This window comes from Protopterus annectens, chromosome 1.part0 (genome assembly GCF_019279795.1).
Source record: "Protopterus annectens isolate FY-2018-M chromosome 1.part0, PAN1.0, whole genome shotgun sequence".
NCBI classification, from domain to species: Eukaryota; Metazoa; Chordata; order Ceratodontiformes; family Protopteridae; genus Protopterus; species Protopterus annectens.
The window spans coordinates 1,048,826,276-1,048,970,454 of record NC_056725.1 but is presented as its reverse complement, the minus strand read 5'-3'; positions in this window follow the sequence as shown (position 1 = coordinate 1,048,970,454).

Here is a 144,179-nt window from a genome sequence, read left to right as displayed (position 1 = left end):
GTCAATGATACCTGAGTGAGGAATGTGTGAAAAGCCTTGGCTAAGTCAAGATAGGCAGTATATGCTGTGTTGCCTTCATCCAGGGCTTTGGTGAGATTCTCGAAGAAGTCCACCAGGTTCAATAAGCATGATCTACCATTAACAAAGCCAAACTTGGTCAGGTCAAGAGTTTGAAGGTCACCTATATCCTCACTGATAAGCTCCATGATGATTCTTTCCATGGCCTTGCAGATAAGGCTGGTTAGGCTTATGGGTCTATAGTTCCCAGGGAAGGTTGATGGACCCCCTTTGTGCAAGGGGATTACTGTTGCCATTCTCCACTCTGCTGGAACAATACCAGTGTTCTGGCTGAGGTTAAAGAGTGAGTGCCAAGTGGTTCTGCTTGGTCTTGTTTTAGATTGTTAGTAAGCAACCTGGGATGTTATCTGATCCCATAGAGGCCATGTTTTTGGCCTTGGAGAGAATGGACATGACTATCTCTTTGGAGATACTAGACAGAAGACTGGTGTCAGGTATGCTTTGGAGTATGACTGGTGGGAACAGGGTGGTGACGTTTGTGCCATATCTGTCTGTATTCCCAAATCATGCACCACTGGGTTTGAGCTTAGGAGGGTGCTGTCAATATTGTAATTTGCAGTTTTCCTCTTTATCAAAGGGATAGATATACAACTTGCAGCTGGGGTTCATGGACTATGCACAGACTTCAGTGCTTGTTATAGGTTGGCAATTTCCTCAGGTTCAATATGAGAGGTATCATCCACTATAGGTTCAGCACATAGTTGGTTGTTCCCTTTTAGATATCAGATGTAGCTAAAGAATGCCTTATGATTATCCTTAGCTAGGTATGCTAATTTAGCTTTGTAACTATCTTTGTGGAGGGTATTCTTTTTCTGCTGATTAAGTTCCCTCTTGTTGTTATACATCAGTTTCTTCCTTTTGTCATATGACCTACTTATACTTGAGGTCCAACAGGGTGGCCTGTTTTTTCTGGAAGATCTGGCCTTGATCGAGTCGGGTGCAGGCAAGTCTATACAGTTGATTAGATGGTTATACAGGGCATTTGTGTACCCCTCTACATACCAGTCATTGTTAGCTGTGTTAGCAGGGGGTTTGAAATTTTTTATACCATTGCCTAGTAGGCTGTAGTTTGCTTTGGAAAACATTTTCAGTTTTTCTTTGCTCCTGTGGGGTGTCAGGTCTGATTGTTACTTTGAACGAGCCAGACTTATGGTCTGACCATACCAGGCAGGGCAACACACAGAGGGTAGTGCAATGACCTCCCATGTTGGTGAGTACTAAGTTTATGAAATTTGAGACCCTTGTGGGGGTGCAGACTAGTTGCTCCAAGGCATTTGTATTGACATGGTCCAGGAACCTCAGGGCTAGCATGTTTGTGTTCATGTATGTCACCCAATCAATATAATGATAATTGAAATCTCCCATGACCAAAGTGTTTGGCTGTATAGTGAGTGATTGTAGTAAGTCCAGGTAGGCAGTGTGCTTCTCTTGGCTCATGGTAGGGAGACCTGTAACTAGCAATGATGTGGTAGGGATTTTTACCTATAGTTAGTTGGATGTGGAATAACTTTGAACCAGTCTCAAGGTGTATTTGGCTTTAATGGAGATGGATATACCTCCACCTTTGGTTCTTTCACATAATTTTGGGATCTGAACATATGGAAGGCATTGTAGCCTTGCAAGGCCGGGGTGCTCTATGGGGCCTTGAGCTATGTCTCAGTGACTGCACAGACAGCAGCATCTTCCAAGGTATGGAGTGCTTCCAGAGAGTGTAGCTTCATGTTTAGGCTCCTAGCATTAAGCAGCATAACTTTGAGTTTATCTTGAGTGGACTTTTTTTTACGTCAGAAATGTTGTTTTGACATTGCCTACAAAAGGCTCTATGGGAGAGGCAAGCACCTTTTACAGTATCCATAAGCCTAGAAGAGACAGGAGAAGGCCATCTCTGGCAAAGCAGAGTGGTCTGTCAACCATGTATTTCCAAGGCTGACAGATAATGGATCCCCCTAGATTGACACCAGAAGCTAAGCCGATTCTTGAAGTCAACCATTTTTTGTGTATATTGTGGCATACATCATCCTAGGTGAAGGTAGAATGCTGCTTAGGGATAGGGACATACCTGTCTGGGACACATAATCTGAGAGTTCAGTCATGTCTCCCTTCATATAGTCCAGAGACGTATGTCTCAAGTCATTCACTTGAGTGCATACGTAATTTAACAGATTCTGGCACCTGACAGACAACTGTCCATGACATTCTCCTTGTCCAGTCTGGTGAGAGGGGTCATCTGTGTGTCTCACTATGGAGTAACCTATGGCAAGGGAATTTGATTTTGAGGTGTTTTGCCTTACAGGCTTATTTGCTGAGACACTGGTGTGTGTGTGTGTTGCTATGTATAGTGGATTCTGTCTGCTTTGCAGCATGTGTAAGTGGCTTGTGCTTGGGAGGTCTCTGATCTTTTGGTAGGCTTCTATTGATTACCTCCGCATATGCGGGTTTATGTTTTGTGACTTTGTTTTGTGTGAGAGGTGATGTGTGTGCTGACAACCTGTTTGATATCCTGTTTGTTGTTACATAAGAGAATTGATTCCAAAATCATAGTGTAATTACATCTCTCACATATTGTATTTCTTTATTTTAGGAGTAAGTGGTTGTCAGTATACATGAGACAATTACTACATTGCCTCAGGATGCCCATGTCAATTAGGCTGGCTGGAAAAATGGTTGGAAACTGGCCGTCCATTATGGCAGGTTTTTACCAGAACTACTATTGGGGAGTGGGCTTGTTTGTCCAGATTTTCTCTGGGATTAACAAAAGGGCTTATTCTGTTGAGGGCTAGTGTGAAAACTATGGCAACTCTTCTCCGTGCACAACTGAGCTTCTCACAATGCAGCAGGGAAGCTTGTCTTTCAAGGCATTTGCTTCTACACAAGGTACCACTGAACCCTGTTGCACTATGAACAACTATTTGCAAATGGGAGGCTTAACTACAGGGGAAATTAAACACTTTTAAGCTAAACTACTAATGAGAAAGCACACAGTGAGTTTACCTTCAGTAATCTCCAATTCAGATGAGGCTCAGACTACACATTTCTGCCACAAGGGTGCAGGTAGTACCCTCCTAATCTAAGATGGCTGGAATAGTTCTCAACTGTAACAGTACAGTCTAGATTCAGCAGACCTGAATCTAGTCTATGCTCTGTGCTAGCTACTTAAAGCAACAGAACAGCTTTTTAAAGTGCAGAAAAATACAGTAAAAATCAGCAAAATGCAGAAGCAAAATGATAAAATACAGTCAGCAAAGTGCAAAGGAAACCTGCAAGGTACTTATTTTTTTATTTTAGCAGTGGATACTTTCAGTTTCAGCAGAATCTCTCCAGACCTCTGGCAAAAGTCACCAAATGTTGAGTGGCTCCTGTTAAAACAGCCCGACCCCACACAAACCTGAGGCTTAAATACAGGTGAAATTAGAAACGTTTAAGCTAAACTACCAATGGGAAAGCACACAGTGAGCTTTCCTCCAGTCATCTCCAACTCACATGAGGCTCACACTACACATTCCTGCCACAAGGGTGCAGGCATGGCCCTCTTAATGTAAAATGGCTGGAATGGAATAATGCTCAAGTGTAACAATGAGGTCTAGATTCAGTGGATCTAAATCTAGTCTATACTTTGTTTCAACAGAAACTCTCCAGTTGTGCTTTAGGTTGTGTTTCCCTTCTCTTTTCTTTGTCTTTTTTTGCTCTTCCAATAAAGGGCTAGTAGGGAGGGGGGTGCCTATGAGGGGTCATTTGCTTTAGACTGCTGTGAGCAGTCTATTAGAGCATTTCCTTTCATTTTTTTATCCTCTTCCAATGAAGAGCTGGTAGGGAAGGGGAATGCTTCAGACTGCCGGGAGCAGTCTATCTATCAGAGCCCATTTCCTCACTTTGAACAAGTGGGTGGAGCACTAGTAAGTAGAAAAAAATGCAATACCTGAAAGTAAGTGTAAATAGAGATTAGTTCATAGATGCTGAAAGAATTGATATACAACTTGCAGCTGGGGTTCATGGACTATGCACAGACTTCAGTGTTATTGGAAAGAGACATGTTAAACAATGTGTGAAATATATAGATTTGCATATAGGATTTTAACGGTTTACTATCAAAATTTCTAAAATGTTTTTGTAATTACTTACTCAAAAAACATTATCAAAATTAACGATGGCGACCAATCAAAATAACAAAATAAAAAAAGTCAACAATTCGAAATCGAATTGTTGACATTTCATTTTTTGAACTTACTTTAACTTCTGGTGCTGTTCAACACACATTTTGCAGGGGGGCAAGCCCCCTGCACCCCCACTCCATGCTACTTATATATTAAAACTCTGAGATCACACTACAGTAAGGAAAAGGACAAAGTTCCTGATACCCACCATAGTGCGATATCCAATCAATATGTCAATCTCACAACAGCAAACGCACACTAGCATTCGCTGTTGAGGGGTCGACATTTTCGAATTGCTGTTATGAGACTTCGATAAACTGCCTTTCAGCAATCAAAGTTTGCATAATGGCATTCAAAATTTTGATAGCCAATTTTAATACTGTAGTTTCTTGTTTACTATGGCCTTTTATTTTTTGTTGTATACGATTATACTAGAGGGAATTTATATAATAATATTCTGATTTTATTATAATGTTGGAGAATTAAAGGTTATACCAGGATCATGTTGGGGCATGACCTTTCCCAGGTCAGATGTGAAAGGGCCTCTGGCTTCTTACCCTTGCCTTTTACGTGAGTCATCAAAGGGTGAGGAGAAGTTTCATGGAGTACAGAAAAAGAGGTAAACTACAAAATAAGCTTTATATTTTCAGGTGATTTAAAGTACTATTTCTGTTTTCATAGATTTTCCTTGTTAAATTCTTGTAAAACAGCAAATACAATATTTTTATGCATGTGATTTACATGTATGCAACATTAAGAATGTATTTAATAACAAAACAGTTTGACATGTTTTATAGAAGACTTATGAGGATCTGAAACAAAATATTTAGTAAATGATCCACAATACATGAGGAGTATATCAGTGTTTATGATTTGCTTCATTACAGGAGGACCAACTTCAGTTGTGTTGGTTATCAGTGGGTGGGAATGTTAAAGCTTTGATAGCTGATACATAGATCACACTTGCAGTAGATGGGTATTAACTTCTGCGCTGAGCAGCCTCCCAGGGCTGTGGGTAACTTCTCTTGAGCATCAGCTGCCAGGAACTCATGCAGGACTCCATATAGAAAGCAATTGGAGTGCAAAAATTTTCAGAACTTTTTTGCCTACAAAGCATGCTCTTCTTCACGGGCCACCTTGTAAATGTCTGTTGGCTAACAATCCTTGAAGATCTGAGCAGATAAGTACCCACTGCAGAAAATCTTCCTATTCATAGTATTTTATATGGATATCTACTGTGTCTTTTTCCTGTTAAAAATATCAATTGTTGCTAGGAAATGGATTGTCTTTGCAATTCTATGGGAACTGTCAAGAAAAACATTTTCTAAAGCAGGCAATACAGGAGGAATAGGTCCGACATGTGGCACCTGCAACAATAATAAATCATAACACATTTTCTGTGTCATAAGAATCTCACTCTGGTCACACTTGTTTGTGCAGTGTTTTTGTGATGAAAAGTTTCAAGTTTTACTAAGAGGTTATTTAGATGTTAAACTTTTTTGTTTGGGACAGGATATTGTCCTTGTGGGGCACTATCAGTGGTTTACTTACCTCAGAACCACTTGTGCTTTACCAGTCACTTTAACAACTCATCCAAGCACTGCTACTTGCTTTTCTTCTCTCTTTCTTGGCTGACTTCTTGAGCAACCTTTAGCCTACATGGTATTATCTTCCTCTGCATGAAAAAAGAAAAAAAACATTTTATGTAGTCCCTGAGTGTCAGACTATGTCTGATGCTACCTTACCCACTGGTGGGTGATTCTGCTGTGCCTGCTTGTTGTTCCTCAGATCACCCATCTTTTCTTCCCAATCCTTTTGGTGTATACCTCCAAGCCACCAAAGACTGAGGGCTATCCATGCCCTCCGCAGCTGCAGGAGTGCCCATGACTTGAGGTTGAGAGACACTTCTGTCAATGGCAGTGGCAGGGGTGATGAATGGCTTTTACTTGACTTAGAAAGGAATATGGAAAAGGGGTCTAGCATAACTCACGGTCAACCCTTGTTTAGGGATGCAGTGCATATTAAGAAAAACTTCCAGTGTCCTGTTTTAGCTTCTATGAATTGGTCAGATCTATTAATATTTGCCCTGGAGCTTAGCTCTACTTTTTCCTTGATTTTACAATCTTCAGGTAAAAAAAGGAAAATAGTTCCTTCTCATTTGAACACACTATATTAATCAGACCTTGCGAGGGAGTGGGAGTATTTTTGGAGTTTCTTCTCAACTTGAGCTTTCTGATTCTGAGGAACTTATAGCATCACATTTCCCTTCTGAAGAGATTTCTTTCAATTACACTTTATCTAAGATGGAAGAGTTTTTTTTTCTCAGTGGGACCAGAGTGAGATTTGTATGACACAGAAAATGTGTTATGATTTATTACAGTTACAGGTGCCACAGGCTGGGGCTACTCCTCCTGTATTGTCTGTTTTAGAGAATGCTTTTCTTACTGCCTCCTCAGTCTCCTGATCACAAGAGGTCTAATTGGTTATACAAGATGCCCCAGACATACAAGTACCTGCTTTCTAATCTTTAAACAGACCAAGAAGTTATTTCTCTTTTCAAATCTGCTTTTGCAAAACAAAGAACTGCTGCTAATCCAATTAATTCTGACAAAGATGAGAAAGCAATGCATAAGTTGATGGGGGAAGATGTATTCTTCTAGTAGTCTGAGTTTCAAGATTCTAAATGGTCAAGCTCATATATTAAAGTATTTGCTTCTTTCTTTTGAGAATACGTTGAAGTTAATGGTTAACCTTCCTTCTCCTGAAGTAAACACTTCCATGACAGCTGATTTCCATGTGGTAAATGATATTTTAAAGTGTACTTATTATTTTGCTGATTCCTTTTCCAGAGCTGCTGCTTCTAGATTAGTTTTGAGGAGATTTGCGTGGCTTCCTTCACAAAATCTTTCTGATGGTGTTAAATCTGAAATTTAACTTCTCCATTAGATGAAGAGACTCTCTTTGGTCCTTCTACAGCTGAAGTTCTTAAGATGTTTGATGAAAGAGGAGTGATTCAGATTCTTCAGCTCTTCTTTTTCAGATCAAATATTAGGTTTCCCTCTTCCTTGGCTCCTTCTTTCAAGAAGCAGTTTAATTAGCAAGGAGCTAGTATTCAGAGTTTTAAAGATGAATTGAAAAAAAGCACAAGAAAGAGAAGCAAGGCCTCTAAACTTCAAGGACAGTCCTTCCAGTCAGCATGATTATCCACCTGTTCAGCCAGCACACCTCCCACTCTAACAACCTTTCTATAGCTCTGAGATTTATTTATTTAAAATTTGTTAACTGGGAAAGTCCGACTTGGAATTAAACCAATTTTCAGCAGAGGCCTGGGGAGAAACACTCCAGATGCATGTCTTTACAATGCGGGAGGAAACTGGAGCACCTAGAGGAAAACCACACAAATGAAAGGAGGACATGCAGATTCCGCAGTGAAGGCACCCCAGGCAAGAATTGAACCAGAGAACCTCTTGCTGTAAGGCAACAATGCTACCGCTGCACTACTGTGCTGTTCCTTCATCTTCCCTTTTGACATTAGTTTATTTCAGTCTTATGAATGTAATCCACACAGGAGTATGCTTGCGAATGGGAATCCTTCCCTCCTTTACAGTGGATTCCATCTTGTCCAGGGAACCAGATGTCTATCTTTCCTCCCATTTTCTTCAACATGCTATCTCAGGAAGTCATAGAAGTGATGCCGCTCATTCTTCTAAACGAAGGTTATTATTCAACACTTTTTCTAGTTCCCAAACCGGCAGGACTCTGGTGGCCAATGTAGGTCTTTTGGGTCTAAACCTTTTTTGTCAAGATTCCAGAGTTCATGATGTTATCACTTCTGTCTCTTATAACTCTGATCCCTCTTCTGGCCTTCATGGTAAAGCTGGATCTAAGGGAAGCCTATCATCACATTCCTATTGCTGGACATTACAGGATTAAGATTTGCTGTGTCTGGCTCATTTTTTCAGAGCTTCCCTGTGCCCTTCTTGGACACCTGTGATTAAAAGACTTGGATTGTTTCTGAAACCATCTGGACCTACAAAGCTGATATAAGTGTTTTTTGCACTTGTTCTAACTGTCTCAGTACTATTTAACACTTTGGTGCTGCATTTATTGACTTGTTTGAATCTATCACTGTTTTTCAGCCTGAACTTGTTAAACAAACATACTCTGTTTGTTTCTGTACTGCTCTTAGGTTGGGTTGCTTTAACAGTATTTTAATATTTCCTAAATTCCTCTGTTTTTTCTGAGTTTGCCAAAGTTCTCCTGAGTATGCAAAAATATTTCTAAGTTTTGCAAAGTTTTTCTGTGTTGTTCTTGAAAGTTGTGCACTTTTTTCTGTATTGTTGAACATTTTTCAGGGTTAATGAACTTATTTCCAAGGATTCCTGATGTTGCAGGAATTCTGATTTTGTTGTAAAGCATTAGTTACCACACTTGAGCTCAAAACCAATTTATTTTTTATTTAGAGGGTTCTTTTGCACGTTGGTGGGAGCAGAGATGAATTCAACTCATCCAAGTTAGAAACTGATGGTGGAAAGTTTATTGTGTTTTTATCTGAGTGACCTGAAGAATTAACTGTTGAAGTCTTTCATCCTGCTGGTATAAAAGCCTCACATTTGCGCAACACTCAAACGAGGTTCCCTATGTGTTGTACATAAGCAAATCTCTTCAATTTAAAATCCTGTATAGGGAATGCTCTCTATTGTCTCCAACATTTCACATCTGCTTGTGCAGAGGGCAGTACTACTGCAGGTATTCTAACCAGATCTGCTCAACGTTTGGTGACTTTTGCCAGATAAATAGATAGATCTTTACATGCCTTTAATAACATAGTATATAATGATCAATTGTGTATGTTAGGTTGACAGCTGTGTAATTGCATATGGTCACCCAAGCAGCTGATTGACAGATGAGTGAGATTGCACAATTCCTGGGGCTGAGAAATTTGCCCTCACTCCATATTTATGCAGTCTCAGCGTTAGTATATATAATTAGCCATGGTTGTGGGGACACTGGGAGCAAGGGAGGGGGTGCAGGGGGCTGTTTCTCAGCACATGCATACTGGCATGTCAATGTCAGCATTGTCAGCATTTTGATGTTGACATTTTGATAGTTGACAATAGGAAGTTTTGTTGATTTAAAGAGCACATATGGGTCCCTATTAGTTCATCAAAAATTCAGTTCAGAGAACGGCATTTTCGGTTGACTTACATCGAACATGCCATTCGTTGAACTGTTCATACTGAGAGCGAGGTACAGTGAAGATCGGGAAATTTGCCCTTTCCTCCCTGTAGTGCGATCTCAGAGTTAGTGTATATAATTTGTGGGGGATGTGTGGGATGCAGACCCCACATGAGCAGGATTCGATGAACGGCATTTCTGATGAAATTATATATATATATATATATATATATATATATATATATATATATATATATATATGCTTCCCTATCAGAAGCCTGAAACACTATAAGCCTGAAAATCAAAATCCTGAAAACTATAGACTGAAAGTTCAAAATCCTGAAAGACCAAAATCCTGAAACTCAAAATCCTGAAAACACAAAATGGACATACTGACGTCATTGTGGCTTTGCTATTGTTAGCCCTGTGGTGTTGGGTCATGCGTTGGGTTCAGGTAAGTGTCGGTTGGTTTTATGTTAGGGTTAGGCGGTTTAAGTGAGTTAGGGTTGGGGCAGGTTAGGCATGTATGCAATAGTGACAAATATTGGGGTTATTAAGTGAGTTAGGGTTAGTCAGGTGAGTGTGTGATAGTGACGGACCTTAGGGTTAGGGTTAGGGTCAGGGTCAGTTGGTAGATATTAGTGTCTTTATAGTGACATATTAGCATTATTTGTGTTTTCAGGATTTTGAGTTTCAGGATTTTAGTCTTTCAGGATTTTGAACTTTCAGTCTATAGTTTTCAGGATTTTGATTTTCAGGCTTATAGTGTTTCAGGCTTCTGATAGGGAACTATATATATATATATATATATATATATATATAGGGCTTGCCACATTGCAAAAACATAAAAAAGCTAGATTTTGGGGTGATGTTCAAGTTTTCAGAAACTTGATCATATGAACCTGACCTTATGAATTTCGAGTTTCTGAAAACTCAATCATCTGATGTAGACCTATATATATATATATATATATATATATATATATATATATATATATATATATATATATAGTGTGTGTGTGTGTGTGTAAAATGAGAGAATGATAGATATAAATATATAAGTTTAAGGTTTAAGAGTATCTCAAACTCAGGGCAAACTACGATTTTTTAAGAAATTTTAAGATAATGACATAATAACTAATTTGTTCTCAGAAAGATTTTCTGAACTCATGAAGTAGCTTCCTAATCAAGTCATGTTCCCAGACACTGTTGAAACTGCTAGCATTAGTTCAGTACAATTTTATGGAGATTTGAAATGAAGGTCCTAATGGCAGGCCTAAATGGACTTTTGTACTTTGCTTGTAATAATTATGATAATGATAATAATTCTGATAATTAAAATGATAATATTGATGATGATGATGATGATAATAATGATGATAATGACGATAATGATGATGATGATAATGATGATAATGATAATAATGATGATAACGATGATGATAATAATGATGATAATGATGATAATGGTGATGATAATGATGATAACGATAATGATAATAATGCCGATGATGATGATGATAATGATGATAATGATAATAATGATGATAATGATGATAATGATGATGATAATGATAATTATGATAATGATGATGGTGATGATAATGATAATGATGATGATAATGATGATAATGATGATGATGATGATGATGATGGTGATGATAATAATGATGATAACAATGATGATAATGATAATTATGGTAATGATAGTGATAATAATGATGATAATGATGATGATGATGATAATAATGATAATAATAATGATAACAATAATGTTTTCTTGTTTCTGAATTCAAAAAGCTCTGGAAGAGACTCAGTGGGGGGAAGAAAATTTCCATTTCACTAAAATTGCTCACGAGAGAGAGAGAGAGAGAGAGAGAGAGAGACAGACAGACAAAGCCATCAGGTACAAGGCAGTCTGCTGTTGTGCATGTCTTACTCCAGGCTGACAAACAATTCATCTTTTATTGATGACTTGATTTTCTTAGCTGTTAGCTGAGCACCAAACTTTTATCTTTATATACAGATGCCGGATGATATGATGGGAAGATTTTGCTAAGCAGGTGTGATTTTCTTGGGCTTGTCAGGATGTTTGATAGAACCAGTGTATCTTGTTCCTCCTCAGACTGTCCATGTGCTAAAAAATCCTTTTAACATAGTTAAGATGTCCCTAATTTCAGCCTCAGGCAGGTAAGGCTTCTTTGCAAAGTCTTGTAAGGTATATATTTATTTATTTATTGACCATGAAAGTCTGACTAGGGCAGAGCCTATTTTCAGCAGAGGGCTGGGGAGAAATGCTCCAGACACATCTTTGGAATGGGGGAGGAAACCAGAGTACCCGGAGGAAACCCACACAAACACAGGGAGAACATGCAAACTCCACTAAGAAGGCACCCTAGACAAGAATCGAACCAGAGAACCTTTTGCTGTGAGGGGACAACATTAACTGCTGCACCACTGCATCACCCCTTTATCTTTTTATGCATGTTGGAGACACAATATGGATAGGATGTTTTGTGGGTTCATAACAGGGCCTTACAATTTAGCTTGATTCAGTTTTTAATTTCAGGCATTTTATTATTACAGACGTTCCCCCAGTTCCATTTTATACTTTGATATGTAATTTGTTAATGACACTGGGAAGTCTGTGTAATGCATAATGTGAGTGTGAGATTCTGGTTTTGTTGAGATTTTGGCTTCTTGAGGTACATGTGAGGCTTTTGCAGGTAAAGTCTCCAGGACCTCAATGCATGTTGGGTAATTGTATATATGCTCACAAGGTAGGACTGCTAGTGAGAGTTTAACCATGATACTTCATTTATATACTCTTTTTGTTATCATTTAAGGTGGCGTCAGTATATTTTCTACGAGAGTGAAGCACTATTTATACCACCTGAGATGACCATCATTCATCATGTCTCTGGAAGTTAGGTCATATATATCTAATCAAAGGTGAAATCCCTTGGATGTTTTCCAAAACATTAAGTTCTGTCACTTGACAGCAAACTGGGAAAGTACTTCATCAACTACTGCTCTACTGAAATTGAACATGATAACAATATAAAAAGTGTTGTTTTGCACGTGGCAACCCTTCCTCCAACTCTCGTGACCATTTATTTATTATATATACTTAAAGCCTAACAACAGAAAGGAGAAGAGAAAGCCCTAAAAAAGGTAAAATGGCTTGCACAACTGTAGTCCTGAAATGCAGCTGTGGGATCTGCATGTTGAAAAAGCTGGGATCAGGGAAATAACATTCCATTCACTACACTTTATTGAAAAGCAGGATTTTCAGATGGATACTGATCATAGTCAAATGGGGCCGTAGGCAGGGTAAAGAACCAGGCCCACCAGTTATTCCAGTGTCTGATCACTTGGCTGTTTTTCCCTACTTGAAATAAGCACTGTTCAGACTTGTTAGTGTGCATAATTTGTAGCTGAAACAATGATGGCCATTTGCTAAACACAACAATTGCACACTGAAGACACACTTATCATGAGCAATAATAATTTCTTATTTACTTAAAAGTCACATTGATTTAAAATGCATTTGGTTAGTGGTAGATCATGTCTACAGTTATATTGACAGGTATCCCCCAAACCCAGCAATTATAGCTATATTGTTGACTGTATCTTTCTCAGATGTCTTTTCCAAAAAAAAATAAATAAAAGTTGACCAAAGCCACATTTCAAATTTGTTACACACACACACACACACACACACACACACACACACACACACACACACACACACACACGCACCCAGAGTAGCCAAAGTATTCCAACTTAATTCACGCATACGCACACATATACTAATCCTGGAAAGCCAGATTAAAGACCGTTTAAAAGTGACCTTATGATAAGAGTATAAGGTACCTTCATCCACAGACAGCCCCCTCACCACCAGCAGTTATAGCATCTGCGACTATGTACACCCCGTACTGTTATGCAGAAATGAAATTACATGCACTTTATTGGTAGCTTTGAATGAACTGAATGAAACAGATTAAAAATATCACTAACACCATGCCATAAGATCCAGACATGTACAGTACAGTTTAAACAAACAGTATCTATGAGAATATAACAAAGATTAACCACTGAATTACAAATGCCAAGTTAATGTGCCCAATCTCTGCAGGTGTAAAAGTAAACTGAATAATTTCACATCAAAGAGAACTATTACTAATGCAGAGGTTGCTGTTGGCAAACAACTTTGTTTTTCAAAACTTCATCTACAAATACAGTATCTGTTGCTATTGAAGAATAAATTGCATGTGTTACATTTAAAAATCTGTGTGTTGATGATATTGCCATAGCATTTCCTGAACTAGATCAGCTTTGTAATGGCAAACAATTAAAAAAAACAATTGTAGACTTTGCACCTAAGATTCAACTTCACAACAGAATCTAGCAGCAAAAAAATGATGATGATCTGGGCCACCAGGCTGATACAATCAATAGCTTAATAAAAATGCAATATGTAAGTGCTTTCAGGTTAAAAAACCCTTCTTCAGACGTCATACAAACATTTTCAAACACCTTTTAAAATACATGACAGCCAATCAAAAAGCTCAGTGTTGTACCCTCCTCTGTTTTAAAATAGGCTTAATAGGAATAACTCAATTTAAACTAGGTGCTCTATCAGCACCCAGGTTAATTATCCATCTAGTTTCACTACATTCTGTAATGTTTTTCAAATCACCCCCTCTCCTGGTTGGATGGATAATTTGTAAAACCATCATATATCCCCTCTCGGAATCAGCCCCCTGTGACATCTAGCCGGTATGGTAATGGACGTTCCACCTTAAACATAGGGGAAAGAGGAAATGGAGGTGATATAGAGACTGTAATAGAAGTAATGACATCATCCGGCATCTATGCGAGATTCCACTGTTGAGGAGACCAACAAACAGCTGAAAACGCCACAAGGAACCTCGACTATTACACAAATGACATTAAATAGTTCAAATGCACTAGGAGCCCAACCTAAACCTTCAAGCTCCTCTTTTCATGTTTTACCTGTACCGGTAAAGAAGAAAGAGAATTTGAACAGGGGTCGGTCGCTGAATCGCAATGCAAAGAGACGGAAGACATCTATGTGACTGCTATTAGCAACAGAGACAGTAATGTATATAATATTTCTGATTATGTTTTATCTGATGCTGAAAACTACATTTTGTATAAGGGATTAACATTCATCCTAAGTACTGGATCTAATTTTAGTGAATGTGTGTTGGATTTGAGATTGTTTGGCAGAAATACTGAGTTGAAACGCAATTATGGTGTTGAGTCTGGTACTAGAGACTGTATTTTAAGGCAAACCAGTACATTTATCCCCCCAGTCAGTTCTGTGGTTAAAACGTTCATAAAAACTTGCGAGGATGATATTTTTAAGTTTTTAAACACTAAAAATAAGCATGTTTTTCATAACCCGAATATGGAACAAAGACAAGCATTAAGAAGACTTATAAATAATAAGGGTATCACAATAAAGCCCACTGACAAGGGAGGGGTGGTTGTAGTTATGAACAGTGAGTGCTATCATAACAGTGTTCTTATGATGTTGGGGGACTTAGATACCTATCAACGACTAACACCAATAGGCACCAATAGAATTGTTGGCAAAGTTAAGCATGCGTTTCTTAACCTTAGGTTAAGCAGCTGGAATAATGAAGACAGCTTTAAGTTTATATTGACTGAACATCCTGTTATTCCATTGTTCAAAGCTTTGCCCAGAATACATAAGGACTCTAGGAACCCACCATTACATCTGATTGTACCTGGCAAGGGGAGGGCTACTGAAAATGCATCTATCTGGGTAGAGGCGCAATTAAGAAAGTGTTTAATCTCTGCACCCAGGACACTGAGGGATAAAGCTCACTTCCTGCAATCTTTGCACAGTTATTTAGGCCCTAATGCTGATTGTATGGATTACTTGTTAGTAACCCTGGATATAAACAACTTGTTTGCAGTCATTATAAAATAATATGGTTTGATGGCCACTGAAGCTTTTTTGAAACAAGCACAAATTTTGAATCAAACTGACATTTATAGTGTATGTTTATTGTTAAGAGTGTGTACTGAGCAACAATATTTTTATGTATAATAATTGCTTTCACCATCAGAGCAGGGGTGTGGCAATGGGCACCCCCTGCGCAAACTCATACGCCAACATAATGTTGCCATATTGGGAGGATCAGGTAATATTTAAGGCAACACATTTATGGAAGGGGTTCTTGAGTTATTATGTCCGTTTTATGGACAACGTGTTCCTGATTTGGACAGGGACACAGGAACATCTATATCGATTTATCACCTATCTGGAAACCACCACTGATTTCTTCAGGTTCAGTGTTTCATTTTCTGATACAACTATAGACTTTCTCGATGTTCGAGTAATGAAAAATGTAGATAAATGGATTGGGACCGTGTTGTATAGGAAGGACTGTTGGAGAAATAGTCTCCTAACCTATGATAGTATGCACCCTAGATGCATGTCTGACAATAATTCTCAGGGGCAGTTTTTACGAACATCTAGGTTATGTACTAATGATGAGGTGTATAGAGAGAAATCCACAGAACTTATGGTAAAGTTAAAAGCAAGGGGATACAATCATAATACGGTACAGTGGGCATTTAAAAAGAGCAGAGAGGAGAGATCAAACAGGGCAAGACCCTGGTTCTTAGGAAATGTACAAGTGAGTGATAGGGTGGTAGATATGAGAAAGCAGCCCCTACGAGTTACTTTGATTTATAGTAACGATGTGGGAGGTGTATGAACATCATTCGCCAAAACTTGAAAATCTTATTAACAGATGATAAGGTAAAGGAATTAATAACTCAGGAACCCACATTTTGCTTTAAGTACAATAAGAACTTAAAAGATTTGCTGTGTATTGACCAACAGGGGGTAGTAAACCTGTTATGGGGCGATGGGACATTCCTCTCTAGACATTGTAAAGCCTGTCAACATATTGGACATAACAATGTATTTATTCATCCACTGTCTGGGTGGAGGTATTTACTGAAACAATATGCTGACTGTTTAACTAGCAACATTATGTATTTGGCTGACTGTATGCAATGTTATTCCTTTTATGTTGGCAAAACCAACTGTAGATTGAAAGACAGGGTGCTACAACATATGTCAGCTATATGTACAGCTAACATACATAATGCTTTGTATCAGTATGTAAAGCAGTACCCTGGGCATGCATTTTCTTTTATTGTTTTACAAATTATTCATCCAACTAGGAGAGGGGGTGATTTGAAAAACATAACAGAATGTAGTGAAACTAGATGGATAATTAACATGGGTGCTGATAGAGCACCTAGTTTAAACTGAGTTATTAAGCCTATTTTAAAAAAGAGGAGGGTACAACACTGAGCTTTCTGATTGGATGTCATGTATTTTAAAAGGTGTTTTAAAATTTTTGTATGATGTCTGAAGAAGGGTTTCTTAACCTGAAAGTGCTTACTTATTGCAATGGCAAACAATAACAAGGTTCATAGTTACTAAGACTGCAGTCCTGGAGACCATTAAGTAGCCTAGCCCAAATGCCCAATTGCTACAAAGCACTATCTTTTTAAGCAACTTGCTCAAAGTCACACAGTAGGTAAATGAATGTGTAAAGATTCAAACCCTGCACCCTTGCCACAGCAATCAGCTCATTAAAAAAACTGAGCTTTATTCCCCTGCGCTAACTATCACACTGACAGTTTATAACCATGTGCTGAAATCCTCACAATCCTATCCTGTAGAGAAGATTGTATCATAGTATATGCAACAATGACTACATAATGGATATGGAAGATCAGATGGTTCTGATCATCATTCAGACTATATGACCCGGCAAATTCCAACCCATTTGCAGTTGTTGGAGGCTGTGAAGAAGGTATTACAAAAATATATTTCTAAAATTCAACATTTAGACAACAGAAATCCAGCATGTTTAGACTATATTTCACAGTCCAGGCATATCATTTAATTCATTTTCAAGTTGACTACATAAAGCAAAACAATTAAAGATAATATAAATGCTGCAGCTGCCAAAAATTCATTTAGAAATTGGAAATATTACTGCATACAACATACTATTTTTGGGGGAGGCTTAAATGCTTGTAGGACACATAGCTCTAATTTTGACCTCCCTATGTCTTCCTTGTCATCAAGAATAGCTATCCCATCTAATATCACTCAATACAGGTCTGACCTATTGGAACACTGGTTAATTATGCTGTATTGTTGCAGCATATGCCTTTAGCATCAACAGAGCCAAACTGTGGACAAATGAGGCTCTATGCTTGGTAATGAATCAGCCCCCCCAAACCATACCAATATCCCATTACTTGGCTGTCTCTCCACAGTCACCACAAGCACTATTCAAACCTGTCAGTGTACATACTATTTTCTTGTTTACTTTTACAATTATCGCAGAGATGTGGATTTAATTTTTATTTCAAATTTTGCAGAAAAAGCATTGACGGCCATTTCCTAAACAAAACAAAACAAAACACTCTCTCACAGAAACTAATCTTAGCATAAGAAACAATAAACTTCTCTTTCCATGAAACTCACATTTAGTGAAAATTTATCTGGCAATCCATTAAACTGCAGGAAACTCAAACAGCATATAGAGAAGTGCTAATTAGTGTTTCTGTGAAGCGTGCAAGAATTGAAAAGACAAATGTACAGCACATCTGCCAACAGCCTGAGACAGTTCACTGAAAACAAGTATCCCTTTTCATGAGCACCTCAGGAGTACTGTCTAATGAAACAATTTGGCAGTCACATTAAAGACAAGTGAAGGCTGAGGGAATCAAACCCTGTACTACAGGAAGCAGCTCTTCTAACAGTTCATAGCCTTACCCATCTGCACTAAGTGATAGACAAATGGTTGTTTAAAAAAAACTTTATTAAACATGTATTCATAGTTAAAGCATTAACATTAAAGTAATAGTCTTCATGCTGTCAAATTTATTCACAGCTGAATAATAAATGCACTGTCATCATTCAACAGAACAAGGAAACCAGGGATCATATCCAAAGAACATGGCTCATATGATAATAAATCTGTTTGCTGCAATCAATTTTCCGCCTTTACACTATAACTAGAGTGGTTCATACGTACGAGTTACTAGGCTTTCAGTCCAGGGGACCACTGTGGAATCTAGCCCAAATTTCAGTTGTTCTAAGGCACTGTCTAGTTAAGTGACTTGTTCAAGGACAGAGCAGGACGTAAATACAAGGCAAAAGTCAGCGATGATCTACAAAATTGAAGTCAGATAAAAGCAAACTACTTTGACTGACTTAAAAAGTTGAGAAAAATAATTGGGTAAAAATATGGGTTACATCACTTTGTTTGATTGGTCTTTTTTAATTAGTTTTAGTCGATTGGTTGTGCTATGTTTTAAATATCTCTGTGTTTTAACATACTTTTGTATTTGGTCTGATGAAGCAGTAACCCCGCAAAAGCGCTAACCTTCAATAAATTTTTTTTTTTTTATAAATTCTTGGTGTTCAACAGAAGTTTATCCTGCCTGGACTGTGTTGGTTGACTCGCAATTATTTTTCTCAGTTTGGTTGTTTTGCTTGTGAGCCTTCTTTAGCAGTGTGGTTAGCTTATTTTTGCCTTTTTGACTTAAAAAGTTAACAGAACAACAGGTTTTACATCAAAATCTATGTTATGTTAAATAAACTAAAAACCCACAAGAAAGAAAGAAATGGAAGCAGGTCTTGGAGTGAATTGCAATTCTTAACCTTATGGATAAGGTACAGGGTTTGAGTCTGAGCAATTCACTTAACTAGAATGTACACCTAATTGGGGCATTTCACACATACACGCTCACTGTGAATTGATTTTTGTCTGTTCTAAATGAAATCTCCCACTCATTGGTATGTTCATTCATTGACTGTGATGCACAGAGCTTTCTGTGTGTGTAGGCATACATGCTGTTGATGCCCAAATTTCTATTGTGCATTCATGGATATTTGTCTGTATCACACAAGCATGGTTGTTATCTCTTGGTTGTTTTAATGGAGTTTTTTTCAAAATATTTAACGCCAGCACTGGGTGCGGGCCCTTCAGCCAGAACCAGGCTCTAGGCAACTGCGTGCATCACCTAGTGCTGTATCTGTCTCTGTCTTCAGACCCCCCCCCCAAAAAAAAATAGAAAACTGTGTATTGTTACTCAAAACCTAGTTTTACCTTTATAAGAAGGAGCTAAACTCTGTAACAGGTGTTCCAGCAAAAAGTTTACCAGAAGAAAGGATACATGTCGAACCACTGACAGCATTTTAATCAAGTGCTGTCCAATTGAAGGGAAAATAGCAAAATGAGTTTTACCAAACCTTGGAGATAAGTATTTTTTTCAGGGTGGCAATCCCCCTTGTACCCCCATGTGGACAGATATCCCCACACCCCCTAATCTTAATAAATACCTACTCTGAGATCACACAATAGTGGAGAAAACAGAAAACTCTGGTGTCTGAAAAACATGTTTTGCTCTTCTCTCATCAATTGGAGAGCACTTGACTAAAGTACTATAGATGAGTCAACAGGAACCTGTAAAATATCGGAATAAAATGCTGAAGTATAAGTTTTTTTAAGAACTCCTATTTGAGTCTGCACATTTCTGATAAAAAAGCAGGGAACCTTGGCATAATAATTTACAAAAAAAATATTGGATGGATAATTTGTGTGTTTTACTTACTTTCACTTACTTTGGCAAAGATGTAGCTTTATATAGCTTCATACATTCATTAATTCATTGTTTTGATTACTTAACCCAATTCAGGATCACAGAGGAGCTGGGGCCTATCAGTGTATTTACTAGATGCAAGGCAGTGGAACAATTTCTGAATGGGTACCAACTCACTGTAAGACACACACATACAAACACTCACTTTCACATAATACAGAATCCTATAAGTAATTTGGATAAATAACAATTGACTACATCACACCTTTGAGATGTGGAAAAAACAGAGCACCTGCTTAATATTCATGTAGACACGGGAAGGACATGTTGACCTCATGCAGCCAGCACGTCAGCTATGAAATAAATTGCAAAACAAAGTGTTGCGAGACAACAATGCTAATCTCTGTACCACTGCTGCACCCTGCAAACTAATGGACTAGTTTCATTTAACATTATGGTATTCTTTTTTGAACAATTGGCTTTGACTCTTAATTGCAGCACAGAAACTTTTTGAAAAGAAAATAATTTATATGTGTTCAGATTTTTCTGTGTACTGTTACTCTGTAGAGCAAGACTAAGTAGTAGTTTTAAGTGGACATTTTAAAAGTAAGCTGAAAAAAAGAGAAAACTCTGGATACTGGGAGTACAAATGAAGTTAAACAATTTAAGGAGTGTGTTTTCATGAGATTATGTTGCAATAATTAGTAGTAGGTGTCCATAAGAGGAATAAGAGAGTTACTTAAGTAAAATTTAAGTTAAATTAACTTAATATATCAGAAAACAACATAAGACACGGAGAACTCAAGAGCTATTTGGCTTTAAGTATACAAAACGAATGAGACAGGTGTACTGGAGAAAACCCTATACACTCACAGAGTAGCCTATTCTAGCAGATATATGTAGTTAAAATTGCAGGGATATACTTTTCCAAAAATAAATTTGATTTGTTGGGAATTGATTTTGGAAGTATGGAAGTGATGAGAAAGCAGTGGGATTTTTTGTTATTAGAATTAGTAACATGCAGCTGTGATTTGACTTTTTTAAGTTTACTTGATTTATTTAGCTTATTTGGGGAAATGGGATATTTAGGAGGAATTAGTTTTCCTAATGATATGGGAAAAGGCTTTGAGATTTACTTTTTTAGATTTATTTGGGGTTCTGGACTTAATCTGATTAAAAGGGGGTATTATTGTTGTGAATATAAAAATGGATATTGGGGATTAAGAATCTTATTTTTTGGTATTCTTGCATGCGCGTTGGATTTTTGACAAAATTCATAAAAAGCAGAAGGATTGTTTGGGGAAGTTTATGTGGTAAAAAAATATAAAGGAATATGGAAATTCAACCAGAAAATTAATATTTCTGAAAATGTTAGTGAAAAGGAATATTAAACATTTATGAAACATGGGATTTAAAATGGAATGAGAATAGTAATAGAAAAGAGTGGTATGAAGGGATTATGAAAAATTATTATATGGGAGAGTAAGGATGAAAAGATTAAGAAATTAATTAAAAGAAGGCACAAGAGATTTAAGAATTTATTAGAAATTAAGAATTTTCTGTGGAGATTGATGGTAAAAACATTCGGTTAAGGGTGAAATGAAATATAACAGAAAGAAGATAGGTTATGTAGAATGTATAACATGGAACAAACAATGGAATATGTATTTACTGAATATGGGAAAATTAAAAAAATAGGATTTGTGTTATAATTAATTTTATAAGGTTATATTTAAAGAAATTGATACATCTATTGTGTATGGTTATTTTAAAAATTTGAGATGGGAAAGCTAATACATGTTGGATAAATTGTTAGTATAGTATGGAAATTTTGGAATATGAGTTGTAAGGAACTCTTATGTGATCAGATACAGGATCCTAATATAATGATGAATAAGATTAAGACAAGGATGTGGAATAATGGGTGGGCTGGGTAATATGAATGTCATAATTTTTTATTGAAAATTTTCAGTTGTATATATTCTATAACTGATTTAGTTAAATGTTATATTTTATTTGTTTATATTATATTTTGGATTTGTTTGATACTCTATATTTATTTGAAAAAGAAGAAGGGTGACAAATCTGCTAATGGATGTGTAAATAGATGGAAATGTACTAAAGCCCCTACTCATTTTGATAGGTATTGTGGGATGTTTTATATCCACCTGAGCTACCACCAAATCAATAAGATAGGACCTTAGTTTAACATGTTGCTGCACTGCAATGTTAGCAATCTTGTCACCTGGAGGGGGAAATAGAACCCATGGCCTTCTGGTCTTCCAGCACCAAAAACAAGTCACTACCTGTTGTGCCACTGACACTGGTGAAGTAGGGAAATTAAAATAAAATCTGATGATTTATTCACACAGTGGTCTGTTCTGGTGTGTTTCTGAAGCTATTTTCAGTAGATTAGTTAATTCTGGGTGGAGTAGAATTAGCATGCAGATTATCTGGATTTTTAGCATTTACTTTTTTTATGATGGATATGTTATATGCTCATTTTCAAATGTTGGGATTTACATAGGTGTAAGTGATGGATCTATAGAATGTGTTAAGGCCTGTCTATGAAAAAGTAAGTGAGTTTTAGGAAATCTGGATAAAGGTTGCCAGCTCTATGTGAGCCAGACTCTGGAAGTTGGTTTAGAACGGCATGGACTATTGTGACACTAGTGCACATGAAATAGAATGAAAGGGGTTAGGACTGGGAGTTGCTATTGCAGTTCATAATAGCAGGGGCTTTAGTAGTAGGCATATGTTGGCTAGAATGAGAAAAATCATTTAAATACCGTTTAAATATCTCATTTGTTACTTGGGGTCTTGAAACAGGTTTTGACAGCAAGTGTTATGAAATTTTCCAAAACAGAGCTTTGATTTCTGAATTTTAAGGATTTCCAATGTGTATTTGCTAGTCCAGACAACTGACTGAGAGATACCTCATGAAAGACCATGCAAAAATGAAAGAAAATTATCTGGCAATGCTTTTTCTGCAGGAAGCTTTGTCACCTGCAATACCACTCTTGTAACCAACTCCAAGTATTTCACAACTAAGGACAAGGGCAATGTTTTAATTTTCACATTATTTTCATTGAATGTGCAATTTGTCCAAGTATGTGTTGGCTCAGGTATTTCTGGAGATGAGTGGGAGAGGGAGGATTGAGCAGCCAATGCCAGTTGTCCTTCCTATGGAAGGTGGTGGAAATCGGTGAGTATTTCCATGGCTTCAAATAAGCTGTTAAACATACAGTATCAGGGGCAGACTCAGTGCTATATGTAGTGATTAGCATTATTTTGTAACATGCTCCAGAACAGATAGGTTCTTCTACCCTAGCAATGCTAAAAATTCTCTTCTTTGTTTTGTATTTGTTGTTTCTACTCAACTCTCATCCTTGAAAGGGGTGGTGACCTCAGCAGAAGATGCTGAAAGACACTTCTCTGAACATGGAGGGTCCATCAGCTGAGAGGGATATGGTAGGATCACTCTGCTCAGAATGAGAAGGTCTGAATGGGTTGGCAAATGACAAAAAAAAAACTTAGCCAATGATTGAAAGTCCTACACCAGTTTTTGCTGTTTCATGGTAGGCTGTATATTCAATTTTCTTTTCAGTCCAACAAGTGTGTTTTAGAGTGGTAGTAAGTTAGGTCCAATGGAGGTGTTGGCACTGATACCCAGAATTGTCTCAAAGGTTTAGTTTACTTTTGAGGTCCCTATTTAGTCAGTGCATGATTTTACTTTTAATCTTCTAGATTTAAGAGGGACAATTTGTTTCAAATATTCTTCAGGATTGAACTGAATAAAGTCTTAGCAGGTCGATTATTTTCTTGTCTGTTTATATCTTCAGCCATATTTGAATGACTACTACCTCATTTGTACTGTCACTGGAAATGAAATGTGATTGTACAGTGCCATTCACAAGCAGAGTCCTCTACTTTAAAATCCAGATCTTATTCTATTTATTTTGGATTCATTGTCATGACCTGTATATCCATATACTGAGTTTCTGACTATGCTGAAATTAGAACATGGCCTATTGCTGAATGTGCTTCCTTAATTCTGTACAGTATTAATTATTAACTGAAAATATCTCTTCACACTATTCTTGGTGCAGAATGGTAGATAAAAACCCTTCTCCTAGATGTTGTGCACAGGCAGTCTAAATTAATAGAAGCAAAAAGGAAATTAAAGTATTTTTTTCCTTTTACCCAGTTGTCTGACCCTTGTCTTACACAACATCCTAAGAAGTTTCAGGATTCTCAGAATGAAAACATGTTTACCCAATATTTGTATCACTAATATTATAACAATATTTATTTTCAAATATTAAATTTGTAACTCTGATCTGCATTAAATCTGCAGCAGATCCCTACCTCCCCCAAAATCTGACACAATAAAGACAATTTTTTCTATCTGTGTTGCCCTCTGGCAAACATTTTTCTTTTTAGCCTTGAAAATAGCTGGACATACATCTAGATTTTCATCTACATATATTGATGGGACAAAGGTTTGCATCCATTAGTCTACACAATGCCCTCAATTGCCTACTTGATCCAAAATGAGTTAATACCATAAAAACTCACAATCTATTTAGGTATGGCAGAGTAAATAGTACACTTTACGTCTCCTGTTTAGTACTCTATTAGTGAACCTTTGGGTCCTTATCTCCTGCAATACCCCATTCTAGAATGACTGTTATGACCTCAGCATATATGATGTAAATGTTCATAGTATTTGTAACAAACTAATAAATCTGTGCCACTTATAATCAATATACACCACAGATTAGCTAGTATTTCTGGGTGCTGACTAGAATCATACACCAAAGACATAAAAGTGCTGCCATCTGGTTATGACAGTCTCCATAGTGAGTGGGAGGAATATCACTCATCTATGCAAACAAACTAAAATGTACCATCTACCCCTTAAAATACTCCATATAAATAAAGTCAAAATCATAGTCATCATCATAAAACAAAAATTTAAATAGGTCTTCATCGGCACTATCTATATATCAATTGGTGCAGATATGTACACAGCAGAAGATATAAGTATGGATCACAATACATATACCACGGAAAACAATAAATCTTCTCTTGCCCCTAGGCAACTATGAATCTTAACTCCACTCATTAACATGTTTGGGTTAACCCAGTTTACACAAACAACTACAAGATATTACAAAGTCACAGAAAAAGAAAGCATATGTGATTGGATACCTACATCTGACCTCAACAAAATCAATAATGTTGAAATTATCCCCTGGATTTAATAAACTCCATGTAGGTTTCACACAAAGCCTACACGGACTTTACATGTGTGCATGTTGGTGTGAGGCAAGCAGCAGTGCACAATGCATATTGATACTGGGCACCACATTTAAGCAAGGTTTCGTGGCTGGCAACAGTGTTGCTGGCCAGGAAACCATGTAAGTGAACATGGATAGCACACCTGTTGAAACAAGAGCACTGACAGTCCGCGGTTTTGAGTGGAATGCCACAATAATCACATGGCTTCACAGATAGCTCTCAGTCCTTAGTGCAACACATCTGGATAAAGGCCAACATAATGCAGAGACAATGACTCAGAAATAGGGAGATATGTGACGTAGCTGCCCTATAGAAATGTGCTGGAATTACCAGGGATTTGTGTTAAGATACATGTTCTGAAGGATTTGAAGTATGAAACTCAAACATACCTCTCAACCTCTTACAGCAAGAAATCTGGACAAAGCCTATAAATAGGGGCATTTTTGAAATATTGCTCTTACAAGCTTAGAAATTTGATAGAATAATAGGTTTTACATTTGCATGAATTTACTGAACAGCATGAAGTTTGAAACTCAAATGTCTGTCTTTATGTTTTGACTTCAATCCACAATGACATGCCAATGATTTGCCAGAAAACCAAACTTTTATGAGGAAAAGATCAAAAATACGAGTCAGAATTTGGTCATTCTGCAAAAATCTGGACAGTCGAGAGGTATGAACTCAAATGTATGTAATATTGAATAACATCAGTCCTGTGATCATCCCAGTGATGTGGCAGAAAGCCACAAATTGATAAGAAACACATCTGGACATCCTGTGAATATCTGGACAGTTGAAAGATTGGATGCAAAGTATATGGTCCAAACACAGTACAGGACAGTGTATCTACAGTGCAGAGTATTGTGAGTGCCCATTCCTGGCATTCTGTACTGAAACTGTGTAAATAATCTGTAACAGGACATGGACTGCCATGTAAAATAAACACTCAGGGGAAGTGTGTGTACTGAACAGGGACACACAGATGAATTCAAAAACAATGAAAAGGCACCAAGTAGCAAGCAGCAAGTAGCAAACAACGACCACAGTATCCAAAAAGTTCTTTAATAAAATCTCTGACGTCTCGGCCAAAGCCTTCAAGGAGAATAAAATTGTATACAAGCATCCACATTTTATAACAAACTAGTAACTCAATTAAACAATTAAGCAATTAATTAAGCAACACTCTCCAATTGAACTCAACATTGAGCCCACAAGGAGACATAGTTTTATACTTTAAAATAAGCAGAGCTTCTTTTTGCAGTAACACAGTTTTAACATACTGCTGACAATACATTATTGGCTTAACTTGTTCTAAAATAGTGGCTTTTAAACCTTCACTATTTTTGTTATGACATTCTAAAAAATGCAAAGCTACAGGGCTTTCAATATTACCATTCTTAATGTCCCTTATATGCTCTAACAATCTCAGTTTGAAGGCCCTTTTTGTTTCTCCTATGTAATACATATTACATGGACAACATAGAGCATAAATAACCCCTACTGACTTACAACAAAACTGCTTAACAGGAGTAAACTTAACATCATTAATAAATGGAAAACATGGTGTGATATATTTGCAACCTTTGCAATTTCCACAAGGGAAAGTGCCAACTTGGCATGGTTCTTTATATAATGAAGGTGGAGGCAAAATAAATTTACTTTAACAAAAAAAAGAGTTTCCAGTATTACCAGCGGCCCAACAAAGGGAGAACTTTCGCTCTACATTTCGTGGAGAGGCCGCCACCTCTTCTCATCATCAACAGGGACAGAAACGGACATGGGACCAATCTTCCTTTCCAGGTGGACAACGTTATGGACATGGGGGATATAAGAGGGGTAGAAAATGAACATGTATCGAATAATTTAAGGTATTGTAATACTGCAGATTATGTTATTAATTTATCTGGTTATGATTTTAACTGTGTTGAAATGTCTTTACTTAATAGGGGTTTGAAATTTATCCCCACAGTTATTAATCCCCTTCATGAACTTAAAAAAGATATGTATGTGTTTGGCAGGAAGTTACATTTGAAACATTTCTTTAGTAACTGTTCGACGTCTTTAAATTCTGCTGATACATCTGATGATAGTAGTTCTGGTGATAGTTATTTTTCTTGTTTTTCAGATGAAGCTATTAATGCATATTGCCAGCTAGACACTACTAAGGTACCTACCACTAGTAATTTTACTCCTGGCTATTTAAATAATGACATATGTCAGTTTGTTAGTTTAGTTAATTTTTTTACTGAACTCAATTATGAAAAATTTATGAGTAATGCAACTAATGTTGATTATAACTTGCAATGGAATGAGTGGCAAGCTTTAGTTAGGCTCAGTAAAAGAACTGACATAATTTTCAAACCTTCTGATAAAGGTAATAAGCTTGTTGTTTTGAATTCTGCTGATTACTTTTCTATGTGTATGGAACATTTAGATGACAGTTACACTTATAAAGTTATATCTGTAGATGTTTATTTCAAATCAGTTCAGGAATATTTAGATTTGTTAAATAAAGGGGTTAGGCTAGGTTATTTTAGTTCCACTGATGTTAAAAAGAAATTTCAGATAGAAGGTTCAAAAATGGCTCTTTTTTATTGCCTACCCAAAATACATAAAAATCTGTCTAGGCCCCCTGGGAGGCCTATTGTTTCTGGTTCTTTGTATTTTTTGCATAATTTGGGTATTTTTCTACATCAATTTCTAGCTCCCTTTGTATACAAATTGCCATCATATATTTGTGATGTTTTTGATTTTCTGAATAAGATGAAAGGGGTGAAAATAAATGCTAGGATGACGTGGTTTACTAATGATGTTAAAAGCCTCTATACCAACATTAAACACCCTTTTGGCATTGAGGCTGTTAGATACTTTTTGGGTGACAATCCGGTCACAGCATTTATTATAGAGTTACTTCATTTTGTTTGACTCATAATTTTTTTGAGTTTAATGAGATTTTGTAACATCAGTTACAGGGTACAGCCATGGGGGCTTCTTTTGACCCCATGTATGCTAATTTATTTATGGGTTTATTTGAACTAGAAACAATATACAAGCATAGATTTTTTCAGACCCATGTAATATCTTATTATAGGTTCGTGGATGATCTAATATTCTTGGTGGATGCTGATGAAAGTGACATTAAAGCATTTGTTAAAGATATTAATCATAATAGATTTTCTATGAGTTTTGATGGTCTAAAAATGGGACTTGTTGTCCCATTTTTGGATGCTATTCTCGATATTTCTAATGGTACTAAAATTATTACTTCGATCAATAGAAAATTTGACGGTACTAATTTTTATTTACATGGAACCAGTGGCCATCCTCCTCATACGTTGGATGCCTTACCATATGGGGAAATGTTACGTACATATAGATTATGTGGAAGACCTGATATTTTTCAGCAAGAAATGAATACTTTGGTGGAATCTTTCTTGAGTAGGGGATATAACAAAGATATTTTAAACAGATGTTTTGATAAATTAGTTAAAAGAGTTAAGCTTTTTGATGGTGTAAATAGTTACTTTCCCTGCAAAAATGTGGCTCAATATAATGGTAATAATAACTGTAAGGAAAATATGTATTTTGTAACCACTTATGGTTGTTTTACTTCTCAATTTCTTGATATAGTAAAACAATGTTGGTCTTTTTTACTTTCTTGCAAAAATGTTGAACAGTGGCTGAATGTTAATTTACAATTTTCCTATCGGAGAGGTAGAAATATAAAAATTTTTGGTTAAAAGTAAATTTATTTTGCCTCCACCTTCATTATATAAAGAACCATGCCAAGTTGGCACTTTCCCTTGTGGAAATTGCAAAGGTTGCAAATATATCACACCATGTTTTCCATTTATTAATGATGTTAAGTTTACTCCTGTTAAGCAGTTTTGTTGGAAGTCAGTAGGGGTTATTTATGCTCTATGTTGTCCATGTAATATGTATTACATAGGAGAAACAAAAGGGCCTTCAAACTGAGATTGTTAGAGCATATAAGGGACATTAAGAATGGTAATATTGAAAGCCCTGTAGCTTTGCATTTTTTAGAATGTCATAACAAAAATAGTGAAGGTTTAAAAGCCACTATTTTAGAACAAGTTAAGCCAATAATGTATTGTCAGCAGTATGTTAAAACTGTGTTACTGCAAAAAGAAGCTCTGCTTATTTTAAAGTATAAAACTATGTCTCCTTGTGGGCTCAATGTTGAGTTCAATTGGAGAGTGTTGCTTAATTAATTGCTTAATTGTTTAATTGAGTTACTAGTTTGTTATAAAATGTGGATGCTTGTATACAATTTTATTCTCCTTGAAGGCTTTGGCCGAGACGTCAGAGATTTTATTAAAGAACTTTTTGGATACTGTGGTCGTTGTTTGCTACACACAGATGAATTGTAGGCATGAACACAGGGAAAGAGGACAGGTGAAACAACCTAATGCACAGCAGATGAGGGTATGTCAATGGAAGATGGTTGTAGCAGCAACATCAATCACATAACTATATGGTACAGTACAGACTGCACAGTGAAAATATGTATTATGTGACTGTCACACAGGGTGACATAATGATGGGGAGGATGTCTGTGTATGATAAGCATCCTTACATGAATAAGGCAGAGGACCTCTATCAGGGATCTGACATACAATTGGGGTAGGGTTCATATTGTGATACTGTACAAACTGATTTGCCAGAATATGGGTGTAGTCTTAGCAGAGGTCTCCAGCAAGTGGGACACAGATAAAGGGTCATGGAAAAAATTAAAAGAACCAACCATAATCATGCACAATATCAGAATAATACCACCAGTAATCCCATGCCTCTGACATAAAATATGTGATTTAGAATGCTAAGAGATGATTCTGCACAAACACACTTGAACAACTATTACAATACATCCACACTCTATGAGGGTAACCACACACACTCTCCTGGCACTGTACCATCTGTTGGCAGTATTAGGAGGGACACTGCCATACCTGTATGCGACATTATGAGCAATACAGGCTAGTTGACTGGTGTGCATGGCATATATATATATATATACATATATATATATATATACATATATGGCACAATCCATACTACATCACTAGAACAGGTAGCACACATGTATCTGATGTAACAAATTGATTGGTGTTCTATACCATCAGACATTTATGTTTACGCCACAAAAAGAATACCTAGGTATGGCTAGTAAGCTGTGTGACAGCTCACTGTGACAAAGGTGGTACACTTCAGTTACATATAAATGGACGATATGTAGGGAGGTACATGAAGAAGGGCGCATTGTACTCAGTTATTGATGTGATGAAGGCTGGGGACTATGGAGGTATTATGGCCTCTGATGTGGATGTCCTTTGCATACTAAGTACTTATGTTACATACAAGGGAGTAGTCAGCACTATTACACATGCTGGTGGACGTTCCACTTACCATTTACCCCAGGACACAGGTCACATACCTATTGGTCTGATTATAGGGTATGATGTCCATAATACACTTGGGTTGTGTGTTTATTTTCCTGACTTAACAAATACCCCGATGTTTTCTTGTCATTGCAGGTGTTGTCATGGCTATGGCAGCAATTTTTTGTGTGTGTTGATACTGTCTGTATTATATTAATATCACAGTTAGAGTCAATGATTGCCCGCTGCCTGTAGTCCTTCAAGCAGCTGTTTGGACACAGGATGTGCATGTCATCTGTGATGCCCATCACTTACGTAATAGACAGGAAAGGGCCTAGCAGACAACCCTGATGTATGGACCTGATCACTGGACTTGAGATATAGGTCACTTAAATTTTAACATAATGAGATGTCACATATGTGATGCACTGGTCTACCCATTTGGTGATATAGCTGTTTATGGGCACATATTACAGTTTTGATTGAATACGTCAGTGTGGATTTGTGTCAAATGCCTAGACCTGGTTATGTTCCACAAGATGATAATGATGTCATCATGTAAGCCCTTGATGACCTCTTTGAGGACATCTATCAGATGTAACAGACATGATGTAGCATTAACAACTCACACAGGGCTGTTGCACACAGCCGTGATATTACTTGTGTCTATTTAGAAAAGGTCCATGATGACATGTTGGTCTATCTAACAGATGAGGAGAGTCACGATGTGTCTGTACATGCATGCATCAGGTGCTGTCGCCACAATTCAGATCGATGCATGTTGATGTACACCCTTCTTTTGGAACATAGCCCATGTGGAGGGTGTGTTGAAGTGTGTCTTCAGCTGTATCAGGAAGGTGTATGTGCTGAGTCATGCCATAGGTGATCTGTGATGTTATCACAGCCCATTGATTCCATGTGATATGCTTGGATGAAGGTAAAACAGTGCATACTGCCTATTGTGATCTGGCCTAAGGTTTTGACACAATTCCCCACACATGTATCATTGAGAAACTCTCCCAGATGAGATTTAACCTTTATGTCACTAGAAGGATAACCACTTTGTTCACTGACAGAACACATACTGTGAAAGTTAGTGAATCAACTTGTAACAGTAGAGCTGTCACCACTGGCAAACCCCAGGGATCTGTGCTTCTCCCTTTATTGTTTGGACTCTATTTCTTGACAGTTGAGGCTTAAGTATATGACCTCTGGCTTACCAAGTTAGCTGATTCTTGCATATTAGGTGCAATCATCGAGTCCACCAATGATGATAACATATGGCAGGAGGAGCTAATGCAGACAAATGATTGGTGACAAAGGTACACTAGAACTGCATCTTTATGTTGTCCTTCTGAAAAGTGGAATTCCATGTTAATTACAACATTGACAACAGTCCTGCTACACTGAAACCAGTGATCCAAGCACTGGGAACACATATAGATAGCAATCTGAACTTTCACCACCAAGTTTCCACACTGGTATTGAAGGCCTATGGTGTACACATCATAAGTCACACCATCATATTCAGATCTTAGGATTGTGTGACAATGCTGTACTCAAAACTCATCAGAACACTAATAGAATATAATGCTCTCTATTGCATGTACTTCTCTGACCCTACCATGGTGGGAGTAGTGCATATCCACAAATCTGATATAGCTGATGACACCAGTGTCTATTGAGGAGAATAGGGTAATAACAGTGTCCCACATGCTGGTGTAAAAGCCTCTCTGCAAAGAGCAAGAGCACAAAAAAACACACCCCAAGCTGACAACACCTATTTATCTAAGTGCTTGCAAGTGCCGCAACACAAGTATGACTTTTACAAGACTGCAGGGCAACTTATAATAGATGACATCAGCAGGCCATGTAGGAAAGAAGATGTTGGGGGGCCTGCAAGAAATGGATGCATAGTCATGTGCAAGTATCAAAATACTGTCAGTCCATAGCAATGGAGTAGTAACTGTAGGATACACACTTCTGCTTTTCTGTCTAGATAAACATAAACACACACACACACACACACACACACACACACACACACACACACACACACACACACACACACACACACACACACACACACAGACACGCATGCGCGCGCACACATACAGACTTGACTGCAGTAAGAACAGAACCCCTACCTTCATTTGATAGCATTTTTAGCATTTCAAAGATGGTTTGTTAGCAAAATGTGTCATTTGCCTGTTCTTTTAGGGGAGGTAGCAAAGCTGCATTTCTGTTATGGCAGAAATAAAGATATATTGCTATTGTTACACTCCTTTTTTGCATCCAGCCTGTTATTCATATTTTTAATCTCTAGACTGTTTTATGTTTCGCCAGTGGGTAATACTGAGATGCTACCTTTTCTTTTTTATATGAGAACAGTTATTTTGTAGTTATGTGATGCATATGTGTATTATCTTTATGTTGTCTTTTAGGACACCTAGGACTATGCCACCCAGGCATCTCAATCTTCAAAGACCACCCTTCAATGATGCTGAAAATCAAGTGATCATCAATGCTTTTAGGCAACATGGTGTCTTACTGTTTGAAAGGGGATGGGGAGATATGGCACACAGTAAATGCAGATTTGGGCGCAGATTGTGGATGATGTTAATGTCGTGCATGGCCACTGCAGGATATATGAATAGACATGCCATAGGACCACTGACATGATCACATCTGCATGGAGGAGAGCAGCTGCAGTGGGCTGTGATCGGGTGGGTACCAAAGGAGGGCCTGCAATAGTGCCACCACTAACACCAAATGAAGAGCTTCTGTCCACTGTCAGGGATCCAGACATGTCCCAGGAAAGTGCAGAACAGCACATCCTTGATATCATTGCAACAGTTTCAGGGACAGCAACCATGTCCCAGGAAGAGCTTCCAGTTAGGCTTTGGTATCTCAGTTGGTGAATAATGTTGCATAGCAAAACAATTGAAATCAATACATTACTTCTGTGTCACAAACATTTTTTGTGGGGGGATTGAAGATTGCTACAGTTAACTACTCATTCTGATTGATTAGCTTAGGTTGGAGTTGTCATCCAAGTTCATGTTGAAAGTATAGTTAATGGACACATAAAGGGGTAAAGGTATTACCCCCTGTGTTACTGGTAATTGTGATGATGTTGCTCTTACCTTTTGCTTAACTTCTTCCAGGACCATCTGACTTATAGAGAATAACCTCATCTGCAGATGGTAAGCCAAACATTTTATGTCATTACTGATGAGTGAATTAAAGAAATATTTTAGTGTGTAATGTTGATGTCAGGATTGTTGTGTGTATTGCTGTACTGTCTAACAGTGGTAGCACTGTTGTTTTGTTAGCATATATTGGAGCATTGTAGGTTAGGTAATAATTGTTCCTGTGTTTGTTGCTTTTTATCACAGGTGATCCTGACAGTCGAAGTGTAGGACTTCTACCACCTGATGTCAGTGTATCAGCAGACTCTGATGATGATGGTGGCCAAACAGAGGCACAGCCAGGGGGTGCAGAAGTTGAATCTGACACTGAGGTTGATATACAGCAATACACTGCAATTCTGTAAGACACAGCCAGTAGGCCTATGCCTACCTCTTCCAGTGAGCCCTCAGATAGTGGACAGGTGGAGAGTGAGGCCATTGATCAGGAAAGTGTGATTGCTGTGGCTTTAGTGCCTGTTGACTCTGGTCATAGCCAAAGTGTGGGAAAGGTGCCATGCAGGAGGCCTGCTGTCTCTACTCCACCTGAACCAGGTGTCTCTTCCCATGCCACTCAATGTATGTTTAGTGCCATTATAGAGGCAGAGGCATGTTCTCCAGAGTAATTCTTAGGGTTGTATATGTGGCACAGGCTAACATGCATGACTGCCTTCACCATGTTGCCGATTCAATGGATCAGATGAATGACATGTTGGAATGAGGGGTGTCTGTGATGGAACAAGTGGCATCTGGGATGGAGCAGCTGCTGGGAGGGGAACATCATCTTTGTGGGTGTAGGTCAGCCACATCATCTGCTGTTAGCCAACGTGGCCATGCCTGATTATGCTCCCATAATGGCAGTACTTCCACTGCTCCATCAGTGGGTGAGCTGCCACACACAGATGTGGCAGGCTATGGGATCATGGTCCTTGGCATCCTTATAAAGGGAGCTCATCCAGCAGACATCAGTCACATTCAGGTAGCAGCAGTGCATCTGACCATGGCCATGGATATGCCATTGCAACTCCTAGCAAAGTTAGTTTTCATGGCTGGGGATGACAACGATGAGCTGCCACCTCTGCTGTGCACAGCTCACACCTGTCCAGCATACAAAGGTGTAGAGCTAGCTGTGTTTCTGCAGACACTCACACACCAATTCTCCTGGAGGACCTCTACAGATACACACACAACAGTTACATGGTTTAGCTGTGCAGCTTAAAACTCATTTTGTGTCACTGGCCATTTGTTGGTTTATCCAAATGTCTGCCTGCTTCTCTTTCTTACTCACACACATTCACTGACTTTTTTTGTCAGCCTAGGCCTCCTGTCCCCCCCCACACACACAACACCCTGTGCAAGTGATGATAACTGTGCCATATCCCTGTTTTGTATCTTTTGTATTCAGGGATGCACAAGCTTTATGTCTGATATTCACAGAGCATATCTGACTTAGTGCTTAGTATATCTGCATTGTGATGTTGAACTGGTAATCGTACCTTTGACTTATATTTGACTTAGATTGACTTTGACTTATATTGGCCTTAAAAAGTCAGACAGTTGATAGTATCAAAACTTTCCAACTTTATTGTGAATGACCTTGTGAGGGTTGTGAAGTCTGAAATTGCAATGTATATCATTACTTTCCCATTTCTCTCTTTAATGATTTTCCAGTACAAACATATGGTGTTAAATTGAGGACATTCAGTAATCATCAGTACTTTTGAGAGGTATGACTGTGTAATCTTTGATGCCTGAGGCCTACGTCTTAATAATGAACACATATAAATGAAATAAGTCTCTGCTGTCACATGTTAAGGTTAGTTCTGCACAAATCTCCCACCTTTGACTTGCTTACAGTACCAAGTAATGATGTACAAGGATATGCCACTCATTCATATTATTACACAATACACTCCAGGTTCAACACTTACCTTGTAAATCCAGTTGCAACAGTTTTAGTTCAGCGCTGACTCTGTCTGATGGAAGCAATACACAGCCAATACATGGGGAGGTAAAGATTGTGATAGTTGCCTGGCATCAGTGTTGCTATATGAATGTAAATAGGAGGAAGGGTTTAGGCCCTTATGTTTTGAGTGAGTGTGCTATGCATTGTCACTTAGCCAATATGAGGGCATATTGAGCATTGGTGATGGGATGTGTGCTCCTTTCACTTGCTGATCCTGCTGAAGCTGTTTACTCAGGATGATGTAGTGTAGCATGGCACATACTGTGAATATTTCAATACATGTTTTATACTGCAGGGCTCCACCAGATGTATCTAGCTACTAGAACCACAAGATTGTGCCTCATCATGGCATTCTTCAGTGGGTGTGTGTGCATTTCTCATGGGTGTCATCAGTCACGGTTCCAGTGCATAATCTGCATCCCCAGTATGTAACCCTGTGGGATATCTCCCCCAGCAAACATCTGATACAGTTGGGTGGTGTGCTAGATATGTGAGTCATGGTAACTGCCAGGGTTGCTAGCATACACATTCAAGATGATTCTGTTGCCATAATACATGACTTGGCAGTTAATAGAGTGGAAGCCCTTTCTATTTATGTAGAGCCTGCTCTGTTCCCTGGGTGGTGCCTTAATTTCTGTATGTGTGTAATCTATGGCCCCCAGTACTTCATGGTAGTGTGCTATTGGGTAGAACTCCTGCATATTTCTGGCCCTCTCCTCAGGAGTACAAGGAAAATATATGTGGTCACTGGCATGTTGGCGCATAGCATTCAGGAACTGGTGGAGGATCGCGGATGCTGATGCCTATGACACCCCCAGCATGCCCCCTGTTGGTCTGTGAAAGGTACCTGTAGCTAAGATTCTAAGTGCTACACATACCTTTGCCTCCACTGGGATGGGTTCCCCTTGGTTTGTCCCAGTTCTAAGTTAAGGATGACAGAGGTTGCAGAGTTCTTGTAGTGTGTCTCTATCCAACCTGTAGTGCTCTACAATTTCCAAATCGTGTAGGTTATGAAAAGTTAAACAGGGTCTGAAAACTCTTCTCCTTCTTGGACTTGGTCTATTTGCAGCAGTAATATAAATACTGAGCTGAATACACTGAGACCAACATGGGGCTATAGTTTCCCAATTAGCACTACTGTTGTCAATTTATATCTGATGGCATGGCATTAGATCCGTACTGCTGGCACAAAATAGCATATCAAGAATGACAGACCATAAGATCATATAGCAAATATGTAATAGGCAATGTCTATCACACCCAAATAAGCATTACAAAGTGCAGCTTCAGATCACAGTTATAATCACTGGCTCCCCAACATTTTACCCTGTTCAGACTAAGCCTAGTGCCTTCCAATACAAGGCTTCCAGCAGTACTTGACACTTGACTTCGATTTATTTTGCACACAAGCACACACACAACATTTTTGAGGAGGGAGTAACTTCATTTATCTATCTAGTACCAGCATCTCCTCCATGGAATTGCAGCAATGTAGTCACCAGCTAGACCGTAGCATACTAAAATTGCAATTACTATTTACCATTTATAATAAATCAGTTGTTAAACATTTGCATGGTACAATATCCTAAGCAGTAACTCTTCAAAAGGCAGGGGTCAAGAGTTAATCTTATTAGTTGAAATACACACGCCCTTAATGAAATAAATAAACCACCACCATCAAGCATTTAAAACTGAATAATACATCTCTATACTTGGAATAAATAAAAGTAAGCAATACCATTCATAAAGTCATAAATACATGCACACAGGCCAAGGACAGCCACAAAATCTTCTTTAACTATTTCAGAATTCCTGTGCACAGACCTAGAGGTAAATAATATCACATACTCAAATTCAAAGGACATAGCTAATTTATCAATGGACAAACTTATCTCAAACTTCACCCCCCTCCTCCTATATTCCCCAAATCACACATTGTATCTATAACTCCCCATCAAATCTCCAAAGAACACCTCAAAGCACTATCCAAAAGCAAAGTACTACTTCCATGGGGCTGGATAACATACTAGGCTGCCTATTGGTCAGCTTGAAACACGACTTGTCAGACCGCATACAGAGTCTGTTCAATATCAGCCCCAAAACAGGCTTCATGCTAGATTAATGGAGGACAACAGCATGCATCTCCTTGCACAAAGGTGAGGCATCAGCTGACCAGGTTAATTTCCGTATGGTAGGTCTGACCAGCCTCCTGTGTAAGTTTATGGAAATTATCTTTATGGAATTAATAAGGGGACAGGCAACCTACAAATTCTTGACCCAAGTCAGTTTGGATTCATTAAGGGTAGCTCTTACCTATTCAACCTGGTTGACATTTTGAAAAAAGTTACTGAGCAATGGATAAGGGCAAATCAGTACACACCACATAAATAGACCTTATAAAGGTGTTTGACACCCTCCCACATTCAGCATTATATATAAACTCTCCCAGTTAAATCTAAACCCTTATGTAATGCACTGGCTAGCAAACTGGCTCACATTTAGAACCCAAGAAATTAGGGTGGGCTGCTCTAACCCCTAAGGCCTGTCACTAGCAGTGTACTCCCCAGGGTCCAGTCCTTGCACCATTCTTCTTGGGAATTTACTTCTCAGAGGTGAAATCTACTGTTAAGGCTTTATAGTTGACCAGGTAGTGCCATCATAAATTCCCCAGAGGACACCGAGATCCTCCAAGAGGGCTTTTCCCAAATGAATATCTGGTGTGAGAACCGTTGACTAAAATTGAATGCAAGGAAATATAATAATATCCTTTAGCCAGCATGACTGCCTTGTAACTATCACATTGACAAGTACCAACACATCCCATGAACGTTGATCTTGTAGTCAGTGATTTGGCAGCCTCTGTCAGCAAAAAATTGATTTTTGATTACTACATATCCACTATTGTAAGGGAGCACTTTTGCATCACCCAATTTATATCTAATCACACAATTTATATCTAAAAGTCTAGGGACATAATCATTCCAATGTACTCAGTTCTCATTAGGATGATCATTTAATATAATGTCCCTTTCAGTATATACCTGCCCAAACTCTTGCCACAACTGAAAAAAAAACAATGCTTTCTTAGTAAACAAGTTAAGGGACTAGGTTATTAAAACAATGTAGATCACTCCAAAGGTTTGTCACTTTTCTTGTTAGCATACTGGCTAGTAAAAGCAGACTTTTGTGTTGAGTATAGAACCCCAACAGGCCTTATCCTGTCCAACCTATTAGACATTTACAAGTGCAATAATAGTATAGACAACTGTTCAAGGAATTTCAACCTCTTTTGCAACATAAAGAGGATGTGTTGGAGGAACACATATGTATTACAGAGAATATCAATGGAGCCATCTTCAAAGTACTTGGATGGCTCGATAGGGAACTTAAATTCATCCATAACTTAGCATCCTGTCCCTTATGGAAAGCAACAACAAGTAAATGTCCAACATATCCTTATTCTGCTAATCTCAGGGTTATTTATATGAAAATATAAAGGCTAAAAACCTTGGGAATATAAGGTTAGACTAAAAACTATCATGGGAATGGAAGGCTAGACTTCTTAAGATCCTCACAGCTGAACAGTTAATACATTCATATGAACCTATGCAGCTTTGAACTATCATAAAGAAAATAAAAATTTAATGTGTTTAAACAGAAAGATAGGATACAGCAGACCTCTGCTTAGTTGCCTAGCAGCTTATGTGAACCTCTCACTACCACTAGCTAAAGTTATAGCCTGAATTTCAATCTACTCTTGACTTAGAAGTCTAAGCAAAAGTTGCATAATTTCACAGATAGATGAAGCCCAGTTTTGTTATGAGCTCTGCTTCAAGATTGTATTACACTGTACACAATCTAACTCCATGGCCATAACTCAACTGGAAGTTGCTTTCTCTACACTTAAAAGAGTCCAAGGAAGTCTTTCCTATCTGGATTTAAAATCAGATTATACTTTTCATGCTCTTAGTGTCTTTTACCCACAGTGGGTGGAGTACAAATGATGAATTCCACCTGGGCACTGCAAATTAATGTATGTTTCAAAAGCAGATTTAGTTTTAGTTTAAACAGTTTTGCTACCCTTCTACTGAAAACAATTTCAAAGTCACTAAAGCTAAATGTTTTCATTCTACATACATTTTGCATTCCCCTTACAATCTCCTGCTTATGTTAGGTGTCTTGCATCGTCTTTTACTATGTTTATTTTAACCTGGAAGCTTTTTGTCACATCACCCGTCTTCTTGAACAGATCCCCTGTCCTTCCCTTATTATTGTCTTCTTCCATTTCTTTGTGCTGTTGATTTATATACGCTTCCTTATTTCTCCCTGCTATTCTCTAAAACGTTCATTTCAGTTTGACATATTTTTCTCTATCTCCATTGTCCATTTGCTCTCCTTCTTCTTTCCTCGGCCACTTCTAAATCCTCCACAGGTAACAATTTTGCCTTCTTATTCTTTTTATTTGGAATATTTTTGATGCTGCCTCCTGGATAATATCAATTCTGTCCATAATTCCTCAGGTAATGTATCCACCATGTCTTATCCCTTAAATATATTCTTTTCCACTACCATATATTCACTTGGAATATTGCTGAGTTTGTATCCCACTGGCCTCAGTGCTTTTCTTGCATTCTTTAAGTTAATTTTAAACTTTTCAATAAGAAGCTGATGGTCTGAACAAGTGTCAGCTCCAGGTGTTGTTTCTTCTGGCTGTATAGAACTCTTACAATACCTGGCTGAAAATATATAGTTAATCTGATTTCAGTATTGACCATCTAGTGATAGCCATGTGTAAGGCTATCTCTTAGTGTGCTGAAAAACAATATTTTCTATAACTAGTGAATTATCTTGGCAGAATTTTACTAGTCCTTATCCTGCTTCATTTCCTACAACAAAACAAAACCTACCCATTGTTCCAGTTGTTCTCTGACTACCATATTTTGTATTACAATCACCTATGATGAATGTAATATTTTTATGTTATTTTCAAAAGATGTTGCAGATCCTCACAGAACTAGTCAATGTCCTCCTCCTGAGCATCTATGGTTGGAGCACAAACTTATTGAATAACTTACTGTGTAGTCTGATTAGGCCACTTTGTCAATTTTTGGGTAGTAACCAAGCACATATTTTGATACCATTTTATTTACTATAAGAGTTACTTCATTTTTTACAGGATTCTTGACTAGAGTAAATTCTATGATTTTAGTTCATTATTTCCTCAAGATATCAACATTTATTCTTGTTATGTCATTGAAAGAATATTAGTACTCTGTTCTATTTAGTATAGACTGTTTTTCAAACTGTTGCTACCATGATTATTAGCTTGAATAAAAAGCTGCAAGAATGATATGAAATATAAAGGGTTAATTTAGAAATAGTATAAAATGCTGAAAAATAAAAAGTAGTAAGTGTGCACTGCTGGCATAGCTTAATTAGATACTGGCATCCATGTAAAGGAGTATGTTATTGAGAAACAAAGTCTGTAAAAATAACTGCGCAGATGGCAGCTGGAAGGACATCAACAAAGTAAAGAGATGTAACATCAAGCAAGATGACAGATAGTGCTGGAACACCACGTTTCAGATAACTGTGTTTCCTTGAGCCACTGAACTTGAATCAAGGACAAATGATAAATTAGAAGAACAAAGGAAAACTGTTATACAAAGAAAGAACTGGTATACATCAGACTTTGAGAAAAATATCAAACTTTTTGGTATAAATATGAGTGTGTATAAACAAGCTTTGGGAATTTGTCATAGAGAGCTGGCAGAATATGTGTTGCATGCTTGTAGACCCGAAAGAAGAATGTAACAGTAAAGTGTATTAACTGAAATGGTTGTCTCCGTGTATTTATTGTACTCAGTACAATACAGTAATAAGACTAACTGATTACAATGAATAGTTAAATGAACTGTGGTATACATGCATGTAAATGCAAGTAACAGCAAGAAACCAACAGAAGGCAGTATATAATTTTTCAGTCATCCCTAACCATTTTGGGTTTACCTTGATTCATTGTTCTTCTATTCCAAGTTCCAGTGGTGTACAGTTCCTTGCAGTATTAGACTTTCCTTTCATTTTTGAGCAGCTTATCTGGTAACACTAATCATAAGTACAATGCTGGACACCTTTAAACTTGAGGGTCACGTGTTGTGCTGTCATTTCAACATCTCCATGATTTCCTTTGTCCATAGGATTTTCTCGGTAAAAACTATTGGAGTGCCTTGCCATTATTATCATCCTGGGTGATCCCACATGGTATAGCTCATTGTTTCTCTTAAATACACAAACTCCATCTTTGTGGCAAAGCAATGGACCAGAGAGGTCTTGCCAGCACTGTTTTTTTTTTTTTGTTTATATGTCTGTACATTTAGTGGTCTTGAGCTGGTCAAAACATCACTCCATCAAAAACAAGTTTGCATTCCATAGTTTACTTATTGTAGACATGACTAAAACCTAGGTGTCCTTGGATTGCACATAGGGTCAATAGTTAAGATGGATTAGATAACCACCATCATGTGATGGCCAGGTGTATTTGTACAGCTCATTGCCCACAGAGAATCCCTTGTGCCACAGAGCTACTCAGTGCAATGTACTGACAACTACTTTATGTAGTTCAGTTTTTCCATCATATTTTGTCCTCTCCATATGTTTCTTCATTTTGTGTTATTAATTTTAGCATTACAGGGAAATATCAGCAGTACCACTACAAGTCCGTATTTGTGTCGACATTGAGATGCACTGTTCTGAACTTTTTTCAGATTTGATTTAATTAAGCTCCTTAAAATTTAATTTGAAAATAACCTGGTTCAGAAATATGTTTGTGACTTTTTTTGTAACTTTTCCAGATGCTATGACGCTACGAGTATAAACTGTCAGTCAAGCCAGTGAATGGCGAAACACTAAAGACTGCCATGCTCTTTTCATTTGGGTGAGCAAGTTAGAGCATGTTTCCAGTCATGCAATACAAATAAGTATATTACAGAGACTTACCTTTCTCTTCAGAGACTGGATAGACCTATGTCTCATCATTTTGTGCTTCCACTTGGGAGTGTAACTGTAGCACAGGAAAACGTTTTCAGACAAGTCACATGAATACCAAGAAAGACTTTCTATGAATCATGTTTGCCTTAGAATCAGCTTTGTAGTGAACATGTAGTCAAAACTTGGGGAAAGATGCTTCAGTGAAGCAAATTAAGTCAGCTTGAACATACCTCCCTGATGGCTTCATAGTATACATGAAGAAATGCTATGAGAAATGTCAATAAAGTGTTTACTCTGATACAGGAATATACATCGTCAATTATATTAATCATAGAGGAGTGTCTAACAATGTTATTTTAATGTAGAGGCCTTTATAACACAAAAGGGTCACATCTTATGAAACAGAAGTGCTTTGAGTCAGTGTGTGTAAAGCTGATTTCATATACTAATGCATTTTTCAGACATGTGATGGGTTTTGCTTCACTGTAAGAAACAAGTGATTACTCTCTCATGAACAGTGCAGGAGGCAGTGTTGCAGCCCACACACTCAACGGGAATAAAAAGAGCAATTTCATTTAAGCACCATAAAATGAAAGGGACGTGCAGTCCCTCAGCTTCGCAGTCTGCATTATGTTGTAGCCATGATTTACACACAGCTGTAAATCTAACTGCCTGTAAGTCACTTCTGTATGTGTTGCAGATCTTAAATGACATCACGTTTGATGCATTTACATATTATGCTAAGAATACAAAGATGGGCGATGTACTCTTAGAGCAGCAGTCTGAAATGGCCCTGCATGCCTTTGGGAAATATTCATAAGGTACTGTGGGTGACACGAATAGCGCATGCTGATAGCTTCACCAGATACACGTGTCCAGAATGCATAGACTTAACTATACTGATCTGATGTCTCAGATTTTGAAAAAATGTTACATGATAGCAACCTGCATTAAAGTTTCTGCTGCTTAAGTTCTTACTTGCATCTTGATTATCCAGCTTGTATAAATGGGAATTGGGATTGTCAACTATTACAATGTCCATTTTTCTTTAACAACATAATGAGGTAGATATTAATTTTGTGGCAATGTTTTGATATAAATATCTGCTTTATAGGAAAAGGAGGGTGGTAAATGCATGTTTGTGTTTGTTATGAATGAGAGTAGGACCATTAAAAGGAGAAGCGATGGTGTATGTTTCACTAGCGCTAAAAGTGTATTGGAGTTATGATTCCTGTATTCATGGCACTGAGATATGTGAGCCAGACTCTCCTTAAGAAGTATGGGATCTAGGTGATACTATGGAACAGGTTTAGATACCTTTTATTACATTTATTAGTATTCCTTTGATTTTTATCCTTACTGTTGACAAAATCTCTTACAAGAAGGGTGTGTTGCCAGTACCTTTCACTGTCATTGGCTCAGCAGGTAACACAAAGAAGAAAGATAATAAGGATGTGGGCTCTATACTCAATATGGAGCTTACATTAATATTCCATACTGACATTATAAGGAAGAGTCCCTTATAATATAAGGTCCCTATACGGCATCTACCTTGCACTCACTCTCATATGCAGTCATTTCAGCAGGAGTTTCCTGACTGTACATATCAGAAGAATACTCAGATTGTAATTTAATTACATAATTAAGCAGTTTCTGCCTTATCTTTAGATTGTACTAATTTTAGTACATGTTAACAAATGTATACTTATATTTCTGTCTTATCTGTTTCACAATTTTATTCTCATATGTACTTGGACTGTTGTATTTTTTGTGTGGAGCTTTTCTCCCCGGGCCTCCGCTGAAAATGGGCTATCAACCCAGTCAGACTATCCCGGTAAACAAATGTAAAATAAATAAATAAATAATAAAGAGTGAGTGGTGGAAGCAAGAGGAGGCTTTTTGTTACTCAATCTTCACCATACAAATGGAGACTTGTGTGACATTAAAATGACCAAGAGATGTGGCCTTGGCGATCCCAAACTGTTGATGCTAGCTCTAGTCAGGATAGGACAGAGGTGGGAGCAAACACACACACACACACACACACACACACACACACACACACACACACACACACACACACACACACACGCGCACACACACACACACACACACACACACACACACACACACACACACACACACACACACACACACACACACACACACACACACACTCACACTCACTCAACACACTCACATTCACACATATGCACACATGCGCACCCACACATACACATGCTCACACTCACATATGTGATGTCTGTAAGCAGATCCTCCATCAGTTATAGCTCTGCATGTGACTTTGATTAGCACTCAGACATGTGTCATTTTTATACTATTTGTGATAAGCATTCAGCAGCTGAGGCTTCCCACCTGAGAATTATCTTTAAATGGAAGTAGAAAATGTTCCAAGTTCCAATGTGAATATCTTTCAGCCAATGAAATACATTTCTGAAAATGGCAGCAGAATTTACATAGGTCCTCTGTAGATACTTGCCAGCAACTTCAACAAGCATAGACAATGTAATATATTTATTTATTTATTGTCATTTGATTCTGGAAGAGTCCAAATGGGTTTCAAGTCCCATTTTCATTGGAGGCCCAGGCAGGAATACTCCTTTGACACAAAACATTGCAGTAGCACAAATTGAACTGAGTACAGCAAAACAAAATGAAAACTTATAACACAACATTTGCATTGATAACAGCTAAAACAAGACCAGCCGACTGTGCATTGATACATTAAAAGGAAAACTTTACTTGTTTTATTTAAAATTTGTTTACCTTGAAAGTCTGACTTGGAACAGAGACAATTTTCAGCAGAGGCCCAGGGAGAAACACTCCAGATGCATGTCTTTGTTACATGGGAGGAAACTGAGCACCCAGAGGGAACCCAGGCGAACACATGGAGGACATGCTGACTCTGCGCAGAAGGCACCCCAGCCAAGAAGCAGACTGGAGAACCTCTTGTGAGGCAGCAACACAACTGCTGCACCACTGCGCTGTCCAACATGACATTTGAAAACATTTACCTTTTAGAGTAATAACACTTTGAGAAAAAGTCAAATTTAGCACACTATTTATAGACAAGGGGCCAAAATCACAGCACAGAGCCAGAGGAGATGTCTCTTGATGAAACAATAGGGCATCTGTAACAACGATTTTCATTTGGTACTCAACAAAGGTGGTAACAGTGACAGTGAGAGTACCACTGTCATACCTGTAATACACATGGGCAGAACAGATCATACAGATCTGCCTGTGGTACACTCTGGACAGTGGCACCATCAGTGGTGGTATGGAGACACAAATAGTGAGATGTCTGCATTACCAGAGTTAACATCGACATCCACAGTGGCTGCTTCAATGTCTAAGCAGGTACCCACGATTTTCAGCTGCTTATGTAGAAAGCATGCAGGGATATGGACACAGCAGCCAGAAGGCAGGCTGCACCATATGCCATGATATCCACTACTATATACCGTGGATGCCACATGCATACAGGGTCAAGATATATGCTGGTATGAACTTGAACTTGGTTTTATGGCTCAAAAGGGGCGGTCAGCTTTCTCTGTGATGCAAAGGGATTGCATTGACACAAATATGGGCAAATGTTTGGGACAACCATACCACTTAGAACTGCATGCAAAGTACCTCTGTTTAATGTACATGGGCTGTGAATGCACTGTATATCTTAGTAAATGTCATACATGAGATCACTGCTTAGCACATGCAAGCAATTAAGGAATCCATGACCAGCTACCTCTGTGCCACTTGCTGGTGCCAGGGTTTCTGTGAGGTGCCTGAATTATGTGTTTTGGCTTCACATACTCCCTATGGTTGGTTGCACTTCATTTATATCACATGCTGTAGCCTCCACAGCAGATTCCTATGGCCATAGCAGTGGCAGACAGACCTACCCATCATATGCTGTTGTAGTTAGTGAATATAGAGCCTGATGTACTGCTCAAATCTATCTGTTCTATGTATTGTTATTTTTACTTTTGTAGATAATTAATGTGGAGCTTTTCTCCCCAGGCCTCCACTGAAAATGGGTTCTTTATAGGTCCAGTGGACCTTCCCGGTTAACAAATGCAATAAATAAATAATAAATAAATAAACATATCATGTAGTGCTGTTGTAGTCTTGTATAGTTGTGTGCACTGTGCTTTGTACATAGGGTGACATGTCGGGTATCTGACAGCTGCATTAACAGATACTCTGCCTGATGTACATTTTATATAGCATATACACATCTTCTTCTGGCTTTTCCCAGTTAGGGGCCACCACAGCAGGTCACCTGTCCGCTCATGATTGGCAGTGGAGTTTTACAGTGTCGAGTTGCCAGCCCGGCACCCAACCTTCCACAGAAGGCACACACACACACACACACACACACACACACACACACACACACACACACACACACACACACACACACACACACACACACACCTAGGGCCAATTTAGAGTGTCCAATCCACCTACAGCATGTCTTCGGGATGTGGGAGGAAACCGAGTACCCAGAGGAAACCCACGCGACCACAGGGAGGACATGCCGACTCCGCACAGAAGGCACCCCAACCGAGGATCAAACCGGAGAGCCGCTTGCTGTGAGGCGGCAATGCTAACCACTGCACCAACGTTACTACAGAGTGCAGAGCATTGGGATAGAAAGTCATTCATTAAGTGCTGTTTTGATATAGTCATTCAGTAGAAACCGAACTTTATAAACTTCCCAACAGCTATTTCCCAAAGCAAAGTGACTCCTCCATATATCCACAAAGCAATTATTCTAACTCTGAATTACCACATCTTGGAGGAAAGAACAATTTTTCTTCATGTATGTCACACTTCCAACAAAAGTTTTGTGAAGGGCTAGTAGGTTTAGCTGGCACATATGACTTCTGATTATGACACTTTTATCAAAAAAGCAATAACCTTTATGGTATACTTTTACACTGTGCTTATCCTACAAACCTTTGAGAAACCATCCAAGATGTAGTAACAAATGCTTGGAGCTAAAAATATATTCCAGCCTTGGGACAAGAAATGGAATATGCTCTTCCTAAGAAGACTGGGGTGTGTGTGTGTGTGTGTGTGTGTGTGTGTGTGTGTGTGTGTGTGTGTGTGTGCAAACTATGAGAAGGCAATGACATTAAAATACAATAATAAATCTACAACATATAAAAAACATTTTGAACAAAAACTGAAACTTATTTCCTGCTTTCCAGAAGTGGATGGACATTTGGGTGATCGACCACTTTTAATATACAAAGGTGAAAACACTTTAAATTGAAGTTTGAAAAAGGGGTGAAAACCATCAATATGAGTAAAAGAAAGCAGAGAGCATACAAGTGGGGCTTTTGTCGCCAGTGCAACTATATTTTGGAAGGCAGTAAAATTACTGTAACTGCCTGCAACCAAACCTACACATGTAATAAACATATTAATTGTGAAAGTTACATATGTGACTGACAGTTTGTCATGCATCTCTTTTTACACAGGAAAAACCTGAAAGAGTACTAAGGAGGTGAATTTATGAGCACATTCACACCATTGTTATTAAAAAAGACACAAATGTACTTTAATTGCATTCCCATATTTTTAATTTTTTTGTATAAGGCAATGCTCCCATTCATATCAGAGGTGGTCCCTGGGAAACCATGATCCAGTATGGGGAACTAGCCTTACAGCTAAACATAGATTCTGTTACCCCCCCCCCCCCAGAATTTAAAGATAATATATCAATATCCAGTGTACTGAAGCTGACAGCTGCAAAATTCTAATTTTTAATATTGTGCATAATAAAACACAAACTATTCAAATATTTATATATAGTTCTTTTAGTATTCAGTTGTTATAGATGGGTCTACTTCTAATAAATGAAAGACCACTTACCTGAACCTGAATTTGCCAAGATGACAACAACAAACTGGTAATTTACTGAACAATCACACTACCAAATTTTTTAACAGGGAATGCATGCACTCGGCCAACATAGGGAAATTTGCCCATTTCCCCACTGTAGTGCGATCCCGGGGTTTGGTATATTTAGTTGGGGGGGTGTGGGGTGCAGCCCCCCACATTGCTGGGTGTGGGATCATAGCCTCCACCTGGATGGATTTGACATACTGCAGTGTGTTGCTTTGTTCAGCCCAAATAGACATATGTGTTTTGTAAGTATGACTTTGTCACATGACTGTTTTAATGTTATTTAATGTTTTCTTGTCAGTTCTGAGGACATCATGACTACTTAAGTTACTAGTTACTACTTAAGGATGAAAACCCTTAACTCTGATTTCATTAAATGATTTTACTTTATTTCTTTTTTTGTTTTCAAAATGTTTTTATTCATTTTATAGCATAATAACGTAACAATATAATAACAAGAAAAAACAAATAAACTATATACAATGTCCATAACAACTAAAAAAGCAATATACATAGGAGAACACTTAATATTTCTCTAACATAATAGACAATTTTGTCCACGAAATTAAGTGATGAGTTGTGTTGTTAGCCCTTGCTTTTATAGCAGCAATCTCATTCTTACAAATGGATTTCGCAAGATGAATAAACTCAACTTTAAAGACAGGAGTAGATTGGGATTTCCAAAGTTTAGTAACAATTTTCCTTGATATAGAGAGGATAGACACTAGTAAAAATGTTTGCTTTTTAGGAACGACTTCAGAAATGGGAACATAGAAAAGGATAAGGGAGTCAGAAATTATACAGTTGTCATTCCACAGAGCTTTACAAAGATATTTAAAGTCTAACCAAAATGGGGAAATTATTTTGCAATTAACAACCATATGTATCCAGTCAGCATCAGGGTGTCCACATGTCCAGCATAACATTTGATCTTTCTTGTACATTATTGCTAGGCTATGTGGGGTGAAAAAACATATATTTAAAAATTTCCATGTGTATACATGCTAGAACAGGAAAGATATGGATTCCTTTGCTGACTGTAAACAAAGATTTTTTTATCTTTTTCTGAGAATACTTGCCTATTAACTTCATTTGAATAATTCCAAAAAGAAACACCTGTTTTGCTAAAATCATTTTCTGAGAATTTTATAAATAACAGATCTGTATGAAGTGTGCTTGGGTGACCTAATAATATTTGTTGAGATAAAATCCAAGATTTTTAAGTTACTCTTATTGTATACCTCTAATGAAGGTGCGGCTTAGTACGCATAAAATTCTTACAAGTCTGGATGTCTAGCCAATTGCAATTTTGCAAACTATATAGGCTGATCAAATAGTCTGCAGAACTTATTTTATTAGCTGAGAGAAATTGATTCCAATATAATAGGTCACCCTTCTTAAATTCTAACATTTTCTGAGTATTAGAAGATATCAGACATTCATTTGTGTAAGCAATATGAAACATAATTATTAATAAATTCTTAATTAATTGATTAGAAAACATAAGCTTTTTAAATTTACAGCAATATTTGGTTTATAAGAGGTGTGAAAACAAGTTTTGATCTTTCACTTTGAATGTATATTTTTAAAATCCATATAAAGATGTTTGTATGTATTTGAGTATATGGTTCAAGCAATGTTCTATTACTATTAAGAAGTAAGGTTTCATGTATTGATTTCCAATACGATGTATAACAAGTATTATTCCAAAGCAATACTATGTTAATAAATGTGGAGTTTAAAGGATTTACTTTAGCACAGTCTTTCTTTGGTTATTGGCATGCATAGCTGTGTTTTCCACTTTGATTTTTCATCCTTACATTATGGTTTGTCTTTCCTGTGAGTATTTAAGAATGTGAAGCACTCCCCCATATTCATGGTATGCTGGTAAGGACTGTATCAAGTATCCTTGAGGTAAATGACCATGCAAGTGGGGGCCAACCTTTCTGTGTCAGTGTGCCATGTGGGCTCATGATAATATATATTTTTTGTTCACCCCCCCAGATAATTCTTCAACAGTCTATCCAGTGCCCCACATCCATTGCTGGGTCTACCTAATACCGTATTTACTCACTCAGACTTTCTCAGTAGGGCTAATGAAGGAGCAGAGCTTAAGGGCATCCTAGGGATCTGGACAACTACTTCTGCAGGGGGAAGTTTTTTTCTGTATGACCTACCCATTCCCTGCCCCGTCCTCTACATTCACTTATGTCATCTGAAGGCTACTTTGTTCCTTGGACCACAGCTCCTTTCAGGGAGTGTCATCAGCAAACACTGTGCCACCTGGTTTGGGCCCATCTATCCCCTCCTGCCAGTGCTTCAGATACTCTAGATGCTAACTGATCCTGGGTCACCTCAACCATAGTTAGGGTTTTATCCCTCTACACCATGGCACTGGCTTGGGCTCCTCATACAATCTTGGGGACTGGAAACTCTGACAGGCCCAGCACCAGCACTCATCCCATAAAAAGATATGAGACTTCAAAGCAATGCAGATATGATTTTCAGATAAAAATGGACAAAGCAAAATTAAACCAACTGAAACTAAAGTACTGTGACTTTAAGAATGGTAGAATAAGTGGAAATTATCTGATTAACACGTAAAGTACTTTACTCTATGCAACCTATTCTGTCTGAGCTTCACATTTTCTAATTTCAGGTATTTCAGACTGATGTGTGTGTGTGTGTGTGTGTGTGTGTGTGTGTGTGTGTGTGTGTGTGTGTGTGTGTGTGTGTGTGTGTGTGTGTGTGTGTGCGCGCATGCTCGCATGTGTGTGTGTGCGCGCGTGCACCTGCATGTGTGTGTGTGTGTGTGTGTGTGTGTGTGTGTGTGTGTGTGTGTGTGTGTGTGTGTGTGTGTGTGTGTGTGTTTGTGTGTGTGTGTGTGATAACTCCTTTTCCATTGTGTTCTGCATCCCTGCTTTGGTTAACAGTCCCTTTGCAGTCTTCTGTCTTTTTCTGTTATTTCTACTACTCCACTCCCACCTCTACACTCCAGCCGCAGGCATCTTAAGGCATTTCTCTGCATATCTGTCACCTTGAGTTGTTACAGTAGAGCAGCACTTTACTATTACTATATGCGTGCAGTTTTATGACAAGTAGCATAGATGCTCATGCACAGTGAATGTTTATTGTGGCCATGGGCTGTTCTCACACAATCTTCACGTGGATCACTACTGTGGTCATGATGAAGAATTATTCATCATACACACTTGAATGGCTATATACATTAATAATAAGCCTTTGGGCTCGTCACACACACATTGCAAACAGCTTTGGTTTGGCTGTGATCACAGATGCAGCATTTCTGAATCCCCAGGTATGTTTGCAGAACAGTACAAGAAACTCTCATAAAAGCATAAAGTAAACTGTATGAGTGGGAGGATATAATGCAAGAAAGCAACCCTTTCACCTAACTCTGTTTTTAATTATGGGATTAAATTAATCAGAATATGGCTTGTTTTTGAGTCACTGTTTCACATACCAGTAACCTGCAACAGACTCCAGCCATCTGCAGTTTACATAAACATTAAACAGTACCATAAAATGATTGCATTCATTACAGCTAGATGTTATATATACATAATTTGACTATTACAATTCAAAACCCGCGGTGGTGGTGCTGCGGTAGCGTTGTTGCCTCACAGTAAGACGCTGTCCGGTTCGATTCTCAGCTAGAGCGTCTTCTGCGTGGAGACATGCATGAATGGGCGTACCTTCATTGAAGGTTGTGCATCAGGGCTGGTAACTTGGCACGTAAAAATCAACTACCAATCATTAGCGGACTGGAGTTCCGCTGTGACAACCCCTAACCAGGAAAAGCCGAAAGACACAAGAAAAGCATGAACAATTTTATACAAGTAAGATATCTTTATTCCTAAATACTAAAACAACAAATATTTCTGAACATTTTAATTCAGAATTCTCTATAAGAATTTTCTAATTTGCGATGTTTACATTTATAACACAGTACACTACAATGGACAATGTCTAGCCCTGCATAGATCTATAGCCATCTGGAGAATGCTGTGACCTCCTATAGCCCATTACTGCAGTAACTTCCTTCACCAAACACCTGAGAAGGATACAATGAAGTTAATGCGTACATAATGCATACGACACTGCTTTTACTGTTCCAAACCAATCAATCTAAATGAGGTGTTATACTCTTTCAGTTAGGGTCATAAACCTTGCTAGTCTTCTCATATGCACAAAGGAAAATGTAAAACAACTTAAATAATGGCGCTTGCCTTTTGGAAATATTTTCTACCCTTTAAAATATAAATGACACCCTTGGTCAAAAAGAACAGGTTACTCTTTCACATGGTTGCTGTTAGTGTTATGAGCTTCCACAATATAATAACACTTGAAAGGTTAACTGCACCATTAATGATAATAGAATGCAATTTGCTCTTTTTACTGTTAGCACATTAAAGCCTGATTTACCTGGGGTTACTTATAGGTCCAGCATTTTGTTTTTTAAGATGCCTTCCACTGCTAGACATGAGTAAATGGCTATTTCATTTTCCCTCTGGCTGTTCCCTGTTCTGATCCCATTCAGTGGAGTTTCCAGTCTGCCTTCCACTTATTTACCATCTGTAATCTGCAGTGATATTTAGATATTCAGTCAGTAAATCATCAGTAGTAAGCGGATCTTAGTTTAAGAAGATGTATTTTAATGCTGGAGATTGGTACAAATCTGAGAGAGAGAGCAGTAGGAGAAGTATTAGTTTGGGTGAGTTCAGCTTCTGTGGATCTGGTGTTTGTACTGAGCAGAGTGGTTCTTATTTTAGTAAAATATGAGTTGAATAGGCAGTAGTTTCTGGGGGTGTCAGTGCAAGGGTTGGGTTATTTGGACTTGCATGGGGCTTCAAAATCATTTGGAGTTATTACCGTGGTGGTGGTATCTAAAGTTTTGAAAGTTGTCTTGGTTTTTGTGTTTTAGCCATCTTTTCCAAGCCTTATCTTGAATGTCATAAATGTCCTAGATTCAGGTGTTAGCCAGGGGTCAGTGTTGTGTTTTACTTCTTTTCAGTGTGTGTGTGTGTGTGTGTGTGTGTGTGTGTGTGTGTGTGTGTGTGTGTGGGGGGGGGGCTTGAGTATTCAGTATGTTAAGGAAAACCGTTGAAATGGGAGACTTCTTCATTTAATGGCATTGATCTAATGATACTCCAGTTTACTGATTTAAGGGTTTGGGTTTCTATGAATATGTTTGACTTAGTAATGGTTATATTTCTTTTTTCGGTGAAGTTATGCTGTCTAGGTTGGATACAGGTGTACCTAATTGCAAAGGTGGGAAAGTGATCAATAAAACCATTAGATAAGGTGGCTGAGGATAATATTTTGCTAATATTAAAGAGAGTACCCAGTTGTGTGTATGTGGCTTATAGATTAATTTATTGTGTTTAGTTGGGGTATTTATGAGTTGCATGAAGCCATAATGATTAATAGATACTGGGGGGTGGGCTGAGGTGGGAGCATTAGTGATGACAGACCACTGTCAATGTTTATCTCACATTGCATGATAGATTTATTTGGAATGTTCGAAGTTATCCAGGACAGAATATGCTCCAATGTGGAAATGTAATCTTTAGGAGGAATATGGAAAGAAATGATGTAAATGCTTTCATGTTTATTTAGTGTAAGGAGGGGGAGAAAACTTCAGCATTGTTGAAAATAGGAATGCATTGAGGTTCCAGTGACAGTCTGAGGGAGTTTAAGTACAATATCGCTGTTCCACTCTCCTTTTTTACTTTTCTGCTTGAACTAAAGATACCATAGTCCAGGAGAATAATTTCAGCATCTTTAATATATCCCTTCAGCCAGGTTTCAGAGACACTCAGGATAATTTTATATGTTTGGATGTGTGGATGATGTAAAGCCAGTCATACAGTTATATGAGTTTATTGGTGATTCTGCAGACATTTATGTGAATTTGTAAAGATGATCTGGCTACGGACTGACTGTATTGATTCAATAAAGTTGGCAGATTGGAAAAAAAAAGTATTTTTACTTGGTTGTGAGTATGGGTGAGGATTGGGATATATGTCACCACATAGCTGGATTAAGATGGGTGAGAGTTTGTATGTAGAAAGATATCTGAGGTTTAACTTTATTTTGGGGTGTTGAATGAGTTGTGTAAGTTTGGGTTTTAATGAAGTGAATACAGGAAGTTATTATATAGAATGTGTAAGATGATGGGGAAGTGACCAGAAGAATCTAGGAGTAGGATGAGAGAAATCAGATGTAGTTAAAGGGATGTGGTAAGAGGAGGTTTGGGTGAGAATTGTGAGAGGCAAGAAAGACTATGTGCAATATCAGAGGTCCTGTTTACTTTAGTTATGCATGGTGAGACTTAAGCCATTTTTACCTTACCAGTACCGTCTGTCAGGCTACTGCTCCTTTCTCCAGGAAAGCCATGCTAATCAATCTCAGAATAAATATGTGGATACCCATCAAGCCATCTAGTTTATGTTTAAAGGAATATTGTGAGTCAAACTGCTTAAAATGCAAGGCAAGTTTATAATTGATTTTTCGGAGCATTTAAGGTATGTGAGAGACTAATATACTAGGTGCAGGGACCTCAGTAAAGAAATGCAAACTACTTCCACTGGTCTCTAAAAATTACAGCTCCCAAAAATGTGATCTGTTGATTACAGAAAATGAAACATCAGAAACAGAAAACTGGAGCCAAGGGCAGTATGATGCGGGGCTACTGATTTAGGGAAAAGGATGGGAAAATGACATACCCTAGATATAGTGTTAGATATTATATCACCTGTTTACAAGTATCAAATATGTATCATCACTAAATAAACATAATCAAAAGTGTTGTCATTTTACCAACCTTACTATGTTCTAATAACACATTTAAATGGTTGTATTTACTACATCAGTACTAAACATTCACATTTACTGCAACAGTACTCACAATATTAAAATTAAAAAAAAAAAATCAAAAATCTAAAGCAGATGCACTTATATTGTAAATGGAGGATAGATGGACTAAGCTAATGTAAATATGATTATTTTTCAAGAAAAATGTAAAGCTATACAACGTTTATATACATTTTTCCCTGATAATTCATGTGGCATGTAAATGTTTAGACTAGAGTATAGTCAAACATGAAAAAAAGTTGCTCGTGGCATCAAACCCGGAAGCTTGCTACCAAAGTGGTATATTGGAAAAAACATTAGATGATTTAAAAAAAAGATTCACAGGACATTTGAGAAATGTAGCATATAGATCTGCAGTAAACTTCATTGCTATCCATTTCAGTGAAGTTCACCAGGGAAACCTAGGTGAATCTTCTTGTTCAAAGTGTATGTTGGCCCACTGATAGGGGAAAGCAACACTACATTTAGTTATTTATTTACTGACAATTGATTACCAGGAAAGTCAGACTGAGTAGGTGCCCATTTTCAGTGGAGGTCCAGGGAGAAAATCTCCAAACTATTACAAAAGCATTTTAAGAACAATAATTTTACAAACTCCAAAAATAATACAAAACACATTCAGTTTAAAAAAATTATACCAAATTAGACATAATGTGAAAACATTGGTTAATAGTAGATGCAACTTATATGACAATGATTTAATATTTAGATACATTTTTGCCAATTTATAGAGAAATTAAAAGTAAATATAATGCAAACAGGAAATGCAATATGAAGTGAGAGAAAACAGGTTTATAATGTATTTAGAAAGAGAGTCAGGAGAGATAAATTGATTGAAGTAAGAAAGTTAAGCGAAGAAAGGAGAATAAAGAGGCATAAGATATGAAGACATACTTGTTTATATTTATAGAAATAGTTTATTCTGAGCAAGTACAGGGACAGATTTTGGCTAGGAAGTCTTTCAGACTGGTTTTGAAGGATGGGAGGAAGGATATTGACCTGATCGATATATGTATGGAGTTCCAGATCTTAGAAACAGGGTACGAGTACAGACAATACCCAGCAGATCTGATAGGAGAGTTTTTGGTCATTGGATCATAATGACCGACTGGGAACATAATTTTATATAATGGAATTTAGTGCTAAACAAGCAAATGGATGTTGGATAATTTTATAGGTGGTAAGAAACTGTGTATATATTATTTTTTTTGTGTAGTTCTAACCAATTTAGGCTATATAGTGGTGGGTTCTGAAAGAGATAATTGCTGCAAATTTAGCAACTTTATTATACCATTGTTCAAGTTTTGATTTTTGAGACATCTAGAGGTTAGCAAAGATGGGAGCATCATAAAGTAGTGAAGGAAGGAGGTAAGTAGCGACAAATGCAGTTGTAGTTGCATTGGTGAGAACGTTTTTGGCTCTGAAAAGCATCCCTAATTTTTGGTGAAGTTTTTATGCAGTTTTGTATATGCAGGTCAAATTTAAGATTATCATCCACTATCATCCATATTAATTTGTTATGAGAAGTGACTTCAATGATTATATATTAAAATAGGAGATTTTAAATTTTGATTTTTTATGATTGGGGGATTTTGGGAAAAAAGAAATAATTTTTGGAGGGGTTTGAAGATGAGTTATGAGTTACAAAACTATGTTTCAATGGCTACTAAAGCTTAATGAGCAATTTTTTGAGATGTGCCAGGTTGTCAGATGTGCATATGAGTGTGGAGTCTTTGGCATTTTGCATTGGGGCCATTTTGTATCGATATCTGGAGGGTGTTACTGAGAATGTTAAAGAGAAGAAGACCATGGATTTAGCCTTGTGGTACACTAGTGGTGACTGTGAGATATGGAGAGGGGGTGGAGTGCCAATTTACTGACTGAAGAAGTTTGCTGTGACAAACTTTGTTGGAGGGTTTAGACAAGTCTAGAAATAAGGAGGAGACTAAATTACCATTATGTCTAGCTTGATGGTATCTATAGAGGTTAGAACTGCACTGTTAGTACTATGGGAGGGACAGAAGCTGTATTGTGTATTGGATAGGAGTTGTTCCTGTAGAAGATAATTTAGCGCTTGTTTATGAATACAGTATTCAACTATTTTGGGGGAGGACATATAAAATTGTTAGCAATGTCTGTTGAATTTCCTTCTTTGTGCAGTGGGATAAGGTGTGATTTTTTTTCCAGAAAGTGGTTTTCCTGGATTGACCTATTTATAAGGACAGACAGGATAGGAAATGCTATTGGCTGCTATACTCACTTGGAAGGTCATCAACTGAAGATGTGGGCACAGGTTTGAAGGTGAAAGAGTATTTAGTGATATGTGGCTGTCGGGTTGGGTTGGGGATTAGATGCTGGAGAATCCTTGGTTAGGGATGCTTACTATCTATGAAATAGTTAAATTCTAATGCAGTTTCAAGTGGTAAGTTATTGGAAGACGGGTTCGGGTTGAATTTTTGGCTGGGATATAAGATTTCTTTAATGGCCGAACAGAATTTTTTAGGGTTGTGTTTACTATTGTTCTGAACATTGTTATAGTATAAACCCACAACAAAATGATGCTGGGAGAACTGGTCCTACAAAAACATCAACAATTAGTAGACAAAATCCAAAACACAGTAGGACCACTGCATGATCCAGGCTTGTTTTGAAAGATGTAACGAATTAATCCACCTAACATAAAAACATATAAAAGTTTAATAAATGTTTATATGTTTTTATGTTAAGTGGATGAATTCGTTACATCATTGAAACAAGCCTGGATCGTATTGTTATAGTATAGTTTTTTTGTCTTCATTTAGCTGCTTTTTTGTATGACTGCAGAGAATTTTGAAGTTTAAGACATGGCAGCGCTTTATATTTTTACCATTTTTTCTGTGATTTTTCTCTATCTAACATTAGTATTCTACTCTTTTTGGATAGCTAAACTGCAGAATTCCTTTTCAGTCTCATCTCTCAAGGGGGTGCAAGACTATTTAGGATATTTAGAAAAGTTGTACTGAATTCATTTACAGCATCCTCTAAGGGAGAGGATTTTTAGGAACTTCCAGTTAATAGATGACAGGGTAGTAATGATATTTTTAAGTTAAACTTCAAAAGTTTGAGTGTTGCTTTATAAACATGTTGCTTAAGTGGATGGGTGAGATGCCTGGTTGTATAGACTGGGAGATGGTCTCTGATAGTGTCTGACATTGTACTTGTGGTGGTGATTTGTCAATCGTCTGATACTAGCATCCAATCTAATAAGGAACTTGAGGACTTACTATATATGTGGGACTATTACTATGTTGTGTGAAAATGTATAAGTTCATATAGATGTAGCAGAGTTAGAAGATATGTCCAACCAATTGATATTGACCACCTAGTAGCATTTTTCTTGTGGAATTGTTATGGATATCCAATGTAGGTTATCTTTCTGTGTAGCTGTATTGTTGCCGGGAGGGATGTAAAGAACAGTAATACATATTTGCTTATTTTCAGGAAAGTAGTATGAAGCTCTGTAAATTTAATTTTGGTATCATTTCTTGTAGGGGGAGATGTGGTAGTTGTTAGGAAATATTAAAACAATGCCACCACCTTTCCTCTGTATATGGCCATTACAGATAATATTATAGCCAGGTGGAAGAGGCAATAATTTCTGAGTCATTTATATGCTGGATTTAAGTCAAGTTTCAGTTATAGTGAGGATATTGGACTTGCAGTTCATATTTATGGTGGCAAAAGTTAGATTACTGAGGTGGGTTGATCATTGTGGGTTTATTCTGATATGTGGAAGAGAATTGTCTTGATGTTGATTGTGATAGGTGGGGCCAGGATCAGGATGAATGTCTCTTCCTAGGAGGATTTTAGTATATTGAGGTTTTTATTGATTCTTGTTTTTGGAGAGTATTTTCCACTTCATTTTATTTTTATTTGAATTAAAATGGAGTTAATCAGTTTCTATTTGGGATGAAGGTAAGGGGCATCATTAAATGGGTTTGTGCGATGTGTGGACAGTTTAAGGAGGATGTATGAATAGGTGGTTGGGACAGAGATGTTGAGAGCTATTATTGAGTCATGGTAGGATGAGAGATGGCTTAGTAGAAGAAGAATAGTGGATAAGCTGAGAAGTAACATTATTAAGTAAACAGATCTTTATTTTATTGATGGCAGAAGGAATGAAGAAGTTGCACAGCTGTAGGATATTTAGTGGTGATGGAGTCTGAAAGCTGGTAGAGGGTAGGTAGGAAGAAGTAGTCTATGAAGGAGGAGAGTTAGGTTGTCCTGGTATCGTCTGTTATGTTTCTGAAATGTGAGAATTAGAGGGGTTTGAAAGGATAGAGTATGAAGATGTTGTTGCAATAGGAAGTAATAGTTTATTTGTGGAAAGTGGAAGTTGAAATGCAGAATAATTGGTACTGTTGGGGAGGGGTCTGAGTATGAATGAATATATTGCAAAGCAGTATGAGAGGGAGAAAAGTTGTTGGGAATGATGCTAAATGCTAGAAGTTTGGAATTAGGAAGATACAAACAATAGTGTTTGTATGATAGCAGTAAGGTTGTTTGAGGTGGGTTAGGGACTGGATGTCACAGGTGAAATGTGTATGTGGGAAGTATAATGGTAAAGTAAGAGGGGTGGACAGGAATTGGGATAGGGTAGCAGGTTTCCACAATCAGGTCAATTATTACAGACAACAGTTTATAGCTAGTGCAAAGCAATTAACAAGGAAGCACATAATAGAATAAGTTTTCTTTCATTTACTGAACACAGAGATCAGGAAGCAAGGGAAACTAAGTAACTGGCATATACAGTATAATCTATTTGTCAAGGCAAGAGGCAGTGACCAACTTAGTAAGTGGTCCTTAGAGTGCAAGGACTACTCCTTTGGGGGAAATTTCATAGCCACTTACCAACACAGGGCAAGCAATTATTGAATAATAAAAGTTATTACACAACAAGGCCCTTCATGTTAAACTTGCTTACATTGCACATTGGCAATTTAATCTTCTAAAGCAATACCATTCTATGATTGTGCGATATAATACTGTGGTTCCAAGGAGTATGAATAAAATATTTTATTCGGGTTATTTATGACACCTTTACTATGATTGCAGGTAGGCTTGAGTGTGTGTACAGTGTATATGTAGATGTTATTTTGACAGCACATTCTTCTGCACAGTCCATTTTTTCAATTATTATATATTGTTCTTATTGTTTACTATATTGCAGTCATTTTTCAAACAGTTATTGTACAGAGAATGGAGTTTTGAAGGGAGAGACAGGGCTAGGGGGGAGAAGTGATGCAGCAGTTAATAATCCCCAAGGATCTTTCACTGGCCACTTCTGGACATAACCTATGACATTCTTCTTTTAGGCTAAACGAGTATAAAAAATATAGATAAAATGCTTATGCAAAACTCCAGCTGTCCACTCATTGTAAAAGGTATGATAGGGTGCAGCAAGTCATGTGAACAGTGTCAAAAGAGAAAGGTTAGGAAATAATGCAGACAAAGCTAAGGCTGTTTTGATGTTTTTTCATTACTGAGGAATCATTCCAAAGGTGGCTATGGACATGGGGGGTGGGGCATTTTAGCACCCCAGGCAGCAGAGGTAAGAGCTATCTTGTAGTAGAGGTAAACTATGTTGGTAGTGGCATTGTCCTCTATCTAGTTCGGAGAGGTGGTAATTGCTTTGTAGCACATGTGCAGCAGGTTAGGTTTTCCCTGCAAGGGATACTATCCTTATATCATATCTGCTACCAGCTCTGTAAAAGTGAAGAGGGGTAAAGAGGTTAAAAAAACTGCCTACCATCCCTACCATCTGCAAGCAAATGTTTTTAATGGAATGCTCAGCTGTGCTCTTAAGACTGTGCTGAGAACATTCACAGACCTGTTTAAGCAGCAGTGTAAAATGTACCTTCCCATTCTTCTTTGTATACAGGGATGTGCCTCAAGAAGTAATAGTTTTATCACCATTTCAGCTACGTTAGGCTTACAGGGTGAGGGAAGCCCCTTCACTTACTTTTTGATGAGGGAGAGCATGAATATCATCCCCCCCACATACTCAGTTGTGGATTGCATCTGGAAATTAAGAGCTAAGCTTAGAGAAACTATTGTGGAGGACAAAAGACATATTGTACACAAGTGTTACAGGACCAGAAGGTCTGATTGAGCCAGGCAATTAAATCCTGAGAGTATGAAGATGGATAAAAGTAGCAGTGCTTATTCTTGTTCAACAGAGTACAATGCAGACAGCAGGAGAGGAGGCTTTCATTGTTGTGAGGAAAGTAGGCAAAGTTAATTATGTGGTAGAGTTACCAGGCAGGAAGAAGAAACACAAACTCATCCAAGGTAAAATGATGAACACCTACCATGATAGACAGAGACATTGATATGCAGTGTCACATTGGGTTACAGGAGAAATCAGAAAGGATCTGGTGTTAAGTATTTTCATTAAGGCTCAGTCTAACATTTCAGTAAATGAGGTAGCATTGTCACAGAAGCTACCCTCTACCATGTTCCAGGAAATCCAAGCAGTATTGTAAAATTTTGGGGGGCATATTCTCTGATAAACTAAGGTGTATCCAACTGGAGGAGAACCGAGTAGACATAGAGACCTTAAAATAAACTAAGCAGGCTGTTTAGATGAAGTCAAGCAAGCCATGCGGTAGCAACTGCAAGAGATGCTGGAATAGAGATAATCTGGGAAACCAACAGCCCCTTGGCCTCATCAGTAATAATGGCACTAAGAAAAGATGGGAGAACTACGCTCTGTGTAGAACACAGAAAGTTAGATATTGATACAGTGTGAAATACTTACCCCACGCTTTGAACTAATTAAGCTTTGGAACAGTTGGATACGGAAAAGTATCTGATTGCTACTGATGTAACTAAAGGTTATTGGTAGGTATTTCTGAAGCCATGGCGAGGGAAAGGTCAGCTAACTCATTACAGCCGAGTGCGCCTCCGGGCATTTCTGCAGCTAACTCCTACTGATGCCTCTAGGCGTCAAATATTGCTTGTTCATATTTGCATTAATAAGTTCAAAACCATGCTATACACAAGGTATCAGAAGATTTCATCTTAAAGCATACATGATGGCACACACAATTACAATGATATTTGACCTCTGTCTAATGCAGCTAAAGAGATAATGAATTTTATTTATATACTGTTTATTTGCATTGTAATAATTTTCATATTTCTCTAAACATCTCAACATTCTGATAACACAGACAGAACTGCATAACTTCATATGAAAACACACAGCTGTATGAAGAAAATCCTGCTGGCAGTATTTGTCTTGCTTGAATAGTTACCGAAATAATCATAAGCTCTTTTTACAACATTATAAAATTAATATTCACTGCCTTTATTTTGGCTTATAAAATCCAGTTTAAAGCATCAAACTGAATGAATGCCACCAATATAAACATTAATTTATCCTGAACATTTTGCCATTTACACTTTTCTAGTAACACTTATGCTTCCAGAGATGTGAATATTTGTTGGAACTGTAAGGTGATAACTTAATTTTTTCAAAGGCTCAAGCCACACCCAATGTCACTTAAAGGTACACACTCAAAACAGCTGAATTGGAGGGAATAAGCTAACTCCATTTGGGTTGTATAACTTCACTAAGAATCCCTTTGGGATGAAAAGATGCCCCAGGAACTTTCTTGATGGTGGCTGCTCACTGAATTGTAGGAACTAAAAGCTACGGTCTTCAGTGTATATAGACACTATTTATATCATTAGTTATGCTTGATAAGAATGTGTTCAACATAAGAAGGAGATGCTGAGTGGACTAATAATGGCAGGGTTAACTAGGACACAAAGAACTGCAAGGTGGGAATGGCAGAAATGTTTTATGTTGGTCCTTGGGTGGGTGGTAGTATGAATTAACAAAAGCTTCTCAAGGTAAAAGTTGGCTTTTGTAGTCATTTGTTGTGCCCGGGGCTGTTGTCTGATCTGGCACCCCACTTCTTTGGCTCTTCATTTGAAAAAAAAAAAAGGTCCACTCCATTATATTAGTACTTCAAGCCAGGTACATACCCTGTCCTTGCCCCAGCCCTTCACTGGGAGATTGAAAAATAAAAAAACAAACAGAAACAGAGAAAGAAGGAAATAAGGTCTGCTCCACTCTGTTACACTGGCTCTCCAAACCAGATGCACACCCGCTCCTTCCTCCAACTCTTCACTGAAATAAAATCAAACAAATAAAAAAAAAGTCGACTCTGTTACACTGGCTTTACAAGGCAGATGCACACATCCTCCCTGGCACAGCTCTTTATTTGAAATAGCAAACAAAAAATGTTTTTTTCAAACGCCAGTTGCTATATAGCAATCTGTTTGCTACAGCTTACCCCAAACAAAGTGCTGATGTACTGAACCCCCTTTTTGTACTGGAATTCAGAATTGCACTTCACGATCATGGCCCTGACACCTTGCACCCAGAGCAGATGCTCCTTTCATCCCACCCTTGCTACACTTCTGAAAGCTATACAGGCACAGCCTGCCTGTGTTTACCAAGAAGTAGGTAAAAGCTTTCTTTGGGACACTGCAGTACTATAGAACATTTTTTTCTCACCCAGGCATCATGCCACTCTTCTTACACACACATTAATAACCAGTTGTGAACAAGCATTCCAGGACCTGAAAGAGGTCCTGCATGAACCCCCAGAACTAGCCTGTCTTGATTAAAGTCAAACATTTATCATTCATGTAGATGTGTCAAGCCAATGACTAGAGGCTGTACTTTGCCAGGTTTCATCAAAGAGAAAAGAGAATACTGTATTATTAATTGTAGAGACCAGCCATGATACGAATCAGCAGTCATGTGTATTGGTGGAGAAGGGTATGTTTGGGAGAGTTTTGGCCCTCCATATGTTACAACCATACCTAGGTGGTAGAAAATTCACAATAGTTAGAATCATGATCCTTTAAAATGGTTACGCAGAACCAGTGAGATGATCAATAAGATCTCTGATGAAGTCTGTGACTACAGTCTTACAATATAATGATCTAGGACTGAAGTGATCCAATCATGCAAATGCAGGTGGTCTGTCAAGACAAGAGACTGAACAGTGCAACCTGAGATGCACATTTAAGCTTTAGACATCACTTTTTGCTGGTGTCTTAGGAAAACTTGCATGAGGACAAGAGAGGAGGGAAAATGTGGGAAAGTTAATGTAAGTGTAAGTCTTTTTCAGAAAAAAAGAAAAAGTTATGCAAAGATTGTTAAGTGCTATTTTCAGTAAATCACATAGCATGTAAAAGCTGTACAAAAAGCATGTGTTTATTATTATTTTTTTTTTCTTTTGGTAAAATATATTGGAGCTTTGGAACTGATTTCAAGCAGACACATACAGCAGGGTTTTTTTATTGCTTCACCAGCTACTTCCTTATTTATTTATTATTATAGCAATAACCAATGACGTGGATGTGGTATATTGAAGATTTACCAGCGGTTGGTGTGGTTTAATCACAAGGGCAAATCCCAAGTGATTAAAAAAGGCAACCGTGGATAAATCTTCAATATACCACACCACGGAGTTGTTATTGCTATTATACAATAACATTATTTAAGAAAAAATTACTTACTTTTCTTAAATTATGTCTTTGCATAACGACTCCATGGTGGTCTTCGACTTTTCCCTTGATATCCTGGAGTGATGCTGATGTACTGCGCAAGCGTATGGGACTTGTGTTTCTATGGTTTCACAGTACACCGGTGCTGTGTGAAGGAAGCAACCGAGAAAGGAATGTCTCCATTGCTTTTTTTTTGTAACTAAAAAAAACAAAGAAACCTGGAGGCTTTTAACATACAGGACAGAGGGGACAGAGAAAGTAAAAGGATTGCATATAGTAACGGAAAAAAGTCTGGGCGACTGGACCTTTTTCCATTGGTATATGCTCAGATTTACAATGGGCATGCTGGTTGGGCTGACCAATCAGCGTGCTACATTTTGAATACTAATGGCCAGTCATTGTATAATATTATTTTTTGTTTTGCTTCCTTTTTTATTTAATCAGTTGAGTCAGTGTGTGTTTACTCGTAACAACATTGACCGATTTCAGGCCCAGCATAGGTTGCACTTAGACAACAAAAATTACATTATACTATGTCACTGAGGAGAGGGCCTGTTTTAGGACTAGGGAAATTAGCTAACCGCCTAGGGTGCTATACAGCCTGCTTTAAATAGGGATGCATTTGTTTTATTTATTTTTTCAATTAATTTAGATTTTTTACTGTGTTTATATGCAGAGAGATAAACAGTAAAGTTCACTCTGCATCTCCTCTCTGCCTGAAATGAAAATAAAATTGTTCTGCTGCTTTTTCATTCACGGCTCCAAAGAAAATAAAAATGCACCAGCAGCACAGTGAGTGCTCTGGGGGTGGGGTGGGGTGTGTGCTCTGGGGGTAGGAGTGGGGTGCTTCAATTAACTTTGCTTCAGTTTGATTTGAGTAGTAGTGAAATGGCAGTAGAATCCTTGCACTGGTATATGAACCATAGGGCTGAATTATCAGAGCTAGTAGGGGTATCAAGGGGAAATTTCTCCACGAGGTACTTGACATTTTTATTCGATTTTTCTGAAACACAAAGGTGGAAAACAAGGTGGGGGGTGAGGGTTAGTGGTAGTATGGTGGATTTTAAGGATTATGGGGAATTTGCTGAATTTCTTTAGGAAATCAGCTGTATATAGTGAATATGGTTGCACTTCATGGTGTTTTGTGTTGGGTTACCACCTGGAAATCTTCTCTTTGTCAGATGGTTAATTTCATACCAGAAGTATTTAGTGGCTTTCAAAAGTGAGAGCTATATGGAGGTGAGAGAGTCCATTAGTGTCTGAGCTACTAGTTGATCTTGGGCACCAGTAGCACACAATGAAACCCTGAGAAGCCAGTGCTCATAGCTCTGCTTACAGATGTTATTGTCATAACCGGACTGCATCTTTTGCTAGAGCTGTGTGATTTTGCAAACAGGGTGTTTACATTTGAAACCTATCTTGGGATACATGTCAGTTCAAATTGCAACTACTGAGAGTTTAGTATTTGCCTTACATCCAAGTTCTGCACTAGATGTTTTGGACTGAGAGTTCATGTCTGGAATTCATTGCTTGTGGTGATGTAAAGTCAGATGTAGACAGAGCTTTAAAGTCTTAGCTTTTAGTAACTGTTCCCTCTTAGCCTCAGAGATCCATACAAGAGCCATAACATACTCTCTTAGAACAACTAATATGGATACACCATCATTGGTTATACCATCCCTTAACAAAAAGATTCTTCATAAAGATTATCCAGAAACAGTACACTCACTCCTTAGTGATATAATATTGCTGTCATATTACAGAATATTGTTCTTGAAGTTCCTTTTCTAATTTTGTGTACTTCTGTAATTTCTTTTCAGTGTCTTTTCCTGTATAATTCTCCTGTTTGCAATAAGATTCTTGCTCCATCAGACTACCTAAAACTTGTAACAATTGTGAACACTAATACATAAGACTGCACTGATTGTTGCCTTCAACTGACAGGCCAATATGTATGCTTTTAACATAAATGCTGAACAACCATACAAATAATTAGTTGTTACAGCGACTGGAACAGAAATAACCATCTGCTAGCGCAACCCCTTCTAGATGTTTCACTACTTTTTTCCACACTATAATATGAATATTTCACTGTATGAATAATCTACAACCCCCAGAAATATTAAGCTTCCCTCCAGTGCTTAGTCTTCTTAAGGGACTAAACACACAGTCTATATGTCATTCTCTATTTTGGTTGAACACCAGACGCCTTTCCTGAGCATAAGTTCACTTATAGTCTGCGGTGTACCTGTAACTCCTCCACAAGAAATAAACACACTCTGTTCACCCTTGCTGTGCCTGGGTACACTCTGCTCCCCTACTTTACCCACAATTTCCATCCACCCCAACAGCATTACACAAATACTAGAATACCGCCACCCACCACCCCTCCAGCTAATCATACCTTATACAGTTCACTCCCATTCCATCTCATATCCAGCGAATCATCTTCTCTCCAAAGAATTAGTCTCATCTTTCTCTTCTCCACCCATAGACCTGTCTATTGAGCAATCAGCTCATCTGTAGTAACCCACTCTCATCACTTCACCCTGGCACCTATCTGAACAAATGCTATACTCACCCTTTTTTTTCTTACACCTTTTTCCTTACAACTTAATTATATAAAACTACTGCTATACTCACCTATATATCCTACTATACTCTCTCCCTATCCTTGCCTAACATTTTTCCTACATTGCTAAATATAGCATATGTTTCTTACATCAAATACCTCCACTCTCTCTCCAAGATACACAATTAAACTCACTTAACTATCACATACACTGCCACTGATAATTCCACTGTCTGCAGAACACAATACTGTGCCTAAAGCCTTTCAATGTAGTGCTGCAATGACTGCTACTAACTTACCTTATCTCCTATTAATACGAAAGTCCATAATGAGTGTATCCCTTCTCCCAGCACAGTAATTGATTTACCTAAAAACACAAATTATAATAATATAATAGCACATAATTATCTCTCCACAATTAATTTACATTTTCAATATAAAATACTCCCTCTATATCCTATTACACTAACCTGACAGCCCGGGAGGACATGCTTGACAGACCACGATGTTTTGCTAGAGATGGCCTTCATCTCTCTCCCCCCTGGGCTTCAGGCTTCTGGCAAAGGCTCTTGCCTCACCATTAGTGCCTTTTTAGGCAAAATCATGAGGACAAAATTACCAATTTGAAAATTTTTTCTAAATGAAATTTAAAGGTAATGCTGCTAAATGCTAGGAGTCTGAACATGAAACTGCACTCATTGCAAGCATTCCAAGCTCTTGAAGATACTGGCATTTGTACAGTCACTGAAACCTGGGTCAAAGCTGCGGAGAGCACCCCAGCCATATCAGGTTACTCATCCTACCATACTTTCAGATCCCAAACGGAGGGCTACAAAGCCAAAGGTGATGGAGTTTCAATATTTATCAAAGAAACACACATATCCAGGCTGGTAAAACATTATGACACACAGAAGACACTCCAGGTGCAGTTAACTGTTGACAAAACACCTATTCAGATCATAGCTAGCTACAGGCCCACAACCATGACTCAGGACAGCCACTCCACCTATCTAGACTTACTTGAATCCATCAAGATTCAACCATCTACCTTGATCCTAGGTAACCTTAACTACCCAACCATAGAGTGGAACACCTATTCTAGCCCAAACACAAATGCCTAGAGATTCCTTGACTTCATCAATACCAATGCATTGGATCAGCTGGTTGACACCCCCATGAGAGGTGAAAATATCCTGGACCTGGTACTAACCAACATGAGTAGCCACTGTTGCACTCCTACAGTGTCATCCTCCTTGGTAAGATCTGACCATAAAGCTATCACTTTCAAAGTCACTATCTCCCTTGACCCTCCCATAGCCAGGGCCAAACAAAAAAACTTTTCCAAAGCTGACTACAACCTCCTGAGAGCAAGTATAAGCAGCTTCACAGTTACTGTTCCTTCAGTTGGAACTAGCACTAATGTCCAAGCCTACACCAAAAAACTATATAAGCACCTACATAGCTGCATGGACTCAGCAATACCTGACAGAACCAAATCATCTTCCTCAAGGAAGAGAAAACCTGTTTGGTGGACAGCAGCAATAAACAAACTCTATAATAAAATGAAAAACTTGTTTTCCAGGACCAAAAAGGAGCAGGTGCCAAGTTGGAAGCAATATCTCCCTTGTCTGAACAAGCAAGTAAGGTCACTGGTGAAATCCTCTAAGGCTAACTTTGAGTCCAAATTGGCCACATCAAGTAAGGACAATCACAACGCCTTCTTCACATACATCCACAGTCTCAAAGGTCACACCCAAATCTGCTCTGAACTGGTGGTCAAGAACACCACATACACAAATGTCATATATATAGCCAACCTGCTGGTAGACAGGTTCAGTGAAAACTTCACTCCGCTATCCCCATCAGTAAACCAGGACATCCCCAGCACCTGCCCCACTCCTTTCATCACCAGGGAGCAGGTCTTTAATGCCCTCTCAAACACAAAAAATATAGCCTCCATGGCACCTGACAACATCCCTGGTTTCATCCTACGTGGACTCAAGCAAGAGCTCTCAGCATCGTTAGGCACCCTATTCAACCAAAGCCTGAGCACCAGCTTTATACTAGCCAAATGGAGGACAGCCACCGTCATTCCTTTACACAAAGGTAGTGTCCACTGACCCAGGCAATTATAGGCCCATCAGCTTAACTAGCCTGATCTGCAAGGCCATGGAATCCATTATCATGGACCTTATAAACAAGGACATTGGCAACCTCCAAACACTTGACTCCACACAGTTTGGTTTTGTGAAAGGGAGATCACACCTGTTAAACTTGGTTGACTTCTTTGAAACAGTCACCAAAGCTGTGGACGAGGGGAAGACAGTGCACACCGCCTACCTTGACCTAGCCAAAGCCTTCAACACTATCCCCCACTTGGACATAATAGATAAACTATCCCAGCTAGGCATCAACCTGCATGTTACCAGATGGGTAGCTAACTGACTCACTGATAGAACCCTCTCAGTCAAAATAGGGGAAGCCACCTCTAGTAGTAGACCCGTAATGAGCGGCATACCCCAAGGATCAGCCTTGGGGTCTCTACTATTTGGGAAATACTTTTCTGAGGTGCAAGCCAAAAACCTGTGGTCTGTGGCTGACCAGGTTTGCAGATGATTGCAAGCTAGGTGCTGTCTTAAATTCCCCTAGTGATATAAACATCCTCAAAGAGGGCCTAACTCAAATTAATGACTAGTGCCAGAAGCATGGCCTCAAGCTGAATGCCAAGAAATGCATTATTATCCCATTTGGGGAAAATGGCATCCCATTAATTATCACATTAATAACAATGTACTAAGCACATAATCAGCTGTGAGGGACTTGGGTACCCAGGTTGATAGCAACCTGACTTTTGACCACCACATTGCTTTAGTATATGGTCCACCTCATAAGTAAGGGTATTTCATCCAGGAACAAGGAGGTCATAACATCCTGTACTCCTCCCTAATCAGACCCATTATTGAGTACAATGTCCCCTTCAGCATGTACCTTGCCAAGCACATGCAGTAGCTGGAGAGACCACAGAGGTTCCAGACCAGGAAGATCCAGGGTCTTAAACACCTATCGTATACAGATAGGCTAAAAGTCCTGTCCCTTTACTCAGTCTGTACACACTGCTCAGAGGTGACCTGTATCTGGCATACAAGGCCATCTCAGACCCACCCTTGATGGAGTCGCTGCATATCTGTAAGTCAAACTTCACTCACGCAACCCACAAGAAAGGCTTCAACCTTGTCTGTGACATTAATAGAACTGGTTGGTGGGATAGATTTGTGTCCCAAAGACTCCCCCACCTGAGGAATAGACTTCCTCCTGATGTCAAGCAGGGTACCTCACTAACCCTCTTTAAGAGGAACCTGAACGACTGGATGGGAAACAGAAAATGTACCTCTGAGGTCCCACCTGTGTCCCTGCTGGACAGGGAAAACAGGTGCTGACTTTGTAGGAACATGGGTGAAATTCTCGGCTAGGCTTTTAAGGGGCTTGGGCCAATAGCCTAGTATTATTCTATGAACCTATGAACCTATGAACTAAACTTAAATATCCATCCATCCATACCTTCTCCTTCACCACACTGCATGTCTGGGAGATATTAATTCCAATCCAAACCCATCACAATATTCTCACAATACTTGCCCAGAAACAACTTCTCCAAACCATACTTTATCCTTAGCAATGGCTAAAGCATCAGGTCTGTTTCTCTTCAACACAAATCTCAGAAATATACACAATAAAATAACATTAATTTCATGCATGGCTGGCACATCACTCACAAGATATTGTAATCATAACAGAAACTTGGCTTAAACCAGAAATTAATGATGGTGAAATCACACCTCCTGGGTGCAATATTCTCAGACATAACAGAAAAAAATAAAAGAGCCAGGGAAGTTGTAATAGTTTACAAACAGTCCCTCAGCATCACTCCCCATCCTCTGAATCCCTCCCAATCAAAATTGCTGAATCACTCACAACCAGTCTTACTCTTAACAAACATAAGAGCCTCTGCCTAACTGCCATGTTTATACCCCCAAGTGACAACATCTTAATATCAGAGGAATTCTTCCCTTGGCTGTCAACAACATCTCACAAGAAACTATAATACTTAGCAACTTGCACATAGACTGGCACACAATAAGTAGAGACTTCCCAGCTAACATAATCAACTTATTTGGATTTATCCCACTTGTTTCTACCCTACTTAGATATAACAAAACCAGCAATAGACAATCTACTCTAGACTAAACAATCACTTATGACCATCACGAAATCCTCTCTACCAGCTCACTTCCAGACACCTAAAGTGATCACCTCCCCATATTCACTACTAGATTACCTAACAGTACACCTAAACACCATCATTTTGCCAAATGCATTACCTTTCTTATTTCAGTAAGGATGTATTTATCTCACCCCTAAAAACTGGAACTCACTGCTTACGTTTCATCTAAACGAAGCAGTAACAGTATTTAGTAATACCAATAATACATTTCTAAATATACTGAATGACAACACTCCCATCAAATCTTAAATGATCAAGTCAAATCCAGCTCATGGTTATCAAGGAAGACTAAACAGCTTATGACTCAAAGAAAAAAGCATGGAAATCCTAGAAAATAACTAACTAATGTAAACAAAAATTTAAGCAGCTCAGAAATACCACACATAAAACCTTCCAAAATCAACAAGAAAACATACTAAACCAACCTACAAAACAACATTCAAAACAATCACAAAGTCTTCTGGTCCTAAATTTATTAACTTTTACATCCTGGCTTGTCCTCACAGATAAGCCCTTCTCTTGATAACAAAACAAAAATATTGCCATTGAATTTAACAAACACTTTATCTAATCTGTTGTTAGCTTCCTGAAACACCCGACCATGACAACTACCATTTCTTCTTCCACCCAACACTTAAATGCTTTATCCATTAGATCAGTGCCAATCTCCACCCTCAAAAGATCACTTCTAATACTGATAACCCTAGTCATGGATAATCTGTCTGCAGAATATAGTAAAATTGTAATTGAAACAGTAGTGTATTCTGTATCCATTTTAATAAATAGATCCATTCAAGAAGGTTCAGACCGAGACCAGGGAAAATGCTACATCTTATCACTACAGGAAATCCAAAAAACACGAAAGCCAGGAGTACACCAACCACAAAAATGTATTATTCCATGAAAATAAAATGCAATCCAACAATAAAATTGTATAACAACCAGACAATGCAAATAATTTTAGTGCTTTCATTCCGGTACAATGGGATGAAATCAGATTTTTTACATTTTCTGGTTGTTATGCAATTGTATTATTGGACTGCATTTTATTTTCTTGGAATAATAAATTTTGCTGATTGGTGTGCTCCTGGCTGTTGTGTTTTTTTGCTTTCTGGGTTGTATTTTTAACGTGGCGATCACTTGACTACATCTTATCACTGCACAAAGGTTATTTATGCACTAACATCACCAATTATAGACCCATAGCCATATTATCCCCTCTAGTTAAAGTCTTAGAGCAATGTATTGACCTCCAGCTACTGGCCTTTGTCAATCATAAAAATCTGCTACCACCCACACATCATGGTTTCCGGGCACATCACATTACAACTACCACTCTGTTCAGATTCATCATCACTGTAAAACACCGCAGAAAACTATGTAATCCAGTGACAACTATTTTTCTGGATTTTTCCAAAGCCTTTTACACAGTCTATCACCACAAACTCCTACAAAAGATTTCCCTACTAGGCCTAGACTCTAACTCAATACCCTGTCCCTACTTGGCCTAGACTCTAACTCACTACCCTGTCTCTACTAGGCCTAGACTCTAACTCACTACCCTATCCCTACTAGGCCTAGACTCTAACTCACTACCCTGTCCCTACTAGGCCTAGACTCTAACTCACTACCCTGGTTCAATAGTTATCTCTTTAATAGACAACAGTTTGTAAGGTGGCAGAACAAATTTTCTTCCTTCCTTCCTACATCAGTACGTGTTCTTAGGGTTTTATTCTCTGCCATCTCCTTATCAATATATTTGTCAATGATCTCCATAATGTGTGTGATCATGTCAGTATTGTCCAATATGCTGACAATGCTACTCTAATCTGCTCTGCCAAGAACTTAGCTCAATTACAAAGAATAACTCAGGAACCCCTCACCTCATTTGATCTCTGGCTTACAGACATAACAACAGTTACATTCAAAATACAAAGCAAATGTATCCTATTCACTCCTAAAAAATTGTAGACCAGAAATCCATTTTTACTGTTTCCAGGCAGACAACACACAGATTGAATTGATCAACTACACCGAATTCTTAGGTATCTTTATTAATGAAAACGATTTGAGCATCATATAAACCTTGTCATAAATAAATAAATAAATACATACATACATACATACATGCATACATATATACATAAACTTGGTTCACTCTACAGAGCCAAATCACACCTAACGGATTATGCCAGAAAACCCACTGGATCTACCTTCATACTCCCCACTCTTTTACATGCAACTCTCATTCTCAATAACTTGCAAACAACACAACTTAATCTACTAAAACAACACTATAAAAAGGTAGCCAACTAATGTGTCTTACAAAACCCACCACAGGTTTGCAGTTAAACAAGTGAACTGGCTTGATCTCCATCATCATCTAGCATTAGCACAGTAAGGTACTGCCCATAAGCTTATTTGCTGTCTTAAATGCCTTGACCTAAGTAACATTCTACACCACTACTGCCTTAGCAGAGCTCCTTGTTCTACTGACAAATTATTACTAGAAACAACTAGTTCAAAAAACATGGCAGGTAACTCACTATATTCTTCGTATGACGCCAAAATGTGGAATACTTTTCCTGTGACTCTTAAAGCAACTAACTATATCTCAACCTTTAAAACACTGCTGCAAGAACATCTAACAAACTCTCAGTTCTGTTGCTGCACTAAACCAAGGTAAACACATTCTATATTTCTCTTCTGTTATTATCCTCTTTGACCCATAACTCTAACTTTTCCAAACTCTGTTTAGCATAAAATTATGTATCCCTTTGTTATGGGACTTTCTCCAAGCATCCCAGACACAGCCAAAATTTTCTTATCCTTTAACATGGCCCTCTACTTTTCTCTATTTGATATAACCAACTGGACTCTTACTGACCTCTCTTTGTATGTTTAATCTCAGTGTATATTACAGTCACATATTTCATCTAACACTAACACCTACCATTTTCTGTATATATTCTCAGGATTTTTTATGTGCTATTTATTTTCAATAACTCCTTGCTTTACACCTAATCACTTATACTTTTAAAACTGCAATCCAGTTGTATTTTACTCTGTCATATATATTTCTATTTTTATATACTCTGATTGTTGATTGTGTCTGTATTACCGTACATCTTTTGTTTGTGTTATTGTGGAGCTTGCCTCCCCGGGCCTACTCTGAAAACAAGTCTTTTTGTGTACATTTGGACCATCCTGGTAAACAAATGGAAAATATATAAATAAATAAGACATAGAGTTTAGACATCATTTAAGCAAAAGCTACTTGATTACTTGATAGAAAGCTATAACTGTACCTATATCTTTGACAAGGGATAAACAATAATGCAACACACAAAATAAGACAGCACAGTACATGCACTATAAAATACATGTCTTGCATGTCTTGATTCTATGTACACTAAATTGCTATAAACATATGCGGCAACATTCAGCTACTAAATGATGTATGTATGTAGTACAGTTGTACAAGTGAACAGGACATAACTTGACATGGATCAGACATTTGGCCAGTATGTGAAAGTGTTTTGGGTGTCTTCCATGTGCATACATGTCTGAGGAAGTCTGAGGGTATCATGGTATAAACAAATAATATGTTATTAGGTGCCAAACTTCAGAGCTCTTTTGCCTCTATAAGACAAGAAGGCTTGATATGGAAGCAACCATCCATGATGCTAATTTAGAAATTTATGATCTGGGGAAATTAGGGAGGGGGAAACTAAAGACCCCAGCCTTGCTAAAAAAATTTAGAGAAAGGAAGAATGAATAGGTAAATCATTAAGGGGATGGCGCAAAGGCTGCAGTACAGCAACAAGAGATCTATTTGATCATTGACTGCTATGGTTGATTCACTTGCATTAACTACCATCTTTATCACATACAGCTATATAGGACAATTGCCATTGCTTACATTACCAGGAGGAGGAGGAGGAAGAATTGGGATCCATGCATCCATGGAGGACAGATATACCAACTCCTGATCTTGGTTTGTTTAATGAATTAATTTTGTAATGTTTAGTGAAGGTGTGTGTGGATGACCAATTAACCACCTCTAGAAGAGTTCTAGAGTTCATCCATTTGCAAAATTCCTTAGAAGTAGCCAGAGTTCTGATTGAGTGAGCCTTGACCTTCTGCAGGATGGACCATTTTGAGAGGAACAATAATAGATAGAATGGGACAACCATTTAGAAATTATCTGTTTTAACACTGGTTGATTATTTTTCTTTTTTTCTTTCTTTCTTTCTTTCTCCATTGGAATAAATAAAGAGCTGGCCAGAGGTTTGAAAGTCTTCTGTTCTATCAATGCAGTATCTAAATTGTTTGTGGACATCAAGTGTATGTAGAATTCTCTTCCCTCTCTTCTTCGGTTCTGTAAAAAAGACTGGGAGGTGAATTGTCTGATTCAAAATAAATTCAGAAAACACTTTGGGCATGAATGATAGGTTAGTTTTTAAAGTTTCTCTGTCTCTGTGAAATATGAGAAAGGCTTTACTCACCATAAGATATTGGAACTCAGATACTTTTCTGACGAAAGTCAGAACAGTAGACAAAATAGTTTTCCAAGTCAAGTGCTTTACATCAGCCAGATTTGTTGGAACAGAAAGTGGAATGGTAAGTTTTTCTCAGATAAAGTTAAGATCCCAAAGAGGTGTCACCTGTTTTTGAAGTGGATGAACATGTAATATCACTTTCAAAATTGCTTAACTTAGAACAAGGTAGAAAGGGAAATCTAAAGACAGACAAGTAGAAATTACATAAAGATGAATTTCTATCAAAAAATAAGAAAGACCTGAATTGACCAACTCAGACAGTGTGGAGAACTAGGTTATTTCAGACTTGAATGGGCCTGGTTCTTTTTGTGGTACCAAACAGAGAATTTCTTCCATTTAGCCTAATAGGATTTTTCTAATGACAGGTTTTCTAGCCACTTTTAATACCTGATGCACACCCTCAGAAAAAAGGTACCTAATCCTAAACCTTTGTAGATTGGGATAAATGAGACACCCCTTGTCCTCTGTCAGTTGATTCAGCCTATGGAGAAGCTTGTAGTTATTTCTTGGCCATTTTCATGAGAAGGGAGAAGCAAAGTTGCATGTGCAAAAAAGGAGTTACCAAGATAAATTCTGGCAAATCTTTTTGTATCTTTAAAAAACTGTCATTATCAGAAGAAATGGGGGTGGGGGGGGGGGCTATGCAGGAACATTCCTGTCCATGAGAAGGAAAAGGCATCTGGCTTGCAAGCCTTTCCGCAAGGTGTTCTGGAGCAGTATTTATTGAACTATCTGTTATGAATGGAGGTAAGCAGATCTATTTGTTGGATTCCCCACATGTGGATAATTTTCTGGTTTAACTTCCATTGGTGATGGTCTGTCCTGGATCTGCTCAGACTGTCTACCACATTGCTCTGCTCTGATGGAATTTAAGTAGCTTGAAGTGGTAGATTATGCTGTATAGCAAGAGCCCAGGTTATCTTGACTAGTCTGCAAGGGGTGGGGGATGTACCTGATTCCCCCTTGTTTATTTATATACCACATCAGAGTCTCATGCTCTGTGATTACAAGGAGAGGTCCTGGAGTCTACAAGTGGTTCAATGTATTTAAAGCATTTATCAAAGCTTGCCATTTTGATGACTGTGTTACTTTTGAAGCAATGATCCCAGAGTCCCTGTACTTTGATTCCCCTGTATGGCTCCCCAAGTACAGGTCACACTGGGATTGGAAGAACTAGATTCACTAAGGATTGGTTTGCCCACCTTAATAGCTATTTCTTAACAAACTTTGGCATTGCAATTTGGAAAAATAGAGGGTGTTGATGCTGAATCCATACTGATCTGAGAAAGCTTTGCATGTTCTTGATTTGTAGTCTGGCTAGAGGATTATCAGGATAGTGATGCCATATATCCAACAATCCTGAGATATTCCCTGTTTGTAACTATTAATTGCTGCAAAAATGTAGAACCTGTGTGTGATAAAAAAATGTTTTCTTGGAAGAAGATAAGCCATCATTAAAGATGTGTCAAGCAGGCAGCCTTGAATGCTATCCGCTGGGGTTGAATAAGAGATGACAACTTCAGAATGAGGTGAAAAAATTGACTTTGAAAATAGATTCCTGACCAGAAAGTAGATATTTTTCACCATTTTGAAAAGTGTTTGCAGAAAAAATGCAGTAATTTAAATAGAGAAAATAAAAATGCCTTAAAATCTCTAAAATTTAATTTCTGTTACAAGACACTTTATGAATACCATTGGAGCAGTGGAAAGGCCAAAGGGTAAAGAAGAGAATTGAAAATGTGAACCAGAAACAGAAACCATTAAAAAGCATCTGAAGTTTCTGTGAATGGTAATATGGTGTTTAGGTCCAGTGTCACAAAGAAGCACAAAGGAGAAATCAGATGAAAGACGGACTGAAGAATCAGCATTTTGAATGATGGAACTTTTCTGTAAAGATTCACAAAATACAAGTCCGGAAAGGGTCTCCAGGTTCCATCTTTTATATGAACTAGATATTCTAGAATTAAATCCTTTTGGCTTTTCAGAATTTAGAACTGATTCTATGATACATTGAAATAACAGATGGAAAATGATGGAAGGAAAGAGCTTATTGATTGATTGGTTGATTTTTCTGGGTGTGGAGGAACTAGGGACACAAGTAAATGGGCTGCAAGATTTGAAAAGTGGCCAGGCTGATATGATAAGGGGGTTGGAATAAAAGGATAGGCATTTTGCATGTATTTTGGCAGGTCCTTCACTGAATGCCCTTCTTCTCTTGGAATTGCATTGCTAATGTTTCTTGTACTTCTGTTTCCCAGGTTTCTGTTGGGGTCATTTAAAGGGTTTTCTGTAAGAGAGTCAAGAACTGGAAGGTTAATCTTGTAATACTTAGGAATAAGATACTAGACCATTCATTGGACTTCCTGAACGAGTTTCCTGTTCTCATCAAATTGTTTTAAAATGTAAGCAGAAGAGCCTCCAAATGGTATTTCCTTGTCCAAGGGAGCAATAATTATCTGTGCTTTGACATCTTCTGGTAAATGTTGATATCTAAGCCGTGCATATCCCTGCATAACTGACCCAGTTACAGCTGCTCAATAACTGCATTGGCACCATTATATGAGCACTGTGAAGAGCATTTAGTAACCCAAGACACAGAAGGCAATCCTACCAACTGACATCCCTAAAAGCTAGGACAGAGGGTGTAAAAACTTTTCCCCATACCTGGCAAAAGTCCTTATATCCTTTTTTGTAAACAGGAAACATATTTATTAAATGATCATTTATGACATAGGCAATCACACATTTATATAAATTAAAATAAATGGGTCTATATCACGTTTTCAAAAGTTTAATTGAGTGAATCGTTAATTGTCGAACCCTATTCAGTGAAAGCTCAATTAAACGAACAATCATTTCAGCAAAAAATTTTCTAGGGAAAAGTTGTGGTTGGCCATCATCAGGGATTTGCACTTTTCCCCATCGTACTGCAATCTCAGAGTTGGTATATTTAATTAGGGGGGTGTGGGGGGGAGGAGACACCTCCCACTTTGCACGGTTTTAAATTTTGTTGTATTTGTTGCACATGGTTCCGGGCCTACTACTTTTGTTCCCTAGGAAATGTTTTGCTGAAAGTGCTTTGGGAGCAATGTAACTTTGAAAACCATTTTTGTAATGAAGCAATGAATTGTCCCAACAGGTACAAGAAACCTAGTACTTTTGTACCCGTAAATTCTCCAGCTGTTGAACTTTTCATCCACCTATGTGAGAATGAATTCAGAAGGCTAAATGAAGACAACAAGAATAGTGGCCATTTTTACAATATGACTCATGAGGAGAGGGAAGCATTGTTTCAGCTAAAGGCAACAAATGATTTGGTTATTAAACCGGTGGACAAAGGGGGTGCTGTTGTGTTGATGGACTGTGTTTGGTACAAGAACAGGATGAGGGGAATGCTGAATGATGCCCAAACTTATAAGATCATAAGTAAAAAGGACTTGGATACAATGGTCATGCATCTTAAGAATACATTAAATAAGATGCATTTAGGTTCATAGGTTCATAGGTTCATACTAGGCTATCTGTCCTAGGGCATTTATAAGCCTAGCCAGAGTGTGTTTGGCTTTCGCCACCCATTTTAAATTAATTTTGCTATGCCCTTTTTTGAGGTTAGTATACTGTGCCTCTGTCTAACAGTGACACAGAAGTGATACCCGGGGTAAACCTACGATCTCCCATCCACTCATCAAGATTCCTCTTGAAGAGAGTCAATGAGGGACTCTGCCTAACCTGGACTGGGATTTTATTCCAGAGTGAAGGGAGCTGCTGGGTTATGAATCTGTCCCTCCAGCATGCCCTATTTATTTCAGTGCTGAGGTTCAAGTCTCTCGAGCGCATATTTCGATGGGAATTGGATTTTCTGAGGTGCAGCATGTCCATTAATTCCGGGTTGGACATGGCTTTATATGTCTGGCACAGATCGTCTCTGAGCAGGCGGTATGCCACTGAGTAGAGCTGGAGTTTCTTTAACCGGGCAATATATGGCATCTGTTTGAGCCCTTTGATCCTCTTGGTGAGGTACTTTTGGGGTCTTTCCAGTTGCTGCAGGTGTCTGGTAAGGTACATCCCAAAAGGGGCATTGTACTCAATTATGGGCCTGATGAGGGATGAGTAAAGAGGCATGATGACCTCCCCTGATCTAGATGTGAATCCCTTCATGATTAGGTGGGCTATATAAAATGTTTTTCTAACCACTTTGGCCACGTGGTTGTCAAATGAGAGATTGCTATTAACTTGGGTCCCCAGGTCCCTAATTACTTCTTCTGTACTTAATGGATTATCACCTATGTGGTAATTTGTGGGCACTTTGTTTTTGCCAAAGGGGATGACTATACACTTTTTGGCATTTAGCTTGAGGCCATGGCTCTGGCACCAGTTGTCTGTTTCTATGAGGCCCTTTAGGAGGATGCTTGTGTCATCTGGAGAGTCAATTATGGCGCCCAGTTTGCAGTCATCTGCAAACTTGGTCAGCCACAATCCTTCCGTGTTGGCCTGTATCTCCGAGAAATATATACCGAACAAGAGATGTCCCAGGACTGAGCCTTGTGGGATGCCACTTGTAACTGGTTTGGAGTCTGACATGGCTCCAGCAATTCTAACCATGTGTGTTCTGTCCTTGAGCCAGTTTGCAACCCATCTAGTGACATAGGGGTTTATATTTAAGCTGGTGAGCTTATCTATAATGCCCGAGTGGGGTATTGTATTGAAGGCTTTTGCGAGGTCCAGGTTGGCTGTGTGGACCACCTTCCCCTCGTCAATGGCTTTGGTGACTCTTTCAAAGAAATCGACCAGGTTTAAGAGGCAGGATCTGCCCTTAACAAAGCCGAACTGGGTAGGATCCAGTGTCTGTAGGTCCCCAATATCTTTATTTATGAGGTCCATGATGATCCTTTCCATAGCTTTGCAGACCAAGCTAGTCAGGCTTATTGGGCGATAGTTTCCAGGATCTGTTGAGGCACCACCTTTATGGAGAGGGACCACTGTTGCTGTACGCCACTCTTTGGGCACATATCCTGTAGTAAGGCTGAGATTGAACAGTAGTTTTATGTTTGGGTTTAGCTCTTCTTGGAGTTCATGTAGGACGCAGCCTGGGACACTGTCTGGTCCCATTGATGCTGTGTTTTTGCTTTGGAGAGGCGGCTCTTACCTGAGCATCTGAGATGTCAGGGGCAGCACTCTGCTGGGATAGATATTTGCCCTTTTGGTGGGGAAGTTTGCACTGAACCTGTCAGCTAGGATGCTGGCAATGTCTGTGGGTTCGATGTATTTTTTGTCATTTTGCAGTAATTCTGAGCATATCTGGGAATTCCCACCCAGGTTCCTAACATAACTAAAGAAAGCCTTGTGATTATCCTTAGTGTGCTGTGCAATTTTTCTCTCGAAGCTGGCCTTAGACAATTTTATGAGTGTCCGTAGTTTTTTGCTAATAATGATCTGAGATGCCTTCCCTTTTTGGGATTTTGCTCTATCATGTAGTAGCTTCCTCCTTCTATTGTATAGTTTGTTTATGGCTGGGGTCCACCAGACAGGATGTCTGCCTTTGGAGGATTGGGTCTTGGTTTTATTTGGGATTGCATGATCCATGCATTCCTGAAGGTGTTCATAGAATGCGTTTATAAAGGATTCTGAGGTCTGGGCCGTATTTTCCAAAGGCTCGGGGGCTTTGAAGGATTCCACCTCGGTTTTGAGGAGTGTGAAATTTGCTTTAGAGAAGTTTTTCACTGTGGTTTTCTGGGCAGGGGGTGGGGTTGGGATGTGAATATCCAGTGAGATTAGTTTATGGCCTGATCTTACCAGTGAGGGATACACTTCTGGTCTGGAGCATAGAGTCCCCATGTTGGTGATGATCAGGTCCAGTATGTTTTCCCTCTTGTGGGAGTGGTAACAAGTTGTTCCATAGCATTTGAGTTTATAAATTCTAGGAACCTTTGGGCTAGGGTGTTGGAGCTAGAGTAATGCTCCCAGTCTATGTTTGGGTACTTGAAGTCACCCAATATAATGGTGTTTGGAGAGACCTTCATATTTTCCAGTGTTCTCAGGAAGGCCGAGTGGGGTTCCTGGGTTTGGGAGGGTGGTCTGTAGCAGGCTATAAACTGGAAGGCAGTTTTACCCACTGTTAGTTGCACATGGATAGTCTCTGATGCTTCGTGCTGTGCCACCAACCTGGAGGTGTGGGTATCTTTGATGAATATTGATACTCCCCTCCTTTTGTGGTTTGGTCCAAGTTTTGGGGCCGAAAAGCATAGTATGAGGTATAACCTGGTAGTGCTGGGGTGCTCTTGGGAGCCTTAAACCAAGTTTCTGTTACTGCACAGATATCGATGTTCTCCATGCTAAGCAGAGTTTCGAGTGCATCTTGAGGATTAGACTTCTGGCGTTGAGTAGCATTACTCTTAGTTTCTTATCCCTTGTGATAACTATGGAGGTGGGTTTGCCTTTTGAGCCTTGCCTAAAAAAGGCACTATGGGGGAAGTAAGAGCCTTTGCCAATATCCAAAAGCCCAGGGGTGACAGGTGCAAGCCATCCCTAGCGAAGCATCGTGGCTTGTCGAGCATGTCATCCCAGGCTGACAGGCATTGGATCCCATTTGAATGACACCAATACTTAAGCCAATTGTTGAAATTGATCATCTTGTCTTCATATTGTGGCATCATTCTTGGTGAGGGTAAGATGCTACTCAAAGTCAGGGTCATACCAGCCTGGGCTACATGCTCAGAGAGCTCCTCTATGTCTCTTTTCATGTAGTCCAGGAGGTACATCTCAGGTCATTCACACCAGCATGGGCAATGACCGAGTCATATTTGTACTTGCCTTGGAGTGACCTGAGTGCTTGTGTTATGTGGCGGATCCTAGCACCCGACAGGCAGCTCACCATGACCTTCTCCTTGTTCAGCCTGGTGAGCGGGATGTCAGTGTGCCTGACGATAGAGTCACCTATTACAAGTGTATCAGGTGTGTTGTTTAGCCTTAAGAGCTGTGACTGTTTGGCAAACTGGCTTTGTGAGCTATGTGTTGCACGTGTTTTGTTTTGGGGTAGCGGTTGCTTGGGTGTCTGCTTTGGAGGTCTTTGCTGCTTAGGTATATTTTTATTTAGAGTCTCCGAGTATGTTTTTGTGTGTTTATGTGTTTGACTCAACAAACCAGGAACCAAAACCAAAAATGTCCACAACGAAGAACCAGGTCCAAGACGAAAAAGTTTTAATGCATCCAAAAGACAACGATAATCACAAATGACAAAAACATAAAAATACGATTGACCTAGGTTTCGTCCACAAATAATACGGACTTCTTCAGAACATTAAACATACCCAAAACACCTCTTAAATAGCTTAATGAATGAATGAGTACATATCATGTGACTTAATCAATTAAAATATTAAAGCACCCTTTGCAATTAATTCAAAAATCTAACCATATATTATTTTCAAACTATAACACTACACTAACTGCATCAAATAAAAAATATATAAAATATGTTATATAAATTATATATATATATATATATATATATATATATATATATATATATATATATATTTTTTTTTTTAATTATTAAATATAAATATAAATTCATTAAAATATGTGTGTGTAAAAATTATAAACATAATTCTTTATGTTTATACCTATAAATAACAATTACTGTAATCCTTATAAGGAATATAATATAATGTGACATCAAAAACCTTTGCACTGCTATGCCCTACCTTTAATATGCTTAAGTTTAAGCACAGGCTTTACAGTGCAATATTCATTTAGACCAGGGAAATTATGTGCATTCAACTTTAATTGCCATTTTAGTTCACTTAAATCTAAATGCACATCCAAAATTCTACCTTGCTGGTCATGATTTATTTGCTGTAAGACACAAAATTTGAATGAATGATCATGATGGTCCAATATGTCTAGCCATAGCATTAGTGGGTTTTAGATGTTTCATATCTAAAAGATGTTCCCTAATCCTCTCTCTAAATAGCCTACTCGTTTTCTCAACATAGAAGGCCATACAACCCAAACACTTAGCAAGATAAACAACATTCTTACTATAGCAATTATAATGACCCATGATATATACCTGCAGCATGGGTCATTATAATTCTTATAGTAAGAATCCGAAACAAGGATATGTATTATGAGGAGAGTGATTTTGGTCAGATGGGAGCCCGACCCAAGAAGAGATATTACAACGGAAAACCCCAGAACGAACAGTGGAGACCGAGAAGATGATTCGTTCATTTTCAACGGTTGGAAGCAAAGTGGATGATGTAATGGGTAAGCACGTTCCCAGTAAAGAACTGGTTAATAATTATGTGAATGAGACGGTAAGCCCTTTTGATGTGAATTTTGAACTGAATTATACTGACTATGTTGAGAATGATTCTTTATATAATATTATAGACAATGATGCAATGGACATTAATTATTATTCTATTAGTAACAAATCTGTAACCAATTCTGGGACAACGAATGTTACTAAGGTTAGTTTACTTGGCAACGGATCTTCGTTTACACAAATAGACTCTGAATTAATGAATTTAAGTATGTATTCAACGAGAAATGGAAGTGGGAATGAATTGGGTTGTGTTTCTGGTACAGAAGATAATGTTATAGATCAAATTGATGTATGTATTAATGATTTTTATGTTAATCATGAATTTTTACTTGACCCAATACAAAATGTTAAAGAAGTAAATGTAATTACCCAATTTTGTGAGAATATTCAGGATGTTGACACCATTAAAGCCACAGATATTATTAATCAAAAATTTGAACAATATGATGGTCCCATTAAGTCTAATAGTGGGGAAGTGGATATTGATTCACTTGAATTAGAGATGGATATGGTACATCAGTCACAGCAGGGTATTTTATGTAATCCTATTATTATTGAAAATAGTGTTCATGATTTTAAATCATTCTCCAGCTGTTGAACTTTTCATCCACCTATGTGAGAATGAATTCAAAAGGCTAAATGAAGACAACAAGAATAGTGGCCATTTTTACAATATGACTCATGAGGAGAGGGAAGCATTGTTTCAGCTAAAGGCAACAAATGATTTGGTTATTAAACCGGCAGACAAAGGGGGTGCTGTTGTGTTGATGGACTGTGTTTGGTACAAGAACAGGAATAGGGGAATGCTGAATGATGCCCAAACTTATAAGATCATAAGTAAGAAGGACTTGGATACAATGGTCATGCATCTTAAGAATACATTAGATAAGATGCATTTAGGTTCATAGGTTCATACTAGGCTATCTGCCCTAGGGCATTTATAAGCCTAGCCAGAGTGTGTTTGGCTTTCGCCACCCATTTTAAATTAATTTTGCTACGCCCTTTTTCCAGGTTAGTATACTGTGCCTCTGTCTAACAGTGACACAGAAGTGATACCCGGGGTAAACCTACGATCTCCCATCCACTCATCAAGATTCCTCTTGAAGAGAGTCAATGAGGGACTCTGCCTAACCTGGACTGGGATTTTATTCCAGAGTGAAGGGAGCTGCTGGGTTATGAATCTGTCCCTCCAGCATGCCCTATTTATTTCAGTGCTGAGGTTCAAGTCTCTCGAGCGCATATTTCGATGGGAATTGGATTTTCTGAGGTGCAGCATGTCCATTAATTCCGGGTTGGACATGGCTTTATATGTCTGGCACAGATCGTCTCTGAGCAGGCGGTATGCCACTGAGTAGAGCTGGAGTTTCTTTAACCGGGCAATATATGGCATCTGTTTGAGCCCTTTGATCCTCTTGGTGAGGTACTTTTGGGGTCTTTCCAGTTGCTGCAGGTGTCTGGTAAGGTACATCCCAAAAGGGGCATTGTACTCAATTATGGGCCTGATGAGGGATGAGTAAAGAGGCATGATGACCTCCCCTGATCTAGATGTGAATCCCTTCATGATTAGGTGGGCTATATAAAATGTTTTTCTAACCACTTTGGCCACGTGGTTGTCAAATGAGAGATTGCTATTAACTTGGGTCCCCAGGTCCCTAATTACTTTTTCTGTACTTAATGGATTATCACCTATGTGGTAATTTGTGGGCACTTTGTTTTTGCCAAAGGGGATGACTATACACTTTTTGGCATTTAGCTTGAGGCCATGGCTCTGGCACCAGTTGTCTGTTTCTATGAGGCCCTTTAGAAGGATGCTTGTTTCGGCTGGAGAGTCGATTATGGCGCCCAGTTTGCAGTCATCTGCAAACTTGGTCAGCCACAATCCTTCCGTGTTGGCCTGTATCTCCGAGAAATATATACCGAACAAGAGATGTCCCAGGACTGAGCCTTGTGGGATGCCACTTGTAACTGGTCTGGAGTCTGACATGGCTCCAGCAATTCTAACCATGTGTGTTCTGTCCTTGAGCCAGTTTGCAACCCATCTAGTGACATAGGAGTTTATATTTAAGCTGGTGAGCTTATCTATAATGCCCGAGTGGGGTATTGTATTGAAGGCTTTATGAGGTCCAGGTTGGCTGTGTGGACCACCTTCCCCTCGTCAATGGCTTTGGTGACTCTTTCAAAGAAATCGACCAGGTTTAAGAGGCAGGATCTGCCCTTAATAAAGCCGAACTGGGTAGGATCCAGTGTCTGTAGGTCCCCAATATCTTTATTTATGAGGTCCATGATGATCCTTTCCATAGCTTTGCAGACCAAGCTAGTCAGGCTTATTGGGCGATAGTTTCCAGGATCTGTTGAGGCACCACCTTTATGGAGAGGGACCACTGTTGCTGTACGCCACTCTTTGGGCACATATCCTGTAGTAAGGCTGAGATTGAACAGTAGTTTTATGTTTGGGTTTAGCTCTTCTTGGAGTTCATGTAGGACGCAGCCTGGGACACCGTCTGGTCCCATTGATGCTGTGTTTTTTGCTTTGGAGAGGGCGGCTCTTACCTGAGCATCTGAGATGTCAGGGGGGCAGCACTCTGCTGGGATAGATATTTGCCCTTTTGGTGGGGGGGGGGAGTTTGCGCTGAACCTGTCAGCTAGGATGCTGGCAATGTCTGTGGGTTCGATGCATTTTTTGTCATTTTGCAGTAATTCTGAGCATATCTGGGAATTCCCACCCAGGTTCCTAACATAACTAAAGAAAGCCTTGTGATTATCCTTAGTGTGCTGTGCAATTTTTCTCTCGAAGCTGGCCTTAGACAATTTTATGAGTGTCCGTAGTTTTTTGCTAATAATGATCTGAGATGCCTTCCCTTTTTGGGATTTTGCTCTATCATGTAGTAGCTTCCTCCTTCTATTGTATAGTTTGTTTATGGCTGGGGTCCACCAGACAGGATGTCTGCCTTGGAGGATTGGGTCTTGGTTTTATTTGGGATTGCATGATCCATGCATTCCTGAAGGTGTTCATAGAATGCGTTTATAAAGGATTCTGAGGTCTGGGCCGTATTTTCCAAAGGCTCGGGGGCTTTGAAGGATTCCACCTCGGTTTTGAGGAGTGTGAAATTTGCTTTAGAGAAGTTTTTCACTGTGGTTGTCTGGGCAGGGGGTGGGGTTGGGATGTGAATATCCAGTGAGATTAGTTTATGGCCTGATCTTACCAGTGAGGGATACACTTCTGGTCTGGAGCATAGAGTCCCCATGTTGGTGATGATCAGGTCCAGTATGTTTTCCCCTCTTGTGGGAGTGGTAACAAGTTGTTCCATAGCATTTGAGTTTATAAATTCTAGGAACCTTTGCGCTAGGGTGTTGGAGCTAGAGTAATGCTCCCAGTCTATGTTTGGGTACTTGAAGTCACCCAATATAATGGTGTTTGGAGAGACCTTCATATTTTCCAGTGTTCTCAGGAAGGCCAAGTGGGGTTCCTGGGTTTGGGAGGGTGGTCTGTAGCAGGCTATAAACTGGAAGGCAGTTTTACCCACTGTTAGTTGCACATGGATAGTCTCTGATGCTTCGTGCTGTGCCACCAACCTGGAGGTGTGGGTATCTTTGACGAATATTGATACTCCCCGTCCTTTTGTGGTTTGGTCTAAGTTTTGGGGCCGAAAAGCATAGTATGAGGTATAACCTGGTAGTGCTGGGGTGCTCTTGGGAGCCTTGAACCAGGTTTCTGTTACTGCACAGATATCGATGTTCTCCATGCTAAGGAGAGTTTTGAGTGCGTGCATCTTGAGGATTAGGCTTCTGGCATTGAGTAGCATTACTCTTAGTTTCTTATCCCTTGTGATACCTATGGAGGTGGGTTTGTCTTTTGAGCCTTGCCTAAAAAAGGCACTATGGGGGAAGCAAGAGCCTTTGCCAATATTCGAATGCCCAGGGGTGACAGGTGCAAGCCGTCCCTAGCGAAGCATCACGGCATGTCGAGCATGTCATCCCAGGCTGACAGGCATTGGATCCCCTTTGAATGACACCAATACTTAAGCCAATTGTTGAAATTGATCATCTTGTCTTCATATTGTGGCATCATTCTTGGTGAGGGTAAGATGCCACTCAAAGTCAGGGTCATACCAGCCTGGGCTACATGCTCAGAGAGCTCCTCTATGTCTCTTTTCATGTAGTGTAGGGAGGTATGTCTCAGGTCATTCACACCAGCATGGACAATGACCGAGTCACATTTGTACTTGCCTTGGAGTGACCTGAGTGCTTGTGTTATGTGGCGGATCCTAGCACCTGACAGGCAGCTCACCGTGACCTTCTCCTTGTTCAGCCTGGTGAGCGGGACGTCAGTGTGCCTGATGATAGAGTCACCTATTACAAGTGTATCAGGTGTGTTGTTTTGCCTTAAGGGCTGTGACTGTTCAGCACACTGGCTTTGTGAGCTATGTGTTGCACGTGTTTTGTTTTGGGGTAGCGGTTGCTTGGGTGTCTGCTTTGGAGGTCTCTGCTGCTTAGGCATATTTTTATTTAGAGCCTCCGAGTATATTTTTGTGTGTTTATGTGTTTGTGTTTGTGTTTGGTAGGTCTATGTGAGACTGGAATTGTAGTGAGTGTGGTTTCCTTCTCCTCCTGACTGGTTACGCCAGTACTGAGTTGAGAGAGCTTAGCCTCCAGTTTGGCTATATGGTTGCATCTCTCATATGTGTTGGAATTTGTTGGGAGGAGGAGAGGGTTGTCTGTGTACATGAGGCAGTTGTAACATTGCCTCAAGATTCCCAGATTCACCAGCTGGACTGGAGAGGAGATTGACAACTGACTTTTGGACATGCTAGAATAGTATTGGGAATTCCTTTATAATTGAAAATAAGGGCCAATGGGGAACAAGGTACTCAAGGAGTTTGTGAGGGTGTAGTGCTTTTAATTTTTAGTGCTGACTTATATAATTGCTTTAGTGAGCACTTGGTGGTTCCAAGTGCTCACTAAAGCCAGGTAACTTAAATGCAATGTGTTACAGGTAACTTAAAATGACAAACAGTAACTTTCTTTCAAGTGAAATAAGGAAATAAGTACAGTAAGCAATGCAGATATCACTAGGGATCCACAGAAGTGCTGAAAAGCCACATTTTAGGCGGAATTAGCATTTCAGGAAATAACAAACAAAACAAGCAAACAAACAAAGCTAGATTCAGCAGGCCTGGATCTAGTCTATGCTACAGCAAACAAAGTGTACCAATTTCAGTAAGAAACAGTTCAAATATGCAGGCACTATAAGCCTTTAACCAGAAATTCTCAGCTCAGAAGGGCAGAGTCCAGCCTCTCCTCCCACAAGAGTGCAGACCACGAACCTTCTTAATGTAAAATAACTGGCCTGAAGCCCAAGTGATTAAACCAGAACTAATACACTTTTAGAATAACAGATACTGAGCCCTCAATCAGCAGTTCCCAACTTAGAAGGATGCAAACTACCTGTCCTGCCACCATAGTGCAGGCCACAAACCTTCCTAATGTAAAACAACTGGTCTGAAGCCCAAGTGCTTAATCCAAAAGACTTTGAATGATAGCTACACTTTAATCAAGTTACTACCAAGCAGTAATAAATACAATTGAATACTTTAAAGAATGCCTGGATTATTGCTCAAGTTATACAAACAAAGCTATATTCAGCAGGCCTGGATCTAGTCTATGCTACAGCAAACAAGGTGTACCAATTTCAGTAAGAAGCAGTTCAAATATGCAGGCACTATAAGCCTTTAACCAGAAATTCCCAGCTCAGAAGGGCAGAGTCCAGCCTCTCCTTCCACAAGAGTGCAGACCACGAACCCTCTTAATGTAAAATAACTGGCTTGAAGCCCAAGTGCTTAAACCAGAATTAATACACTTTTAGAATAACAGACACTGAGCCATCAATCAGCAGTTCCCAACTTAGAAGGATGTAAGCTACCTGTTCTGCCACTACAGTGCAGATCACAAACCTTCTTAATGTAAAACAACTGGTATGAAGCCCAAGTGCTTAAACTAAAAGGCTTAGAATGAGTTACACCGAGCAGTAATAAATACAATTGAGTACTATTAAGATGACACAAAAGCAAAATAAAGTAGGAAGAAACACAAATACAGTAAAAGCAGATACATTTTTTTTTTTTTTTTGAGTGAGCAAATGAGATGGGCCCAGGAGTTACAGGACAGAAACAAGTGCAAACGCAGGCCATCAAATCAGAAAGTTGAGAGAGATGGATGACCGCCCAAATGGCCAATAACTACAAATTCTGGGCCAGAACCACTCCTTATGTGGTAGACAGGTTACCTAATCCTTACCACTCCCACTGATAAGCTAGAAGGCTTCCCTCCAACACAGAAAGGCTTGGGGGGGGGGCGCAGAAGCTTTCAAACAGTCTTTGATACAGCAAATCTGTATCTGAAATACTAATTATAGGAAAGATAGGAAACAGGCTTACAATTTTTTTTTTTTTACAGTAGTAAAAACAATTCACATGTAGTGCAAGCTGGCACACTTGAGTATGTAGCAATATTAGTCCACACACAGTTTGAAAAAATGTAATTAAATTAAAAAGGACTAAAAGCAAGTGCAGAAAGGGTTTATTAGAAGGACTTCTAACCCAAGAACTTTACGATTTCTTTGATTTACCTACTCCCACTATTTTCAGCATTAGTGGTCTACCCAAAATCCACAAGCACTATACCAATCCTCCCCTTAGACCTATTTTGTAGCAGGGAGAAGATGTGTCATGGAGCCTCTGTCCATTTATGTTGAAAATGAACTAAAAAAGCTGTTGCCCAGAGCTACTACTGTTCTGAAAGACATGGGAAGCTTTTTGAGTAACCTTTACATTAAAACTAGTGAACTAAAATATTTTTCAGGACTGATGTTGGTTACCATGGATGTCACCAGTCTTTCTACCGTAATACCCAACGACCATGGTACTGAAGTGATCAGGGAATTCTCGATGACTATGGGAATCATCATAGATTTGATATGTTCACTGTCTGAACTGATTTTGGAGAACAATGTTTTCATCTATGGCACTAAATGGTATTGGCAGGTATGGGGGTGGCTATGGGCACCCCCTGTGCCAATAGCTATTCCAATCTAGTGCTAGCCAAGTGGGAACAAGATAAGGTCTTGTGTGAAGCTAATCCTTGGTTCATGAACATTGTGTAGTATGGTTGTTTTGTTGCAGTATGGTTGTTTTGTTGTAGTATGGTTGTTTTGTTGCAGTATGGTTGTTTTGTTGATGATATTTTTGTTCTGTGGAAAGGAAATGAGGAAGAACTAACATTGTTCACAGAATATTTTAACTCTATCACTAGTTTTTTGAGATTTACTGTCAATCATTCTAGGAAAGAGATTGACTTCCTGGATGTTAACCTGCAGTTAAACATCAACAAGGGTTAACTACTATTATGCACAGGAAGAATACATGGAAGAACCACTATCTACAAAGAGATAGTATGCATCCTGGTTTGTCTTTAAAAAATATCATGGAGAACCAAATGGTTTGCATTTCCACGTTATGCACTAATGATAATACTATGAGAAAGAAAGTATTAAATTAAAAGAGCATTTGCAAGCTTGAGGCTATAGCCAAAAAGATCTGGTTACTAGATTTAAACCTGTGGATATAAGAGGAAGGAAAGGACATGCGTACGTCTCTAAGAATCTGATTGAGATACAAAAGGACATTGCAGAGCAAAGACAAGGAAGAGATTCACTAAATTGTGTGCTTATATTCAGCACTTACTGTCAACAAATAAGTGATATAGATTTTGGCCTGTTTTAATTGAGGATGAGAAAATAAGGAACATCGTAAGGAGCACACCAAGATTTGTTTTTAAAAATAAAATGAATCTAAAAAGGATATCATGCAACAAGAATGGCTTCCTAAAAACAGTTATCTAACAAACTAGGCACTTTTAGATGTGGGAAGTACAAAGCTTGTCCTACAATTGACAGAAATAACTGTTTTTGACATCCCACTATGAACAAAACATACCTTTTTAAAGTGATTGCCACCTGCAACAGCCAGCATCTAGTTTATTTGGCCACCTTCCAGAGCTTTGCAGCATTTTATATAGGCAAGACTGATGAACATTTTAAAGATAGGATCTTACGTCATCTGAGGGACATAAACATAAAGATCCAAGAAACTCACGTGCCAACCATATTCTCCAAAATCCTACACACACATTTATTTTAAAGCTATTGAATGTATTCCTGAGTGAGACACAGGTGGAAATATACATAATCGGACTGAACTTTGTTAAGTGGGTTGGATTGTGAACCTAAGAAGTGATCGCTACCCTGGATTGAACATGATGGTTCCATCAAAGCCTATTGTAAAGAATAGGCTTTTAACTATTGGTTAATGTCTGGAGGCTTGTCTTGTTCCAGCAGTTTAATTGGCTGTAGTCTAATTGGTTGTACAAGAAGGTGTTTTCTCGATTCAAGATCACCCATTGGATAATTCCTATTTTAATTCATGGAAGGTGAGCCGAAAAAATGAACGATCTGAGGAAGGTCAACACCAAAAGTGCTTATTGTTGTGAAGGCTCCCATTTGTAGCAAAGCTCTTATCTTATTTTATTCCTTTATTAAAGTGATTTTAACACCCCTCACTCTCGCATTTTGTCCATACTACGTATTGGTGTGCCTAGGAGTTTCTATTTATTGTTTGTTTTACTTGGGACACCTTTGACAATTCAAAGTTCTTCTGTGCCAGTTTTTGTATCTTGGGGAATAATATGTAAATTTACTACGAACTCATACTACTGAATTCACATCTTCCATGCCAAATATTTTCATAACTTTCTCCAAAAATCTACCCTCATTTGTTATGTTTTCCCTTCTAGGGCCCTAGATGCATCTTCACTGCTGCAAATCAAATTCCAGTCTCCACCTACAAGTAATATTCCCTCCTGAAAGCTGATTATTTCTCCCAGTATTTTCTTCAGCTGCATTATAGCAGTTTTAGGTGGAATATAAATACATGCAAGTGTAATCCTCCTGCCTTGCCAGTAGCCCCTATTACTACAAATCTACCATTATTTTCTTTTGTATTCTCTTCTATCACTGTTGGAGTTCCTCTTGCGATTAATATAAGTACTCCTCTTTTCCTTTGCCCCAGGTATTCCAATGAATAACTGTCTTGAAAACCTTTCTTTATCACATTCACATGTTCAGTTCCTACAGCCCACAACTGGAACCACATGCACTCCTTAAATGACCGTAACACAGCAGCTGTAAGCCTAACTGACTTTCTACTCCAGCTACAAAACAAATTCTTCCCACTTATCTACATGCTTTATAAACCCACTTGCATTCTCCCAAATACTTTTGGAAAGAGGTTAACCTATTTAAAGGAAGTAAACCTCATGTTAATCTGCATACAAACACCATTCAATGAGGTACAGCAAAACTTTCTCCACAAGATTTCCTGGGGATGCACAAGCCAGAGCATTTCTTTGTGCCGGTTCTAAGCCCAGATAAATGGGGAGGGTTGCGTCAGGAAGGGCATCTGGCATAAAATTTTGCCAAATCATACATGCGGACAACAGTACAGATATATATACCAGATCGGTCGAGGCCCAGGTTAACAATGACCGCCACCAGTACTGTTGGCCAACAGGGTGCTGGCGGAAATTGGGCTACTGTTGGCCGAAGGAGGAGAAGAGGAGGAAGGCATGCCCGAAGGCAGGTAAAGGCTAGGACTGTGATAGTGAGGGTCAGAACTTTGAATGTTGGCAGTATAACTGGTATAGGGAGAGAGCTAGCTGATATGGTGGACCGAAGGAAGGTTGGTATATTGTGTGTGCAAGAGACCAGATGGAAGGGGAGCAAGGCTAGATGTATCAGAGGCGGGTTCAAATTGTTTTATCATGGTGTCGATGGGAGGAGAAATGGCATAGGGGTTATCCTGAAGGAACAGTATGCTAAGAGTGTTTTGGAGGTGAAAAGAGTGTCGGATAGAGTGATGTTTATGAAGCTGGAAATTGATGATGTAATGATGAATGTTGTTAGTGCATATGCTCCACAAGTTGGGTGTGCAATGGATGAGAAAGAAAAATTTTGGAGTGAGTTGAATGAAGTGGTGATGACTGTACCCAAGGGTGAGAGACTGGTGATTGGAGCAGATTTCAATGGGCATGTTGGTGAAGGGAACAGAGGGGATGAGGAAGTGATGGGTAGGTATGGTGTTAAGCAAAGGAATGCAGAAGGTCAGATGTTAGTGCATTTTGCAAAAAGGATGGACATGGCTGTGATGAATACGTATTTTAACAAGAGGGAGGAACATAGGGTGACATACAAGAGTGGAGGAAGATGCACACAGGTGGATTACATCTTATGTAGAAGGGCCAGTCTGAAGGAGATTGGAGACTGTAAAGTGGTGGCAGGGGAAAGTGTAGTTAGCATAGGATGGTGGTTTGTAGGATAACATTGTTGATCAAGAAGAGGAGGATGAGTGTGAGGGCAGCACCAAGGATCAAATGGTGGAAAATGAAAAAGGTTAATTGTGAGGTGAGTTCAGGCAAGAGTTAAGACAGGCACTGGGTGACAGTGAAGAGTTACTGAACAGCTGGGTAACTACAGCAGAGCTAGTAAGGGAGATGGCTAGAAAGGTGCTTGGTGTGACATCTGGAAAGAGGAAGGAGGACAAGGAAACCTGGTGGTGGAATGAAGTACAGGAGAGTATACAGAGAAAGAGGTTGACGAAGAAGAAGTGGGATTGTCAGAGAGATGAAGAAAGTAGACAAGAGTATAAGGAGATGGGGTGCATGGCAAAAAGAGAGGTGGTGAAGGATAAGGCGTATGAAGAGTTGTTTGAAAGGTTGGACACTAAGGAGGAGAAAAGGACCTGTACCAATTGACTAGACAGAGAGACCGAGCTAGGAAAGATGTACAGCAGGTAAAGGTGATAAAGGATAATGAGGGAAATATATTCACAAGTGAGGAGAGTGTGTTGAGCAGATGGAAAGAGCACTTTGAGGAGCTGATGAATGAAGAGAATGAGAGGGAGAGAAGGTGGGATGATGTGCGGATAGTGAATCATGAATTGCAGTGGATTAGTAAGGAGGAAGTAAGGATAGCTATGAAGAGGATGAAGACTGGAAAGGCTGTTGGTCCAGATGACATACCTGCAGAAGCATGGAGGTGTTTAGGTGAAATGGCAGTGGAGTTTTTAACTAGATTATTTAATGAAATCTTGGAAAGTGAGGGGATGCCTGAGGAATGGAGAAAATGGTACCAATTTTTAAGAATAAGGGTGATGTACAGAGCTGCAGTAACTACAGAGGGATTAAATTGATTAGTCACAGCATGAAGTTATGGGAAAGAGTAGTGGAAACTAGGTTAAGAAGGGAGGTGATGATTAGTTATCAGCAATATGGTTTAATGCCAGGAAAGAGCACTACAGATGCGATGTTTGGTCTGAAAGTGTTGATGGAGAAGTACAGAGAAGGTCAGAAGAAGTCGCATTGTGTCTTTGTGGAGTTAGAGAAAGCATATGACATGGTGGCTAGAGAAGAGTTGTGGTATTGTATGAGGAAGTTGGGAGTGTCAGAGAAGTATGTAAGAGTGATACAGGATAGGTACAAGGGTAGTGTGACAGCGGTGAGGTCTGCGGTGGGAGTGACAGATGCTTTTAAGGTGGAGGTGGGATTACATCAAGGATCAGCTCTGAGCCCTTTCTTATTTGCAATGGTGATGGACAGTTTGACAGATGAGATCAGACAGGAGTCCCCGTGGACTATGATGTTTGCAGATGACATTTTGATCTGTAATGTGAGTAGGGAACAGGTGGAGGAGACCCTGGAGTGGTGGACATACGCTGTAGAGAGAAGAGGAATGAAGGTCAGCAGGACTAAGACAGAATATATGTATGTGAATGAGAGGGAGGATAGACGAATGGTGAAGGTGCAAGGAGTAGAGGTGGCAAAGGTGGATGAGTTTAAATACTTGGGATCAACAGTTCAGAGTAATGGTGAGTGTGCTAGAGAGGTGAAGAAGAGAGTTCAGGCAGGATGGAGTGGGTGGAGAAAAGTGTCAGGAGTGATATGTGACAGACGAGTACCAGTAAGAGTGAAAGGGAAGGTCTACAAGAGGGTAGTGAGACCAGCTATGTTATATGAGTTGGAGACAGTGGCATTGACAAAAAGGCAGGAGTTAGAGCTTGACGTTGCAGAGTTGAAGATGTTAAGATTTGCACTGGGTGTGATGAGGATGGACAGGATTAGGAATAAGTATATTAGAGGGTCAGCCCAGTTTGGAAGGTTTGGAGACAAAGCCAGACAGGCAAGATCACATTGGTTTGGACATGTGCTGAGGAGGGATGCAGAGTATATTGGGAAAAAGATGCTACGGATGAAGCTGCCAGGTAACAGGAAAAGAGGAAGGCCTAAGATAAGGTTTATGGATGTGGTGAGAGAGGACATGCAAGTGGTTGGTGTGACAGAGCAAGATGCAGAGGACAGGAAGAAATGGAAACAGTTGATCCGCTGTGGTGACCCCTAACCGGAGCAGCCAAAAGAAGAATAATTTAGCAATCTCCCATCAAAAAACTCCACGCCTCCCACAGATTATGCATTCCCCACCCCACCATCATTCATCCCCCTCTTCCACTTCAAATGCATATTTCCCAAAGAAGTATGTATTTTACTTGAAAATATTTCCATTGACACCTCTCCTGGATCTGACAACATAAACCCATGGTTTATATATCACTGCAGAGAGCATTTATGTCTTCCTGTCACTCACGTATATAATCTATGTTCCACACAAAACATCATGCCACAGATTTGGAAAAGTGCTCTAATTAAACTCGTCCCAAAGCAAACCAATCCAAAAGATACCTCTGACGTCCATTCAATATCTATTCTCCCAATTCTGGACAAACTTCTTGAAAAAATAGTCTACACCCAACTTTCCCTCTATATCCAGCATTACCACCTGCTCTGCTCCACACAACATGGATTCTAGCCAGGATGAAATACTATGACAACACTTTGGTCTCTAACTGATGACATCCTGCTAAACTCTAATAGTGGCTTCCTTACAAGTGCCTTATTTAAAGACCTGACAGAGGCATTTGATCTCATTGACCACAATCTTCTCCAAAACAAACTTATTGAAATTGGTATCTGTCTAGACACCACTCTCTGATTTAAAAATATCCTCACTGACTGACACTTTGGAGTTACAACTGGATCTTCCCAACCATAATCTGTACCTGTTACCAAAGGTATACGAAAAGGATACATTCTTGCCCCATCTTCTTCTCCACATTCATTAACAAATCTCTTTATGACCTGCCCTTTCTCTTATCCTCTATGATCAGGCTGTCACACCAACATTCCATGCCAACTCCAAGCAGACTTACATGAGCTCCACCAATGACTCATTAACCTTAAACTATTTCTTAACCTCAGTAAGACCAAAATATGCTTTTTGGAACTCTACAGAAAATTCACCAAACACCTGACTCTTTAAATATCTTTCACCTACACAACCATTCCAAAGAGATAACCCTCACATTCAAATATCGAGGATCATGGCTTGTAGGTCAAAAAGATCACCCATTTTCTGTCCCAACCAGCCAGAGCAGCAATTGACAAGAGTTCTCCTTTCTGAACTTGAATATGGACTCCTAATTTTTGCTTCCGTCTCCAAGAAAAACATTGCCTTACTCCAGAAATCTCTAACAGCATCTGCTGATTCATCACAAACTCAGTTCACTGTGAGTATCACTGTATCACCCTAGGAAAAGCCCAATGGCTACCCATAAAACAAAGAGCTAAACCACTGTTAGGAACCCAACTCTGCGAACTACTCCAGCTCTACACATTTACTCCCCTTGCAGTCAGACTTCAAGAAAAAGACTCCTCATGCAGCCTCAGACACTACTCACAAGCTACACCAACTACCATTACCTCTAGAACTAAACTCCGCAGCAATGCACATGATTTTTCCTCTCAGGCACCTACTCTTTGGCAAGCTCTCCCCATTGACATTAAGGAAATCAACACTTATTCTAAATTCAGAATGCACCTCAGAGAGCACTTCTTCATCCAAGCCAAATTATCCTGCTTTAACACAGGACATATCACTTAACCTATCTCGTTTCTGAGTCTCTTCATCTCTCTCAAGATTCACTGAAGATTTAGTCACTTCAGAAACTAATGTTTCTATTGTATATTGCACTTTGATTGTACATTGCACTGTGCTTGTTCACTAGACTGTATATACACATAATTTTCTATGTAATTATTCTGAGCTACTCTATTATTGGTTACATTTCTGTATTTTGTATTTGCGAAATGTTATGTATTTCACCCGGACTTAGCCTGAAATTAGTTAGTATTGATCAGTGCACTACTTCAGTAGACAAATACAAATAAATAAATAAATGCTTACATGACTTCAAAATTTTGGAATGACTTTAGAAAATTGAATAGTATATCCAGGTTTGACTCCTGTCCCAAGCTAGATTGGCCAAATTGATATCAGAGATGAGTAAGGGAAGATTTCTGTTTAGACTGGACTTGGCTAAGGTTATTGGCAAATCAACCTATGTAAATAAACTCATGCTGAATCTTAACAACAAAATTGATAGTTAAGAGTTTCTGTGACTGATATTGAAATGAAACATAACAGTGTAAACAAGATGTGTATGTGTGTGTGTGTGTGTGTGTGTGTGTGTGTGTGTGTGTGTGTGTGTGTGTGTGTGTGAATGTTTATGAATGTAAATACAGATGCATGTGTATTTGTAAATGTACACACAGAAATCCTAAGAAGTACATTCATTTAATATGTACATTCCAGAACAGTTGTGGGCCATACATGTGTAGTCTGTAAAATCCATTATCCTGTGACATCTGAATACTGTGACTAATATCACAGCAAATTATAAAGGGATTAACTTTAGTAGGGAGAGTTTGTCTATGATGCCTGAGTGTGAGATGGTGTTTTTTGAAGAAGTCAACCAAGTTAAATAGGCATTACCTGTCCATGTCAAATCCAAACTGGGTAATCTTGAGAGAATTTGGAGGTTACGAATATTCTTATTTATTAATTGCGTAATGATCCTTTCTACTCCATCAACACTCTCAGAGCAAACATTGCATCTGTAGTGCTCTTTCCCGGCATGAAACCATACTGCTGATCACTAATCATCACGTCCCTTCTTAACCTAGCTTCCACTACTCTTTCCCATAACTTCATGCTGTGACTGATCAATTTAATCCCTCTGTAGTTACTACAGCTCTGCACATCACCCTTATTCTTAAAAATCTGTACCAAAACACTTTTTCTCCATTCCTCAGGCATCCTCTCACTTTCCAAGATTTCATTAAACAATCTGGTTAAAAATTCCACTGCCATTTCAATTTCATCTAAATAACTCCATGCTTCCCCAGGTATGTCATCTGGGCCAACAGCCTTTCCATTCTTCATTCTCTTCATAGCTATCCTTACTTCCTCCTTGCTAATCCATTGTACTTCATGATTCACTATCCGTACATCATCCAAACTTCTCTCCCTCTCATTCTCTTCATTCATCAACTCCTCAAAGTACTCTTTCCATCTCCTCAACAGACTCTCCTCACTTGTGAGTATGTTTCCCTCATTATCCTTTATCACCTTTACCTGCTGCACATCTTTCCTAGCTTGGTCCCTCTGTCTAGCCAATCAGTACAGGTCCTTTTCTCCCTCCTTAGTGTCCAACCTTTCATACAACTCTTCATATGCCCTATCCTTAGCCTTCACCACCTTTCTCTTTGCCATGAACCTCATCTCCTTATACTCCTGTCTACTTTCTTCAGCTCTCTGACAATCCCACTTCTTCTTTGCCAGCCTCTTTGTCTGTATACTCTCCTGTACTTCCTCATTCCACCACCATGTCTCCTTGTCGTCCTTCTTCTGTCCAGATGTGATACCAAGCACCTTTCTAGTCATCTCCCTTACTAGCTCTGCTGTAGTTACCCAGCTATTTGGTAACTTTTCACTGCCACCCAGTGCCTGTCTTAACTCATTCCTGAACTCCACCTCACAATTACCCTTTTTCAATTTCCACCATTTGATCCTTGGTGCTGCCCTCACACTCCTCCTCCTCTTCTTGATCATCAATGTCATCCTACAAGCCACCATCCTATGCTGCCTAACTACACTTTCTCCGGTCACCACTTTACAATCTCCAATCTCCTTCAAACTGGCCCTCCTACATAAGATATAATCCACCTGTGTGCATCTTCCTCCACTCTTATATGTCACCCTATGCTCCTCCCTCTTGTTAAAATACATATTCACCACAGCCATGTCCATCCTTTTCACAAAATCCACTACCATCTGACCTTCTGCATTCCTTTGTTTAACACCATACCTACCTATCACTTCCTCATCTCCTCTGTTCCCTTCACCAACATGCCCATTGAAATCTGCTCCAATCACCTCTCTCTCACCCTTGGGTACAGTCATCGCCACTTCATCCAATTCACTATTCACAATTTCTTTCTCATCCATTGCACACCCAACTTGTGGAGCATATGCACTAACAACATTCATCATTACACCATCAATTTCCAGCTTCATAAACATCACTCTATCCGACACTCTTTTCACCTCCAAAACACTCCCCTCCCATCCACACCATGATAAAACAATTTGAACCCACCTCCGATACACCTGGCCTTACTCCCGTTCCATCTGGTCTCTTGCACACACAATATACCAACCTTCCTTCTGTCCATCATATCAGCTAGCTCTCTATGGAGTTGCATTGTGTTTTTGTAGACTTAGAAGAAGCATGTGACAGGGCCTAGAGAAGGTCTACAAGAGGGTAGTGAGACCAGCTATGTTATATGGGTTGGAGACAGTGGCATTGACAAAAATGCAGGAGTTTGAACTGGATGTGGCAGAGTTAAAGATGTTAAGATTTGCACTGGGTGTGACGAGAGTGGACAGGATTAGGAATAAGTATATTAGAGGGTCAGCCCAGGTTGGAAGGTTTGGAGACAAAGCCAGAGAGGCAAGATTATGTTGGTTTGGACATGTGCCGAGGAGGGATGCTGAGTATACTGGGAAAAATATGCTAAGGATAAAGCTACCAGGTAACAGGAAAAGAGGAAGGCCTAAGATAAGGTTTATGGATGTGGTGAGAGAGGACATGCAAGTGGTTGGTGTGACAGAGCAAGATGCAGAGGACAGGAAGAAATGGAAACAGGTGATCCACTGTGGCAACCCCTAGCGGGAACAGCCAAAAAAAGATGATGAATGATCCTTTCTACAGCTTTACAGATGAGACTAGGCAGGCTTATGTGTCTATAATTAACTGGGTCTGTTGAAGCCCCACCTTTGTGTAAGGGAATGACTGTTGCTGTCCTCCAGTCATCTGGCTCAAAGCTTGTTTTGAGTCTGATATTGAATAGCTTCTATAGGAGGCTTGAATATGATTTTTATGTAATAGCTTTGTCTCTTTAAAAGATTAGCTTATTTGAAGTATTTATATTATATTTACAGTGTATCTGAAGCAAAATAATGCATCATGAGACATCAAAGGCACTAATGACAAATTGAAACCATATACTGTAATGCCCCACCTGTTAACAGCTAAGTCTGATATAATCTTTCTCCATAAAATAAAACTCACTAAGGCTAAAACTGGTCTATAACAAAAAGATGGGCAGGGACCTATACTGTTGACTGTGTCATTTCTACCACAAAGGGAGTGACTACTCTCATTAGTAACCAAGTAGGCTATGGTATTTTAACAAGCTGAACTCATGGGCATGTACATTGGGTCATGACACTCATCTACACCCACACTTTGTCATTACTTCCAATAAATGACTATGGTCCAAATCAAGATGATATGACTATACTGGATTTATTACTATAAAAAGGCAACTGATATTTTGCAACAATATATTATTTATAGCAGTGATTTTAGTTTGAGATCCAGTTCTAGGCAAGATATCATCTAGCAAAGTACAACTGCCTAAGGTAGCCAGACAAAGTTACTTACAACTAGTCCAATGTGACATTTAGAGAGCACTTGGACTTATATGACATTGGAAACCACTTAGACCTATGCAAAATTTGGAGAACACTTAGAACTATTTGACATTTGGAGAATGCTTAGATCTATACATTTGGAGAACACTTAGAACTATGTAATGTTTGGAGAACACTTAGAACTATGGGACATTTGGAGAACACTTTATACAAAAGGCATTGACTTAACATATATAGCAAACACTCAAAATGTAGCTAGTAGGATAGATATGGATTATCTCTAAAAGCCTAATAGCATCAATTATTGATGTCAAATTCAACTCAGCAGCTTTATAAGATCACAGTGTAATTGCATCAGAACTAATGCATCTCTACCTCATAGTTAAAGTATATCACTGAAACATGGAGCTGTTCATCTTTAAAGATGTTACAAGATTTAATATGTTAGAATAACAGATGTCCTATTGGGAAAATAATTTGTTGGACAGCTCCAATATCTTGACTGGTTGGGATTTTTTTTTAAAAAGTAAGGTTAGGAAACAGGTGAGAACATTTATCTGGAATAGCATAAACATTGCTAGAGAGTTTAACCATGATACAAAATAAGTTATAGGTAAACGGAAATCTTAGAAAAAGAGAAAGTACAAAAACATTTACTATGGCACACCAACATATGTAAGCAAAAATGAAGGCACTATTGTGTGCAAAAACCTATGACAGATGGGAACATTAGTGATCTTTTATTATGCAAAGGGTATTGACCCACAACAGCTGCTCGCTGAATGACATGGAGAAAGGATATAAGAAATAAAAATAAACTCAATTAGAAATGACATAGATGAAATCATTCAATTTCGTATTCAGATCAATGAAATTAAGGTAAAAGAACATAAGAAAGCATAAAAATTCTATAAAGACTAAAGCAATGCCCCTTTCTGATGTAGTAACATTCCCCCAAAATCAAGTCAGTAGATTAAGACAACCTAAAAAATGTAAGACAGAAATAATCAATACTATTGAAGCACTAGTTAGTGGCAAACCCTAGGCCTGGATGGAGTAACAATTGAATTTTACCAGTTGAATTTTACAATATACAAAACAAAATTTGACAAATCCTCTGCTATCCTTGTGGTCTGTAAACATACAACATGTCCACCTTTCAGGGTCAGCTACGGCCATCAATGTTTTATGTTTTCTTAAGCCACAGAAAGATAAGAATCAATTGACTTATTTCCCCCACAGACAGATAGTTTTGCCTAATATTTGGCCAGATAAATATAAAACATTCTATTGCTTATCATTTCCATAGACAATAAAGGTTCATTAAAGGGTAGCTAATGGACACTGACCTAATTAGATTGTGATTCAACAAACTTTATTGGCTTCCCTTCTGACTCTTTTTTGCTACAATGCTAAACTTGTTGCAAATGCAATTAATCTCAGTGTTGGGAACGCTGTCTAAACTGTTAAAAAACAATAGCTGATTCATACACTTTATAGGTTCATAGGTTCATAGGTTCATACTAGGCTATCTGCCCAAGGGCATTTATAAGCCTAGCCCATAGTTATTTGGCTTTCACTTCCCTTTAGTTTGAATAAAACTATGCCTATTATTTTGCAGTGCCTCTGTCAAGCAGTGACACTGAAGTAATCCCTGGGGTATATCTGCGATCCCCCATCCATTGGTCAAGATTCCTCTTGAACAAGGCCAGCGAGGTGCTCTGCCTCACATGTACCGGGATTTTGTTCCACAGCATAGGGAGTCTCTGGGTGATGAATCTGTCCCTCCAGCATGTTCTATTAATAATGCCAATAAGTTGTGAACAGTCAAACTGATAAATAAAACAAAACTGGATGGAAGTAACTATTCCCACTCGATAGTTGTAACACCAGCAACAGCACCAGCACTACGACATAGAACAAACTCTTGTGTTGACCAGATATAAAACTTTTTATTATAAAATACAAATTAAAACCATTCGGTTAAGCGCTTTCATCAATTCAGACTTCCTCAGAACCTTGTTGAAATGTTCTATTAATAACCGTGTCAAGGTTTAAGTCTCCCGCCCTTGTGGTTCTGAGGGATCTAGATTTTTTGAGGTGAAGCATATTCATCAAATCAGGGTTTGACATGGCCTTATATGTCAGGCACAGGTCACCTCTGAGCAAGCGGTATGAGACTGAATAGAGCTGGAGTTCTTTCAGTCAGGCAGCATAAGACATATTTTTGAGACCCTTTATCCTTTTGGTGAGGAACTTTTGGGGCCTTTCCAGCTGCTGCAGGTGTCTGGTCAGATACATTTCGAATGGGGCATTGTACTCAATCATAGGTCTAATGAGTGATGAGTACAGGGGCGATGACCCTTGATCTAGATGTGAATCCCTTCATGATCAGGTGGGCAATGTAGAAGGTTTTCCTAACTACTTTAGCAACATGAGTGTCAAGCGAAGGCTACTGTCAACCTGGGTCCCCAGATCCCTGATGACTTCTTCTGTGCTCAGTGGATTGCCACCTATATGGTAGCTAGGGGTAACCTTGTTTTCCCGAAGGGTATGACTATGCATTTCATGGAATTTAACTTTAGGCCATGGCTCTGGCACCAGTTATCCGTTTCTGTGAGGCCCTTCTGAAGGATATCTGTGTCAGATGTGTTTTCGACTATGGCGTTTAGTTTGTAGTCCTATGCAAACCTTGTCAGCATAACCCTCCTGTGTTTGCTTGTACTTCAGAAAAGTAGATGCCGAACAAGAGTGGACCCAGGACTGAGCCCTGTGGGACACCACTTGTGACAGGCTTTGAGTCTGACATGGCTCCAGCAACTCTGACCCTGTGGGTTCTGTCACTTAGCCAGTTTGCAACCCATCTTGTGATGTATGGGTTTACATTCAAGCTGATGAGTTTTTTGATACCTGAGTGGGGTTGTGTGTGGCCCCCTGCCAGGTCAAGGTAAAGGCTGTATGGACTGCATTTTCATCAATGGCCTTGGTGACTGTCTCGAAAAGTCAACCAAGTTTAAAAGCATGATCTTGCCTTTGACAAAAAAAAACTGGGGGTTGGATCCAAAGTCTGCAAGTTCCCTATGTCTTTATTTATGAGTTCCATTATGATCCTCTCCATGGCTTTGCAGATGGTTTAATTCCTCATTGAGTTCATGGAGCACACAGCACCATCCGGTCCCATGGATGCTGTGTTTTGCTTTGGAGAGCAGTTCTCACCTGGGCGTTGGAGATGTTTGGGGCTACAATCCTCTGGTATAGATATCTCTCCTTTTGGGGAGGGGAGTTTGCACTGAACCTGTCAGCCAGTATGTTGGCAATGTGTATAGGTTCAGTAATCTTCACATCATTTTGAACTAATTCTGAGCATATCTGGGAGTTTCCTCCTAGGTTTCTAACATAGCTAAAGTAGGCCTTATGATTGTCTTTTGAATCCTTGGCGATTTTTCTCTCAAAATTTGCCTTGGATGATTTTATGAGAGCTCTTAGTTTTTTACTTATAATGATCAAGGGTGTCTTACCTTTCAAGGATTTTGCTCTATCTTGTAGTAGCTTCCTCCTTTTGTTGTAGAGCTTGTTTATGGCTGCGGTCCACCAGACTGGACGCTTGCCTTTGGTACAAAAAGTCTTAGTTTTGTTTGGGATTGCCTGATCCATGCAGTCCTGTAGGTGTTGGTAGAAGGCATTTGTAAGTGATTCAGCGGTTTGAGTAATGTTTACCACTGGTTCAGGGGCCTTAAAGGAGACCACACTAGTTTTTAGAAGTGTGAAGTCGGCTTTTGAGTTTGAGGTTTTCACTGTGGTCTTTTTGTTTCAGGTGGGGAAGGGATGAGGACCTCCAGCGAGATTATGATCTGATCTCACCAGTGAGGGTATACTTCCAGTGTTGAACATTGTGATCCCATGTTCGTGATGATGAGATCAAGTATGTTTTCTCCTCTTGTGGGGATGGTGACTAGTTGTTCCATGGCATTTGAGTTTATGAACTCCAGGAACCTTTGGGCTAGAGTGTTTGGGCTTGAGTAGTGTTCCCAGTCTATATTAGGGTAGTTGAAGTCACCTAGTATGATGGTGTTTGGAGATACATTTATCCCTCCATTGTTTTCAGGAAGGCCATGTGAGGTTCCTGAGTTTGAGAGGGTGGCCTGTAACATACTACAAATTGCAGAGCAGTCTTGCCTATGGTTAATTGCACCTGGATGGTCTCCGATGCATCTTGAGGTGTGGGTGTCCTTGATGAATATAGACACCCCCCTCCTTTCTTGGTGTTGTCCGGATTTTGGGGCGAGCATGATATGAGGTGAAACCTGCTAGTGCTGGGGTGCTCTCAGGAGCCTTGAACCAGGTTTCTGTCACAGCACAGACATCAATGTTCTCCATACTGAGAAGGGCCTCGCATCTTGAGATTGAGACTTCTGGCATTGAGCAGCATTACCCTTAGTTTTTACTTTTTGTGTTCTAGGGTGGTAGGTTTAGAATTTGAGCCTTGCCTAAAAAGGCACTATGGGGGTGCAAGAAGAGCCTTGCCAATATCCCTAAAGGGGTGACAGGTGCAAGCCGCAGCGTGGCTTGTCCAGCATGTCATCCCAGGCAGACAGACATTGGATCCCCTTTGAATGACACCAGAATTTAAGCCAATTATTAAAGCTGATCATCTTATCACTGTATTGTGGCATCATTCTGGGTGAAGGTAGGATACTGCTCAAGGACAGGGTCATAGCAGCCTGGGCTACATAATCAGAGAGCTCCTCAATGTCTCTTTTCATGTAGTCCACTCAGGTCGTTGACACCAGCGTGGACAATGACTGAGTCTGCTGTTGAGAGACCTGAGTGCTTGTGTTATGTGGATTCTAGCCCGACAGGCAGCTTACTGTGACCTTCTCCTTACTCAGTCTGGTGGCGGGGGCGTCAGTGTGTCTGACTATGGAGTCACCTATGACAAGTATGTTTGGTGTTGTATTTGGCCTTAAGGGCAGTGACTGCTTTGCACACTGATTTTGTTGTTTTATGTTGTTTGTGTGGTGTATTGAGTTTGCAGTTGCTTGGGTGTCTGCTTTGGAGGCCTCTGCTGTTTAGGTAAATTTTACTCAGAGCCTCCGGGTATGTCTTAGTGTGTTTATGTGTTTGATTCAGTGGTGTGGTTGAGTTATGTGAGACTGGTATTGTGGTGTGTGTAGTTGCCTTCTCCTCCTGTCTGGTCTTGCCAGTCCTGAGTTGAGAGAGCTCAGCCTCCAGTCTGGCTAAATAGCTGCATCTCTCACAAGTGTTAGTGTTACATGGGAGGAGGAGATGGTTGCCCGTGTACATGAGGCAATTGTAACATTGTCTCAGAATTCCCAGATTCACCAAATGGGCAGGAGAGGACGCCAGCATCTGACCCTTCATGCTAGAAAGAATTATGAGTTGGTATGAGACAGAAAGGTAGTCGGCTTAGCAGGGAAGTGGGCACTCCTGGGGTTTTGCTAGTGAGAGATTTGTATAATATAGGAGTGCTTGACCTGCAAAGAGAATGCTTATAAGACAAGGGATATGCTTATAAGACAAGTGCTGAGCTTTTGAGAAGAAAAGCTATTTGGAACAAGTGCTGCACTTTTTAGTGTAGGTGTAAACTGTTTAGGTTCCTAACAGAGCAGTTCTAAGGGAAAAATTGAAGAACAGACTTTCTGGAGCCAGAAAGAGTTTAACCTTGCCCGATGCTGCTCTAGTGGCAACTCTAAAGCGTGCTTGATGGCAGGGGCTGGAAAGAAGCAGGAATAGACCCAAAAGGGAAAATAAAACTACAGTTTCAAGTCAGTAACCACCTCTACGGGGCAGGGAAGCTGCTCAATGTTAGTCACTGCCACTGATGAACAGAGAGACCCTCCTTCAGCCCAAGCAAAAATGGCCTCACAGAAACTTTCAAACAGTTCAGGAACAGCAAGCCTGTAACTGAACTTTTAACTCTCAGAAAAGTGGAAAAAAGTAAGTTTTTTTTTTTTGTTTTTACAGAGATAGCAGAGGTTCACAAGTAATATCAAGTTATAACAGTGCAGTAAATGACCCCACACAAGAGTGCTAGGTCAAGGACAGAAAATATGCAAGTTTTAAGAAAAAAACGATTTAAAATTAAGTGCAAACAGGAAATTCAGCAAACAGCTTTTGGTTGTGCTCTAAATACAGCTACTAATACAGAAATCAAGTTTAACAAGCCAGAAAATGCTCAAGCTAGGCTAAGCTCTTATGAAAGATATACTGCACAGACCACTGAAGGAATCAGGGCAAAGTTAAAACTAAAATATGTTTATAAAGCACTTGTAAAATTAAAATGCCTTGGACCAAGACCCAGTCTTCCAAACACTGGTGAACCTCTGAGTGATTAAGGTAACATATCAAAACTAGTGCAAACATATCCACTCATTACAATGAAAAATAAAACATCCCCAATACCTTACACCAGTTTCAGACTACTTAATTACTGGCAACATACTCCAGAGAGACTATTTAATAGGGACAGTAAACCTCTGGAACACGATGGAGAGGCAACTCAGGTAAACTATCAGGGAACTGTCCTATCATTAAACAGAAGTGGTCTCCAATTAAAGAAAACATTCAGTATAATTGAATATACAGAAATATGTCAATTACCAGATGTCTCACATACTGAATTTTGGTTGCTGGGTATTAAAAAGATATAAGTACAGAATTCTGTTACAGGTTATTGGAGGGTACAATCAGTTATGTCCACCTTATTGGTGTCGATATTTAAAAAGTGGAAAAAGGATGCAAGAGAATAGGCAAAGGGCATGGTATGTTACAGTTATAGCCTGGATAAATCTGAAGTGGTGGAACTGAAAATAAACAAATGTAATGAATATGTTGTTTTTTCATATGACTTGTATATAAAATGTATTAACTGTTATTAAAGTTGACACTAAAAGCATATATTTTAAAAATAAAAATGATGATTCTATCTGTTATTTAGAAACAATAATATATATTGCTGTTAATAAAAATGAAATGACATTTCACATAAAAAAGGGTTGGGAATAGCAGTGAGGTCATTACTTTTGACGCAGAGTTTTTATTTGTTGTCATTGTGTGTATGTAATGGGCTGCTTGCTCATCGGACTGGATTTTCTGGAAATATAATAGCACCTAGCTTAGTATGAGGGAATGTCAGGGTGCAAGTGCTCAGCCATCCAGGCTTCCATTCCTTATAACAGAACTGTTCGTAGAGGACATCCCCTCACTTCTGCAAAGGTCATCCCTTCCATGTGACCCTGCACCTCCTCCCAGAGCACAAGTGCTGGTCTCTTTGGTCTCCATTAGGAATATCTCACTGTCCAATGTTCTCCTGGGTGCACACAAACTCCTCCCACTTCCTAGTAGAGGGGAGCAGGTCATGTCCGCTCATGCCTATCCCTGTCTGCCTGGCTCCTCTAGTTCTAATTCCACAGCCTATATATGCAAACACAGCTATCTATACTTAAACACAGTGCAGCGGTAACGTGGTTGCCTCACTGCAAGAGGTTCTTTGGTTCAATTCTTGGCTGGAGTGCCTTCTGTGTGGAGTCTGCATGTCCTCCCTGTGTTCTTGTGAGTTTCCTCCTAGTGCTCCAGTTTCCTCCTACATTTCAAAGACATACATCTGGAGCATTTCAGCCTGGGTCTCTGCTGAAAATTAGCTTTGTTCCAAGTCGGACTTTCCCAGTAAACAAATGTTAAATAAATAAATTTAACTGCTCACTTTATTCTGATGAAGTTCATAATTGTCTCGAATGAAAGCACTTAATTTATTCTTTTACAGTGTCCTAATAAATTCATGATACTCATTTTATTCTTGGCTCCTTGTGTCTGAGTACTGTGTTCAGACTGTGGATGTATTAGGCTGTGGAACTGGAACTATGGTCCGATCCTGATGACTTTTTTGGTTATCTAGTGTGTGCTTTAGCTTCAGTTCTGTTTTTTGCTTTTTTGTAGTGGCTCCCCTAGTGCTGGGGCCAGTAATTAAACCCATGAAGCTTGGGTCCCACTGAGGGCCCCATCCCTGTACACCATTACTCGCCAGTCTGATGAAGAATCTTTTGCCTACTCTGAGTAATTCTGCTCAATTGTGACAAGATTTTCATGGATTTTAGGGAGTTAGGCAACATTAATCTTCTTCTTAGCATTTTATGATTGACACTTTTGTATCATTTATGACTGCAGTCAGCTTCAGTTGTGCAGAAAATGAGAATCTTTACACTTTGTAGTTTTCTAGGAGCCAGATTATAGGTATGGCCTAAACTGTTGAGCAAACAGTTTAATGGATTAAGCACAAGGCAGAATAGAAATTGTGACAGAGAGTCACCCTGGAATATCCCCCTTTGAATTTTTATCCCTGGGATAACAATTTGTCCTTTATCATGGCTTAATTGCAAAGTGGTCTGCCACTGTTTCATGGTCACTGTAATGTAGTTGATCAGTGTGGGGTGTATCTTATACATTTTTAAGCAGTCTTTTATCCATGAATGAGGGATACTATCAAATGCTTTTTTGTAGTCAATCTATGCCATACTTAAATTCTTCCCCTTTTTACAGTTCTCCACTATGAATTTATTTAACAACAAATGATCCTTTGTTCTACATGACTTTCTTTTATTGCCCTTTTGTTCTACTGCCATAATTGAGTTTTCTTCTAAATGACAATAAACTCAATTCCTGTGTATAGTTTATACGTCGTCGGAAGGCAAGTTATTGGTCTATAATTTTTAGGGTAGCTTGCAGGTTCACTCTTAAGTAGGAGCATTGTTTTTCCTGTTGTTAGCCAGGTTGGTGTCTGTTCTGGGTACGCATATAAATAATTCTTACTCATGGCTAAATCTTCGTGCAAAGATGTTAATACTTTTAACCAGAAGTTAAGTACTGCATCTGGGCCTGGAGTTTTCCAATTAAAGGCTTTTCTTAACTTTGCTTCAGTCTCTCTGGCTGTTACTTCATCCCATTTCATATCCTGTGCCTTTAAACTTCTTATTCTTTCTTTTACTTCTTCTATCAATTTTGCATCTTTGTTATGTTCCACAGGATCTTCATAGCTACTTCTCCAAAATGTATCTATTTCTTCTTTTTTTGGTGGTCTTTCAATTTCTTTTACCTTATTTCCCAGTTCTCTATAAATCCTTTTTGGGGTCATCAACAAATTGCTTATTTTGCACTTTTCCTTTATATTTAGCTTCATATCTTCTAAGTTTTTCTGCCTGCGCTGAAATTTTTAGTTTATGTGTGATAGTACATGATAGATCCTGAGCTGTTCTAATATTGCACATTGCTTTTATCACATCTATCTTTCTTAGTATTTTTGTTGATCTATTTCCTCTTCTATAGTCTTCTAACAGTGACACTTCTTGTCTTAGCTGCTTTATAGTTTTCTCTATTCGATATTTCCATGATGGTTTTCAATTTCTCCCCGTCCTTTCCCTCACTACCCTGTGTTCTTGTGGTAGAACTTTATCAGTTATTAATTTAGCTCCACAGTAATATATCCTGTTTACTTCTGTTATATCGCATGGAGCTCTATGGACAGTCCTAATTATTGCATTCATTTGTTTTATCAAACTTCTGACTTTTTGGGTTTTATTGACCTTCTGCAGTCTATTTATTTCATTGATCTTAATATATCTATGTCTATTAAATGAAGTAACTCTTCTCTTAGTTCACTTTCTTCTAAACTGAGGGCACATCCCTTGTTGTCCATTTCCTGTGGGCATTTTATAGAAAGTTCTATATCATCTTCCTGTGGCACATTCTCTTCAGTTACATCCTGTGTCATCCATTGCTCTGTCATATGAGAACTCACCGGCCTATCACTCCTCAACATTCACTGCATCAGTTTCCACAGTTTCCTGTTCCTTTCCTTCCTGTCTAGCTTCAAGTGAACATCTATACTGGTTTCCTGTGGAGGGCTTCAAATTATCTTCATATGGCACCTGACCAATTGTTTCCTGTTCCAGTGGTTTCCCCTTAATTTGGATATCCATTACGCTATCCTGCTGTTGTGCTTTCTGAATTAGATTTTCTACCCTGAATCCATCACTTTGCATTTACTCCATGACCTCAGTTTCTAGTTCTTTAACTTCTCCATTACTAATCTCCTTTTCTACTTTTCCTCTTTGTTTTCTTATTTTTTGTATTGTAAAGTTTTCCAAGTCCAGATTCCTTTGTTTGTATTTCTCTTCAAATATCTTTGGTGCTGCTCTTTTTGTATTGGCCAATTTTGCTTTCTCCTTTGCATAAATATTATACCATATTAAATCTCTTTTTCTTTCCCATGTACATATTTCTTCTTCTACTGTGTAGGTTACTTAATGTGCAAATATGGAGCCATCTGACTGCACACATTATCACACTGAATGTATGTAGATGTCAAAATACTGGTGGCATTCAGTTGTCCCTGTTGTTTGTTTTTAGGCTCATACATCTCAATTTCTGCTACCATGCCTGAATCACAAAGACAGTGCCAAGGCAATGTTTACTGAGGAGAAGAATAAAGCACTGTAGACATAATTGCTAGCACTGCAACCATGCACTCAGAGGTGTGAAGGTATAGGCTATGGTCTTCAATACAAAGAAAATTTTATACCACAGGTGGCCATAAATTCACAGTTCAGCAGTGCAAATGCTACCTCACAGATATGCATGAGTAGTCACTACAGGAAGGCACATCTGAACCACCTGGCACTTTTGCATCTGGGCTGTGGCAGCCATTCTCTGCTACACAACGGAATAGTAAAATTGGCATTTTGGGGTTGTACTGTAGGGACCTGTAGAGACCTGCCTAAGGAAACCAGACAAGGGAAACAATGTTTCAGCTTCCATTTACCTATTCAACAACATTCTGGGTTTGAGCATGTGTAAGATCATAAACATCTTCCTCTTATGTTTGCCATTGATTTATGGGTGCCATCAATATTGGTTGCAGGGATTATGCAGAATTTTGCAAATAATCACATAATGAAACAAAGAGCATGAGAGCACATTAAGCTTACAAACTGGCTTAATACTGCTACTATACTACACTACTACTAACAGTAATGATCTGATTGTCATTAGGAGTACATTAATTCAAGAGCAAAGTACTTAGCAGTAAACTAGTGCACTAGAAATATCCCATGTTAATGTTATCACTACTCGCTAAGTTCCTACACTACGCATTTGTTTGGCAACTAAAATATTCATCCAGCAAAAAATACAATGTCATCCAGCAGTAAAATACACACACACACACACACACACACACACACACACACACACACACACACACACACACACACACACACACACAAGCACACACACACACACACACACACACACACACACACACACACACAAACACACTTGGGAAATTCTGGCAGAGATTTTCTAGCTATTTCCCCTTCTGCCCAGACTATAAAGTAGATACCCTGCCACCAGACATTACAAAGCCAGCTACCTAAGGCTCTTGCAAGGGTACCCATTTATACTGTGAAATTAATATGAATACAAATGGTAATGTTGACAAAATAGCCAGGCTTCAGGAGTGGCCACACTGTCACCAAAGATGCAAGTACACTCAAGGGTTAATATATTCTCTAAAGGACCAACCACAATAAAAAGTCTTTCAGCTTTTCCTGATTAGCGGTCGCCACAGCGGAACTTCGGTCTGCTCATGATTGGCAGTGGATTTTTAAGGTGCTGAGTTGCCAAAAAGGACCAACCACAATGAAAAAATTAATATATTTAATAATAAATAATAAAAGAACATGAAAATGCTAAATATCTATTTACAATAAACACCAGAGTTTCAATCACAGGAAATATTAAAAATAATCTAGGTGGACTTGTTCACACATTTACTGGAAAACAATACTTAACTATTGTCACTATATTTTCCTGACTAATCTAAAGAATACTACTGTATTCCCTGGTCACTTACTGGAGCAAGGTAAGATGAAGTGGGTGAGAGGTCCTTCTTTGTCAGGTTACAAGAACAGACTGCCCTGAGACTTCAGTCTCAGTAAATATTAAAACATTATTTCTGTACGGAATGATATCACATACATCTAGTCATCTGATTTCTGGTTCCCATGCAATCCCCCCATTGTTAGAAACTACTAGGATTTAGCACCTACATGTCAATAATACATACACAGGAGCATTGCTCAGATCTGGCACAGCTTTTGGAAGTCATAAAACATTTACAAACTTCTACTCCTCCTACAAAGACTAACAAATCATGGTTCTTACAGAAATTGCATCTCTGGCTTCATTTAAAACTGTGAGATAACATCTTTATGGCCTAGGCCCAGTAATTTAATTTTCTTACTGTTTCTCAAAGTCAGGTGGATTGAGATTAACCTCTTCTCTTTCAGTATCCTCTGATGCAATATATACTTTTAAACAGTTACTATAATGCATGTACATTTCTTTTCTGCCCAGCAAGGCACACTATTGACACACTTTTAATGCAAGCAGCTTTACAAATATATTTTTCAACACAAGCATCTCCACAAATCAGTTTGATATATGAATGACATATAATTCTTTATAAAATTCCAGCTAGCTGTGCTGGTATATGTTACATCTAAACTGCCCTACTTCTCCTGGCATAACTGGCAATACCTCACATTTTCACAGCATGACATACAATTTCAGTACAATTGTCAAGGAATGTGTCATTGCGGTAGCCCTATGACATTACACTTCATACATGTGTGTGGACGTAAAGGCACATTGCTGGCTGAGGCACAAAGGCCTGTATTATTTCACTTGCATATTGCTGAAACCGTAACATAAAGTCTAGATGGAGTTTTTACTATCTTTTAAGAATGCTTGCATTAGAGTGACATATGTTTGTTTTGTTCTGAGGCCCAGTAGCTGATAAGATTAATGGTAAATATTAACAAAAATGAAATGCATAATCACAGTTTTGTCAGGTAAAACTTTGGAAATTCTAATATTAGCATTATCAGTCCACATCATGAAATATGACACTTAATGCACACCCATTTTCCAAAATCTGATTTTGTGGCTGGTGCATGAAAATATATTTTGAGACAGATCTGTTCTAAAGACAAACCTATAAGAGAGACTGAATGCCAAAAATTAGAGCCAAATTATGTCTGCTGGCATTTGGGAGAGTTTACAAGTAAATGTTCGCAAATTAAACACATGCATTAAATTTGGAAATATCACTAAGAGTGGAAAATACTTTTAGCAATCTCATCTTGGTGAGATCACCACATATGCCTTTGTTGTTTTGCAGTTCTATCTAAAATAGTAATTTCAGTCATCAATCAAAATTACCATTTCTGATAGATCAATGGAATGTTAGTATTACATTTAATGAAATCTATTTCAAAATATGGTTTATTAAAAATATGGAGTTTGTCTATTTAAAATAGGTTATGATACACTTCTTGCATAAGGACAACTTCTAGAGCATTGGGGAAATTACTGGTTAAAAGGAAGAAGGCAAATTACTTGAATAAAAGTGACCTTTCCAAGCCTGCTGAAGTATTTAGTAGTGTCCCTCAAACCAAAGTGTTGGGATCACTGCCAATTTGTCTGAATTTTTTTGAACTGCAGCTAGACTTAGATGAGTTTGATTACCAAACTGTGTTGAAGACTGCAAATAATTTCACTAAGGATGCAAAAAGCACATCAAGCCATTCAGAACTAAATAAGTAATTGATGCAATGACCCCAGTGTCACCCTCAATGTAATATTGTCATATCTGGGAAAGATATATACCATTTAATGTAAAATGAATAAAGAGACATTAAAGGCAGACAAGAAAATAAAACACATAGAAATAATTGAGAACAACAAATTAAGCTTTGATCAGTGCATTGCAACAAAATGCTTATTGCACAACTCTGTGGGAGTAGTAAGAGCATTCACCATTTACTGGTTACCAGATAACAGTATCACTAAATTTACTACAACATAGTTTATTGGTATCTCTTAGATAATCACAGAATGAACCGTGACTGACAAGAAAAGTGGCAGAGAAGGTTTATTAGACTGGATCTTAACATCCTCTCTAGTCAATATCTCACACTTAAGCATGCTATCAGATTGCGTTAGTGACCACCTCCTGTCTTCACACCCTTGGTAGTTTACTAAAGTTCACAAAATACAAACATTTCATCTGTAATGTAACCTTGCTCACTGTGACATCTTCTCTTATAACAATGTCATCTCTGTCAATAACTGGTCTCCTGTTTACTCTTTTCCAGTGCATGACGTTGGATCTTAACTAAAACATATTTCTTAGACATCACCTTGGCACAGGTATCATGTCTGCAATCTTTATGATTCCAGTAAGTTTTATATGGATTGTCTTTTTGTAAAAATGCTATACATTTTAGCAAAAAGTATTATTTTCCTAAGCAACACATACAAAGCCCTCCTCAAAAAAAAAAAAAAAAATTAGAGATCAGTCACCCAACTTCTATTTTTTTCCCCACTATTAGATGAGGCTTCACTTGCAGAAAATTTGACACACTCCATACAAAAACTCACTACTTCGATAGTTAAGCTAGCAACATCCCATCATCCCAACAACTGCTGCTTCAATATCGTAACAATTCAAATCTTAGAAATTTATAAACTAATGAGTAGAGTTAATCCTAGATTTGCAGGTACTGACAATCTCACTCCTAAATCTAAGGTCACCATCACATTTTTCTCATACCTCATACCTTGTTCCTCAACTCTAAAAAATAGAGCCATCACAAAAGGAAATATTCCTGACTGCAGGAAATAAACAGTCATATAGTTTTCTGCAGAGGGCTGGTGGGTACATATCCTGAAATCATGACAGTCCTAATGTACTACTGCCACATTCCAAAAATTATACAAAAATGTATCCATCAGGAACTCCTCAACTTTGTAGTTCATTATAATCTGATATCTTGCATTTAAGGTGTCTTGCTGTTATTTTTACCTTCATGGATAATTTATTGCTGTAGTGAGTCATTGTGTAATGTACCATAATTGCTTTATGGTTTGCAATAATTTTTACTTTTTTCTGTTTTTTTCACCTTTTATTGCTTCACCTCACTGTAATTCTCTGTGGAATGCCCTCTGCCTTTGATGTTATGTTAGGGACTCCCCTAATACTGTCAGTTCAGTGTGTGAAAGTGATTCTGAAGACTGCAGTGTTTTTTTTAGTGGTAGCAGTGATGTCCAAGTTGGTGGTTTGAATTGTGAGTGTTAGACTACTAAATCTGTAAAAGAATGACCCTTATTTTTTATAAACAGTTCTGTTGATTTTCACATATAAATAATCATTGACATTAAATGCAAAATAGAAATTCAACAATAATACAAAAAAACAGAAACATATAACAACTAAAGCATTTACAAAGGTATCCACTACATAAAAAAATCACACAAAACTTTAAGACCTATGGATTATTTTGAAGATTTAATACCTATTTGTCTAGTAAGTCTTTTAGCTTATACAACATGTTATACGATGAAGTAACCCTGATGGATCTAGATTTAATGGTCAACAATTCCAAGTGGCATACTTAAGTCATAATATTCTTGAATTCTGAAAAAGAGGGTGAAATCTCAGATGTCCAATTTCTAGTTATAACCTTTCTGGCAACAGTTAAGATGGACCAAACCAAAGGATGCTTAATTTTATGTACACAAGCAGGAACTGGTGTATTGAAAAGGTTCAGAGGTTTGGATAGAACAAACTTATCTGAAAACATAGTCTGAATAAAGCCATTAATGTTATCTCAATATGTTTTAAGAATTACACAATGAAAAAGCATACGAGACAAGTCAGCCTTTGTCTCTATTTTACATCTTCAGCACAGAATTTTCCCCATTATGTCAGGTGTAAAAAGGATATATATATAATTTTCCAAGCAATCTCCATTTAAGTGAGGAAGTAGTCAATTTGTATGATTCCAAAATTATTTTCTTATCATCATCATTGGATGGATTATTTTGAACTGAGGAGAAATAGTTCCAATAGTTCTCCAGATCATTTTTTGTTTCATTTCTAATTATTTTATGTATTTCTGAGAGTTTGCCATTATTAGGTAATTTATGCTGTATAAACAAAGCTAAAAGGCATAATAATTTAGGGACAGATGTTTTTGTACTTGATGACATTTATTCTATTTTACTAAGTGCAAACTGTCTACAGTCTTGTATTTCCAACCATCGATCATTATTTAACTCTTATTTAGTGATTAAATAGTCACATAATTCAATTTGTCATTAGCCAAACAATTGAAACCAAAAACTTATTTCTTTCTTTAAATACCATCATCTCTGGAAGATCTAAAGAAGACATATTTCCTTGTATAAAAGCAATAGGAAAAAGAAGAAAATTCCAAGCTTTATTATCTGTATTTTTGTAAATAAAATTATTCAATATAAGTGACACTTATGTAGTAAGATAGTCCTTTAACAACCATTATGGTTTATTTACTATTAACATTTTGTTAGCAGTAGATATGTTTAGGGAATTAACACAAAGAATTTCTTGGAATTTCTTCCATTTAGCCATGTAATGTTTATCTACTAATAGAGAAATAGTTTTAATCACAGAAGAGAGTGAATATAATTCCAAATCTGGTAAACCAATTCCACTGCTAGACCAATCTCTCAAATGATGAGTTAGAGCAACTCTAGGTTTATTTGGGAACCACAAGAAATGAGTTATTTTATATATGATTTAGATGGCGATAAGGATAATGATTGTACAATATATAGAATTTTTGGTAATATTATAATTTTAATAATAGAAAGCCTCTCATCCATTGTGAAAATATGCTTATTCCATTTATTTATAAAGGTCTTTACAGAGTATAAGCCATTGTTATAATTACCGTCTATTATATCATTAATGTTTTTAGTTAATACAATTCCCAAATATGTTAACTCATCTGTTTGTACTAAATATTTAGCAAACTTTTTGTTTAGGCTATTAGTATTAGACTAAATAGGGAGTATACTTGTTTTATTATCATTAAAGAATAAACCTGATTTCCTTTGGAAATTTTCCATAATTTCAAAAACAGCAGGGAGGGAAGCATTATTTCCTTTAGTAGTAAGAAGTATGGCATCTGCAAACAGTTGGATTTTAGAGGTCACTGTGACAATTGGGGAGAGATGGGTGAAGGCTGCCAGCCTAGTCAAATAGAATTTGTTATATAATTCTGGCATTTGTAAATAAATGTAAAATACAGGCATGTTTTGTGAGTGCAAAAGAATATTGTGAAATGTGGAACTGCAAAATATGTGACAACATTGCACTCTACTGGCCCAGTGAAGCATGTTGTGACCCTTTCATATTAGAATTCGGCTCCAGTGAGTCTGGATGAAGGTTTCATGCCCATTGTTTTAAGGCTAAAGATTATGACCAGAATTTAAATGTGGAAGGTGGTTTATTGCTCTAGTTTCTGCTAGAGTGTATATGTGAAATGTCTTGTATTGTTGTAAGTTTCTGAGCAGGTTTTCAGATTGCTAAATAATGTAGTTTGTGGCCTGAGAACTCAGACCAGGTGTTAAGATGATGCAATATGAATACTGGGAAAACCTAAGTGTCAAAAATGATGTAATTTGGGAGGGCCTTAGAGACATGTTTGTTAGTAATGTTTAAATAGTATTTCTCACAAGTGACTTGGGAGCATTTTGGTCTTGGATATCTAACTCAGCACTCTTCCTAAGCTCACATGTAAGTTTCTATCACTGTGATCTCTTGTAGGAATACTTAAAGCTAGTAAAGATTAATTAGGTATTTTCCTTTGAAATCAGACCTGTCCTACTGTATTATTTTACGTTTCTGTGTGATCTCTGAACTCTTAGATATCGCTGTGGTGTTGTAGTTTTGTCTTGTGTTTTAATTATTTATTATTAAATATGTTTAAAACCTTCTACCTGTGACTGGTTTGTGTAGAGATAAGCTCCAGAGTACATTGCATATTTTTAGAGGTTATTGTAATAGGCCACTCTAAAGTAAGCCTTGACTGTTAGTCATACTACCACTGGATAATAATATTGCACAGTAATAATTGGACACCCTTTTAAGGGCCTTTAAGTAGCTGATATTATTAGCTGGGTGGTGGCATGGATTACTACCATATGGTCTGGGTAAAGGGGCACAGCTGGAGAATCTGTGTCAGCCTTTCCCAGGAGTGTCTGTGAAGTTGTATAAATACTTATCTCAAAGTGTGTGTGTGTTGTGTCAGCTACTTGGCAGGGACACAAAACACTGTTTGGACAGAGAGGGTAGTGGAAGTTTTAACTTGCCCAGCTAGGCTAAGACCTGGACCCTATAGCTGTGCCAGTGGGGAGTCTTATTGGGGACCTGGTGAGCAAAGGAGCAACTAGCCCCAGACTGACTGTGATCTCTGTGTGCACTTAAGGGAAATTGAACTTTACTGTGTGTATTAGTTATCCTTTCCTCTCTTCTATGAGACAACCTCCCTGGTTTTGGTGGTGAGGACTGATGCTCCTTGATTGCTGGGCCAGGGCATGATCATCACAGTCACATCAAGATTTAGTTTAAAGCCCTCAATGTCTTGATTTATCCTTATCACATTGGCTAATGGTTCCATTACAAGAGTAAAAAGTAAGGGAGGCAAAGGACAACCCTGCTTAGTCCCTTTGAGAATTTGTATGTTCTGGGAGGTGTAAGTCCCTATTTTGATATAAGCTTGGCATCCTCTATAAAGGTAAGTGATAAGTTGAATAAAGTTATTAGAAAAATGTAATTCTTCCAAAATAAAGAAAAGATAATCCCAGTTAACAGACTTGAAAGCACAATTTATATCCAAGCTAATTACAGTTAAATTCTCCTTTAAATTATTAGCAGAGGCAATTATGTTTAACACTCTCTTAATATTGTCATATGTGTTTCTGTTTAAAATAAAACCTGTTTTGTCTTCGCTGACCAAAATTGTAAGACATTTCTTTAACCTATCAGCATAAACAGACATAAACATTTTGTGGTCAACATTCAAGAGAGAGATTGGTCTGTATGAGAAACATTTAGTTGGGTCCTTATTAGCCATTAGTATGGGAGAAATAAGAGTATATTTCCAAGAAGATGGAATACTGGCTAGGTCTTGGGGTATAGAAAAAAAAATTATGTAATTAGCTTAAAGCTTGTTTGTGCATTATTGTATGCATTTCAGGAATAATTCTGTCATTACCTTGAGTTTTATTTTGTTTTAAGATATTGATTTGATGTTGAATTTCAGACATTGAGATTGGTTTGTCTAAAGATTTGACTTGTAATTTTGACAATTTAGTTATAGTATATTTTTAATAAAGGATCCAATGCTTCTTTAGAGTCTAATAGGCTTGGTTTCTGATTAATTTTATTAAAATATTCTCTAAATTCCATCAATATATCAGCTAGATCTGTAACATTTTTCTTTTTTTAGGAGAGTAAATCTCTTTGATATGATTAAGTTTACTAAGTCTCTTGGACTTAACTAAATTATTTAAGAACTTGGGGTTAACAGAGAATTTTATAAATTTAAATTTCTCTAAGTTTTCATAGTTTTGTGATTTAAGACTTCCAAATATTTATAGTTTAACACATTAATTTCTTCTTTTTTTATTATTGTATCTATTTGGTTGAGTAGTTTCAAATGATCAAGTTTCATCTGTATATCAAATAATTCTTTGTCCCATTGCTTTTTTTCTTGGCATACCAACTAGATATTCTTCCATATAAATAAGCTTTTAGCGTTGTATATCTCAGAAGTACCATGAATACTGTTAAAGTTGATGAAACTTTGAATTTCTAAAGTATGAAAGTCTTTAAAATATTTTAGTTTGGTGATGTAGGCCGGGATTCTTTTAATTTGTACATAATAATGTATACTAATTATTAACTCAAAGGGTATAGCATTAAGATCCGAGAGGGGACATGAGATTACTTTAACCTTATTCAAACTGCTAATCAGCTCATTCAAAACAAATACTCTTATCAATTCTGGAATGTGTGTCATGTCTATCAGAAAAATGTGTGAAAAAGAGGGAATTTGGGTCAGAAAATTCATTAATATCTCTCATATGATATGTATAAGTAAAATCTCTCAAATTTTTAGAATAGTATCTTTGTCTGTTAAAATACAATTAAAATCCCCCACCAAAATAATGTTTCCTTTAGATACTTGTACAATCTGATTTAAATGTTGTTTCAGAGTGTTAGCCCTGATTCCTGGAATCCAATCGATATTTATAAGAGTAAATATCTTCCTGTTAAGTTCTAATGTAACAGAGCAAAACATACCTTTGTCATCTTCATAAATAAGGACATCACAAGCCTGAAAATAGCACCACTGATCAAATATGCCAGCGTCTGGCACCTAGAACACAATAGCCTGCAGCAATCAAAACTCCTGCTCATATGTATCAACACATTGAAAAGCACCACTGAACAGATACAATCCATCAGACAAAGCTGTCTTAAATTACCAATCAAATAAAAAACTACATCATAGTCATGTTACATCCTCCCACACCTCCAACCTGCTCGTCGATGAAGTCCAAAGCCAAGCCAAAATGACAGAAATGGAACTCTCAAATCAGACCAAGTTTACAAATATTACTCTGGTCCACGTATGAATTCAACAAATGAACAAATTTTACATCGCAGTGCACCCTGTGAAAAATAAAAAACAGGAGATACCTAGATGTAGTAGCATTCCTCACCAATCAAAATCCCCTTCTGATGTACCAAAAGATCACAAATTTAAATGCACCGGCAACAGTTGAATAAAACTTGTTCATGAAAATGTTTAACCCTTCTTAAGTCAACATGTTCAGTAAACCACAGACCTTCAGTTAACAAACAGGTTTAAATAATGAGTAATCCTTAAAAGGTATGTTAGACACAATAGCAAAACAAAATATAAAAGAACATATATATTATAGTTTAAAGCTTCCTTCTGTTTTGCAGCATGACATTTCTTTACCTTCATTCTCACATTCCTTCTGATTAGCTTGTGGTTGGGTCAAAGTTCATGAAGTACTTCATATTTGTTCCGTACACACGCAGATTTGTGCAGGACATTTCAAAGCTTTATAAAGCTTTCAGGTAATCTCTTCACAAACCTAAAGGTGAAAGGAGAAGAAAATGACATTCTAGTGGGAAAAGAATTATGTTTTTTTATAACACGAAGATGTAAAGAGCTCGTGGCTGAAATGGTAAGCTGAAATAGAGTAACACTTGCATCATATTAAACCATGAGACTTGCAATCTACTATAATAGGAACTGTAAAATTAATAAGACAGTCAAGCAAAAAACACTTTTTGTTCATTAAAATGAAATAAAGCAAATAAAATAAGGAACAGATTTCCTTTTACCTTTTGTTTGTTCCCACATCACACACGTGCTGTACCCTTAAATAAAAAACCCTTTGTTAAAAGCATCCACAGATTATCTTCTTAGTTGCCAAAGCAAAATAGACAAGATCAATTATTTTTTTTTCTTTTTCTGAGAGGAGAAATAAAAGGGGAAAGCAAAATAAGTTATAAAAAAGGTCATTTGTCTTTCAATTTCTTCTTTCTATCAGTTGAAGTTGACTTCCACGTATTATTATCTCCAACTCTCTTCAGGGAAACACTAGCCCATTCCATGTCTTCAATTTTGTCTAATATGTTATTAGATCTTATGAATGTCACAGTTGATTTCAAGTCATCAAAAGTTTTAAGTCCATCTGCAAGAAATATTTTCAGTCTAACAGGAAACAGAAGTTGACCCCTAATTTGTTCCTTTTTAAGTTCTCTGATCAAAGGCAAAACAGTTTCCTTTTAGAAATAACAGCAGCTGAGTAATCATTATCAAAACTAATGGTATTGTCATATATTTTAATTGGTGACTTAGACCATGCAGATTTAAGAACTACTTTTTATCCAGGGTAGAAAGGAATTTTACTATTACAGATTTATCTGATGTGTTATTTTTAGTTGAGGAAGAAGTTAGGAATCTGTGCACCCTTTTAATACCATAAGATAAAGCCTCCAGAAGATCTAAAACTTTGGGCAGCCAGGAGGTTAAAAAAATTCACTGTACTATTAACCTTCAATATTGTCTGGAAGTCCAAAGATTCTTGTATTATTCCAGTGTGACCAATTTTCCAAGTCATCAATTTTATTTTGGAGTAAAATATTCTGCTTCAACAAAAATTCAATATTATTCTCTCCTTCTTGTAATCTTCCATCGGTGTCATTCAATGCTTGTTCAATACTGGTAATCTGAGATTTCTGTTGTTGTAAATCTTCATGTATCAGTTCCATCTGCTTTGAACACTTCTCCGTAAAGTTGTCTAATTTTGTATCCATTATATTTTCAGTGATAGCTCCTGGATATTTGTTAGTAGAGAATGAAATTCTTTTTTAAGTGGAAATCGTGAGAATTAGCCTTGGAGAAGCTCATGTTTAAACCAGGATGATGAGAAGAAATTATCAAGTTTCTATTTGACAGGAAAAGTTCAAAAAATGTATAACATTTTTTGATACAATCCTAGGTGACACTTAAAGAAATCATATAATGTATAAAAAAATCTTGTTAGGATTGTTTAAAATTAATAATTTCTGTCAGAAATCTATAAAGCAGCCGAGCTGAAGAAAAGTGCTGTTAACTATAGCACATTTTGGCCATGCCCCCTGGATGACCGTTATTTGAGTTCAGCAGGAAGTTCATATGACAGTGATATTGATGAGGCTGTGTGGCCTCCTTCATAACACAGTGAAAGTCATTTGACAAATCATGAATAGTATGGGTTCTGCTAGGATGAATTTCTTTGTTACTGATCAGTAGAAGAAATATGTATACATATATATATATATATGTGTGTGTGTGTGTGTGTGTGTGTGTGTGTGTATAAGAGAACCACTTTTCAAAAACATGCCCATTTATGGCAAAAGCATAAAGAATTTAAAATTTAAGAATTAGGAACTTGCGAATTAGTATGTAAAATCATGAGGCTTCATATTACTTTGTTTTCAAGTCTCACGGGTGAGTGTGAAGAGTAGTCTCACATGAAAAGGATAAGGCAAGTGGCAGACTTAGCAGCTTTTATATATGAACATTTTCAAACATAAATAAAGGAGTTTATAATGTTTTATATAGGGGTATTCTTATGTGGCACCCTGTTTGTTTTATTAAAGAATAGAAACTGGGAAAATAAGGAAGACTGAGAAAGGCAGAAACAAAGAGGAAACTCCCAAGGAAAACAAGGCGGTTTGTGTTGGAGAAGGTGGAAGAGGAGGGGCATCATGCTTTTGTGTGGTATAGATGTATTTTAACAGGGCAGTGTGGTTGGGCAATGGTTAAGAGGCTAATGGACAAAGGATAAGGGAAAATGGCTGAGAAAGAGATGGTGCAGGAGTCCTTAGTCCACAGACCCTCAAACACTTCCACTGCGGGATGGTGGTGTAGTGGAGGGCCCTGATGTTGAGGGGGTAGGGGTCTGTGGTGGTGCAGTGGTCAAAACTGACTGGGAGAGCACGTCTTCAACATGCTAAAGAAAGACTTCAACAGACTGAACCTGTCTGTCCACTACCTGCTCTGGTACATCCTCTACTAAGTTCTGAAGCTCCCTTTCAATGAGGCTTTCCAGGTTACCACATGCCAGAATGCCTGCAGGATTGGTACCACTGCCCAGACCCTGCAAAGATGTACCCTGATGGGCAGAGGTTGACCACTTCCTAACCTGGGAAGTATGTGCCTAGGCCACTCCTAGGGAATTTGAACCAATAAAAAATGTAAAATAAATGGGAGAAAGACAAAAAAAAAAAAAAAAAAAAAAAGGGAGAAAAATGCATTAATAAAAACAGAAAAAAAGGAGGGAGACAAAAAAATATACAATAAATCCACACATCATGTCACATGCCATTTATTTTTTTAAAACAATGTTATATTATAATTAAATCTTTATTGAAGTAAAACTTGTATATGGGAAGTGCTTATGCATACAATGAGAATACTCATTTGGGAAGTGCTTGAGTACTTGGGAAGAAGGACAGGAGCAGTTCTTATGCATGCTTCTGATAAATTCATATGGAAATTACTTGTGAGTGCTTGGAACGGCAGTGTGTTCTTCTGATGTTCTGTACGTTTCTATACCTGATATTCAGTACAAACATCATTTATAAATATAGTTAATCACTTCAAGGCAAACTAATGCAGTTTATACTGGCATATCCAATAACTTTGCTTGCGGTAGTGAAATGATTTCACTGCATTCTTTCAGGTACAACACTCTAAAAAATATTTCCTTATAACCATTAGCAAAACCAGTTTAAGACAAACTACTGCAGTTAAACACTCACATATTTTTCAGCTTTGTTTATAGTAAAGTAATGATATCACTGCATTTGTTTAAGATAAGTGGTATATACTTTTTATACACATTAAAAATAGTTTAATTCAGAATACTGCACTTGTGTTCTGACATATATGTCAGTCTTGGTTTCAGTGATGTAAATTGATAAATGCACACTACTGACTTAGTTAAGATTAAAATAATATATAATGAAATGCCATTGTATGGAACTGTAGTCATAATTTACCAATGGATTCAATGAGTCTGTCCACTCTTCTTCATGCTGCCTTTTGTTATAACTTATTGCTTCAGCAACTATAAACAGAAAACAGGTCTATATTATATATTAGAGCTTTCTAAACTTCAAATCCCATATGTTCAACAACATATGATTGAAGTTTAAAAGTTCAAATATATAATAAAACAAATCAAACAAAAAAAACTTACCTTAACAGTGCAGCACCCCCCACACCCCCCTACTTAAATATACCAACTCCGAGATTGCACTTCAGTGCAGAAAAGGGAAATTCTCCCATTCTGCACCAAACGGCACTGTTACGTTTAACCTTCGAACGCTTGAAATTTCGATCATATGGTGTCGACCATATGCAATTCGAAATTTCAAGCATTCGTGGTTCTAATAGGAAACCAGAGAAAACACAGAAGACAATTTTTGTTTACCTGTAGTTCTAATTGTTTTATATATATATATATATATATATATATATATATATATGTACATATATATATATATATATATATATATATGTGTGTGTGTGTGTGTGTGTTACATGCATACACACCCCCCCCCCCCACAAAGCAATACACTCACTGCAGTACTTGCTTACATTTTTTTTGGGGGGGGGATTTGGTTTACATATGGATGACTTTTTTTGTGTGACAATATTCTCTTTAATGCAAGCTAAAAATAAATTTATGTAATGCAATGTGGGTGGAATGCTGTTTTCAAAATACTATGGTGTGAATGCAACACTGTGTTCAGGTAGATGTTATTCACACACAGAGAAGTATAGCAGTTCATGGAAGTTTACATTTCATTTCCTGTACAAATGTATATGATTTGAAAGCTAGTGAGGAACTAATTATTTCTGAGTAAATTATATCCTGGTCATTGATTTGGCAGAGCAATCCCCACCCCTCCCCCAACCTGCACTTTAACTAGGGTGTGATGCCTAACTGAGACTTCAGCCACGTTGTACATGCACTTGCATTACTTTGAACAAACAATTGTGTTAAGCAATTGTTATAGTAATAATTATGCATCCTAGACAAATAATACCAAAACTGGCTGCAGATGATGTAAATAGTAATTCAGTTTATGCAATAATAAATTAAATTATTATGTGTTAACAGTAAACATTTTCCTGGGAATTCAGAAAACTCCATGTAGGTTTTGGGAGAATCCTGCATGGAGTTTAAAGGTATTGTGATAAGCATCATATTTATGCTGTCCATTGCTCTTATATGAATACAAACAAGGTTTTGTGGCCAGGAAAACATGTAGAGTAGCATGAGCAAAGGAACACAAAGCATTCAGATTTGCCTGTGAGCAAACCTACTGTTGGGTTTTAAGCCTTGACAAGATGCAAACATACATTTATGTATCTGATCATCACCTGAACATGGCTCAAAGAGAATCCTGCAGCAGATTTTAAAACCTTGCACATTAGAAGAGCACTGATGACCTGATGAATCAAGGTAATATGTTGGTATTATCCATCAGCAGAGACATGTCAGTATGCAGGAACCATGAGATGACATGTACATCCATCCGTCTAATAGATACACACACATAAAGAAGGGTGGAAGTGAAGGAGTGCATACAAGTAGAGATGGACATACACATAACAGTGTTTGCTGTAATGGAACATTCATGGACAAGTTTTTTTTGGGTGTTCCCATTATTAACGTGCCATGCTCTACAGCATGAAGTGACTGACATTGGGGTAAAGACGGATTAGAAGAGAGACAACAGCTTATGACAAGCAGAACAAGGTTGGATAAATATCTCACAGTTGGAGGGATGGATGTCACTTCAAATACTCGTTTTTTGTCTAGTATTCAATAAATCTCAATCAGAACTCATAACTGACAAATATTAAGATGTGGGTGATTAAACATATAATAGTCATATAACATCACACTAATAAATGATGTGACATGCATCTGAAATCAAACACTTGATACTATGGACAAACAAAACTTCAATCAAATGATTTATGTCAACACTCCACATAGGAAGCTGCACTTGTTTCCATTCAACAGTCTAAAGAACTGTGAGAGTAATTGTTTCAAGGTAGTGCCTTTACTCTGTTTTAATTCTGTATTCCAATAGCCCAGCAAGTTTAAGCAGTATTGCATGGTGCTAAGTAGACTATTATGGTCAATGGCAAAAACTCACCAGGTTTTGCTGTAGGGCATGAGGAACCTCCATTCAGTGTTGATGCATAGTGCCGTACTTCACGCAAATGCAGAGCACTAAAGTGAAGGCTTTTTATGGACCATTTCTGGCCATGTGTGTTGCGTATGATTTGATTCTTTGACCATATTAAATGTACAAAAATGGGGTTGATAGAAAAGTGGTGAAATAAGGTGGCAAGCAGGGGGAAGAAGAAAGGGGAAGCAATACTGGAATTTGCAGGAGGGAATTAGGGAAGAACCATAGATATCCACTTCTTCAACACAGTAATGTGCATATGCAGACAAAATTTGATGAATTAGGGCTGTCACCACAATATGAATGGGTGACAACAATGTAATGATGTTGTTTAGCCAATTGGACCAAGTCAAGTGTGTTGGGAAGAGACATGTGTGAAGTGGAGAGCGATGTATGGTACAATTTTTTGCAGGGCAGATGCTATTGTTTTTTGTTTGTTTTATTCTGGATTTCAAAAAGAGAGGAATGTTGGGGAAGGGACTTAGGAATGTGAGGGTCAGGTAGGTAGGGTAGGTGAGTAATCAGGTTCAGACAATCAAGACATACATGACAGACTCAGAGATGGAGGTGGACACAAAAAAGTTGAAGGGCACCATGATTGTGGACAAGTAGGGGCCATTAGAGGCACATGGCTGGTAAGCACGGGAACAGTGATAATGTAGTCCTCACCCTCAGAACTGTCATCACTGTCCCCTTCCTCAACTGCCTGTGAGACTGATTGATGTGGGGGTCTCTTTTCTATTTTAATAAGCAACCCCTCCAGTCGACTGATGTGGGCATCAAGGCCAGTCTCTATTAGATCGTGCACCATTACCTGGCAGCTCCTGGCAGGTGACATAATCACCACCTCCACCAGTACTCCTGGAGGGTACCACTAAACCACTGGCTGGGAAATGCTACCTGATGAGAATGAACCCTGTAGGGCAGGGGCTGTGGAGGCAGTACTGCCAGGTTGCATCCTGGAGGAGCTGGGTGTTGGTGCTGCAGCTGGTGGAGGGTTGGCAAGCTGAGCCACAGTGGTTGTTCCACCTCCCTGTGCTGAAATGTATTTGGTTTATTGGCAGGAGGGTATGACATCAGAATGGTGAGATTCCAGGTAACCAAAAGAGAGAGAGAGAGAGAGAGAGCGATAAGGGGTAGGATGAAACAAAAAAGAAAAAAAAGGATTAGAACCACGATATGTCACATTCATGCTCTATTACAACAAATGTCCTTTTACTACTATACTAGGTATAGAGCTTTCACAATCCCAAACATGACTGTGAATTGTTACAAGTAATCTTTGGAATATGCACATATTCCATACATGCTTTTAAAGATACTACAGATTAACTTAACAACATGGCATTAAAGGCAATATTGCTGCATTTTAAATTTAAAAATGATACTTGTTTAATGTGAATCTGTAGGTTACTTTGGGAACTGAACCCACACAATCTGAATACACTGTTACACTTGCCTCGTATAATTACCAAGAGCTACAAAACAACAGCATGCATGCTTGCTGTTACAGTTAAGATACGCGTGCTGAAGTTAATACTGATCTATGGAATCACAATAGTTACTACACTCAGGGTAGGTTATGCTGCAGACATACCCCTTGCATCTTTGAGTAATACCAGTCTCTCAGCATGTGCCTCTCTGTTCGCTATGATTTCCTCTGCAGTTGTAAAATAAAGAATGAGAAATACCAGTCTTGGCTATCTACACCACTGCATATCATTTCAAGTTGCTTGATCTGTATACTTAAACAAATGGTGGGTGTTAACAGTTTGAAACTCATCCAGCCACTGGTTGAGTTGTGCCTGCCTGTGCCTCTTAAGGTTACTGTAATGGTGCCTACACTTATCCATAGCATGTGATATGTCAGTCACACTAGAGACATCCTTTGCTAGCTGTCCCAAGCCTCAACCTTGCACTGAGACCCAGTATAGTCCCCCTGCAGCAGCCTCTGGCTGTAGCACTGAATGAGGAGTACAACATATATTTCTGACTCCTCCACATACAACCTCTGTGCCATGAATTTGGCACTATCCTTCCCATCTCCTATCATGCCTACAAAGGTCCTTCAACAACAGTAGCAATAGTTTCCCACCAAATTGTGATATCATGTTTTTTGGCTAGTGCGCAAACACACAGAACCATTCCAGCCACATTTGCACAATGATAAGCAATGAAAAACATTGCCAAACAAAGAGAAAGGCAGTTTATGAAATAGAAATGATGATGTGACATTTGGCAATGATTTATGGCATGTGTGCTGCTATACCTGGTCACACTTTGTCCAGTGGTCAACACTGAAATGTTAAAATATTTAGCTTTTAAGTCATGACTTTGGAAGGATGAATGGGATGACTTGGCACATATTTTGGGGGGATTTACACATTATTAAAAGTAATTTGTGCAGTGCTTACATTTCCACACAGGTCATTATTCCAAAGTACCACAGAAGATGTTTTTGTCAGCCATGGTCATTGTAGATATACAGCTTAAAGAGTGACTGCTGGTATGCGTCAATCAATCCTGAATACATGTGACCTGAAAAGGTCCTGGCTTATGCATTCTCAGGTATGATACAGAACTAATATCCGACAGTATACTGGAAATTGATAGACTTGCATGACTTAAGTAATACAGTTAGGAGTTATGATGCATACCTTAAAATACATTCTGTTTTATAGTAATACTTAGGTTATGGGAGGGGTGTAGATGATTGTCAGTAAACTATTGTGTCCATCAGAGACAGGCAACTCCATTTTTTATTGTATAAACATCATTGTCATGCTAAACCAGTTACACCTGTAATACATATGATACCTATAAAAGTATGTGTAATCAAACAGTGATGATACATTTCTGGCAATCAACCTGTTATACATAGCTATAGGTATATAGTATTACCCTTTTAATGAAAGTTTTGTGAAAAATAACAGAGGGACACCGTTACTAAAAGCAAAGTGTGCTGGATTTGAACCCTTGCTTACCTGTGTACAGACCATGAACTCAATGCATTTACACCAGGAGCACAGGGAAAGCTAGGCAGCAAGTGTATTTTACACACTCAGTACTGTCCAGAATGCTGATGGCTGTGCATCGCCATTCAGCCAGTTTATGTTAAGGAATGTGAACTAAATTAATTTTTTCACTTTTTTCCTTACGCAGCAAACCTTGTTTGCACATAGGTAGGCAACATATATATGTAAAAGGCAATACTGAACATATATTACTTGTGTAAATACTCATTACAACCCTTCATTAGTAAAAATGACTACTGTGAGACTCCAAAGACTCCAGCCCCTCTTTACCTATGCAATGTAATAGGTGTAATTTCTGCAGTCATTACCATCCATATTGCTGACCATTGTGCAATGCTGGTAAGCACTCGATAAGGCAACTGAAATTATTTTTTTTTCACTTTTTCCTTAAACAGCTAACCATGCTTGAGCTATGCTACATATGTACATATGGCAAAGACAAAAAATAAAAGATAAAAAACGGGAAACAAAGGTTTAACAATTATACAGCTCTGGATGTGAACCATCAGACTATTGCATACACAACACAGTTGTGGTGGGTTATCTCTCTTTGCCACCGACACAGTTTTGCAATGCCATGCAATGCCAATCAAATCATGTATATACACGCATTTCACATTTCATGTCCAGTATTACACAATTCATGCAGTTGGACATTCTCAGTTGAATATAAATGTGTAGATAACATATTTAGTGGAATGAGTGATCACACAATATTTATGAATATGTTTCTACAGATCTGCCTTCTCTTTGTATCTCTGCTTTACTACTACATATGTAATCTCTAGTGCATATGCTCTTATATTTCTTTCAAGCTGTGATAAAAATACATGACAGTGAACAAGAGTTTTCAGCAAAGTCAGGGAACTGTGCTATTATGCCAAGGAAATATACATGTGGGGTGTCTGGATTGTTTAAAAGCTAACTGCAGTTAGTTCCACACTTTGTAAGTGTATCCCCGCTAAGGTTATCTGTGCTTTACTGTGTTTTGCTTCAGTCAGAGTAATCATTCACAGCTGGAAGCCATTAGCACTTAACACTGGTATAGAGGCTGCACTATGTTTACATCTGATACACAAAGTCAAAAGTTTGGAATTCAGCAATTCTAATGGGTTCACTCCTTATTTGCATCTTCAGAATTTTGAATCTATACAGAAAGGTAACAGTGTAGCTAGGGAATTGAAGGGGAGGAGACTGTTTTCAATCATGCTTATTGTTCCAATTGTGAGAATGCAGGGATAAGTAGAATTCTTGGGCTGCTTTTTCTGTAGTGGGTATTTCAGTTTCATGGGCCAGGTTATTTGGTAAACTGCACTAAGTATATATTACAGATGTCAGTCACATCAGATACTCATGGCATTGCTGGACAACTCACACACATTCTAAATATTTAATTTTTCTAGACAGGTCCCACACTTGCATTGACTGTCCTTCAGCTACAACTGTTGTCATTCAAGGCTGACTCTGCCTGATGCCAGCATTACACAGCCATTACACGGGGAGTTAACATTTGTGAGCTTTGCCTGGCATCAATTGTACTCTATGTATGTGGATAGGATGAAAGGTGTATCCTGTAGATGGTCGGCGTGTACTACTCCCATCTCATGCAGACTAGTTAAATGGGGTATAAATACCCTCCTCCTCCTCCTTGCCGAGATTTATCAGCATCAGCATAGAGTTGAGTCTGTTGTACATGCACATACAGAAGAGCAGCAGAAGCCACTAACATTCTTTCTTTCTTTTCTGTGTAGTTTCTCTGGCTGTATTCCAAAAGGCTTTGGAGTACAGACCAAATGGATACACAGAACATACATGATTCCTTTATAGCTTGCTTGAATAGCTCCGCCATCTTGGATTGGTTGATTAGAATTTAATTTAGCTGCTTCTGCACTCATTAGAATATAATGATATTTATCTTGTTTGCTCAGCTCCACACTTCATGTAGAACCATTTACTTAATACAAATTAGTGCACTATCATGTGCGCATCGGGGTGCATTGCGAATATGGCATGATTGAATCATGTAGGATTTATTGAATCTAACCATTTTCTTCAGTCTATATAAATACACAAAAAAGTACTTCTAATCCTGCACATGCATGTCTTTTATTTACAGAGCTATATATGCAGTTTATTAATTAAGCATACATATATTTCATTTGGATTTATTCAAAACATTTTGTTAATATATAACCACCATATATTTTTAAACAGATGCATGTATGTGTATGTATACATGTGTTTCTGACTTCCTTTGCATTAATATAATAGAAATGTTGATAATATTTGCTGTTATATATATCTTTCTCACCAAATACTTCTATTTATTCAAAATTGTAAAACTTTTTTCTGTGTTGAATATGAGCCAACGAAATTGTGAACAGTAAAAAAAAAAAGTTGTACTTACTCTGTCTTCTCACTACTCCCTGCTCTACTCACTCAGCCAGCTGGTCAATTCTGCATATCTGCAAGTCATCATATCAGTGATGGCACTGTTGGCTGGAGAAAGTGATAACTGTCAAGTATGCCAGGTGGTCACTCAACACCTGCTAGAATGCCAAACGTTTTCCAGGTGATAGGTTGTGTGCATACCTTGATCATTTCCTGATATGTCTCCTTGAGAAGGTAGAGCATAATAAGGGTCTCTTTGTTGGACCCGCTTGGAGTGTGGCCTTGTGCCCTCACAGGGCATGTCATGACATGAAATACTAGAACAAGAAATTACTGTTGTTTAGAGGTTCAGAACCACTCCCTCTGGGGTGTGATATCATCTTATCCAAACACAGTTAAGTAGCAGGGGCAATACACCAGGTATTGTTATTACTGGCAAGTTTGGTATAAGCAAAAATGCTTGGTCAATACTAACTGCCCATCATTTTCTATAACAAGAGTCAACCTCTCCTTAGGAACTTACTCTTCACCTAGTCTAATTCCAGTGTCACTCAGTAGACATGACAGCTCTATGTTCTTAGCTTGTATACAAAAAATATAGAATAAGCCCACACCAAAGATAAGACATAGAGATTATGTATATATATATATATGGGTCCCTATCTATTCACCGACAATTCATTTCACTGACACTCATTTCGTCGACAGAAAGATGTGCCCCCTTCAAAAATTGTTAGGTGGGGGGCTTCGCCCCCCACACCCCCCCTAACTATATATATCAACTCCAGGGTTGCACAACATTGGGGAAGGGGGCACATCTTTCTGTCGCATTAAATGAACTGTCGGTCGATTTAAATGAGTTTCAGTGAAATGAATTGTCGGTGAATAGATAGGGACCCATATATATATATATATATATATATATATATATATATATATATATATATATATATATATATATATATATATAGACAAATACAAACCCTGCTTAGTACCCCAGTTTACAAAATGGATATCTAATTGCTGCATGACTTCAGCTTTTATTCAGCCTGTGAAAATGCTCACCTCTATTTGTAACATTTATCTTTAGGCATTATTTGATCAAGTAGGGTAGCACCTCAAGTTTAATATATTTTTTCCACAACTATCTATGTCAGCTATTCCATTGCTTAGTGGTGAAATGTTTGTGCTCCTCTTATCATTATATTAATGCTTCTCTGTCATCATGAATTTAATATTAAGCTGTTCTTAATTCTATGCAAATTCTATGAAAATTATACTTTGTGCAACAATTCACACCTTATATTAGATAATTGTAAATGTTTAATTTATTTATTGACTTCTCTTGCTGTTATTATTTGTTTTTCCATGTAAATTCAGATCTGAAGGTAATTTGTCATATTTTTTTATTTTACTTATTAACTTATCTTTTTATTATTAATGTTTACTTTTTGGGACATCTCTTTGAAACTCCATTGAAAATTAGATTTACTGCGTGGACATTCCCAGGTAACAAATGCAAATAAATAAATAAGAAACAAATAAACTGCATCACACTCAAAGGTATAAGTCCTATAGTGCAAGAAACGGTTGTACGGCTGTTTAATATTCATCAGTTCTATAACAAAATTTAAAATTTGTTCTGCCAAAAAAACTGAGAAAGTTGGCAGATTCTCAATGAATAAAGTGGAGAGCATGGGGATCATGAACCACTCTGACAGGCAACAGGAATTATCTATGTTCTCTGAACCCTAAATATGTCTTTGGGGTACTGATGCCTGGTGATAAAGCCATGTCTGATGTGAGCCTATTTGAAAACTTAGATTGTACAGTGAATGGAGAAAGCACAAACTCTAGTAACTGACTACTTACAATTAACAAAATTAACAGGAAAAAAGATTCATAATGCAATGACAGCCAAAATTTTGGAAAAATTACCACTCAGAATAAAGTTTAGCATCTCACTAACAGTACTCAGAAACAGTGATAAATACATAGGGAACACAAAATTTCAATAAAGGACCATGGTAAACAAGCTTCTCCCAAGCCAATAGATCATAATTTTTTTGTGTGTGTGGGGGGGCCCAAAGGATCAGTCCAGTGGTTCCATTTTAGCATCCATTTGACCCATTAAATCCTCCATCAAGGCAAAAGTCCACTGGCCCATTCATTCTCTGGTGGAGGCAAGAGTCAGGTGTTAGGTCTGCTATAGCTGCATTTTGGAGGTGCATGGATACTTTCATACATGGACAAACTCTTGGACAAGCAGCAGATCCCTTGCAACATGGAGCAGGCTGGGCTATGCAGAATGGTGCACTTGCCAAAGCAGAAAGCCAAGTTCCCTCCCTCCCCATAAGATAGGTGAGCTGCTGTCAGGCACTCGCTCCAATCCTATCATACCCAGTCCCTCCAAGACCCCCGTTGCTAACTGAACATGAGTCATCATGGGCCAAGTCTGAGCTTTACCACTCTGCACCACAAGGCTGGGCCAATAGGCTACAAACTTAATACCAAAATTTAGAAAATTAGAAACCTAGATACATGTTTATATATTAAATGTATGCTTACTATTTTTGAAATTATCAGTACCTTGGGGCAAAATTTTCGAAATGTCTTTTTTTAGGTCTAGCTTATGAATTATCAGAAAATAATTTTTCATATCCACAGGTTAGCATAATTGTATAGATGACATGTCATGTTACTTTTTGTGCTGAGCTGCACAATGACAGTTTGAGGTTCATAAAGTGGTGGTCCTGTGGAGCAGCATGTTGAACATCACTAATCATGAATGTTAAGAAACTGGCAAGTTATGAAAATCTGCAGAAAACATCCAATGAAAATAATACAATAAATAAAGCATTTGCATTACATTTTTAGTCTTTTCCTGTATCTTGATATTTCTTGACCAGGGAAGAAGATATTCCTGCAGCTCCTCATAGCAAGTGCATCCACCAGTTAATAAAGTCAAAAGGTACAGAGTTTGAGTCCATCTTCCTTGATTTGCCTATTGTGTGACTCTGAGCAAGTGACTTAACAAGATAATTCAGGTCATCCTTGAAAGGATGCAATTATGTCCAGTGGGCTTAACTAGTCATCAAATATATTAAGAAAAAAGTATAGGATGGTAGGGAGTAAATATGTAGTTGGGATGGGTCATGTAAAGAAAAAGAAGATAATGATGGATCATTTTCTTTTTCAGTTTGAAGAAAGTAATTTTTAAAGTTTAACAACAATACAGTTGGGGCTGATTCCACCAGTATTAGCTTAGGGTTCTCTGATGCTGTAGGATCAGATACTTCTAGAGCCATTGTTGTGGAGGGAGAGATGCTTGGATGTGTCACTAGAAATTTTAACAGATATAACATGACTTGTGATTTAAGCAGGATTGTTTTCTTTCTTTTACGGATTTGATATTTGCTGAGTAGACAGTCACCAGTATCATGAAATTGGTATAATTTAAGAGGCATGCAACCTTAGTGGAGTTTAGGAACTTGGCATGTTATTATTTTTATTAATAACATGCTTACAAAGAAAAATCATCATTATTTCTTTGCCTTAATGCCAGCAGATAGTGCACTTAGTGCCGTCACTCTTTTTAACAAAAAACATCTTTATTAAATTATCACATATGATATAGGCAATTTTTATATTTATATAAATGAAAAACAAACATTGACACCTCTTTAGTTGCAAACATTATGTATCACAGACACCACTGAAACAACTGTAGTTGCAAACACTATACATCACTTACAATCTAACCAGTCATTGTCAGTTAAGCATTATACAGTTCATCCAAATCCTGACTTCTTTTAAACCTGGCTCCTTCTCTGCATCTATTGTTCCCACAATTCACCATTTTTCCTATGTAGTTTGCTCCTTTCCACTTCTAAAGATCCCAGTTCAAGTTGTTTTATCTCTGTTACTATATTCACAACTTCTAGTAAAGTTGGTTTAGAATATGATTTCCATTTTCTAGTAATTGCTTTTTTTGTCAGCGACCATAATTAAACTTGGCAAGGCTTTACTATGTCTAGGAAATTCTGATTCTGTATCATAGCTCAAAAAAGTCATCTCCCTAGTCATTCCAATCTGCTCATCCAACATCCCTGATAGAGTGGTCTGCAGGGAATCATTAAAGTCTGCCAACTCATTATACTCAATGTCACAACTCCAGTATTTGGTATCCACCTGAGGAAACAATCCTGGGAGTCTACTGTGCCTTCACTCTTGATGGCTTACACAGGGTGATTAGTTGCTGTCCAATGTAATTCCTAGGGGATTGGGACTTAAGTGGCTGTTGTTAAAATGGAGCAGTTAGGTTGAAGTTTTGTTTCATTAAATATTTAAGTATATATATATATATATATATATATATATATATATATATATATATATATATATATGAGTTCAGACTCAAATGTAAACGTGTTTTGAAAATAAATGCTGTCATGGAGACTAATGCCTTCTTCAGCTAAAGTATGATTTAGAAATGTCATGTATATCCTGATTAAATAATAGTAGCAGGATCTTAGTACAAATGCCATCATTATTCTGTCTAAATATAGTTAATATCAATTATGGCAGGTATCACAGCTACAAGTGCTGTTTGATCAATCCTGATATGGTGTGCATGGATGCAGCTGTGTCTGGCAGCTAGTACAAATGTCATTATTATTCTGTCTACACATAGTTAATATCAATTATGGCAGGCATCATAGCTTTGTGTGCTGTCTGATTAAGCTTGACATGGTGTGTGTGGATGCAACTGTGTCTGGCAGATGTATGTTGCCGTTTTCATCTCTGGGAAGCTGTGGGTTGCGACTTGTGACTGATGTTTACTGATGCTTGTGTATTAGGAAGAGACATTTGGTGTTTTATCCTGGATCCACGGGAAGGGGGTGGATAAAACTGTGATTTGGGATATTTTGGAAGAGAATAGTTTGTTTATACATCTGCTGAGTCAGAGGTGGGAAGGCTGGAAGAATGTGTTATTGCTTGTTGTGGCGGTTTGTTGGGATATTTTTTTTTTTTTTATTTGTTTGCTCTCCGTTCTTTTCCTGGCTGCTACCTCCCTGAAAGGGAGGGAATTTAGGCTTGAAGTTGCAGTGAAGTGTAGCTTTGCTTCAGGTGCATTGCGAGCTTCTGGTATGCAGTACACAGACACGCTAACAGAAACAGTTGCTCCCAGGTTGCTATGGTAACAAAGACAGAGTGACGATACTGCTTAAATGCTCTAAGGAGCCTACGAGATGATTCTCAGCAATGAAGTTTTTGGTTTAAAAAAAAAAAATATATATATATATATATATATATATATATATATATATATATATATATATATAATAAAAGGGCTGTTTTAAACCACATGTACACATATTGATGATCTCCCAACATTTCATTTAGCTCATTAAATTGATTCTTGATTATAAAAAACAATAAATAAATAATAAGTGCAATTTTATATTTAAAATGTATTTTAGTCCAAACACATTAAAGACTTACATAAGAGTGGACGTCTGAGTTATTGTGAAAGACTAAGAGCACTTGGTCTTGTCCAGAACCCTTTGCAATGGTCTGAGAGGTGAGCTTGCTTGGACGTGTTGGGCATATGGGGATTGCTGATTTTAGGGGTGTTTGGGGTTGCTAGGAAGTGCTAGAGTCATCGGATTTCCTTCATGGAAATATCTGTGGGAATGGAAGGTGTGTTGAGTGGTTCACTGGCAGAGTGGCCACTGCATGGAAAAGGCTGGTAAAATGGAACAGGACAAATATTGGTTTGGATATTTTAAGAATAGCCTGGAAACATACCACATGAACTACTGAATGGTATTCTGCCAAAACTGGATGGGCGTTGTTGCCTGTGATTGAAGCACTGATATGTTTTTTATGTAAGGATGGAAATATACTTATAACAAATAAGAAACTAGAAGGGTGTCATAATTTAAAATCTATGGACTGTATAAACATGCTTGGGAGGTGCTAATAATAAGATTAAGCATTACAGCTTGCGGTCTCTCAAATAACTAATCAGCAGCCAAAAAAAAAAAAAAACACACACACACACAATAGTTATGTAATGTATGATTTTAGTAAATCTAGACATAAAATATATAATTGTCATATAAGATGAAGCAGTCTGCTGAATTTAGATATTAAAGATTGAATTTAATAACATGGCCTTGTGTATAATAACACTACTGTCTTAACTTGTCATAATTATTAAATTGACAATAGACACTCAGTTTAACCTTTGCTGATTATACAAAATAGAATGTTGCCATTTAAATCTAAAAAACTTTCAGTATATGCCATAAAAAGAGGAATTTTTAAATATGGAAAGGGAATTTGTAATCATTAATCACAATAAGTGAATTTGTTGTTTTTAACCTATATTTTCACTCATTTTATAATAAGGAATGATAGATATGAAAATCCTTATGTGTAGGAAATGTGGGGAAGAGGGATGCACTGATAATTAAAATGCACTAACTTTCATCAATGTTCACATAACTCAAATGTGATGCTTTAAGTAAGTTAGCAACAAACAAAGTAATTACTTAAATGCTGGCAAACAATGAAATATAACTTCTGATATATCCAGTAAAATACACTGTATTATAAATATTAGGTATAAATATTACCATCTATTTATATTAAGTAATACATTTTGAAAGACTTCATCAATAGGGGTGAATATGTTAAATAACTGTGTGGTATAACCTTTTACTGAGGTTTTATATATGATACATCCTACTTTACTATGATTGAATTGCTTGTCATCTATCTTTCATGTAAATATTAATTGCTTATACAATAAGTAGACATTTATATTGTATTAGAATTCTGTTTAATCTACAATACTACTATATCTGTTCAAAATAATATAAATATTGCTTGTTCCTATTACAAATATTCTCCATATGATAATTCAATTTATGGACCTCAGTCCAGGATTGTCAAGGTATGAGTGATAATCTGATGGACTTAAGTTTATCCATCAGATTAAGAATGATTTTCATTCCACTGCTAGTGTGGATCTTAGTTTTGTTAACATCTATTAATGTAAATTTGTTATTTCACAAAAACATTTTTAGTATGCCTGACCAAAACATTACTTTATTGGTAAACACTCAAAGTATGAAACAGATCATTTCCTTTAAAAGCTCAAACATATACTTTATAGTTATAAGAGGAAAATGTTTACTAGTCACAATAAAACAAAAAATACATAGTATAAATAACCTAAGATGGATTTAACTTTATTATCTTTAAATACCAATGGCTTAAACAATCCTAGCAAGAGATCAGATCTACTGAAATATTTAAAACTGAACAAAGCACTAATTGTCTTCCTTCAAGAAACTAATTTCAAAACAAATGACAATTACAAATGGAATCCTAAGGAGCAGATGATATTGGTACAATTCACTTATAAGACAAAGACAAAAGGGGTAACACTTTTATGGAAAAGAAATGTGATTAACCCAAAAATCATTTATAAGTATGAAAATAAAGAAGGCCTTATGGCATTAGTAATAGTAAAATATAATAACAGAATATGGACCCTAGCCAATCTATACTGGCTCCAAGGCATTGGAACAGGAACTGTTAATAAACACTTGGATTTCATTTTCAATAATTATAAAGGCAACTTAATATTAGGAGGAGATTTTAACTGTATATCTGATATTCCTGAAACTACAAATAAAAGACCACTGTGTACATCTGCTGTATCAAAAGCTTTAAACAAGTGGGTATAATCACTTCATCTTGTAGATACTTTCAAATTTAAAGAAGATAAATATTTGTTGTTTTCTCATCAAGATCACAGATTAGTAGCCAAACTAGAACAGATAAAATATTTGCTGCCCCTCTTTTCTTGATGTACTGGAAAATATTAGGGTTCAACCAAACACCCTAATAATGGGCGACTTCAACTACCCCACCATTAACTGGGAAAACTACTCATGTACCAACTCCTTAGCTCAACCCTTTCTGGAATTCATAAACTCCAATTTCGTAGATCAACGTATCCACACCCCCACCAGGGGCAACAATATCCTAGACCTAGTCATTACCAACATGAGTGACCGGTGTTCCACACCTGAAGTCACCTCCTCATTGGTCCGAACCGACCATAAGCTAATCACCCTGGATATCCACATCCTGTCCCCCACCCCCCATTAAGGAAACCACAGTAAAAAATTTCTCCAAAGCCAACTTCATGCTTCTTAAGACAGAAGTGGTGAACTTCATGACACCCATGCAGATGGACCATACAGTTACAACTGCTGAATCCTACACAAATGCACTCTATAAGCACTTACACGAGTGCATGGATTGTGCTATCCCAAACAGAACCAATATGCTATCCTCCCAAAAAAAGGAAGACAATCTGGTGGTCCCCTGCCATAAACAAACTGTACAACAGAAGGAAGAAACTGTTGCAAAAGAGAGTAAAATCCCATGAGTGGAGAAGCTCCCTGGTTAGCCTCAGTAAGAAGCTGAGATCCCTTATAAGATCCTCCAAAGCTAGCTATGAAAACAAAATCACCACTAATTCCAAGGGCAACCACAAAGCATTTTATAACTATGTCAAGAATCTCAATGGCAACACCCAGATCTGCTGTGAGTTACAGCACAATGGCACAAAAATTACAGAACCAACTGATATTGCCAACATCCTGGCAGAGAGGTTCAGTGCTAACTTTATCCCCTCTCACCCCCTAAAGGGCCCATATCTATACAGGAAGTATGCAGAGTCCCTGTAATCACACCTATGCAGGTAAAAGCTGCACTCTCTAAAGCCAAAAACACAGCATCCATGGGACCGGACAACATCCCAGGCTGCGTTTTACATGAACTTCAGAATGAACTGGCT